This window comes from Mesoplodon mirus (genome assembly GCF_964341445.2).
Source record: "Mesoplodon mirus genome assembly, chromosome: 2".
Taxonomy (NCBI): Eukaryota; Metazoa; Chordata; class Mammalia; order Artiodactyla; family Ziphiidae; genus Mesoplodon; species Mesoplodon mirus.
The window spans coordinates 17,218,883-17,340,778 of record NC_138977.1 but is presented as its reverse complement, the minus strand read 5'-3'; the positions used below and the strand labels follow the sequence as shown (position 1 = coordinate 17,340,778).

The 121,896-nt window shown below is 38.7% G+C and overlaps 3 protein-coding genes and 1 pseudogene across 4 annotated transcripts in view; all 4 read right to left on the bottom strand.

Annotated features, from left to right (window-relative positions):
- Positions 1 to 5,920: 5,920 nt before the first annotated feature.
- On the bottom strand, positions 5,921 to 78,241 carry LOC309815583 (alcohol dehydrogenase 1-like; annotated as a pseudogene). The gene is made up of 5 exons (XR_014296205.1): positions 78,103 to 78,241; positions 75,109 to 75,194; positions 74,743 to 74,957; positions 73,777 to 74,547; positions 5,921 to 6,896 (listed from the first exon to the last, which is right to left on the bottom strand). The product of XR_014296205.1 is annotated as an alcohol dehydrogenase 1-like (transcript).
- Positions 6,883 to 19,291, bottom strand: LOC309815589 (all-trans-retinol dehydrogenase [NAD(+)] ADH4-like). Its single transcript, XM_082642491.1, is given in 8 exon segments — positions 6,883 to 8,204; positions 8,696 to 8,791; positions 8,794 to 8,830; positions 11,510 to 11,741; positions 13,407 to 13,494; positions 15,017 to 15,158; positions 16,228 to 16,452; positions 19,186 to 19,291. Coding segments are annotated over 8 exon segments (891 nt in total). The 5' UTR covers positions 19,204 to 19,291; the 3' UTR covers positions 6,883 to 8,151.
- Positions 78,242 to 88,460: 10,219 nt separating the features above from the next.
- LOC309813447 (alcohol dehydrogenase S chain) lies at positions 88,461 to 103,491 on the bottom strand. The gene is made up of 9 exons (XM_082638310.1): positions 103,394 to 103,491; positions 100,396 to 100,497; positions 99,634 to 99,772; positions 97,584 to 97,671; positions 97,267 to 97,486; positions 95,056 to 95,316; positions 92,078 to 92,213; positions 90,975 to 91,113; positions 88,461 to 88,728 (listed from the first exon to the last, which is right to left on the bottom strand). Exons 1-9 carry the CDS (start codon positions 103,409 to 103,411, stop codon positions 88,704 to 88,706), a joined length of 1,128 nt encoding a protein of 375 aa, XP_082494436.1. The 5' UTR covers positions 103,412 to 103,491; the 3' UTR covers positions 88,461 to 88,703.
- Positions 103,492 to 121,024: 17,533 nt separating this feature from the next.
- Positions 121,025 to 121,896, bottom strand: part of LOC309815573 (all-trans-retinol dehydrogenase [NAD(+)] ADH7-like) — a gene marked incomplete at both ends in the record, with an annotated part of 18,303 nt that continues 17,431 nt past the window's right edge. The window contains 1 exon segment of the mRNA XM_082642467.1: positions 121,025 to 121,175. Coding sequence (XP_082498593.1) covers positions 121,025 to 121,175 — 151 coding nt within the window.

Below are 121,896 nucleotides of genomic sequence, written 5' to 3'. Positions count from 1 at the left end.
TCTTGATATCTGTCTCACAGGGCCTGCCATTACTCTTCTTGATACAGAAGATCTCTTATGCGGCCAATTTGGTGTGGCTCACAGGCATCCAGGTTGCTGCCTTTGATGTAGTTGGAGTATTTCTGGTAGTGTTCTGGATTCAGATCTTCATTGATAGGCTCCTTCTGTGGGTGTTTTACAGGACTGGACAGCTTGAAGGCCTTAGGGAGGAGGTACACACCATCTCCCACTCGATACTGGATGCCATTCTTGGTGGCTGAGCTGTAGAGAACCTGGCCATCCAGATCCTTGAGCTGCTCTGTGATCCTGGGAATTTCTTTTTGCCTCATTCCAGCCAGATGAACATAGCTTGTGCAGAGTTTATACTTTTCCTCCATTGGCTGAGTTTTTGGAGGGGACTTAAATCTCACATTGTTTTGATCATACCACCGCTGGTAGAGATAGGACTTCCCATCCCATCATCCTCTGCCATCAGGGCCTCAGAATCCATGCCTCCCTCCAAGGCCCAGTTTTATGACAGAACTTTATAGACCTTCACTTTGCTGTGAGTGTATGAAAAGCTGCATGTTCTCACATTTGTCCACCAGGAACAGCTCCAAGGGGTCTGATGTGGCCCCGAGGACGTTGTGTGTCCCAACCCAGAACCAGTGGGTATGCAAGCTCTGCCTTTGCTGCTGTCCTCCCATAGTGCCATGACAGTGGTTTTGAGGAATTATCTGGAATAACAGAGACACAGTTCCCCACTTCCAGGGTTTCTGAGACAATGTATACTTTCTTATAGTAACTCTTCTTCCCAGCAGTCTTGATGGCTTCTCCAACCCAATAGATCAAATTCTTGTACTTTCTTTTCTCCTGATACATTTTTTTGGAGTGATGGCATCTCCAGGATACTGCCATTGACATTGCTGTGATCTGCCTCCTTCATGACCATATTGGGACACCTCTGTTGGCAAGCCTGTTTGCTCCATTCCCTACCACCAAATTTAACCGTATCCTTACAGGCTTTACACTTTCCACATTCGGGCTGTTGACGAATCTTGCAAATGCCACACAGTCGGCGTTTAAAAGCATTCGTCTTGTCTTTGTCATCCTTTTCAATTTGCTCTGTGAAGAAAGTGTCAGAGGTCTGGTAGAGCAGCTTGGTAGTGGTGGCTTTAGTGAGGCCTTTGTCCTTCTTCTTGGTAGAATGCCCAATGGTCTGACATCTTTCAGCTTGCCTTTTTCCCAGAATGACCCCTGCCAACTTGATCAGGTCCCTCATGTAGTGGGTCAGGAAGATGGGCTGCTTGTCACTATCCCCAGTCTCATCATAATTCTCTACTTGTTCCACCACAAACTGGGCAGTGAATTGACTTAGATTGAGCACAGAGGAGAAACAGTAACTTCAGTCTTATTGATCCGGTCTTCATAGGCTGAGTCAGGTTGTTCTGCAGGAACTCAACTACTGCCTTACTTGTGTAGATCTTCTCTTGCATCATGCTGAACATCAGTGCATTCTCTGCTTTGGGAGCCATCATAATACATTTGACAAATGAGGTGCTGAAGCTCATGAGAGCCTTTTCACCTCTGTCAAAGCCAGTGATCCACCATTCACTTATGGGGCCAAGAATTTTGCCATTAACACCACTTTCAAGAGATTGGTCATCATTTTATATTGATTTTGCTGAATCAGAAAAGAAGAGTTTGACATTCTTCTTAATTAGGCAGGTGTTGATCGGGCACAGGTGACCACTTTTACAGTACATGCTGAAGCATGTCAGTTTGGTTGGGGAAGAGCCTCTCAAAGCCAGGTTCATTGGCTTTGAAGATAGACATTCTCCCATTTGTAAGCAACTGCATCTCATCCACTGCATCAGGAGGATGCTCTTCATATCCTAGTTCAGTGTCATCCAGGTACTGTCTGCATTGAATGCACCTTGGAGGATGGGTCTTGGAGGACACAACTATTTTGGTTTGAGCAACTTTTTTCTCAGTTGGGTCCTTGGATATAGTTTTGCACCTCTTCTCCCTGCTGGCACTTTAATCTTGGACTTTCCGTCTCCAAACTTTTCATCCTTCTCTTTCTAATCGGAAACTTGTGATATTACTCTTTCAGGTTCTTTTTCCTCACGTCTCTGGCAGCTAGAATCTTTGGGTTGTCTTCTGTGCCTCTTTTCATCTTTCTTATCTCCTTCATCCTGAATTTTATCTTGAACTCCCTGTTCTGCCTGGCTTCTTAGATTTCTATTTAGGTGCTTGTTCTTTAGTTTGACCTCTGAATCTCTTCTTTTTCATCTCTTTGTTCTTCTTCCTCTGTGTGTGTTTATGGTTTTACTCTTTCTTGTTCTTCTGCAGGGAGTGGTCTAGCAACTGGTTCTCTGGATGTGACTTTATGTCTCTTTTCCTCCTAGTCTTTTTCTTCTTCATTGATAGAGTCATCCAATTTTGGTCTTTTAAGTTCTTCCTCAGATTTCCTTGCGAAATGAGATGTGACGGTGGTCTGACTGGTAGTTTGCCTTTATAATCCTGGGCCTAGATGAGACTTCAGACTTTGTTTCTCCATCAGACTTGCATCTTCTGGGTATGCGAAGTTTAGAAACGGGTTTGGGACACTTGTTTTCCTCTACCATTCCCACACTGTGGTCCTTACCACTTGTTTTCTAGACATCCATTCACTTCCCAACTGAAAGCCTGAGATCTGTTCTCCAAGGATAAATCTTTATTTAAAGGGATTTGATTTTAGCCAGGTAGCCCTCCACTGATAATTCTTCTTTATGTATTTTATATAGTCACACAACTGATTTTTAAATTTTGTTTGCAGAAATTCATGCAAGGGGTTCAATTTCTCCTTCACACATTCCCTTTCTGTTAAGCTATCTGAAAACACATGGAGTCTGCTCCTGAACTGCAAAGAAAATCATCCTCACCACAATGAGCAGGGATCATTTCTTTTCTTCTTTTTTTTTTTTAAACATCTTTATTGGAGTATAATTGCTTTACAATGGTGTGTTAGTTTCTGCTTTATAACAAAGTGAATCAGCTATACGTATACATATATCCCCATATCCCCTCCCTCTTGCTTCTCCTACCCTCCTTATCCCACTCCTCTAGGTGGTCACAAAAAACCGAGCTGATCTCCCCGTGCTATGTGGCTGAATCCCACTAGCTATCTATTTTACATTTGGTAGTGTATATATGTCCATGCCACTTTCTCACTTCGTCCCAGCTTACCCTTCCCCCTCCCCGTGTCCTCAAGTCCATTCTCTACGTCTGTGTCTTTATTCCTGTCCTGCCCCTATGTTCTTCAGAACCTTTTTTTTTTTTCAGATTCCATATATATGTGTTAGCATACGGTATTTGTTTTTCTCTTTCTGACTAACTTCACACTGCATAACAGACTCTAGGTCCATCCATGTCACTACAAATAACTCAATTTTGTTTCCTTTTATGGCTGAGTAATATTCCATTGTATATATGTGCCACATCTTCTTTATCCATTCATCTGTTGATGGACCCTTCGGTTGCTTCCACGTCCTGGCTATTGTAAATAGAGCTGCAATGAACATTGTGGTACATGACTCTTTTTGAAGTATGGTTTTCTCAGGGTATATGCCCAGTAGTGGGATTGCTGGGTCATATGGTAGTTCTATTTTTAGTTTTTTAAGGAACCTCCATACTGTTCTCCATAGTGGCTGTATCAATTTACATTCCCACCAACAGTGCAGGAGGGTTCCCTTTTCTCCACACCCTCTCTAGCATTTACTGTTTGTAGATTTTTTGATGGCCATTCTGACTGGTGTGAGGTGATACCTCATTGTAGTTTTGATTTGCATTTCTCTAATGATTAGTGATGTTGAGCATTCTTTCATGTGTTTGTTGGCTATCTGTATATCTTCTTTGGAGAAATGTCTATTTAAGTCTTCTGCCCATTTTTGGATTGGGTTGTTTGTTTTTTTGATATTGAGCTGCATGAGCTGCTTGTAAATTTTGGAGATTAATCCTTTGTCAGTTGCTTCATTTGCAAATATTTTCTCCCATTCTGAGGGTTGTCTTTTCATCTTGTTTATGGTTTCCTTTGCTGTGCAAAAGCTTTTAAGTTTCATTAGGTTCCATTTGTTTATTTTTGTTTTTATTTCCATTTCTCTGGGAGGTGGGTCAAAAAGAATCTTGCTGTGATGTATGTCATAGAGTGTTCTGCCTATGTTTTCCTCTAAGAGTTTTATAGTGACTGGCCTTACATTTAGGTCTTTAATCCATTTTGAGTTTATATTTGTGTATGGTGTTAGGGAGTGTTCTAATTTCATTCCTTTACATGTAGCTGTCCAGTTTTCCCAGCACCACTTATGGAAGAGGCTATCTTTCTCCATTGTATGTTCTTGCCTACTTTGTCATATATTAGGTGACCATATGTGCGTGGGTTTATCTCTGGGCTTTCTATCCTGTTCCATTGACCTATATTTCTGTTTTTGTGTCGGTACCATACTGTCTTGATTACTGTAGCTTTGTAGTATATTCTGAAGTCAGGGAGCCTGATTCCTCCAGCTCCATTTTTCCTTCTCAAGATTGCTTTGGCTATTCCTGGTGTTTTGTGTTTCCATACAACTTGTGAAATTTTTTGTTCTAGTTCTGTGAAAAATGCCATTGGTTGTTTGATAGGGATTGCATTGAATCTATAGATTGCTTTGGGTAGTATAGTCATTTTCACAATGTTGATTCTTCCAATCCAAGAACATGGTATATCTCTCCATCTGTTTGTATCATCTTTAATTTCTTCCATCAGTGTCTTATAGTTTTCTGCATACAAGTCTTTTGTCTCCTTAGGTAGGTTTATTCCTAGGTATTTTATTCTTTTTGTTGCAGTGGTAAATGGGAGTGTTTCCTTAATTTCTCTTTCAGATTTTTCATCATTAGTTTATAGGTATGCAAGAGATTTCTGTGTGTTAATATTGTATCCTGCTACTTTACCAAATTCATTGATTAGCTCTAGTAGTTTTCTGGTAGCATCTTTAGGATTCTCTATGTATAGTATCATGTAATCTGCAAACAGTAACAGCTTTACTTCTTCTTTTCCGATTTGTATTCCTTTTATTTCTTTTTCTTCTCTGATTGCTGTGGCTAAAACTTCCAAAACTATGTTCAGTAATAATGGTGAGAGGGGACAACCTTGTCTTGCTACTGATCTTAGTGGAAATGGTTTCAGTTTTTCACCATTGAGAATGATGTTGGCTGTGGGTTTGTCATATACGGCCTTTATTATGTAGAAGTAAGTTCCCTCTATGCCTACTTTCTGGAGGGTTTTTATCATAAATGGGTGCTGAATTTTCTCAAAAGCTTTTTCTGCATCTATTGAGGCGATCATATGGTTTTTCTCCTTCCATTTGTTAATATGGTGTATCACATTGATTGATTTCCATATATTGAAGAATCCTTGCATTCCTGGGATAAACCCCACTTGATCATGGTGTATGATCCTCTTAATGTGTTGTTGGATTGTTTGCTAGTATTTTGTTGAGGATTTTTGCCTCTATATTCATCAGTGATATTGGTCTTTAGTTTTCTTCTTTTGTGACATCTTTGTCTGGTTTTGGTATCAGAGTGATGGTGGGTCGTAGAATGAGTTTGGGAGTGTTTCTCTCTCTGCTATATTTTGGAAGAGTTGGAGAAGGTTAGGTGTTAGCTCTTCTCTAAATGTTTGTTGGAATTCGCCTGTGAAGCTATCTCATCCTGGGCTTTTGTTTGTTGGAAGATTTTTAATCACAGTCTCAATTTCAGTCCTTGTGAATGGTCTGTTCATATTTTCTGTTTCTTCCTGGTTCAGTCTCAGAAGGTTGTGCTTTTCTAAAAATTTCTTCCAGGTTGTCCATTTTATTGGCATATAGTTGCTTGTAGTAATCTCTCATGATCCTTTGTATTTCTGCAGTGTCACTTGTTACTTCTCCTTTTTCATTTCTAATTCTATTGTTTTGAGTCTTTTCCCTTTTTTGTTGATGAGTCTGGCTAATGGTTTATCAATTTTGTTTATCGTCTCAACAAACCAGCTTTTAGTTTTATTGACCTTTGCAATCGTTTCCTTCATTTCTTTTTCATTTACAACTGATCTGCTCTTTATGATTTCTTTCCTTCTGCCAACTTGGGGTTTTTTGTTCTTCTTTCTCTGATTGCTTTAGGTGTAAGGTTAGGTTGTTTTTTTGAGATGTTTCTTGTTTCTTGAGTTAGGATTGTATTGCTATAAACTTGCCTCTTTGAACTGCTTTTGCTGCATCCCATAGGTTTTGGGTTGTTGTGTTTGCATTGTCATTTGTTTCTAGGTATTTTTTGATTTTCTGTTTTATTTCTTCAGTGATCTCTTGGTTATTAAGTAGTGTATTGTTTAGCCTCCATGTGTTTGTATTTTTTACAGATTTTTTCCTGTAATTGATATCTTGTCTCATAGCGCTGTGGTCAGAGAAGATACTTGATACAATTTCAGTTTTCTTAAATTTACCAAGGTGTGATGTGTGACCCAAGATATAATCTATCCTGGAAACTGTTCCCTGAGCACTTGAGGAGAAAGTGTATTCTGTTTTTTTTGGATGAAATGTCCTATAAATATCAATTAAGTCCATCTTGTTTAATGTATCATTTAAAGCTTGTGTTTCCTTATTTATTTTCATTTTGGATGATCTGTCCATTGGTGAAGGTGGGGTGTTAAAGTCCCCTACTATGATTGTGTTACTGTTGATTTCCCCTTTTATGGCTGTTAGCATTTGCCTTGTGTATTGAGGTGCTCCTATGTTGGGTACATAAATATTTAGGATTGTTATAACTTCTTCTTGGATTAATCCCTTGATCATTATGTAGTGTCCTTTTTTGTCTCTTGTAATAGTCTTTATTTTAAAGTCTATTTTGTCTGATATGAGAATTGCTACTCCAGCTTTCTTTTGATTCCCTTTTGCATGGAATATCTTTTTCCATCCCCTCACTTTCAGTCTGTATGTGTCCCTAGGTCTGAAGTGGGTCTCTACAGATAGCATATTTATGGGTCTTGTTTTTGTATCCATTCAACCATTTTATGTCTTTTGGTGGGAGCATTTAATCCATTTACATTTAAGGTAATTATCGATATGTATGTTCCTATTACCATTTTCTTAATTGTTCTTTTCTTTTTATTGAACCTCTTTTTGATATGTTGCAGTTAACACTTTTGCAAATTAGGGAGTTAATATGAGTAGGGATATTTTCTCAGATTTCTTTCCCAGGAAGTATCCTTGGTCCTCACACTGTGGACCTATTTTCTTCTTTTGCAACATTTGTTCTCTGCTTCAAAGTTCTGTCATTTAACTGTATAGTTTCCCCCTTTCAATTCTTTTTGTTGCCTTTTTACATCTCTTCTGTGTAACACTGTTCCTGATGTTTTGGCCTTTGCTTCTATTGACCAACACTGTGGTTGACTATTTTAACCAAAATCATTGATCCTAGTCTTACCCACTCCCCAGTTACCAGGGATCCCCTGATTGGGACATTTTTATAAATCATTTCTCAGGGTCTATGCAAAGAGAGTACAATGTAGCTAAAATTGTAGACTTGAATCACTTATAAGACAGCCATGACAAAGCAAGAGAATGAGGCAAGCGGGGAACCCTTTAAGTATCTGTTACCTGCCACTCACTACTCACATCTTCATGGTTTTCACCTGAGCCTGATAATGAAAGGCCTGGAGTGGGCATTCTGTGTCAGTTGCAGACCACAATGATTCCAGACTCAGGGCTATATTGTACTATATTGAGCCTGCCATTATACTCTAGAAAACTCTCTTTCTATGGAGCAGCCCCAACTGAGTTAACAATTGTTTGTGAAGGGGAAAATATGTGTCAGTTTATATCACCACTCTATGTTGGAACAGTGTATGTCCATGTACATTATGGAAATAGAGTAGGAACTTTTCTTTTTTGCAAATGGTCACTATTTCATCTTTTAAGGACATCGGGTACTTCTGATGATGTGGAAGGTGTCAGAAAAGACACACTGGTTAGTTTTCAACATCAAATGAAAATAGAATCATCATAAAGGTTTTTCAAACTGCTCACTCATCTCTTTGGTAATTTACCTTTTTCCTTGGTACATTAGGTCAAATGCCTCATTAACTTTGTCAAAAGCAAGGGTATGGGACACCAATGCATCCAGATCGAATTTCTAATTCTTGTAGTCAGCAGCCAGCTTTGGGACAGAATCGATACCTTTCCAGACTGTAATTGGCCAAAATGCCAAATAAAGACATGGTGCTTGACATGAAAAGGTAGTTTAACCAGTGTTTGTCGAATGAATGAAATTATCAGGTCAGATTTGGGTTGCTTCAAATAGGTTATCTCCCTGCCATCTTTAATTTTTTGTACTTTTATCTGTTAAATTTTTTTTCTTCAAAAGAAAAATTCAAGATTATTTTCTATTTCTACATAAGGAAGTATCTCAATTTGATCACCGTCTACCTTTTGTTCCCCTATGTTGGTCCATTTTAATGCAAACTGAATTTCAATTTGCAAATTATAGTTATCCTTCTATAAAGAAACTCTGTTTACTTTCAAGTAACTAATAGAATAAACAGCTTTCATGTAGTCTTCAGGTATATTCTAGGCACTCAATATTTAAAAAATAAATTATTTTCCTTTCCTTTCAATAATCCTAATTATGATAATTTGAGTACTACTATGAAGAAAATTAAAAGAAAAAAAAAACTGACCACCAAAGCTTGTTCCATTTAGAGTACGGCCCATTATTAGCTCCACTGCAGAAACATTCAATCTGTTGTCACCAACGTTTACTCCAATGATGTACGTACTCCCCAGCCTACTGTTATGCTGTCAAGGGCTGCTCTCTGGAAGGTCAAACAAAAAGATTAGCTGAGTAAGATAAGTAGAACATGAACTCCAATGTGGGTTTGTACAATAGTTTAGGGAAAATTTACACAACTCTGCATACAAGATAATGGGATTCCAGCTAATAAGGTTGTAATATTGTAGATTGAGACTTGAGGCACCAGTGTTCTATTTCAGATAGAACATCCAATAAAATTTTGAATGTCATCAAAAAAGATATTGAAAATAAACAAAACATATTTTACTCTGTTTAGTACCACACTTATGCCGAACCTAGAATATATCTCATTGTATATCAAGAAAAATATACATACATGAAGGTAAAGAAAGATCTATAGAAGATATTATAAACTCTAGTCAACAAGTTTTTGACCAGGTACAATGGTATATATGAAGATATTTGCAATTCCAGGGACATAGGATCAAAATTAAGTCACGAACAGAGGGCGAATGAGTATTCACTAGAGTCTAAAAATGAGGCATATAACTGTAAACTTAGCAGATCTCAATGTAGGATAATTTAAAAGAAATGCTATTTAAAACAGAAGGCAAAACAGTTAAACAGAAAATAACAGTGGCTGCTGCTCATCAAACATTTCATCTGCTTCCCTATATTTTTTAGCTCTCTTGCAGTTAAGTAGAGTCATGTGACTAGTTCTGGGCTATGGGCAGGAGTGACGTGTGCCATTTCCTAGCCCAAATAAAAAAGCCAGTGTACAACCCGTCAGCTGTCCCTTCTGCTCTAACAACCAAGAGGACCTCATGTCGAGATTGTAAAGCCACAAATTTGAACTTCCTTCATTGCTGAGTCACCACATGGAAGGCAGGGGCCCAGGGGATTTGCATTGATCTTTGCATGAGAGAAAGAGAAAATATTACCTTAACCTACTGCAGGTTTGGAGTTAATATAAAAATGCCAAGATTGAAAATGTAAATAAGTTTAAGAAAGATATAAACTTGTGGATGGCCATTCCACATAGAAGCCCTATGTTATAGTTGAACATTTAAAATCTTTTGAGACTAATATTATACAAGAAAAATATAAACTTGCCCCATATCGTTTGCCATAGCCAGTGGTTAACTTGGTTCTCACCTGTTGAGGCAACTTTTACTTCTACAGAAGTCCCAATAGGAATACCATTCCTGTTCATCACTGATCATTATATGAAAGAAGCAATCTGAAGTACAGTAAATTCTTTCCCTCTTCTCTCTGTCTGTCTTACTGGGGATGGACAATGCAATGACCTAGAACTTTTAGAATGTGTTTTGAAATCTTTATTTGAATATGTATTTATTTATAGTTTTGAGAATTTCTAACATTTCTAAATAGCAGCTCTAGATCAGCCTCTTATTTTGGTTAGGTTGCCTTTGTTTCCTTGGCACTGAACAACTCTAAGTAATCTGATAAAAAAGAATATTTGGATGGCAAAGCTGAGGACCAAGCCTCACCAAGGCATTTTAGGTGTTTCACATGAACCTGGCTTTATTCCTTCATTTGCTGAAAAATTACCAAGCTCATATTATGTGCCAGGCACAGGGCTAGGCTCTGGAGCTATCACAATGAAGAAGAGAGAATTCTTGCCTTTACAGAGCAAATCATCTAATAGGAAGGAGAAATAAATGGGAAATTTCTTCATAGTGTGATAAGAAGGAAGACAGGGTTAAATACAGAAACTTTAGGGGAAAGTGGGAGGGAGGGGTACCCCATGCATGCCTGGGAGGGTGGAGTAGGCTTCCAACAGGAAGGGATAAACAAATGGAGTCAGCCAGAAGTGGGGGAGCTTTCCAGGCAGTGTTGGTGGGAGCCAGGTGTGAAAAGTCCAGAGGCACAGTCCAGAGCCCAGAGACTGAGGGTCAGGCCCAGGAGAACAGTGAGCCACAAAAGGAAGAAAGAGAAAGAATGACTATAGCATATTGAAAGAAAAGGGGAATAATTAAAGGGGAATAAAATCTTTAGATTTTTTGTTTAGGAAGATCACTCTGGTTGCATTTTGCAGTTTAGAGTCAAGGGGAAACGATTGATGTCAAGCAGGTTCAAATAAGGAGGTTGTTTGAAGCGTCCAAGTGATATTGACATCTCTCTAATCTCTCAGTTGAAGAGCTTTGTAAAAGCTTCTAAATTCTAACATGGAATTCCAGGGACGCATCTTACCATCATCAGGGCTGCCATCTGAGACCTTCCCCTGAAGCCACAAAGGCACAGGGTGAGAAGCAGAGATGAATTACTACAGTTTGAGAGAGAGGAATCTGCTGTGTCAGGGAGAAAGTAGGGTAGCTCTATGGAGATGGGTGGAGGTTTCTGTTGTCTCTTGACTGGGTCTGCTGTCCCAGGACAGCATTCGTATTTAGGGGACATATTTAGCAGACTGTATTTAAATCAGGGACAGTCTATAATCTAACATATGAGTAAAGGAAAAGAAATGAACATGAACTGGGTGCCAGCTATACGCTAGCCTCTGGGCCAGATGTCTTACATATGTAATATGATTTAATTATCCCCACAACTATCTGTAGTAGATATTATGGTAGAGAGATAGGAGTAGACAGGTTAAATAACTTGCCTAAAATCACAGAGGTAATAAATGGCAGAGGCAGGTTTTGAAGATAAACCTGGCTGCTTTATCATGCTGCCTCCTAGTAATGTCTATTTTACACAACCTGGTGATTAACTATTTTACCTTGGCAATGTTGACTGCAGCACCACAGCCAGCTGACAATGCACATCCAAGCAGACAAACTCTCTCTAAATTGGCATCATCATCAACTTTGGCAAGGTTAACATCTGACACTACAGTGTACTGACTGAAGGTACTGGTTCCCATGAAATGGTAAATTGGTTTTCCTCTGCAGGTAAACCTGCTAGTTTTGTCTTCCATTAATTTTTTATCACCCATAGGATTTTTGAAATGCCTAGGGGAAAAAGATACCAAAAAAAGAGAAAGTAGATGGACCACTGATTACTTTCCTGAAGAAAAAAATTAGGCGTTGTGTATTCGTTGTGATAATTTTATTAGATGGAAAAATTGAAAAAAAATGGCTTGAGAATTTTCACCTAAATATATAGTCAGAAGTGGTCTAAAGGTAATAATGATAATAATAATACACTTTGGATTGTATACTTCTTATGTGCCAGAAACTCTTTTAAGGGCTTTACATGTATTTCTTTAAAAAAATTGTATTATGGAAAACTCAAGCACATATAAAAGTAGAAAGAATAGCAAAAGGAATCCTCATGTAACCATCTCCCAGCTTTGGCAATTATCAATTCATGACTGATCTAGTTTCATCTATTACCTACCTGCTTCCCCAACACCAGCACCTATCCTCCCCACTTTGGACCATTTTGAAGTAAATCCTAGACATCGCTATTTCATCTGTAAATATTTCAGTATGTGTCTCTAAAAGATAAAGATTCTTTTAGTTCCACACATTGCATTTGGTTGATATGTCTCTTAAGTCTCTTTTAATTTATAGGTTCTCGCCCCACCCCTTGTTTTTTCCCTGCCATTTATTTGTTGAAGAAACAGTCATTTGGCCTACAGAATTCTTCACTCTAGATTTTTCTGATTACACTCTTGTAATCTGGTTTAACATGTTTCTCCATCACTGTATTTCCTCTAAACTAGTATTTTTGATCTAAATGCTTGATCTGATTCAGGTTTTGTTTTTGTAGGAATATTGCTAAAATAGTGTTATGTATTTTCATCTGGAGGCATATAATACCTTATCTCTATTTTTGTGATGTTAGAAAGAATTGATGGTCATTGTCAAAATCTATTATTAAAGGTTTGCAAAAGAGTGTATTCATTCTTTAAATATCTGCAAAACCCTGTGAAGTAGGCATTATTATTGTCCCCATTTTATAGATGAGGAAATTGAGGCACGGTAATCTATGTAAGAATAGTAAAATTTTAGCCTCTAAAATAACTAGTTTAAATTAGCATTAAGCATAAACAGATCTTTCTATAGTCTCAGTAGAGAATAAGGCAATTAAAATTTTTGACTCTGGAGCCAGACTGCCTAGGTTCAAAATCTAGCTCCAAGACTTATATCTGTGTGGTCTTTGAATAAATTACTGTGACTCATTGCATTCCTCTCTCATCCTCTGTAGAAGTAGCTATTATTCTGAATGTGGCATTTATCATTCCCTTTACTACATATACATGAACCATAAACAATATATGGTATTGTTATTGTATATGACTAAATTTATCTGTGAGAAACTTGCTTCTTTCCCTTAACATTATATGTGTGAGATTATTCTATGTTGATATATTTAGAGCAAGTTTAGCCATTCTCATTGTTATATAGTAATTCCATTGTGTTACTACATAGCAATTTGTTAATCTATTTCTTATTGAAGGACATTTACCCTGTTTTCAATTGCTTGTTATTACAATGTTGCAATGATCATTATCGTGCATGTCTGTTTGGGTGATTTTACAAGTTTCTTGTACACATCTAGAATTGGTGGGTACAAAGTATCCACATCTTCAACTCCATTTAGGTATGCCAATGTACTGCCCAAAATATTTGTAACAATTTATACTCTTACTAATAGTTTATAGAGCTTACTTGATTTTTCCAGAAAAATTTGTACGTGAACTCAGACAGAACTTGCATTTTCCACATTGAGGTATGTAGAGTGGAATTACTTTGTCACCTAGAAAAAAAGGCCATGTGTTAGATGATGCGTACTTATAGTTTCTACCAGGTGAATTGGTGGAAAACACCATTCTTTATGGTATACATTTTATGTTCAGTAGGAAGTATAGGTGGCTACTGTATTTTATTAACCTACAAGATTGCTGATTCTCCCAAGTATTGTATATACTGTCTTTTTTCTTTTTCATTTTTTCTCTGCTGGGCAGTCAAGCAACACATCTGTATTATACCATCAGGTGCAGAGTCCTTTATGAGACTCTGCTGTCATTGCAACACTCTGCATTATGACTATTATTTATTACATAATGACTTTATTTATTACATTTCTAAACATCCTGCATGGAACAGAACATCCTTATATAATAGGGGAGGTGGGCAATAGGCTAGATGTGGAGAGTAAACTATATATCATCTTCAAGTTTCATCATTTAGTTCACTCTCAAATTCCACATTTTCTGCTTTTTATTCAATTTCAATAATGATTTCTATCCTCTGATGACCAAGGTCCAATAATGATGATTAACGTTTGTTCAACATTTAGTACGTGTCAGCCACCATTCTAACTGCTTGCATGTATTGTCTCATTTAATTCTCAGGACAACCCTTTGAGATGGGTACTGTTATTGTCCCCATGTTAGAAAATGGAAATCTGAGCTGAGTCACAGAAAAGTGACTTAACTGGTTAAGGTCACACAGCCAGTAAGTGGTAGAGCTGGGACTACATTGGCCAGACTTGTTTGTGGATGCCAAATTTTGGAGAGCAATTTGTTTCTATAATCTTGTTTTGAATGGAAAGATACTAATACACTTCTCAGTTTGGAGCATCCTCATTAAAGGAAGAAAGAATGATACAGTTGATCCTGTCTGATAAGTGACAATTGCATAGCTCATATTGCAGTATTTGATGGATCTGTTACAAAATGTAAAGTAAATAATTCGACTATTGGCATGCTTCATATACATGTTTATCTTACAAACTTCCAAGAAGACATTTAAGCTAACATTGACATATGCATAATATTTCTCGCTTAAGCTACCTATAAGTCATCATTCTTTAAATTCTTTATAATATTAAAATAGTTTTCTGTTTTATTTAGAGGAGGTTTAAATTGTCATCTGTTCCCCCTTGGAAGCTCAGTGTAAGCTCACCTTGTACCTTTGCATCATAGGACAGTTTCGCAGTGCTATATGTAAATAAAGTGACCGTATTTCCCAGGTTTTATTAGACAGTTCTTTTTTTTTTTATTTCCCAGACCAGGGATCAAACTTGCACCCCCTGCAGTGGAAGTGCAGAGTCTTAATCACTGGACTGCCAGGGAAGTCTCTAGGCAGTTCTCATTGGAAATATTGTGTCTCAATGCTAGACTCTGATAGACTGTGTGTTTCAGTTTTGCTTTGGAAAACATGGTCCCCTTATGTAAACAGAGATCAGTTATAGCATGCAAAGCCAGGACTGTATCAGGTATTATCCCTGAAATATCCTGACATTTCCATTGAGTTGGAATCAGAAATTAAAATACCTGGTTTGAAGTTGGTCACTCCTGGCCCGACATTTTCCACCATTCCTGCAGCCTCATGGCCAAGGATCACTGGGAAAAAAGCCTCCTCAGATTGAGGATGGATGACATGGGCATCAGTATGGCACAAGGTGGTGGCGGTTATCTACAAAGCAACTGCAGACTTGAGTCCTGTTTCTGTAATTATATCATTGGGGTAGTTAGGAGGATAATTTTAGGCCCAATGACACCTTGAAACTTAACAACACTCATTGAGCTCAATAAAAGAATTGTATTTTGAAAAAAAAAAAGAACAATTAAAAATATGTTACGGGGCTTCCCTGGTGGTGCAGTGGTTGAGGGTCCGCCTGCTGATGCAGGGGACACGGGTTCGTGCCCCGGTCCGGGAAGATCCCACATGCCGCGGAGCGGCTGGGCCTGTGAGCCATGGCCGCTGAGCCTGCGCGTCCGGAGCCTGTGCTCCGCAACGGGAGAGGCCACAATGGTGAGAGGCCTGCGTACCTCAAAAAAAAAAAAAAAAGTTACGATATATTCTTTCCTCTTAATGCATCTTTATTTTCTTCCTTTCACTGTCACTGAAAAATCACACAGAGAGAGAGAATTGGCAGTCACTGTCTCTAGGAGAGGAGAAATCAAAGGTAACAGGGAAAAGTTAAACTCTGTTAGAGGGAGTGGAGGGGGAACACAGGTTTCTAGGGCTTGTTCAAATTTTGTTGAAACTATATGAAATACAATAGAGGTAATAAAACTTTTATAGTTAAAAGAGAGCTATCAAATAAAGGATTGTCTTAATTAATTACGAAGTGTCCCAGTATTATTTTTCAGGATTCTGTTCGTGAGGATATCTCATTCATTCTCATGCATAAACTCTTACTGTGGTGATCCTGAGGAAAAACATAAGCCAGGTCAGCTGCGGAGAAAATGGAGAAATGGACTTAACTTGTCGCCTGTGATCCCTCTCTGCTCAGTGCCATGTCTTCTCCCTGCCGTCTCACTTCTGTGCCCTCCTCTGGGCACCCAGGACCCTTAGCATCAGATCTTGCCTTGCTTTGAACCAAACTCTCAATCTTTCTTTTAATAACACTTTTCAATAACTGGCAACTGGAAAACAAAAAGAAAACCTACCTAATTCTAATCTAAAAGGAATTCCTTTGTCTGATTCTTACAATTTACCCCTCCTGGGGATAATACCTGTTTTTAATGTGAACCTAAATATGTAATTCCCCCATAGTGAGAACTCCTGGGACTCCCAGATACACTACATAGGCTTGACCTGACCGAAGCCGAGTCTGCATTTGGTGTCTTGCCTGTCCCGCCCTGGGAAAGTCCACACACAACTGAATTCGAACTTCATGAGCCTTGAGGGGAGCTCCCTCAACCTCTTCAACGCTGAGGGGCTTGTTTGCTTTCCAGGCAATAGCTGCTTTGCATTTAATAACCTGAGAAAGAGGGAGAGGGGGAAAGGATAGGAGGGAGGAAGAGAGAAGGAGAGAGAAAGAAAAAATATCATGGAAAAAAAATGAATGAACGTGTTGATACTATTATTTCATGAAAGAGAGTTTTGGAGTTTGTGGCTGGATGTTATATATAATTATATTATTCTAAAGACAAGGGACCTTAATTGAAAATAAGAAGTCAAATTCTACATTGTAGTCATTGCACTTTTAATTTTCGAAAAGAACAGGTGTATTAAAGTTTACCTTATTATAAAGCCTTGATTTTTTTCTCTCCAGAATAAAGAGGATAAATTTATAGGATTTGGGCAGGGTAGCTGGCCAGTATGTGTTTGTTGATCGAACGATTTGTTATCAGCTCTGCATTACCTGAATCCTTATTGCTAGAGCAGATGTGTTTTACATCTTCACTGCTCAAAATGTGGACCTCCCTGCCACCAGCAGTTATCGACATCACCTGAGAATTTGCTAGAGCTATAAGCCCTGTCCAAAATCCACTGAATCAAAATCTGTGTTTGAACAAGATCCCCATGTGATTCATATGCACATAAAAGTTTGAGAAGTGAGGCTTACATAATTATTAAATTTATCAGTAGAATATACATTAAATAAAAATTTTGTCCCTTTGAAAGAATTTGGGTAAAGATGTATGAAAAGAAATGAAGCATTAAAAATTTTACAATCCCCAGATTTAAAAACTTTTAGCCTCTTAAAATTATATTTTTAATTTAAATGTAAGTAACATTGAAGGAAAGTGGAAAGAAACAAACCTATACTCCTTCATTCTAGTGCTACTATTTTTACTTTTGATATGATTTTCCCAGTCTTTTTCCACATGGATACATATTTTTTGATACCTGTTATGCAGTTTTGAATTGTATTTTAAATATCATGTCTTATAGATGCAACATGTGCTAATTATGGAAAGTTTCAAAATGAAAATATGAAAAAAGAAACAAAACCCATCTGTAATTTTATCTCCCACTTTAGGATTTTGAGGTAAATCATTTGAGTTTTTTTCACATGGGACCATATTGTATGTAATATTTTATAATCTACTTTTTTCTACTTATTAATATACAATGAATATTTTCCATATTCTCTAACATTATTTCTAATGAATACAAATTTTATTTTATGATTATGGCACAGTTACTCAAATGTCTCTTTTTTTTAGCCATTATAAATAATATTTAATTGACCACCTTTGTAGTAAGCATTTTGGCAAATTCACAGTTATTTCCTAGAGTAAATAACTAGCATGAGGGTCACTCATATCCTTTTGATCATCTTTATTTTGTCTTCTAGTTTTATTAAGATATAATTGATATACAGCCCTGTATAAGTTTAAGGAGTATATAGAATAATGATTTGACTTAAATACATCATGAAATGATTACCACAATAAGTTTAGTGAACATCCATCATCTCATATAGACATAAAATTAAAGAAATAGAAAAAGAATGTTTTTCCTTGTGATGAGAACTCAGGATTTACTCTCTTAACAACTTTCATATATAACATACAGCAGTGTTGGTTATATTTACCATGTTGTACATTACATCCCTACTACTTATTTGTCTTATAACTGGAAGTTTGTACCTTATGACTAACTTCATGCAATTCCTCCCTGCCCCGCCCTCCCGCCTCTGGTAACTACTAAACCCAATCTCTTTTTCTATGAGTTCGTTTGTTTTTGAAGTATAATTGGCCTACAGCACTATGTTAGTTTCTGGCACACAACATAGTGATTCGCTAATTCCATACATTTCAAATGTTCATCATGAAAAGTCTAGTTATCATCTGTCACCATATAAAGATACTAATTATTGACTATATTCCCTATGCTGTACATTTCATACTTGTGACTCGTTTATTTTATAACTGGTAGTTTGTATCCCTTAATTTCCCTCACTTATTTCTCTCATCTTCCCAGCTCCCCACCCCCACCCCCGGGCAATCACCTGTTCTCTGTATCTGTGATTTTGTTTCTGTTTTGTTATGTTTGTTCATCTGTTTTTGTTTTTTAGAGTCCACATATAAGTGAAATCATACAATATTTGTCTTTCTCTGTATGACTTATTTCACTTAGCTTAATACCCTCTAGGTCTACCGATGTTGTCACAAATGGCGAGATTTCATTCTTTTTTATGACTGAGTAATATTTCATTGTGAGTGTGTATGTACATATGTGTGTATATATATATTTTTAAATTTTATTCATTTTATTTTTGGCTGTGTTGGGTCTTCGCTGCTGAGCGTGGGCTTTTCTCTAGTTGCGGCGAGCGGGAGCTACTCTTTGTTGCGGTGCGGGGGCTTCTCATTGCGGTGGCTTCTCTTGTTGTGGAGCATGGGCTCTAGGCACGCGGGCTTCAGTAGTTGTGGCTCACGGGCTCTAGAGCACAGGCTCAGTAGTTGTGGCACACGGGCTTAGTTGCTCCGAGGCATGTGGGATCTTCCCAGACCAGGGCTTGAACCCGTGTCCCCTGCATTGGCAGGTGGATTCTTAACCACTGCACCACCAGGGAAGTACCTATATGAGTATATATATACCACGTCTTCTTTATCCATACATCTGTTGATGGGGACTTAGCTTTTGATCAACTTTAAACTGCTGCTTTCTGAGAGTAATTCCCAAGGACACTTCTTTTAGCAAATGTATAAAGACACACACACACAAAACACGAATTGAACAAAGAAACAGTATATTTGCTTACTTTGCCCTTGGTGCCCATTTTCTTTGGGAAACTTGCCTTGGAAGTTTCTTTCTGATTTAAGAAGTTCTTCTTCTTCTATCCAGGGTGCTCTGTGTCCTGTGTAGAATTGTCGTTGAATAAATACCATTTCTGCTCTTCTATTCTCCAGTTATTTTCTCTCCTTTTTTGTTGCTGTAATCTGCAACTTTGCCCATCTCTCTCCACATCATCATTTGTGGTGTCATATTTCAGCTGCAAACCCTCATTGCTTCCAACTGCTATTTGGGGATTTCTGTTTACTTGTTTTTTTATTGCAAAATATAAGATAACAGAGAAAAGGTCATTAAACCTATTAGATAAGTTAACAAATAATTATAAAGTGAAGGACATTTCCACTGACCCAGAATCCCTCCTATATCCATCCGTCTCTTTCACAATCCTAATAATAATTTCCTTGCATTTCTTTTATGATTTATGCTTCTCTACACAATATAGTTTAGTTTTACTGATTAAAAGCTTTATACAAATGGAGTCATAGTGTATGTGTTCTTTCATGTCTTTTTATCCTCTCAACTCTATTTTTGTGAGATTCATCCACATTGCCTGTAGCTGTACTTTGTTTATTTTCATTACCGTGGAGTATTCCATTGTATGAATTGACCACATTTTTTTTTCATCCATTTTCTGTTTTGTGATGAATCAGAATTGCATAAAAAGTCTTTTCATGTATCCTTTTGTACTTGTGCTTTTCCTTAGGGAAAATCCAGGGCTTATATGCAGCTAATATACCCTATTAAGGTGATGCCAATTGTTAAAATATTGAAATACTTCTGATCCTGTTGGTAAAAAGCCATAGTATTCTATTATCTCCTCCAGGCTTTAACTAATATTTTATTATTGAATATTTAAGTTGTTCTATTACACTTTTTAGAAGTATGATTTATACTCTGTTTCCACTTTCTCACTACCCACATTTCACTTCTTTACTTGTCTGGTTTCCATCTCTATCTTTTAATTGAAACTTTTTTGGAAAGTTGTTAGTGGCCTAATTTTTTAAAAAATGACCTTTAAAAAATTTCCATCTAGCATTTGATTTTCTAGGCTTTCTTATCATATTTTTATGATTTCTTTCCCTTTAATCCAAACTTTAGGCAGGAGTTTCCATTTGCTCCTAGACGTTTCTATTTTAATGGTGTTCATGTTCACAGAACAACCTCATCTTCTTTCACAGCTCCAGACTCCTTTCTTGGACTTCCCTGTTTTGACACTAGCATCTCCATTCTTTTTTTATTGTTCTGAAACCTCCCTTTACCTTGCTTTCTTCATTGTTTACAAGCTTTGTGTATTCTACCTGCCATGTGCCTTTCATTTCCTTCCTTCTGTTTTTATTATTACACTGTAGATAAGTGTAGTCACCTTCTTACTACTTGCTAACACTCACAGTAGCCTTTTTACTAGTTTTCCTATTTGCAGAGCTCCCTCTGCCAGTCAGTGTTTCAAAATGTTGTTAGATTAGTATTCTTAACAGCTTTTATTGTATTATTCTCTTAGTCTAAAACCATTAAGAACTCTCTAATCCCTACTGAGCTCACTCTGGCATTCAAGACCATTTATCTACAACCCAACCTGTGTTTCAAACCATATCTTCCAGGTTTCCCTATTTGTGGTCTCATATCAACCTAAGATAGACCTTTCTCCAATGCACTGTGTGCCTTCCTGCCTCCATGCTTTATTTGAACTGTTTCCCCTGATTAGAACACCTACTGCTGCCTGTTCTGCCTACTAAACTAACATATTCTTAAGGTCCATTTTCTGATACCTATCTTGCCATTTCCAGCTCTTATATCCAGGATGATCTTTACCGTCTTTGAATCCCCACAGCACTCACTGTGTTTCCATCCCCTTACTCCTCACACATAGATAGCTACATGAAGCAAAACTTATTCTGTCTCATATCTATTATGTGTCCTTTTTTGACACCCCCGCTCCAACCTCCAGCCTCCTTACAATAATGATTGTATTTACTTTCATTTTGTATCCTGCAGAGAGCACTTCATAGTCCTGAAAGATACTAAGTGCTTAATAAATGATGGTCAAATTGAGTACCTTGGAAACAATACGCATTAACATTCTTCTGAATGCTTGGTATGTGCCTTCTTTCTGCCTTTCTTTCTGTGGTGCATTTTGATGAGCTTCTTTAAAGATAGGGACTGTCTTTTATTTTCTTTCATAAACAACCTGCTAAGAAGTGTTTTGAGAGAAAGCTGGAGAAGAGATTTCAGAATGGTGGAACCCTGGGCTTTTGAATGTGAGGGTGTCTCCTAATGCTAAAAATAAGGTCATGGAGTCTTTCCATGAGAATGGCTTTACCTTTTCTGACTGTTGATTTTCAGGCTTGTAGTTGTTCTTAAAATTCCCAATGTTATATATGTTTAAAGGTATAATTTCCCACCCATTGAATTAGTATATACAATATTTTAAATAATAATTCTTTATTCTCAGTATAAATACCCAAACAACATATTTGGGACCCATGGTGCTTCAAACTGAATTCATTGTGTTTCTGCACAAACTAGATCATCTTGTTTTTAACTGCATGTTTCCTTTATTTCCTATATCCAATTACACATTTCTTTGATTCTAAAGCACATTTTTTACAAGTTAAAATCTCTGATATCAGTTGCTTCTTGCCATCTTTGGGATTTTATAGTTTAATTGGCTGTATTTTTCTTTCTTAGCGGTATATAAAATTATGGTGTATCATTTTTTTATTAAAATTTTTTTTTAAATTTATTTTATTTTTTATTTATTTTTGGCTTGGTTGCTGCGCATGGGCTTTCTCTAGTTGTGGTGAGTGGGCTTCTCATTGCGGTGGCTTCTCTTGTTGCGGAGCATGGGCTCTAGGCGTGTGGACTTCAGTAGTTGTGGCTCGTGGGCTCTAGAGTGCAGGCTCAGTAGTTGTGGCCCATGAGCTTAGTTGCTCTGCAGCATGTGGGATCTTCCTGGACCAGGGCTTGAACCCATGTTCCTTGCATTGGCAGGTAGATTTCCAACCACTGCGCCACCAGGGAAGCCCCTATGGTGTATCTTAAAATTGATGGTGTCTTAGTTCTGATGAAATATGTTAGTTGTAAAAACATGTAGATTGTAATTCCTTAAAATTTCCCTCATTTGTCTTTCTAGTCACATGACCACCATTGTACTTCTTTTCTTCACTTTCTTTTTTGGTTTGTTTTGTTAAAAATTGAGATAAATTCACTTAGCATAAAATTCAATATTTTGACCATTTTAAAGTATACAGTTTAGTGACTGTTAAATATATTCACAATATTATGCAACCATCACCAATGTTAATTTCAGAATATTTCTCTCACCCCAAAAAGAAACCCCATACTTCCCAATTTCTCCCTTTGCCTATCTTCTGGCAACCAGTAATCCACTTTCTGTCTCTGTGGATTTGCCTATGCTGGAAATTTTATTTAAATGGAATCATGTAGTGTATGGCCTTTTGTGTTTTCACTTATAACATTTTCAAGGTTCATCCATATTATAACATGCATCAGTACATCATTCCTTTTTATTGCCAAGTAATATTATATTGTATGAATATACCACAATTCGTTTATATTTTTTTAGTTAATGAATTTTTTTTTCACTTCTTGGCTATTATGAATAATGCTGCTATAAATATTCATGTGTAAATTTTTGTGTAGAAAACATATCTTTTCAATTCTTTTGAATATATAACTAGGAATGAAATTGCTAAATTGTGATAACTCTTTGTTTAACTTTTGAGGAACTGCCAAACTTTTCTACATGGTTGTACCATTTTACTTTTTTATTAGCAATGTATGAGGCTTCCATTTTCTCTACTCTTCATCAACACTTGCTATTCTCCTTTTTTTTGTTCTTTCATTACAGCCATACTAGAAGGTGTGAAATGGTATTCTCACTGTTTTTTTTTAAGTAGAAAACTTTATTTTTTAAAAAAATTGTACTATGTAAACTTTTCTGTAAATTAATTTGTCTTAATTACAGTTTCTCAACCTTAGAACAGCTGATATTTTAAACTGGATAACTCTCTGTTGGAGAGGCTGTTCTGTCTATTGTAGGATATTTGGCAGCATCCCTGGCCAGTCACACTCCCCGCTTCAGTGGTGACCATCTAAAGAGTCTCCAGGCATTGCCAGCTCTCCTCTGAGGGGTGAAATTATGCCTGGTTGAGTCCTCACTGTTTCTTTCTTTTTTTTTTTTTTTTTTTTGCGGTACGCGGGCCTCTCACTGTTGTGGCCTCTCCCGTTGCAGAGCACAGGCTCCCGACGCGCAGGCTCAGCGGCCATGGCTCACGGGCCCAGCCGCTCCGCGGCATGTGGGATCTTCCCGGACTGGGGCATGAACCCGTGTCCCCTGCATCAGCAGGCGGACTGTCAACCACTGCGCCACCAGGGAAGCCCTGAGTCCTCACTGTTTCTTAAATGGTATTTCTCTCATAACTTCCTCATTGACCTTCTGGTCTCTTCCTTTTTCAGAATAGATTTCCAAAGGGAAGTTAAAGTCATATACTTTCCTATTAAAAAATCTTCAATGTTTCCATATCAAACCTGTCAAATTAGGTATGAATTTGTTATACTGGAACTCAAGGATTTTTAATCTATCTCTCCATACATTTTGCTTGCTAGTATTTCACTCCTTCACTACTGGGGCGTTAGGTTTCAACAAATCTGGAAAATTCAGCTGTCACTAGACTCTCTCTTATACTATCCTTTTACCTGCCTTTGTTAATTTTGTTTCCTATACCTCCACTTCCACAGGTGAAATTACTCCTTTTCATTCAGGGTTCATCTCAGAAATCTTCTTCCAAGTGAAGCCTCTCCTGATTCTTCCATCCTTCCATTATTTTCCTTCTTTTGAGCATCCAGAGAAATTGGTATGTTTTTTATATCATCCATCTTATTCTGCCTTATAATCTGAAACACTGAGTTCTTTTCTTGACTTTCCTCCTTACTCATCTTGTGTCCCTGCAGTGCCTTACAAACTATTTAAAAATTATTAACTAATTTGAATTTGAAATTATTCAAATATTCACAGATATCAGATTAACTTTTTGAGGTATAGTGTGCTGTGTGGTACTGAAATGGAGCAGGACCCTATGGTGCTTTCCCCCCATGTCCTCTGCCTGCCTTTTTCTGTGGAAAAGCTTTAGCCAAAGAATAAGTTTAATCAGAGAAGTGAGAAAATGCAGAAACAAAGAAAAACAGTCCAACAAGACTAAATACTAATAGTTTAGTCATTAAGCATAGTTAAGGACATTTAGTTTCTCCTCAAGGGTTATAGGTAATGTTCTGAGCCATATCCTGTGAGCTGTCTTATTCATACTGAAACCTCCACCAGGTGGAAGACGTTAAGTACATGATGACCAGACTGAAGCCATGACATAAGCTGCCACAGTTCTGAGAATTGGCCTCAAAGAAATGGGAACAACCCTGGAACTAAAGATTAACTGTACTTAAAACAATCAAGATGATGCTGGTCAGACCACTGCTGACCAATTTCAAGAGGACTTTCAGAGCTGGCTGTGCTGTTTCTGCATGTAGCCCCCTCCCTCCGTCTATAAAAGCTCTTGCCCACTGGTTGTCATTGGGGGTGGGGAGTTGCTCCCCCCTGCCCCCCGCCCTGGTTGCCAGCATCCAAAATAAAGCAAACTTTCCTTTCCATCAGCCTTGCCTCTTTATTGGCTTTTGAGCGGTGAGCAGCTGGACCCCACTTCTGGTTACAGTACTGTGTACTTGGGTTATGTATTAGGGAAAAGAGAATCACCCTGTCTTCAATCTAATCAGAGAAACAGGACTGACATATGAAACCTATAGAAATATGTATCCATGAATATAATAATTTTAAACCTGGCTTGAAAGGGAGGAATCAAGACTTCCCTGGTGGCCCAGTGGTTAGGAATCCACCGACCAATGCAAGAGACATGGGTTCCATCCCTGGTCTGGGAAGATCCCACATGTCGCAGGGCAGCTAAGCCTGTGCACCACAACTACTGAAGCCTGTGTGCTCTGGGGCCCACGTGACGCAATTACTGAGCCTGCATGCTGCAACTAAGGAAGCCCACGTGCCTAGAGCCTGTGCTCCACAAGAGAAGTCACCACAATGAAAATCCTGTGGACCACAACGAAGAGTAGCCCCCGCTCGCCGCAACTAGAGAAAACCTGCACACAGCAATGAAGGCCCAGCGCAGCCAAAAAAGAAAGGGAGGAATCGTGCTGATGAATTGGAAAAACGGTGGGTGGAATAAGAGCAGATTCCTGGAAGTTGACCTGAAACAGTAATTTAAAGGACAGTATTATTTGGGAGAGCTGGAGCACAATAGAAAAAAGACAGTTTCTGCAGTAAATCTAGTAAATTAAATTGTTTCAAGTTTAGCAAATGTCTTATTAGTTGATTATAATTATATTCACCTGTGTTTCCAATGTCATCTGTTAAGTGGCTAAGAAATTCAATGACCCATGTTGTTAAGAGACTTTTGTTTTCCCAGAGGGGTTTTACAGAGCAGGCAGGGCTGAGGTGATGATTTTAAAAAGATAGTTGAATTTTATGCCAGTGAGAGATACTAAATTAAGATACCAAAGTAATAACAACCAAATGACAGAGCATTTGCCGGTGGTGAAAGCAGTTTTGCTGTGAAAGGGTGACCTTGTCTGAGGGCAGTGAATCTGGCTAACAAGATGTGCGTGTGTGGCTGATTCCCTCTGATTCTTTTCCCAAGGGGAGATTGGGACACTCCCCAGGAGGAATGGGGGAGCTCTCCCAGCCCCAGACCACTGTTGCTCTGCACTACTGCAGTTTTTCTCATAATGTTACAGTCAAGGCTATTGAATAAAAAGAAAGATACTTCTGAGATAGTTTGGGTTAAGACAGAAGAGTTACTCTCTGAGGTCAATGTGTTTTTTGAAAGCATATTAACTGTTTCATTTTTTTCTTGATTGAGGGTAGGGGTGGTGGTGGGATAGAATAATTAGAAAGTTGTAAAAATTACTGAAAATTAGTGATTTGTGTATTTCCAGAGATGATTACTCTTACACTTTAAGTTTATGTGATTCATCTTTTTAAAGTATATTTTGGAATACAGATTAATATATTCATACAGCATGTCATAAACCTCTGGCCCATGATTCTCTTAGTAATTTTTTTTTTTTTTTTTTTGCGGTACACAGGCCTCTCACTGTTGTGGCCTCTCCTGTTGCGGAGCACAGGCTCTGGACGCACAGGCTCAGCGGCCATGGCTCACGGGCCTAGCCGCTCCGCGGCATGTGGGATCTTCCCGGACCGGGGCACGAACCCGTGTCCCCTGCATCGGCAGGTGGACTCTCAACCACTGCGCCACCAGGGAAGCCCCTCTTAGTAATTTTAAAGTTCTAAAAAACAGGAACTTTCTTTGTCCAAGGATAAGATAGTTCCAAGAAAAGAGGCATAAAATTAAACTCATAGGTGACTGCACACTGTAATGCCAAATAGTTCATTTATCATAGGAGATATACAGGGCCTGTCAGAAATGCATTCCTTTCTGATCAGTAGGTCCATTTATGAAACTCAAATTAGAATTCAGAGTTCAGACAAGTCAGTTGGCTTTTGAGAACTCGAAAGAAAGTTGGGTTATTTTGAGTAGACTAAGTGGGGTTTAAATTATTTAAGACGTTTTTGGCAGAAAATGATAGAAATCTCTGACTCAAACTAGCTTCATGAGATCATTATGGCTTTAATCAGATTTCCAGGGGCAGGACTGGCTCTGGAGTTGGTTGACTTAGCAGTTCAGTGATGTTAGTAAGAACCCCGATTTTATCTTGTTCTCTGCTCTGCGGTCACTTGAATTCATCAAGGGCTGTTTCTCCTTTTGACGACAGTCCCTGATTGGTAGGTACTCCATGCTTCCTTGTTCACATGAGATTGAGAGATGGGGAGAGGGAAGAAGGAAGAGGGAGAGAGAAGAAACTGGTTTGAATTTGATTACTAGATTTGCAGTTCCAGAAAAAAAAAATGTCATCTCACCCAGGGTGAGGTGGTCCTGAAAAACAAACAAAGCCAGATATAACCCATTTAAACTCATGGGAGATTATAAACTAATTAGGCCAACTCAAATCACATGCTCATTTCTAAGCCAATAACAGTTGCAAGGGAAAATGTTAAAAACTGCTGTTAGGCTTAGTTTCATCATCTGGGAGAAGACTAATGTTGGGGAACCAAACAGTATCACAACCTGAATGAATGCTCTTTACTCTCTACTCTAGGTACATATTTACTTAAAGAAAATTAATGGCTAAAAGTCAAAACAATATCTCCCATGAATAGACATGGAAAAATGTTGGCACCTTCTACTTTTATGATTTTCCTCTTCCATGTGTATACATTTCATGTGTGTATCAATTACACATGCTTCTCTCTGTTAGCCAGTAGGTTGAGTAACTGTGCTATGTCACCGTCATTTGTTCAACTCCTGTGGGTTAATTAGATTTTCTCTGTTCCAGGATTTTAGAGCAAATTGTTAAATTGCTAATGTTTGTCTCAAAGCATTACAAAGAGGATTGGATGAGAAAATATTAATAGATCGAAGTAAATATATTACGGCTAATGAGAAAAAAGATGGGTTTGCTTTGGTGCATATCACCTTACACAGATAAAGGGTTGCTTGAAGTGTACTTTACTTTGTATTGCAAAGGCTATAGAATTATTTGGGAGTGTTTGGTTGCAGTATCTCACTTGAGCTGGCTTTTGGCCAGAGATTTATTTATTAATATACAGGGACGTATCATGGAATCCCAAAGCAGAGGCATATTGGCCTCAGGAAGGAACTGGAACTAGGCACTAGACCTCCACGAGAACTTCTCCATTTCTCTTCTCTGCTTCTTTCTGTGCATCTTCATTCCACTTGCTGCAGACTGGCTTTCTTTTGATTGCTGTTCATTTGGTTGAAATTATGATTACTGTTTCCCCAGGTCACATATTCCTAGGCCAGACTCTTAGAAAGAGCCTGAATCAGCACAATTTCTTTGGTCTAGATTCTCAATTTCCAGGGAGTTTTGTGACCACACCTGGTCCCATCAACAAGGATGACTCCTAGGATCTTAGAAATTTAAGGAAGTGGGAGAACCTAGTGAAGAGATGAGCTAGATACATAATCTCATAGATGTTCATTCTTTTAAGTTGACCTATAGTAAATTGCTCAAATAATTTTCATTCCTGTATTTACATGGAGATAGGATTTCCCTTTCTATCACAAAATCAATGACTTAATTTTCTGTGTAGGGTTAAAGTACTGGACTGAGAGTCAGGAGACCTTGGATCAAGTCCTGACTCAACCATTTACTATGTACTGTTGAGCAAAAATTGTTACCCATGTGCCTAGGTTTCATCATCTTTAAAGTGAGAGACTTGAACTAGATCTTGTCTTTTAAATATCCCTTCCAGTTCTAAAGCCAGGTAATTTAAGAAACTATGTTGGAAGAAGAAATGTTTCATTTGGTAGAACCAACCATCTGGGTAGAAATCACAGATTCTTGGGTTGATACTACAAGAATCCTTACTTTCTGATCTTTTGTTATTTCAACAATTTGAAGCTGGAAAGAACATTTACATATTATAATATAGTTAACATATCCAACTATGGAGCTGTTTTCATTTTAATTTTTCCACTCTTGGCATATTTTTAAACTTTAGACATTTATTTCCTTTTATAATTTCATTCTGAAATCCCAAAATGTATACCACTAGTGTCTCTAGTTAGAAATTTTTCTTTTTACGCTCCTTGGTTTTTCTTTGTTGTTGTCTATTATGGAGTTAGTTTCATTTGTAGCTTATAAATTGATATCTTAGCACTGGTTTCTGAACCCCGAGCCTTGCATGGAGCTCATAAACCAGTCCTAAGAAATCAATTTAGAAATCCCAGTATGGGAAAGGCATCCAGTAGGAACCACCTATGTAAGGCCTGGGTTAATTAGTAAGGGTGACTATAAAATAGAAGTTTGATACCTAATCTACTTTTTATAGATTATTACAGAACTCTCAATGGTTCTATAAAACACTGTGATTATATGTAATTGCTGCTTTAGTTATATCCTCTCAAACTTGAAGAGGGAGCTCGTAATGAAATTTTGCTTAAGGTCACAAAATTTCTAGTAATGCCATTGATTTTTTTTTTTTAAACATTGTTCTTTTTTTTTTTTTTTGAGGTACGTGGGCCTCTCACTGTTGTGGCCTCTCCCGTTGCAGAGCACAGGCTCCGGACATGCAGGCTCAGCGGCCATGGCTCATGGGCCCAGCCGCTCCGTGGCATGTGGGATCTTCCTGGACTGGGGCACGAACCCACGTCCCCTGCATCGGCAGGCGGACTCTCAACCACTGCGCCACCAGAGAAGCCCTAAACCTTGTTCTTTTAAAAAACATTTTTAAGTTACAGAAAAGTACCGAGGCCATAAAAGTCAAGGAAAGATGGAGGAGTTAAAAGACGAAAGAGACATGACAACTAAATGCAACTTGTGATTCCACATTGGATCCTTTTGCTCTAAGGACATTATTGGGAGAGTTAAGAAACTCAAATAGAAATAGAAAACAAACTTAGTGTTACCAAGGGAGAAAGTGTGGAGGGATAGATTGGGAGATTGGGATTGACATATACACACTGCTATATATAAAACAGATAACTAATAAGGACCTACTGTATAGCACAGGGAACTCTACTTAGTACTCTGTAATGACCTATACCGGAAAAGAATCTAAAAAAGAGTGGATACATGTATATGTAAATGTATAACTGATTCACTTTGCTCTACAGCAGAAGCTAACACAACATTGTAAATCAACTATACTCCAATAAAAATTAATTTAAAAAAAGAAATTAAAATAGGTCTGAGGATTAAATGGTCATAGAATATCAATATTAATTTCCTGATTTATATGTTTTTTACTGTAAGAATGTGTACAAAATATGCATTAAAGTATTTGGGGACTGTGGGATATTATATTGTCAACTTATTCTCGAATAGTTCAGAAAGATAAATTCTTTGTTCTGTACTTGCTACTTTTTTGTAAGTTGGGGTTGTTTCAAAATAGAAATCTTTTTTTTTAAAGTATAAGAAAAAAACTACAGTCCATATTCTATTTTTAACCATTTTCCAATAATGCCCTTTATGGCATGTTTTCCCCTATGAGTGCAAAATCCAGCCCAGGATCATGTATTGCATTTAGTTGCTATATCTCATTTGTCTCCTTTAATTGTGAACAGTTTCTTAGGCTTTATCTTTCATGACATTAACTTTTTTGAAGAACAACATGCCATTAATTCTTGTCTTAATTTCTCTTTAAATACTGAATTTAAGTCCAACAAACTTTATGTTCTTTCATTTTTTTTTAAAAACTAAGAATATTTTGTCCATTCATCCGATGATGGACACTTAGGTTGTTTCCAGCTCCGGGCTATTGTGAATAGAGCTGCAATGAACATTTTGGTACATGTCTCTTTTTGAATTATGGTTTTCTCAGGGTATATGCCTAGTAGTGGGATTGCTGGATCATATGGTAGTTCTATTTTTAGTTTTTTTAAGGAACCTCCATACTGTTCTCCATAGTGGCTGTACCAATTCACGTTCCCACCAGCAGTGCAAGAGTGTTCCCTTTTCTCCACACCCTCTCCAGCATTTATTGTTTCTAGATTTCTTGATGATGGCCATTCTGACTGGTGTGAGATGATATCTCATTGTAGTTTTGATTTGCATTTCTCTAATGATTAATGATGTTGAGCATTCTTTCATGTGTTTGTTGGCAGTCTGTATATCTTCTTTGGAGAAATGCCTATACCGTATGCTAACACATATATATGGAATTAAAAAAAAATGTCATGAAGAACCTAGGGGTAAGACGGGAATAAAGACACAGACCTACTTGAGAATGGACTTGAGGATATGGGGAGGGGGAAGGGTAAGCTGTGACAAAGCGAAAGAGAGGCATGGACATATATACACTACCAAACGTAAGGTAGATAGATAGTGGGAAGCAGCTGCAGATAGATAGTGGGAAGCAGCCGCAGAGCGCAGGGAGGTCAGCTCGGTGCTTTGTGACCGCCTGGAGGGGTGGGATGGGGAGGGTGGGAGGGAGGGAGATGCATGAGGGAAGGGATGTGGGAAAAGATGTGTATGTATGACTGATTCACTTTGTTATAAAGCAGAAACTAATAAAAAAAATTGATCTAAAAATAAAATAAAATAAAATAAAAACAATAAAAAAAAGAATATTTTGATGATTCAATGAACACACACAAGTCATTTTCTTGGGATGCTTTCACTTTCTAATAACCTTCAGTTGCAGTTGACTCCTATTAAAGAAAAAATTATTCATGACACTAATTAAAGATGGTAAGGAAGACTATTCAAGAGGTACTGCTGCAATGGAGGTTTTGCAATGGGGAGAGAGATCTGGCTCAACTCTGAATACAGCAAGGACATGTGGAGATTTATAGTCAAGGAACAGGCTGGGAGTCAGTGGAAGGAAGTTTACTAAGGAAACATTAAGATAAGGGTGATTCTTGCTAGACCAATTCAATAGATTCTTGTTGGAGGCATGCTAGGGTGATAAGATGTAAAGGGTGAGGGTTGAGGACTTTGATCAGATATTGAGGGTGGAGGACTTTGATCAGATATTGAGGGTGGAGGAGTTTTGCTAAACTGACCCAGCAGGTTTATTGCTAAAACTAGACTAAGCAGGCTAAGGGCAGAACCCAAGGTCAGAGCCTAGTCAGAAGAGGGCTCGGAACAGCCTGACTCAAGTTCAGTCAAGGAGAGAGTCTTTATCACTCCTTGTTAAGGAATCATGACTTTTTGCTTCAGATGCAGTTTCCTTAGATGCATTTATATACATTATTTAGACAAATATATACTTATATAACAGAAAGAAAAAGTGTTTTTTATTGTTACAGACTTTGTTTTAAGGTCTATTTTGTCTGATATGAGTATTGCTACCCCAGCTTTCTTGTCATTTCCATTTGCATGAAATATCTTTTTTCCATCTCCTCAATTTAGTCTCTATGTGTATTTAAATCTGAAGTGAGTCTCTTGTAAGCAGCATATAGATGGATCTTTTTTTTTTATCCAATCAGCCACCCTAGGTGGTTTTTTTTTTAATTTAATTTTATTTATTTTTTATACAGCAGGTTCTTATTAGTCATCCATTTTATACACATCAGTGTATAACCCTAGGTGTTTTGATTGGAGCATTTAGTCCTTTGACATTTAAAGTGATTATTGATAGGTATGTACTTATCACCATTTCGTTACTTGTTTTCTGTTGTTTTTGTAGTTCTTCTCTGTTCTTTTAGTTTCTTAGTTTCTTCCCTTGTGGGTTGATGATTTTCTTTAGTGATATGCCTGTGTTCCTTTCTCTCTACTTTTTATGTATCTGTTGTAGGTTTTTGATTTGTGGTCACCATGGGGTTTATATATGTTGAGGTATAACTTTACCTACTTGTTTTAAACTGGTAGTCATTTAAGTTCAAACATATTCTAAAAGAGCTGCATTCTTTTACTCCTCTCTCCCATGTTTTGTTTTTGATGTCATATTTCACATCTTCATGTTTATCTCTTCACTGTTTATTCTAGTTATAGTTTATTTTACAGTTTTTTGTCTTTTTATCTTTGTACTAGTTTATTTAAGCAGTTGATCCATAGTCTTTACTACATATTTGCCTTTACTAGTGGGATTATTTTTTACTTTCCTAGGGATTCTTACTTCTTGATTGCTGTAGCTTTTTCTTTTCTACTTAGAGAAGACTTTTAAACATTTCTTTTAGGGTAGGTTTAGTATTGATGAACTCTTAGTTTTTGCTTGTCTGAGAAGTTCTTTATCTAAATGATAATCTTGCTTGGTAGAGTATCCTAGGTTGCAGGTTTTTCCCTTTTAGCATTTTAAGTATATCACGCAACAGTTTAAATATATCATGTCGCTCCCTTGTGTCCTACAAAGTTTCTGCAGAGAAATCAGCTGATAGCCTTATCGGGATTCTCTTGTATATGACTCTTTGTTTTTCTCTTGCTGCCTTTAGAATCCTCTCTTTATCTCTAACTTTTTCCATCTTAATTATGATATGTCTTGGTGTGGGCCTGTTCGGGTTCATCTCATTTGGGATTATCTGTGCTTTGTGTACCTGTATATCTGTTTCCTTCTTCATGTTTGGGAAGTTTTCAGTCATAATTTCATCAACTATATTTTCTACCTTTTTCTCTTTCTTCTCATTCCAGGACCCCTATAATGCAAATGCTGGTATACTTGATGTTGTTCCAGAGCTCCCTTAAACTGTTCTCATTAAAATTTTTGTTTGTTTTTTGCTGTTCTGATAAGGTGATTTTCATTATTCTGTCTTCCAGATCACTTATACATTCTTCTGTATCACCTAGTTTGCTGTTAATTCCTAGTTATTTCAGTTATTGTGTTCAGTTATGACTGGTTCTTTTTATATTTTCTAGTTCCTTGTTAAAATTCTCATTATGTTCATTGATTCTTTTCCTTAATTCAGTTAGCATTCTTATTACAAATGCTTTGAACTCTTTATCTGGTAAATTATTTCTGTTTCATTAGTTGCTTTTTCAGGAGTTTTCTCTTGTTCTTTCATTTGAAATAAATTCCTCTGTCTTTTCATTTTGCTTAACTTTCTTGTCTCTATGATATTGTGTGAAACAGTTACCTATTCTGGTCTTGAAGGGGTGTGCTTGTGTGGGAACATCCCTGTACAGTCTGTGTGTGCCCAGTGGCTTTGGGGGGAGAGCTGTATCTGACATGAGCATGAGTCATATCTTCCCCCAGGGTGTGCTGGCAGCTGTCACCTTGGTAGGAGTGGGGGCTGGAGAGAGAGGGGCTAGTGCCAGAGCCAGGCGTGAGCTGGGGCTTCTCTACTGCTCAGTGGCCAACAGGACTCTTTTGGGAGTGGGGTCAGGTCCTTAGTTGCTGGAGCAAAAGCTCTAAGGGTCGGATCTGAGCTGGTTCCAATCCCTCTAATTGTGTGCTTTCCCCACTCCCAGCGCCTGCACCCTCACCCCAGAGGGGAGCAGTGCTTGAGCAAGAGAGGCTGGTGTGGATGTTCAACATGGGTCAGGGAATGGGCTGTGGCAGTCCTGGACCCAGTCAGAGTTCTAGATCTGTTGCTCCCATGGGTGCCAGCAATGGCCACCGTCACCCTGTTATGATGCCATGTTGGGTCCGAGTCAGCTCCATCCTGCACAACCGTGCACTCCCCCTGGTTCCACCAGCCCTTGCACTAGTGTGGAGCTGTGCCATGGAACAAGAGGGCCTGGAGCGGACACTTGGCTCAGGCTGGGGCTTAGGCTGGGGCACGTGCTGGGGCAGTTGTAGGGAACTTGTCAGAGTCCCAGACAATCTCATTTTGCTTCCTCTACCTTGTTTTAGGAGTGAGCAAGTGTGTGTGCACGCTCTTCATGAGCAGAGTCTAGGTTTCTTGCAGCTCCACTGTCAGTCCCACTGGTTTTCAAACCAGCTAAGGGGACTTGCCCACCCAAGCTGGGGTGCCCAGTATGTGGCTCGCACCACTCACTCCACAGGGAGGATCTCTGAACCCATGTAATCCTCCTCCTCTTCTGTGTCCCCTCCTAGATGTGCAGGTCCTGACCTGACCACTTCTCTTCCCTTCCTACCTGATTCTGTGTGGGTCTTTCGTACAGCCTTGGCTGCACAAGAGTCTGTTCGCCAGTCTCCAGTTTGTTTTCAGTGAGAATTGCTCCACATGTAGATGTATTTTTGATGTGTTTTTCAGGGACAGTGAGCTCCGTGTCCTCCTGCTCTGCCATGTTGATCCCTCTCCTGAAAAAGTGTTATTTTAGAATCTGGCTACAGTTTGTGACAATTGGCCAAGGGAAAATGAAAGTTTCAGATTGGTATGGGGAAAATGCCTTAATGGTGTAGGTGGTAACGTAGGGCAAGGGTTCTGGTTAGAGCTTAGGTGGAAGAGGTATAGACAAATAAGAATTATATTAGTGTAAGTAATAAAATAGGAGGAATTTTGGGTCTTTCGCTTGTGGGTGGGTACAACAGAAGTACCGGTTCTTGGAGGAAGAGTGTAGAGAAGGGCAAGAATCAGCTTGTATGAGATATGAGTGAGAAAAGAGACAGCTCATGTAAAATTCCATGAGTGGGGGTGGCCAGAGGACATGAGGGCAGCAGAGCCTAACATTAAACTTCACGTTGTCTGTTCATGTCACACTGTACTATAATCTGTCTTTCCTAAATCATCAGCAAAGTCTGCTCTCCATTAGGGCTTTGTGTTGGTAGTGCTTTGGGAACTACAGGAAGAGGGAAAGTGCAGCATATAGTGAAGTAGCCCAGGTAACAGTAACTCCAGGAAGACAACTGACCAGTGGGATGATTCAAAAACAATTCAGCAGGAGCAGGAATTCAGACCACATGAATGTTAGCTCCTGGGGATGCTCAGAAGACATGGAGGGAGTATGTACTTCAGTAATTGTCATGGGGACCCCAGCCATTTTTTTGGAGGGGGGATAGTGAATGGAATGTGGGGACACACATGCACGACAAATATCTGGACTACACAGATAAAATCCGAGGTTTCCTTTTCTACCAAAGAAGTCTTTTGTTTTTATTGTAAGTTAAATCTTGTCATGATTTTAAGCAATATAAACGAGGCAGTGCTCCATGGGTTCTGCTGTTTGCTAGAGTTCTTTCTGTTTTGTTAATACAGTTTCGTTTATTATCAAAATATTTTCAGAGGGGTTAAGAAAATGTGAAGAAATGGAAAATATTTCTAAAGAGCCAAAGGGAAAGCTCTTTATGAAAGTTTCTTTAGAGAGGCCCTTTAACTCCTGCAGTCCCAGGTCTGCATCTGTCTCCTTTTGTGCCTCCTCAAATATTTACTCAAATATTTACAATATACAAGTACCTTTGAAAAACCCCACTCTAGAGGTCTTACTCCTGGTTCTACTCTTCTTTTAAAAAATCATCAGGGAGAAAGGATTGTCTCCATGCTGTCTTCTGGGTTTTACACCAGCCCTTTCTCTTTGGCCATGGAGACCAGTGGTAGGCAGTTTTCTCTAGTAATGTTTTTCTCTAGTAATGTTCAAAGTGTAAGGAGAACATTAGAATAACTTGCCTGTGATGGACTTACTGACTGTCCCATTGTCTACTGCTGTAAACCAGAGCAATTTTCTTCATATTTTCAGTTAAAAGCATTTTTGTAGGATTTAGACTCTTCTGTTTCACTTATTTTCATTTTTTAAAAAGTAACACATACATACGGTAAAAATTTAAACTGCACAAGTGAAAACCAACATCTTAGTCTCCAGTCTTCCTTACCCCACCCTAGAGACAATTACTCTTGTCAATATCTTTCAGAGATATCTTTCAGAGATATAACCCCTTTAAAAATATAAAGGCTGCATATTATTTACCCTGTCGTAGGCCTTGCTTTTTTACTTAACAATAGATTCTGGAGATCTCTCATTTTAGTACATGTAGCATTCTATCATTTTGTTTAATAGTTGCATAGTGTTCTGTTGTATAAATATATCATAATTTATTTAACCAGTCCCCTGGACACCAGTAGACATTTAGGTTGTTTCCTGTTTTTATGATTTTTTTCTCCCTGACATGAAAAACAACAATGCAATGAATATTTTGGGTGCACATGGGCTGTGTTAGGCAGAATTTCTAAAATGGCTCCCCGAAGATGTCCTATCCTAGTCCTCAGAAACAGAATATGTCAAGTTATCATGCCTGTGAATACATTACATGGAAAGAAGAGGGGCTTTGCAGATGTAATTAAGGTTACTAATCAATTAACATTAAAAATAGGAGATTATCTTGGATTATTTAGGTAGACCAAAAGTTCATGAAAGGAGCCCTTGAAAGGAGACAAGAGGAAAGCAGATGAGAAAGATATAGTGATTCAAAGGACAGGGAGGATTTGACGTGTCACTGCTGCTTTGAAGCTGGAAGGGGGTGAAGGAGCCCCATGAGAAGAAATGTGAGCAGCTTCAAGGAGCTAAGGGCAGCAGCCCCAGCTGACAGCCCATCAGCTGAGGTTGAGAACTCCAGTCCTACAACCTCAAGGCTCGTAAGCCCTATATATTATCATACTTTTAAGTCTTCGCTAATCTCTTAGGTAAACAGTGTTTTTCCACTATATTTTTAAAAAATTTTATTTTATTGAAGTATAGTTGATTTACAATGTTGTGTTAATTTCTACTGTACAGCAAAGTGATTCGTTTACACACACACACACACACATATATATATACATTCTTTCTCATATTCTTTTCCACTATGGTTTATCACAGGATATTGAATATAGTTTGGTGTGCTATATAATAGGACCTTGTTGTTTATCCATTCTATATATAATAGTTTGCATCTGCTAATCCCTAACTCCCAATCCATCCCTCCCCCACTTATTTATTTAACATTTGAGGGTTTGAGGTTGGGCATCTTCTCACATGCTTAAAAGCATTTGTGTGTGTGTATATATATCTGTATCTATCTATCTATATATTTCCCTCCAAACTAGATATGTATTTTCTTTGCCAATTTTTGTAAATTGCTTTTAAAGAATTCTTTATGTAGTGAGGAAATTTGCCTATTGTCATATTGTTTTGTTGATTTTTGGGGGGATATTTTTTATATATGGAATTTTTAAAAACTTTTCAAATTTATCTATATGTTTTATATCTTATGGATTTTTGTATTGGTTAAAATTTCCTTCTCTGAATTTTAAAAAACTTTTCAAATTTATCTATATGTTATTTTATATCTTATGGATTTTTGTATTGGTTAAAATTTCCTTTCCTTCCCTGAATTTTAAAAGACTTTTCAAATTTATCTATTCTATATGTTATTTTACATCTTACGGATTTTTTATTGGTTAAAATTTCCTTTCCTTCTCCTTTCCTTCCTTTCCTTCCATTCCTACAATGTTCTCTTATGGTACTTTATAGCACTTCTGTGATTTCACTTTTCACATTTAATTCTTGGATTCATATAGAATTTTTTTTTGTATAAAGAATGCAATAGCAACTCAACTTACCTTTTTTCCCCAGATAACTATCCAGTTGTTTCAACATCATATATTGAATAATCAATGTTTCCCCCTCAAATTAGAAAGGTAAACCTAATCCTATAGTACATTCCTGTATATATTTGGTCCAGTTCTGGACTCCTTCCCTATTTGGTTCCACTAATGTGTTCAACTATTTATCATATGCTTCATTTAAATAATTGTTCAACAGCTTCCCTTGGTTGACCTTTTTTTTTGGAAATTGTTGTCTCGTTTGCACTTTCAGGTTCAGTTTCAGTGCATTCTATTTTTTGTTCTTATTAATATCAAATATAAATGCAAAGAATACATTTAGTATTTTTGTGTAACTTATAAATAATTATCCCTCCTTTTCTAAGAAATGGGCAACATTTTACCTTTTATTTCACTTAATCTTAACATATTTAAGGGATGCTTTTTTTAATTTCCTGAGGTGGGTTCTAAGTCGCTGCTATTTCCTAACTGCAGGTGCCAATTCATACCTGTTTTCACTGTGCTCACTCCTTCTCCCACACTCTCGACTATTTTCAGCCCCTTCATGGTCCACCATGATAGGATAATGATGGTGGTCAAGGGTTTTAATCCTTCAACATTTTCATCTCTGTACCACAGAGCCCCGTGACCACGATCTGTATGGGAGGCAAAAGTAATATAGTTTTCTCTGTCTCAGATAAACGTGTTCTAGAATTGTTAATGTTTTAAACCTTTTTGCTAATTTCATATGCTGCATTAGTATTAATGCATTCATTTCTTACTTTTAATTCAGACAGGGGTCAGTAATTTGTTTAAAGCAACGCAGTGTTTTTCATTAGCTACTTTTGGAATCAAAATGATGGTTTTAAAACCTACTGGAGAGGGCAGGATGAGTTCAGAAGAGACGGTTGTAAAACCACAGTGTGACATCAAAGGTCTCACTTTGTGCTTCATTGGAGCTTGTGGGTGGGAGTGTGGAGGAGAAGGACCAATTATAGAAATGAAGGAATTGGAACACCGGAAGGAAAAGGATAATGTCTCCTATTATAATTGAGGCCTTAATTTATTTCACATTAGGGCTTTATAGTTGTGTTATTGGTACAAGTCATAGTCCCATTTTTTGTTGTAAATCAGGCAGATAGTTTAAAGTGGAGACTCTCAAAGCAGTGGTTAAGAAAGAGTTCAAAGCTGGAATCCTGGCTCTGTCCCCACCCCTCCTTCTTAGCTGTGTGACCTGGGGATAAATTATCCTTCCAAGTCTCAGTTTCTTCATCTGTAAAATGGGCATGGGTTCGTCACACATGTGCACACACACACATACAGAACTAAGTCAAGAATTGAAATCTATTGAAATTTGCCCATGTAAAAGGGGGATTATTGGAAGAATACCATAAAATTGCTTGTAACTTTATTGTAGGAAGTGCAGTCAGACCTAATGGATCTAGAAATCCATCAAGCAGCCTTTGTCTTCATCTCTCTACTTTGATTCATTGTGTGCATAGCTGCATTTTCCTATTACTCTTTGCAGACAGGCTTTCTCTTATTCGTCGTGATCACATGGTTAAAATGGCCACCAGCCCTGAGCCCCTCCAGCCTCTCTGGTTTCCACCATCCCCTACCTTGCTCAGTCTCTCTGTATCTTGTTCAAATGCAAGGATGAGAGATTCAGATTTGTAGCTTATCAGATAATGGTTGGAGATGTCTTTGAGTTAGTGTCCAAATCTCGTTGTATGAGTTGTGAGTCTGTGGGTGGAGAGTGGATGGGGATAGCCAAATGGACTTCTGTGCACTCAGCAGGGGATATAGACCAGAGAAGACTCTCTGAAAAGAGGGCATGGATTACACAGGCAAGGTAACTGTGCAAGAAAATGACTCTCTGTAATCCATTAATAAACAGTACTTATTCATCATTGTTAAAATTAAATAGTGACAATTTTAAAAACCTGAACGAGAAGTCAGGTTAACTACCTTCTGGGCTGGTAGCCTCTTATTAGAATCACCTGGGGGAGATTTAAAAACTCTCATGACCAGACTGCACTCCACACCAATTAAATCACAAATTCAAAATGCCTGAGGATGGGACTCAGTTATCAGCATTTTTCAAAGCTCCTGGATGATTCCAAATGTATAAGCAAGGTTGAGAAAAACTGTTGAAGTCTGTGTTCTTACTTAGCCGTTTGAACAGTTACTGCACCTTACTGGATTTCAATCTTCTCATCTGTAAAATAACAGGTATCCCTAAGTCCCTTCCAGCTCTAACCTGAATTCCAAGGATTCAGACTTTGTTTGATTTATCTATAATCAAACAAACTTTCATACAATATACAGTCAGCCTTCCTTATCCGTGGGTTCCGCATGCACGGATTCAACCAGCAAGGGATTGAAATTATTTTTAAAAATTCCAGAAAGTCCCCAAAAGCAAAACTTGAATTTGCTGCATGCTGGCAACTATTTACATGTCATTTACATTGTATTTACAACAATTTACATAGCATTTATCTTGTATTAGCTATTTTAAGTAACCTAGAGATGATTTAAAGTATACGGGAGAATGTGTGTAGTTATATGCAAATACCACAGCGTTTTATATAAGGGACTTGAGCATCCTAGGATTTTGATATGGAGTGGGAGTGGTCTTGATACCAATCCCCTGCAGATACAGAGGGAGGACTGTATTTCAAGATAACTTAAATATCATGAGGAATATCATAAAGAAAGTTGAAAGTACAGATTAAAATATGGTTTGTGGGTAGAAACTTCTTTTAATTAGTAAATAGTAATAGTTATAAATAGGTATCCTTTGGATATGTAGCCTATGCCATACCTCCCTAAACTTTTCTCTGGCTAGATTTAAAGATGGATGGAAATTTTTAATAAAAAAGAAATAGGAGAGTGTATAGTTTTCTTTTTGAATTGAACATTGAAAATAATGTATAACTTACAGTGAACAGCTCTGAATTTTGGTGTGGAAATGTTGTGGATTTTTTTTTTTTTACCTTTATGCGAACTTTATGTGAACTTCCTTTGCCTTTGGTGGAGCCACTTCTACCTTCTCAATGGAAAATGGTCCACCAGGCTTCCAGAGTATGGCTGCTCTGCACCTGATAACCTGGGAAAAAGAATATGGGGGGCAGAAAAGGAAACTCCTTAGGCTTGGGAGTTGGAGAAATCCTGTATTAATGATTATTTGAAGGTTGAATCCAATTCTTCTGCACTCAAGCCAAAAAAAAAAAAAAAAGAAACCATCGCTTAAATATACGCTGAATGTAGCCTCTTGAACCTCAATTCAACTTTTCTTGTACTATCAGTCTCTGTATTCAAATTAGTCTTGCAATTCTAACTATATTTACATAATGCTACACAACCAAGAGGATAGATGTCATACTTTTGATCTTACCATGAATGAAGTTGTCCAGTGTCAGGGTAGAAATGACTTTGCAGTGTAGGAGTTTTTTTGTGATCTTAGGTATGGGAGAGAATCAGTTTTAGGGTGGAGGCAGGGATGGAGACCATCTAGTTGTGGCAATTCATCAAATGGTGGTGGTCACTGGCAGATTGAGATTGACGAGGTTGTTGGTGGTAAGGTAGTTCTTAGGGGTTCTGATTTCAGCCCACCACTGTTCTCATGATAAATTCTCTTCTTATGCGGTCTCACCTATTTTTATAGATTCAGCTACTACTTTTATGTAGATGATGTTCACAGTCTGTATCTATGGATAGACTTGTCCCTAAGCTTTAGATTCTATTCATCAGCTACTTGAATGTCCTACAGGTACTCAAACTCCACATGGTAAAACATATACACACCATTATTTCTTTCTTCGGCCACCCCCCTCCCCCTGCCCAGTGGTGGACCTAACACGCAATCTGTTCTTTACTCTTTACTTTATTCTCTGTTTCAGTGAGTGGCCATGGAACCCACTCACTCATCCAAGCAAGAAACCTGGGAAGTAGCCTTAATTTTTCTCTTTCCCTCAGTCTCCACAATCTAAAAGTTTCTGTAATCTGTCCCTCCTTCTCCATTCCTGCTGCTCCTGTGTGCTTCAGTCCTCATTCCCTTTCACCTGGCTTGGGTTCATCACCTTCAAGTCCATCTTCTATAGAATTGCTATCTCAACTATAATTCTGATCATGCTCTTTCCCTACCTAAAAATGATGTTGCCACCAGTTGTTTGTCAGAATCTGTCGACATGGACTACAAGGCTCTCCATGATCTTCTTCCTGTCAGTCTCTCCAACCTTATTTCTGGTCACTTCCAGGCACAAAAAATATTCTGGAGATTCTCCTCATGTTGTTTCATCTGCCTGTACAATTGTCTCCTCCTTTACCTGGTGAATTCTTACATCTGTAAGTTTCCTCTTAGATGTCACCTTCTCTGTGAAGCCAGGCCAAGTTAGGAGCACTTTCTCTCTCTTTTTTTTTTGTTATTCTTGCACACTCTTATAATGACTATGTCTCTCTGTGAGATCCTTGAAGGAGGGGGTATATCTTTGACTCTGGAAAGTTTGATATAGGGTTTGATATATTGCCTATTAATGGACTGAAAAAACTGAGGAAAGGCAAAGCACATAAAGGGAATAAAAGAAAAGGGGAAGGAGAAGGAGAAGGAGAGGTATTAAGATTAAGACTGTCTCCTACTTTAGGAGTATAGAAACTAGTTGGGCAGTGAGGTACTGGTAAATAGACAAGCGCACAGATTGACACAATTATATGACATAAAGAAGACTATACTTACTTTCCCTGTAGTACTCATGCTGACTTTCTCCATGTTCTGGCCACAGATGAATATATTGAGAAAGGGAGATTCTGGTTACAACTTTCAAAGTCCAAGAGAGTAGACATCACTGTTTGATCAAGAGACTGGGTCCTGAGCTTTGTGTATAATCAGGAAATTAACACACCCGGTGCTTGGAAGCTCAGATTTTCCTGTTCCTTAAGGGAGGTTCCTAAGTATGATATGAAATAGTCTTAGCTCAGTGAAAATGCACAAAAGGTGAATTTGTGCAAACTTTTTTTTCTTCTCTCAGTCATGAAGTTCCCCTCTGAGTATCCACTCTCTTGAATTTTAAATTTGGTCTTTTAAATGTCCAAGTTTAAAATTTCTCAGAGCGTGTATAGAATTGTGTCTATGTTGTTTTTCAAATGCAGATATGATCTCTGTAACTCTAAACTTGAGTAATCCATTTGATTTTCCAAGCACATGTCCCATTTTTGCGGAATTAGGATGTTACTAGACAGTTTTATCATCTAGTAGTTTAGCATAAGCTCCTCACCTCTTGGTATGCTGAGCTGGTCACTCAGAGAAATTGAATCCAATTCCTGTAAGAAGTCTAACAATCAGGATTTGGATTTGAGCAAATCTCTGTATGTGGATTAAGAGAGTCTTGACCAGGACCCTGATGAACATGGGGCAAGGAAATACATTCCCAATGAAAGGAAACACCAGTGGGAAAGTTTTAGCTAGAGGGGAAGAGAAGAAGATTAAATGCTCTTTCTGTGTCCTGATATGAGCATATGATTTTTCTTTTTTTTTTTTTCTTTTTTTTTTTTTTTTTTTTTTTTTGCTTTACGCGGGCCTCTCACTGTTGTGGCCTCTCCCGTTACGGAGCACAGGCTCCGGACGCACAGGCTCAGCGGCCATGGCTCACGGGCCCAGCCGCTCCACGGCATGTGGGATCCTCCCAGACCGGGGCACGAACCCGTGTCCCCTGCATCGGCAGGCGGACTCTCAACCACTGCGGCACCAGGGAAGCCCTGATTTTTCTTCCTTAGCCTGTTGGATTATGGTGGATTATATCGACTAATTTTCAAATGTTGAATCAGCTTTACATACCTGGAACACATTCTACTTGGTGTACTAGTTTTCTTTCTTTGCACTGTCTCTGCCTGATTTTGGTTTCATAGTAATACTAATTTCATAAAATTATTTCCTCCTCTTCTATTTTCTGTGAGGGATTGTGTAGAATTGGTGTTAATTCTTTAAATGTTTGGGTGAACTCTTCAGTGAAACCATCTGGGTCTACAGATTTCTATTTTGGGATGTTTAAAATTTTAAACTGTGAATTCAATTACCTTCATATTTGTGGAGCTATGTAAGTGATCTATTTCATATTTGGTGAGTTGTGGTAGTTTGCGGTTTTTGAGCAATTACTCCATTTTATCTAAGTTGTCAGATTTGTGTGTAGAGTTGTTAAAAGTATTCTCTTATTACTCTTTTGATGTTTGTAGTGTCAGTAGTTATATACTCTGTATTATTCCTGCTTATTGGTAATTTGTATGTTCTTTCTGTTTTTCTTTGTCAGTCTTGCCAGAGGTTTGTTAATTTTATTGATCTTTTCAAAGAACAAGCTCTGTTTCATTGATTTTTTTTCTCTACTTTTTTCTTTTCAATTTTACCGATTTTTGCTATTAACTTATTTTGTTCTTTCTGTTTGTTTTTAGTTTATTTTGCTCTTTTATTTCTGGGATCATGAAGCATGAATGTGCATTATTGATTTGCAGTTTTTCCTCTTTTTTAATGTAAGCATTTAGTGCCATATATCAGATTCAGTGCAGCTTTAGCTGTGTCACGCAAATTTTGGTATGTTTTTCATTTTCATTCAGTTATATGTATTTTTAAAACTTTCCCTTGGGGCTTCTCTGGTGGTGCAGTGGTTGAGAGTCCGCCTGCCGATGCAGGGAACACGGGTTCGTGCCCCGGTCCGGGAAGATCCCACATGCTGCGGAGCGGCTGGGCCCGTGAGCCATGGCCGCTGAGCCTGCACGTCGGGAGCCTGTGCTCCGCAATGGGAGAGGCCACAGATGTGAGAGGCCCGCACACCGAAAAAAAAAAAAAAAACTTTCCCTTGAATCTTCTTCTTTGACCTACAGATTATTTAGAAGTGTGTTGTTTAGCTTGCAAGTGCTTCGAGATTTTCCTTTTATTTCTGTTACTGATTTCTAGTGCAGTTCCATTTTGATCAGATAACAAACTGTATAATTTCAATTTTACCTTTGTTGAGATTTGTTTAATGGCCCAGGATATGATCTATCTTGGAATATGTTTCATGGGCACTTGAAATGAATGCGTATTCTGCTGCTTTTGGGTGGAATGGTCAATAAATGTCTCTTAAGTTCGATTAATTGATGATGTTATAAGTTCTTCTATACCTTTGCCTTCTTTCTAATTTGTCTATCAATTTTTCAGACAGGGATTTTGAAGTCTTTAACTAAACTTGTTCATTTGTCTACTTTTCCTTTCAGTTCTATCATCTTTTGCCTCACACATTTGTAGCTCTGGGTGCATACACACTTAGGATTGCTGTTTCCTCTTGGTGGATTGCCCTTTTATCATTATATAATATTCTGCTCTGCCTCTGATAATTCTATTTTCTCTGAAGTCCACTTTATCTGATATTAATATAGTCACTCTTACTTTATTTTGATTAATGTTTGCATGATATATATTCTTTACCTCTTTCCTTTCAACCTGCCTATATATAAAGTGACTTTCTTATAGACAGCGTACATTTGAGTCATGATTTTAAATCTACTCTACCAATTTCTGTCTTTTTAAAAAACAACTTTATTGAGATATAATTGACTTAATATACAATTCACCCATTTAAATCATACAATTCAGTTTTTTTGTAGATTCACAGATATGTGCAACTATGACCACACTCAATTTTAAAATACTTTTGTCACCTCAGAAAGAAACCCATACCTCTCTATTCCTTTCTCATCAACGCTCCCCCACCCCCACCCCGCAAACCACCACCCTGGCCCAATGCAACCATTCATCTACTTTTTGTCTGTATAGATTTACCTATTCTGGGTGTTTTTACTGATCTTAGTGGAAATGCTTTCAGTTTTTCACCATTGAGTATGATGTTTGCTGTGGGTTTGTCATATATGGCCTTTATTATGTTGAGGTACGTTCCCTCTATGCCCATTTTCTGGAGAGTTTTTATCATAAATGGGTGTTGAATTTTGTCACAAGTTTTTTCTGCATCTACTGAGATGCAGGAACACGACAAGGATGTCCACTCTTGCCACTATTATTCAACATAGTTTTGGAAGTCCTAGCTATGGCAATCAGAGAAGAAAAAGAAATAAAAGGAACACAAATTGGTAAAGAAGATGTAAAATTGTCACTGTTTGCAGATGACATGAGACTATACATAGAATATCCTACAGAGGCCATCAGAAAACTACTAGAACTAATCAATGAATTTGGTAAGCTTGCAGGATACAAAATTAATGGACACAAATCTCTGGCATTCCTATACACTTACAACGAAAAACCAGAAAGAGAAATTAAGGAAACAATCCCATTTACCATCGCAACAAAAAGAATAAAATATCTAGGAATAAACCTACCTAAGGAGGTAAAAGACCTGTACTTAGAAAACTATAAGACACTGATGAAAGAAATCAAAGATGACACGAACAGATGGAGAGATATACCATGTTCTTGGATTGGAAGAATCAATATTGTGAAAATGACTACTACCCAAAGCAATCTACAGATTCAGTGTAATCCCTATCAAACTACCAATGACATTCTTCACAGAATTAGAACAAAAAATTTTACAATTCTTATGGAAACACAAAAGACCCTGAATAGCCAAAGCAATCTTGAGGGAAAAAAACAGAGCTGGAGGAATCAGGCTCCCTGACTTCAAACTATACTACAAAGCTATAGTAATCAAGACAGTATCGTACTGTCACAAAAACAGAAATATAGACCAATAGTATAGGATAGAAAACCCAGAGATAAATCCACACACATATGGTCACCTAATTTACGACAAAGGAGGTAAAAACGTACAGTGGAGAAAAGACAGCCTCTTCAGTAAGTGGTGCTGGGAAAACTGGACAGCTACCTGTAAAAGAATGAAATTAGAACATTCCCTAACACCATACACAAAAATAAACTCAAAATGGATTAAAGACCTAAATGTAAAACCAGACACTATAAAACGCTTAGAGGAAAACATAGGAAAAACACTCTTTGACATAAAACACAGCAAGATCTTTTTTGACTCACCTCTTACAGTAATGAAAAGAGAAAGAGAAAGAAACAAATTGGACCTAAATAAACTTCAAAGCTTTTGCACAGCAAAGGACACCATAAACAAGACAAAAAGACAACTCTCAGAATGGGAGAAAATATTTGCAAATGAAGCAACTGAAAAAGGATTAAAGTTCTTTTCTGGTCTGAGGTAGCCGACGATGGCCACGTTGAGAATTTCCCTGTAGAAGTCCTCTTTGAAAGTATGCATGATATGAGTTTCCATGGACTTTTTTGTATTCTTGTAGTATGGGTTCCATCCTATGCTCACTACCATCTTATGGACGTCTCTACTTCCAACACTGACCCAACCATAATATATGCCAGTGGATACGTCAGCTGGAAGATTATCTACTACTTGTTCAGGAAAGTTAGCTGTAGGGATGCCCAGCTACTTGGAGCTGCGACCGAAGCCCCGCACCACCTGTCTGCGGCAGAAGTATGGCAGGTGCCTCATGACACCATCAGCTAGGGGTGCAGGCTGTGGTCCAGTCCACGCATCCTGCGGAGCCGCCGTTGAGGTGGTGCCTGGATGCCCTGGACCAGCCAGGGGACACGGGTGGGAGCTCTGCAGGCCTGCCGGCTGGCTGGGCAAGCACACGGGCATACAACGGGCCTAGTGGCACAGACGACACACCATGGTGAGACCCTCATGCCACTGAACGAACAGCAGGTGCCGGGTGACTCAGATGCTGCATCTGGGCTCTGGAACGCCAGCGACCGCGGAAGAGCGTGTTTCTATGTATTTTTAAATTTCTTCTTTGATTTCTTCAGTGATCTCTTGGTTATTTAGTAGTGCACTGTTTAGCCTCCATGTATTTGTGGGTTTTACAGGTTTTTTTCCCTGTAATTGATTTCCAATCTCATAGCATTGGGGTCAGAAAAGATTCCTGATACGATTTCAATTTTCTTAAATTTCCCAAGGTTTGATTTGTGACCCAAGATGTGATCTGTCCTGGAGAATGTTCCATGTGCAGTTGAGAAGAAAGTGTATTCTGCCACTTTCAGGTGGAATATTCTATAAGTATCAATTAAATGTCTCTGGTCTATTGTGTCATTTAAACCTTCTGTTTCCTCATTTATTTTCTGTTTGGATGATCTGTCTACTCATGTAAAGGGGGTGTCCCCTACTATTATTGTGTTACTGTTGATTTCCCCTTTCATGGCTGTTAGGATTTTCCTTATGTATTGAGGTGCTCCTATGTTGGGTACATAAACATTTATAATTGTTATGTCTTCTTCTTGGATTGATCCCTTGATCATTATGTAGTGTCCTTCCTTATCTCTTGTAACAGTCTTTAAAGTCTATTTGATATGAGAATTGTTACTCCAGCTTTCTTTTTTTTTTTTGCGGTACGCAGGCCTCTCACTGCTGTGGCCTCTCCCGTTGCAGAGCACAGGCTCCGGACGTGCAGGCTCAGCGGCCATGGCTCACGGGCCCAGCCGCTCCGCGGCATGTGGGATCGTCCCAGACCGGGGCACAAACCCGTGTCCCCTGCATCTGCAGGCGGACTCCCAACCACTGCGCCACCAGGGAAGCCCCAGCTTTCTTTTGATTTCCATTTGCATGCAATATCTTTTTCCAGCCCTTCAGTTTCAGTCTGCATGTGTCCCTAGATCTGAAGTGGGTCTCTTGTAGACAGCATATAAACAGGTCTTGTTTTTGTATCCATTCAGCCAGGCTTTGTCTTCTGGTTGGGGCACTTAATCCAGTTATATTCAAGGTTATTACCAATATGTGTGTTCCTATTACCATTTTCTTAATTGTTTTGGGTTTGTTTTTGTGGGTCTTTTTCTTCTCTTGTGTTTCCTGCCTAGAGAATTTCCTTTAGCATTTGTTGTAAAGCTGGTTTGGTGATGCTGAATTCTCTTAGCTTTTGCTTGTTTGAAAAGCTTTTGATATCTCCGTGGAATCTGAATGAGATCGTTGCTGGGTAGAGTAATCTTGGTTGTTAGGTTTTTCTCTTTCATCACTTTAAGTATATCTGCCACTCCCTTCTGACCTGCAGAGTTTCTGCTGTAAAATTAGCTGATAACCTCATGGGGATTACTTTGTATGTTATTTGTTGCTTTTCCCTTGCTGCTTTTAATACTTTTTCTTTGAATTTAATTTTTGTTAGTTTGATTAATATGTGTCTTGGTGTGTTTCTCCTAGGGTTTATCCTGTATGGGGCTCTCTGTGCTTCCTGGACTTGATTGACTATTTCCTTTCCCATGTTAGGGAAGTTTTCGACTATAATCTCTTCAAATATTTTATTCTTTTTCTCTTCTTCTTGAATGATAGGAGACCCCTATCATTCAAATGTTGGTGCATTTGGTGTTGTCCCAGAGGTCTCTGAGATTGTCTTCAGTTCTTTTCATTCTTTTTTCTTTATTCTGCTCCTTGACAGTTATTTCCCCCATTTTGTCTTCCAGCTCACTTATTCGTTCTTCTGCCTCAGTTATTCTGCTATTGATTCCTTCTAGTGTATTTTTCATTTCAGTTATTGTGTTGTTCATCTCTGTTTGTTTGTTCTTTAGTTCTTCTAGATCTTTGTTAAACATTTCTTGTATTTTCTCAATCTGTGCCTCCATTCTATTTTCGAGATTCTGGATCACCTTTACTATCATTACTCCAAATTCTTTTTCAGGTAGATTGCCTATTTCTTCTTCATTTATTTGGTCTTGTAGGTTTTTACCTTGCTCCTTCATCTGTGACATAGTTTTTTGTCATCTCTTTTTTTTTTTTATGAGTAAAATTGTGTTCCTGTCTTACTGGTTGTTTGGCCTGAGGCTTCCAACACTGGAGTTTGTAGGCTGTTGGGTAGAGCTGGGTCTTGGTGCTGAGATAAGGACCTCCGGGAGACCTCACTCCAAAGAATATTTCCAGGAGTCTGAGGTTCTCTGTTAGTCCAGTGGTTTGGACTTGGAGCTCCCACCACAGGAGCTTCAGCCGACCCCTGGCTCATGAACCAAGATCCTGCAAGCTGCACAGGGTGGCAAAAAAAAAAAAAAAAAAGAGAACAATAACAAAGTAGAAAATAAAATTAGACTAGGAAACAAACAGATATGTTAGAAAGAAAAAAAAATATATATATATAGATGAAACAACAACCGGAAGGTAAAACAGAACCACAATAGTAAAAAAGAGGAGAAAAAAAAAAAAAGGTGGAAAGGCCTTGGTTGTGGAGGGCGGGACCTAAGCAGGGGTGGGGTTTGGGTGGTGGGCGGGACCTCTGCTTAGGACCCACAGGGCTGGAAAAGGCCCTGGGGGTGTGGGGTGTGGGGCCTCGGCTCAGTGGAACAGAAGGGGCCCAGCCGTGCCTCCCACCTCTGGTCTCAGAGGACGGGAGACCCCACCAGGGAACTCAGCAGTTTTCCCAGGCTCGAGTGGGTGAGGCAAATATCCTCCACTCCTCTCCCGCTCCTCTGGTCCTGGAGGGCCCCTCCTGCCTGCCTCTCATACTCCCCCCACCACCCCACCCCAGCCTCCCTCCTATGCCCCCAGGACCCATGCAGCCTGGAGGGGGCTTTCGAGCCCCTGAGCATCCCTCCAGGCATGGGAACCCCTCACCCCTCTCAGCTACACCCCTCAGGGGTGCCAGTCCTGTTTGGCCTCTACTTCTCCTCCCCAACTCAGTCCCCACACATCCTACCGGTTTGCCTTGGGGTTCCTCCCATCTCCTTGGGCGTTGAGGTACCCCATCCGCATCCTGCAGGAGCCCTAGTCATGGGGAGATGCAAACTCCGAGTCTTCCCACACTGCCATCTTGACTCCGCCACCTAGGATTTACCCTTTTAACATCTTTCATATATAATGTACAGCGGTTTTAATTATATTTATCATGTGTGCATTATATCCCTAGTACTTATTTATCTTATAACTGGAAGTTTGTACCTTTTGATTACTTTCATCTAATTCACCCCCCCGCAACCCCTACCTCTAGTAACTACAAATCTGATTTTTCACTGTTCACTCCATGACGTTTAATCACCTTGTAGCTGCCCATGAGCTGGTATGATTGGAAAGGGAGGATTCCCACAGCATCTGTTTTCTAATTGTGAATGGCTACATGAGAATCATCATAGTATTCCACTTCAAATGTCAGCTTCTTAGCTTCATCCCTCATCTCCTGTGGTGCTACACAGCCACTTTCAATAGCTGTAAAACAGTTCTCTGTTAGGAAGAATAATAAGCATTATACATTGTATAGTGGCAGGTACCCTAGTTGTGTGCAGTATTCGAATTCCATTGTTCTAAATGCATTTGTAGTATCTTGGCTCATTAACACGTGTTCTTATTTATTCATTTATTCAAACAGCTTTTCTTTTTTTTTTTTAACTGAGCCAATGCCACATTTCAGGCATTGCATTTGATGCTGCGGTAATGATGATGAATGTGATATTCAAAGAGTTCACAGTCTAATAGTGCAAACACATAATTAATCAGACAACTACAATATAGTGTTTGACATGTTATAATGGGGGGAGTACAGGGTGCAATAGGAACAGAGAGGAAGTATATGTAACCTAGATTTCTGGGAGCTCAAGGGTCCTGCTATAATGTGACTTGGACAATGGCTGGGAGTTAAGGAACATGGAGTTTGGTGGGGATGGGGTTTGGGCATGGATGGGTTTCAGAACAAGGAACTACATGTGTGAAGGCTCAGAGACAAGGGAGCCTGGTATCTTTTGAGGGGCAAGGACTGGGAGAAGGCTGAAAGAAGCTCAGTGTAATTGAGGCACTGTGCGCAAGGAGTGAAATGAAAGATGTGGGAGTAACATGGAAGATTTATGTAGAGAAAGGAGTGGTAAGAATACAAGACTTACTCAGCTGGTAATTGGCTATGTGATCCTGGTAAGTCACTACACTGCACTTACCTGGGTCTTGATTTTCTTCCCCGTAAAATGAAGGTGACAGCCAAATGGCCTCAGAAATTACATCTGCCCATATCCTATCAAAGCTAAGTTCAATAAGTCCCTTTGCAGAAAGGTTTCTACAAATGGCTTCTGTTAGTGGGGTTGGGAAGGGTTAATAATATTCTATCCCAGGAGTCTGCATAAAACCCAGAAGCTTGGGCTGCATTTTACTTTTCTCATGAAAGTTCATCTCAGTTTCTTTGCACTCCGTTTTGTTCTATTACTACATACACTGTTAATACTACAAAGAGTGATGTTATTTATTTTAACCTTTGGTACCAAAGTCTAATGTTGCTAAATCATAGATAATTATCAAGCCAACTCCAATAAAGTAAATTTAAAGAGAAGTAACATTTCCTCATATTTCGATTCAGTAATGTAAATTGCTTGAGGACTTTGTGAATAAGTTGGAAAAAACTGCCTGTTTCTAGGGTCAAACTCTGAAATTAGGTTTCAAGGTAGGGAAGATGACTATATTAAATTAATATCTGGGGCTTATTTATAGTCATTACCTGTTAGTCATAGTAAATGTGAAGAGCAGAAGTGGCAACTTTTCTGATCTTTTTATGTGCTTGTAAACTCTGCAGAAGTGGCCATTTAGCAATAAATGCATGTTCTCCATCAAATTAGCATCAATGCCTACCTCATCTCCTCAGGAAATTAGATTCACCTTTTGCATTTTCACCCACGATTTGGTGACCATGGTCTTAAAATATTTTGAGAATACTAAATTTAAAATGCTTGAAAATCTATGTGTTATTTAATTTTCAGTTTAGATTTTCTCGCATACACCATTGTATGAAACATTGCGTTAACCTCATGCTTCAATGGAGAAGAATCTAAGTTCTAAATTCTCAACATGCTTATCTTTTCCTATGAATGTGAAGCTTCAATCCACAGTCAATAATGTGGGAACTGTCTATAGTTGTTCTAGGCTAGTGATGGATGGATTTTGGTACTCTCTTACTACTGGTGACAAAATAGGATACATTTATTTAAATACTGCCAGGAGATAGGACTGAAATATTTAGCTGAAGATTTTTAAAGGAGAGCTACTTAAGGGTCAGTTTCAGAGTTCTGTAAAAAGTATTTGGGCCACATTGTTTCAGAACCCATAACCATAGTCTCATAAGCTTTGAACTAGAAGCATGGGCGGACTCATAGAGCTAGAAAGTGGCTTCAAGGTCAAACACTCCAACACCTGTATTTTTGAGACGCTTTATAGCTTGACTGATTTCAGTCAATCTACAAAGTACACTTTAATAATTTCAACCAAAATTATTGTTGATTTATGTCAGTCACTACTAGGTGGGACTGCATAGCAATATCATATAGTAAGGCCCAGGAAATGCAAGATAATACCCTAGGAAAAACCAGTTCTCTTTAGATGTAAAAATTCTTGCACTCTTACTTGTTTACATAGAAAATATTTTGCAATCAAGACCTTTAAACTCACTCAGTACTCTACACAAATACAATCTGGCCCTTGCAAATGGAATTGTTTGCTGCTTACCACATGCAAGTTTTGTTCTCTCTTTTATGGGTTCTTACACATAGTTCCAATTTCTACAATATCTTTTATGTTGTTCATGTTGTAGTTCTATAAGCTCCCCGAGGGCTTCCCCAATCTTCCAGTCAGAAATGAGGTCTCTATGCCTTGAATCTGTAGTCTTCTGGATTTCATTCAACTCTGCTTTTCCAGTGTGTGTAGCACAATGTTGTTATTAAATGTTTAATGAATGTATGCTGAAGAGAAATATTTCTGAAATATCAAACAGTAAACTGTTGATTGAAAATAAACCCATAAAAGCAGCACAAATTGTACCTTGTAAATAAATAATTTTCTGGAGGAAGTTAGGTCATTTCAAAATTGTGTTATAGTCGGTTGCTAATTAAGTTGTACTATAATTTAATTTAATTACCAATTAAATTTAATTTATTGGTCATATATATTAGTACTCAAACAAATCACAATGAAAATTTTATTATAACATAATTTTGTAGTATTTTTTTCTTTCATTGGTCTTCCTTTTATTTTCACATTTGATCTTCATACCTGTTTCTCAAGAAAAGAAGTATCATTATCCCCATTTTATAGATGAGGACAGTGATGACATGGGCAAAGGTAGCCATCTGGGGTCACACAGTGACTGCTTAAAGGGCTCTTCAAAACTGACTTAAAGCTCTTTTATTGCCATTCTCTAAACGGTTTCCCACAGCCACCCTCTTTTATACTTGATCTGAGACCTCTCACTTCTCATAAAATCTTGGGTGTAAGAGTCATATGCATAAGATATCTCGCATTACACAAACACACATACACACAAATACCAGTTTCCATCTTGGAGCAATTCAAATGCCTTATTGATTTCTTTCAAAAGGCAACTTATGGGGGGGGACTTCCCTGGTGGTGCAGTGGTTAAGAATCCGCCTGCCAATGCAAGAGACACAGGTTCAAACCCTGGTCCAGGAAGATCCCACATGCCGTGGAGCAACTAAGCCCGTGTACCACAACTACTGAGCCTGCGCTCTAGAGCCCACGAACCACAGCTACTGAGCCTGCATGCCACAACTACTGAGCCCATGCGCCTAGAGCCCATGCTCCACAACAAGAGAAGCCACCGCAATGAGAAGCCCGCACACCACAATGAAAAGTAGCCCCCGCTCGCTGCAACTAGAGAAAGCCCGCGTGCAGCAACGAAGACCCAATGCAGCCATAAATAAATAAATAAATAAAGGCAACTTGTGGGTTATAAGTAGATCTATGTTATTTTTTTTACAAGTAGTCAGTTACCAGTTTAGGAATAGAGCCTGGTTTTAAACTCTGTAGAAGGAGAAGTCAATAATAACAAGACTTGGGAAAAAAGAATCAAAACTAAACAAAGAATCAAATGAACTGTTTATGTAGAAAATTGGCAAAAGCATTCACGGGGGATAGTAAACCATTTACCTTTTGACTCCTTTCCTAATCATCAAAAGCAAGGTAATTTAATTCATAGCAGAATCCAGTTACTGCTCAGTAGTACTAAGATTACCAACATGGTAGCTGAGCCCTACATGGGCTATAGTGGACTGTTGGAGTGGATCCAGTACTGCCATGATCGTAGACCATCAGCCTGCAGCTATCTTTTGTGCTCAGGGCACCAGTGATTTCCTATAACAGCTTACCCTCCAGCTGGTATGATTTGAGTTACCATGTACCAAGCCTCTCTGAGGCTCTAGATATATCTCCTTCACAAACCTAACATTTCAACCTCAGAAATAAAATTCTGTACTTTAATAGTGTTTTGAGAGTAACATAGTAGAGTAGTTGCAGAAGGTGCTGGTGGCATCCTGCCTAGATCCCATTTACTATTTGATCACAGTGAGTGAGGCAGAAGCAGGCATTATTTTCCCTATTTTTCTAACTTTGAGGGGACTGATGTTTGGAGAGGTTAAATATTTTTTACTGATTGTATTTATTATGTTTTTCTTTTTAAAAAATATATTTTAGAATACTTTGATATCTTGGGACCTTGTGGACCCAGCGAGGGACTGCCTCTCCCAGGGTTAGCTAATTTCCAGAGAGAGCAAACAGCTTGCTTCAGTACATCTTTGATATGCAAGCCAACCAATCTCAGTCCATATCCCCCATCCACCTCCCTTTGTTGGTGCCAACATTCTGGGACACTATCCTCCTGCCCTAAATCACCCCAGGGCCAGTTACCAGATAACTGGGACCACCCCTATGGCCCAGAACCCACTGAAACTCACTTAGCTTGCCTACCCCACCTTGCCTGTTCCTTTTCCTGAAATCCACATAAAGCCCCTGACCCATGCTTTTCCTTAGCTCTTTCTGCCTCCTGACTGACCCTGGGCTTCCCCATATGGCCCTGCATGGCGTGGTATGCTCCCTTCTTTTGGGGGAACTGTGGGCAATAAACTCTTTTTTCAAGGCAGCTGTCTCTGTGTCTGTCATTGTACCATATCTGACTAAATCAAATCCTGGGTACATTTTAAGACACTGATGCACATCTAGAAAGTGGAAGTGCTGAACCTAGAACCCAGGTCTTTTTTTTTTTTTTTTTTTTTTTTGCTGTACGCGGGCCTCTCACTGCCGTGGCCTCTCCTGTTGCGGAGCACAGGCTCCGGATGCACAGGCTCAGCGGCCATGGCTCACGGGCCCAGCCGCTCTGCGGCATGTGGGATCTTCCTGGACCGGGGCACGAACCCGTGTCCCCTGCATCGGCAGGTGGACTCTCAACCACTGTGCCACCAGGGAAGCCCGAACCCAGGTCTTTATATTCCTAGCAGGGTTGTGTTTCTACAACATTATGTTCTTTATAAATGTTATGTAAAATTGCATTTAAGGCTATTTTGAAATGTTAGGATATGGTAAAAAAAAAAAAAAGGGGGTTGACTTCTTTTTATAAAAGATAGCTAGTACACTTTATCAGAGCCTTGGCGTCAAATATTTTATGTTGCCTAATGGGACAATTTTTACTAAAATATTTGAATATTATGTAATTGTTATGCAAGATTTTGAGTAACTTAGAAACTTGTCAGCATGGAATTGAACGATAGGAAAAACCCATCACAGATTTTTCCATCCAAAACAAGAATCTTATTAAGGGTGATTTTCTTCAGTGTGTTGCATATAGTGAGAGAGGATGGAGACATGGCAGATAGGTGAGGAATGTTAGAAAATGTGAATAAACTCCTTCAATGAAGCAAAGGGTTAGTGCTGAGAAGAAATATCAGTGTCAATTATACTTAGTCATTCCAAGCACCAGCCTCATCACTTCTGAAATGGTTTAATTTTTAAATTGGGTTTTTATTCAAATTGGAAATTCAGACATCTAGAGTTTCTGGAAAAAGAAACGTTCATGATGGGAGGTTGGTCAATGGTAAAGTTTTCTCTAGTATTTGACATTGAAATACTTATACAATCTTATTTACATTTAATCAACTCATGGGAAACCGCACCAATGAAGAAATAAAAGAGCACCCAGATATCTTAAAACAGCAAGAAATCCTTCATTTATCTTTTGCAATATATGTGCCTTCCTCAACTTTTTTCTGAAGCTACTGTTATCATTATTGTTTCTGCTTCAGTTAAACGTTAATTTTGTGCCTAATATGTGTCAGCTTGTTTGCCAAGTGCTTTACCTGCATTTTCTCCTTTAGTTCTTACTACACTAGGTAAGAAAAGAACTACAATATTTACCCTGTTTTTCAGATGATGGGACTGGCAATTAAGGAGTTTAAAAAACTTGCTTAAAAAATGGTTATGAAGAACCTAGGGGCAGGACAGGAATAAAGACGCAGACATAGAGAATGGACTTGAGGACACGGGGAGGGGGAAGGGTAAGCTGGGACGAAGTGAGAGAGTGGCACGGACTTATATATACACTACCAAATGTAAAACAGATAGCTAGTGGGAAGCAGCTGCATAGCACAGGAAATCAGCTCAGTGCTTTGTGTCCACCTAGAGGGGTGGGATAGGGAGGGTGGGAGGGAGACGCAAGAGGAAGGGGATATGGGGATATATGTATATGTATAGCTGATTCACTTTGTTATAAAGCAGAAACTAACACACCATTGTAAAGCAATTATACTCCAATAAAGACGTTAAAAAAAGAAAACAAAACTTGCTAAGGTCGCATGTCTAGTAAGTGATCTGAAAGCGAAGCCCATGTGTTTAAGCTTTATGCCATAGTTTCCTCAAATTAATCTTATCTAAGCATCTGAGCAAAAACCAGAGAACAAGATACTCTCAACTGTGCCGCTAGCTGTATGTGCCTATTGAAATTTAAATTATGTGAACTTAAGTATAATTAAAAAGTGAGTTTTCCAGCTGCACTAGCCATGCTTCAAGTGTTCAATAGCTGTATATGGCTTGTGGTTAATGAGTTGGACAATAAGCTATAGAACATTTTCATCATCGCAGAAAATTCTCTTGGACAGAGCTGGTCTGGAAGCATACTGGCTGTGGGTGTGAGGGGTGGTGAGAGAGAGATTTGGAGGTGTTGTTTGGAGAAGAGAAATGCAAATAACACATTAGAATTGTCTGTTTTGTTCTTAAATAGCAAATTAGGGTGACAGTTAAGGTGAGAATTGCAGGTCAATACAGTGAGATTGTCTTCTGGATTTATCCTTTGCTGGGGAGTGGCCCAGAGACTTAAGATGACTTCCCAATTATGGAATGTCTCGGTGCCAATGAGAACACTGAAATGTGACTGTTCTATATCTTATTAATAATGTCAGGATATTAATCTGTTTTTGTTTCCACAGAACAGGTAAGAAATATCTGTGGGGAAGGTAAAGTTATGCTTCTCTATTTTAACACATTGTCTTCTATTCCTTTCATGGAGGAATATTTTTCCTACCTTTTCACCCCTCCATTTCTTGCCAAGGAGAATGCAAGGTATCCAGATTTCTGGAAGACGATGTGAAGTCAGAGACCTACCTCCCATGACATCACCTTTTATGGTTCTCCCAGAGAAAATCAGCATTGGGTCAAAGGAGAGTTGTGCATTTGACAGAGCTACTCCAATAATCATGTGTACTCCATAGCTCCAGTGGCATGACTCCAAAACCATGACCTAATTTCAGAAATAGACTGATTAGCATCTCAGTGGCCCCAAATCACACCTCTTCTTACTCACAATCCTAAAACATATTTTCCAGGTAGCTATATGAGAAAAATAATATAGAGTAGAACATATGGCACACGCCCTGTGAGATCTTAGGCAATTAATTACAATTAAGTTTTTCAGTCTTTAAAATGAGGATGTTAGTACTTAATTCATAAAATGATGTTAAGATTAAATGGGATAAAGTATGTAAATATCTTGGCATAGTGCAAGGCACATAAGATGTCCTCCAAAAGACTGGTTAAAAATTATAGTAATATCATATCTTCATAAAGTTAATTTAATGTGTACCCACACATTGTCAGGCAGCTGACCATCACTCTGCCCCAAGACCACATACCCTAGTATCACTGAGTCTGATGGCCTCAAACGCAAAGTTGACCCCAGAGCGCATCATTTCCACCACTACGTGCTGGATGGGCTTCTTGAAGTTCTGAGGGTTGAGAAAATCAGTGACCCCCTAATGCTCTTGCCCGGGGAAATTTCTCCTCATTGATGTCAACTCTGATGATCCCAGAAGCAACAAGGCTTTGCATGCCATAACAATGGCTGAGTAGATTCCTCCAAGTCCAAAGACCATGTAGGTAGAGGGGGGGTGACCTACAAGTTTAGAAGATAAACTTCTATTAGTCATTCAAAGCTGATGCTCCTGTGTTAATAGGAAAGAAAAAAGTCACTTTGGTTTTATCTCCAGTGGGAGAAGCTCTCTGACTGCATGGATCCCTGAATGTTGATAGAGTCATGGAAAAACAACACAAAAGTATATTCTTACCTTTGCAGTGTTAAACATAGGTCCAAAGCTTGTAGACACCTCACAGCTTATGATACAGACTTTATCTTTGGGAGCAGCAGCAGCAATTTTACCCACTGCAATTTCATGCATAACAGTATATTCAGTGAATGTGCTAGTGCCATAAAGATGATAAGTCTGCCTTCCTCTGCAGGTAAATCTGCTGGTTCCATCTAACATTAATCCATTTGGAGAAAGAATACTGCTTCACAGATATATAAAGTGACAAGGAGAGAAATATAGGATTTTAGCTCCCAGTCAATACGTGCACCAGTGAAAGCAAATTAGATGAAAGGAGGTCAAGGGAATTGGAGCCAACTTTCCTTCAAGCATAAATTGCTCTTGAGGCACCCGCAGGAGCCACAGTCTCTGGAAGAGGGAACATTAAGACTTTATCTCCTGAGGAAAGACTATCAAAGAAAGTGATTATCAGCTTGGGTGGAGGCATAGAATGCGATAACTACCATACTTATTGATAGGAAATTGTTATTACTAGATATCAGTTTGTTGTGAAGTTAATTATCCTTTTGCTTTAGAATAGAAACAGATCAATTTTAATGCAAATGGACCTTCAAAATACAAAATAAAAATTAAGAATTTGTCTCTAATAACATTGAAGTTCAAAAGTAATAGCGAGCTAAGTCTAAGAATGACACTAATATTTGTGGTATGAAGTTTATCTATTTTAGTTAGTGTTCTATCCCAGGAGCTTAGCAGAGTGTTGTACCTATTATGTGCTTAATTAATATTTGTTGAAAGAATGAATTAGTACTCCAGTATTAATGCTAGTATTAGTACTCATTTTGAGATATTATAGTATTGATTAAGAGCCCAGAATTTGAGGTAAGGAAGCCTGTGTTTTAATCCTAACTCTGCCATTAAGTTGCTAAATCAACTGAAGATAAGATAATTAATTCGCCAAAGCTTCTATTTCTTCATACATAAAAGGGGCACAAAATATCTATGACATATGTTCATTGTTAAAATAATTGTTGTTAGAATAATAATTCCTCCTTCAGACAATTTAAAGGATTATCATGTGCACATGTGTGTGTGTGTGTGCGCATATGTAGAAAAATAGCTCTTAATCATACACACTTTTTTAGATCCCACATGCCGCAACTAAGAGTTCGCATGCTGCAACCCGCGTGCCACAACTAAGACACAGCACAGCCAAATAAATAAATAAATAAATATTTTTAAAAAGACATTTGTAATTTAGATTCAGGGAAATATTTCATGTAGGAAGTAAAAATTTACACTTCAAATTTTTCATTCAAGAAATATTATTACTCTTGTAATTCAGCCTGAAGACCTTCCTTGAGTATTTCTTGTAAGTCAGGCCTGTGAGCAACACATTAACTCAGTCTTTTATTTTATTTTATTTTATTTTATTTTTTTTTTTTCTTTTTGCGGTATGCGGGCCTCTCACTGTTGTGGCCTCTCCCGTTGCGGAGCACAGGCTCCGGACGCGCAGGCCCAGCGGCCATGGCTCACGGGCCCAGCCGCTCCGCGGCATATGGGATCCTCCCAGACCGGGGCACGAACCCGTATCCCCTGCATCGGCAGGCGGACTCTCAACCACTGCGCCACCAGGGAGGCCCCTAACTCAGTCTTTTAAAATCTATGAATGTATTTCACCTTCACGTTTGAAAGATAGTTTAGTTGGATTTTTGGCTGGCAGTTTTTTTCTTTAAGCACTTTATATACTGCCCTCTGGAATTCATTGTTTCTGATATTAATTGTTAGTCTTATTGGGGTTCCTTTTTATGTGATGTGTCATTTTTCTCATGCTTCTTTCAAGATTTTCTCTTTGTCTTTCAACATAGACTTTGGCTATGATATGTCTAGGTGTGGATCTCTGCGTTTATCATACTTGAAATTCACTGAGCTTCTTGGATGTGTAGATTAATATTTTTCAGCATATTTGGTAATGTTTTCAGCAGTTAATTCTTTCAATATTTTTTTTGTTTCCTTTTCTCTCTCTTCTTCTGAGACACCCATTATGTATATGTTGATAGGCTTGAGAACATACCACAGGTCTCTGAGGGTCTCTTTGTTTTTCTTCATTCATTTTTCTTTTTGTTCTTCAGATTGTATAACCTCTAATGATCTATCTTAAAGTTTACTGATTTCTTCTGCCAGCTCAAATCTACTCCAGTGAGCACCTCCAGTGAAATTTTCATTTTGGTGATTATACTTTTCAAATCCATTTGGTTCTTTTTTTAAAAAAATGTCTACTTTGTTGATATTCACTTTTTGATTAGTCATTGTCATCATGCTTTCTTTAAATTATTTCAATATGATTTTCTTTAGTTTTTTGAATATATTTATAATAGCTGATCTGAAGTATTTGTCTGCTAAGTGTAATCTCTGGGACCTCTCAAGTGTAATTTTTATTGTCTTTTCTTTTTCTTTTTAAGGGTCACACTTTCCTGTTTCTTTATATGTCTTGTAATATTTTGCTCAAAACTGGATATTTTCAATAATATATTGCAGCATCTCTGGATTCTGATTAGTTTCCCCTTCCTCATCCATTCCCATTGGGGCTTGTTGATGTTGTTTTTGTTAGTTTGTTTAGTGGCTTACATAGACTAATTCTGTGAAGTCTATTTCCCTCTCCCCCACTCTCCACCAATGTGTAGTCTCTGATGTCATGTTCAGGTTTTCACCTTTTTCCTTTGGTTTCATTTTTAAATAAAATAAAACCTAAAAGTTACCCTTGGATCAGTATGGCTTACTGTTTGACTAGTGCTTGATCAGAGGTTGTGCTCAAGCTCCTTGAGCCAGTAAGGCCTGTATTCTTTGCTGATGAATCTGCATATATCTTGGGGAATGCTTTCAAGACTTCCACATGTTCACCCAGTGACTAGTAGCTCTCAAGTACCCACTCTGGTTGCTCCTGAGTGGGAGCAGCCTTAGTGCATGCCCACAGCCTTCTGGGACAAACGTGATCTTAGCAGGACCTCTTTTAACTGTTTCTTTCCACAGTTCTGTGTTAAAGTTGCTGCTACTAGGTTCATGGAGCTTTTAGCCTTCTTTTATTTGTTCATCACTAAGACCTCTTTTTTTTTTATATAAAGTTATTTATTTATTTTGGCTGCGTTGGGTCTTTGTTGCTGTGTATAGGCTTTCTCTAGTTGCGGCAAGTGGGGGCTAGTCTTCGTTCTGCTGCACGGGCTTCTCATTGCGGTGGCTTCTCTTGTTGCGGAGCTTGGGCTCTAGCCACACGGGCTTCAGTAGTTGTGGCAGGCTCAGTAGTTGTGACGCATGGGCTTAGTTGCTCTGCGGCATGTGGGATCTTCCCAGACCAGGGCTCAAACCTGTGTCCCCTGCATTGGCAGGAGGATTCTTAACCACTGCGCCACCAGGGAAGCCCAGACCTCTATTGTTTTTGACAATGCCTTAAGGCCTGAGTTCCTCCACACTGTCTTCCCAATAAAGTCTGCCCACTCAATAGAACTGCAGTTGCCAGTTCTCCTTTCTTGCCTTCCCCTTAGTTAGATCTTCTACACTACTACATCAGAGTTGGGAGTGAGGGTAGTGAGCCAGCAAATGGTATCCTGAGTTCTTCTCATCTTGCCCTCCAGTGTGGAACCTAGCAGTGAAAGCTGGGGAGGAAAATGGAGGTTATCTGGGTCCCAGTAATCTAGGTTGGCCACGTCTTGAGTAGAGCCTCTATGGATGGGAGCCGGGTGGGAGAAGAGAGCCTCTGCCTTCTCAGCCCCTGGAGATAGAGTGTCTGATCTATTATATAACTGCATGTCAGAAATACGATATAATTGTGAAAAAAATAAGAAGCTTACGGTCAATAATTGCCTGTGTTAACTTTCATAATACTTAAAAACAAAAGTGTAGGGACTTCCCTGGTGGTGCAGTGGTTAAGAATCTGCCTGCCTATGCAGAGGACATGGCTTCGATCCCTAGTCCAGGAAGATCCCAAATGCCACAGAGCAACTAAGCCCGTTTGCCACAACTACTGAGCCCGCGCAGCACAACTACTGAAGCCCGTGCACGTAGAGCCCATGCTCCACAACAAGAGAAGCCAACGTAACGAGAAGCCTGCACACTGCAACGAAGAGCAGCCCCCACTCACCACAAGTAGAGAAAGCCCACACGCAGCAAGGAAGACCCAACGCAAAAAAAAAAAAAAAAAAAAAAAAACCCCAAAAAACCAAAAGTATATCTAAAACATTTGATGACATTTCAGTATTTATCTATATTTGTGCCACTTTAACAAAATGAAATGATTTTTACTCTTATGTATGGTCCTGTAGATCTAAGTATAAATGGGAGGGAGCCTTAGTTATTTTTAAGTAGAAAAAATGCCATTTGTTCTCCTGAACTTATAAAATTATTGTAAACACATATATTCACATCCACACCTGCTAAAAGTCTCATTTATATTTACATTAATTCAAACTTCACCAGCCTTTGTTGGATCAACTTCAATCTCTTCAATGTATGGGGGGAGCATTTGCTGTCCAGGCAGTGGCTGCCTGGATGTGATAATCTATTTAAAAAAAACATAAAATGGTGGGACTTCCCTGGTGGCGTAGTGGTTAAGAATCCACCTGCCAGTGCGGGGGACACGGGTTCAAGCCCTGGTCCGGGAAGATCCCACATGCCGCGGAGCAACTAAGCCAGTGTGCAACAACTACTGAGCCTGCACTCTAGAGTCCGCGAGCCATAACTACTGAGCCTGCGTGCCACAACTACTAAAGCCTGCGGGCCTATAGCCCATGCTCTACAACAAGAGAAGCCACCACAATGAGAAGCTCGTGCACTGCAATGAAGAGTAGCCCCCACTCGCTGCAACTAGAGAAAGCCCGCATGCAGCAATGAAGACTCAATGCTGCCAAAAATAAATAAATAAAATTATTTTTTAAAAAAAGATAAAATGGTGAAATGGGCTTATTGCTATTAAACAAAAATTGGATGAAATATGTAGTTAAATTCACTTCTACTATGCTAACTGGTCATTCTGGTTATCTCACTTTGAAATGCAGAAAATCCATTCATTGAAAGCAATCACATATATACATGTGAATATATAAAATATAAAATGTTGTAATGTGGAATCAGTGATATCTATCAATTTAGCTATCTGTAGAGAAAAGTAAGCCTATGTATATACCTCTCATATATCTCATGTCATTCTATGATATTGGTACATAGATAGTCTTTGTTTAAAAATTGTTTTATCCCAGGCATCTGATTGATATACTTTACTCTTAAAGGATTTCTTTTTTTTTTTTTTGCTGTACGCGGGCCTCCCACCGCTGTGGCCTCTCCCGTTGCGGAGCACAGGCTCCGGACGCACAGGCTCAGCGGCCACGGCTCACGGGCCCAGCCGCTCCGCGGCATATGGGATCCTCCCAGACCGGGGCACGAACCCATATCCCCTGCATCGGCAGGCGGACTCTCAACCACTGCGCCACCAGGGAGGCCCTTAAAGGATTTCTTTTCATTCCAAATGGCATGAGAGGTTAATTGTAGCCAACTGATCTATGGAGCACAGTTCAGTTTATAGAGTCTAAATTTCTGCATTATAAGTTCTAATATTAGTCATTTATTTAAAATAGGGAAAATTATAATTCATCATGTAAAGAAAATTATAAGAAAAGTTGGATGTTACTTTGGTTATAGGACAAAAGAAACAATATTAGTTTTCTTCTTTAGTCAAATTCATTCTTTTTTTATTTTTTTATTTTTATTTAAATTTTTCTTTATTTTTTATTTTTTTTTTTGCTTTATAACAAATTTAATCAGTTATACATATACATATGTTCCCATATCCCCTCCCTTTTGCGTCTCCCTCCCACCCTCCCTATCCCACCCCTCCAGGCGGTCACAAAGCACCGAGCTGATCTCCCTGTGCTATGAGACTGCTTCCCACTAGCTATCTACCTTACATTTGGTAGTGTATATATGTCCATGCCACTTTCTCACTTTGTCACAGCTTAAACTTTATACAACTGAAAAACAAACCAAAAAAAAAGGTTTTGTACTTCTATCATGTAGGTTCTAAATTGTCTACAACAACAGACAAACTTTCATGGACTTAATATTAGGACTCAAGGTATAGTTATAACTGGGGATCCTACTGCATTTAAACAAGGTACCCTCTACATGGAGATTTGACTAAATTTAAATAAAAGTCTCCCTATACTCTTAGGGGAGTTACCAAATATAAAATAGAGGAAAATTAGGTATTCCTCATCTTAACCATCAGAACTATTGCCTTGCTTAAATTTCCCATGGTTATATAGCGTCCTTGTCCTAAAATATCTCCTAGTGGGCGTGGATACTCTGGCCCAATAAGTAATAAATTAAATTAAATTAAAGCTATGGCACTTGGCTTGCAAAAATAACCCCTCACACCTAGTTAAAATAGTTGATACAGCACTATATAAATTAGAATAGGGCTTTTAAGGATTGAAACCCATTATACAAGACCTATTTTAAAAAGGGATGATAATCTCCACTGTCTATCCATTTAAGCTCTTTGTCAGGCAATTTGCATATCTCCATTTCTTTGAGGTTTGTTACTGGAAAATTATGTTCCTTTGGTAGTGTCATGTTTTCTTGATTTTTTTTTTTTTTTTTTTTTTTTTTTTTTGCGGTACGCGGGCCTCTCACTGTTGTGGCCTCTCCCACTGCGGAGCACAGGCTCCGGACGTGCAGGCTCAGCGGCCAGGAGCAGCATGTGGGATCCTCCCGGACCGGGGCACGAACCCATGTCCCCTGCACCGGCAGACAGACTCTCAACCACTGCGCCACCAGGGAAGCCCATGTTTTCTTGATTTTAATGTTTCTCAAAATCTCGTATTGCTGTTTTCACTCTGAAGAAGCAGTAACCTCCTCCAGTCTTTACCAACTGGCTTTGGGTTCACCTGTTAGTCTGACTAGATATTCTGAGACTTTCTCAGACCTCTCTATTGATGCACCTGCTGCACACTTCTTGTCCCCTCTTGGAAGAGGGGCATTCTTAAGATTGTATGCCTTCTCTCAATCCTGCAAAACCAGGCCAGGTGTTGAGAGCCCCTCATTTGTTTCCCTGGGATAGTGCCCTGGATTGCTCATGTTTCTGAGCCTTCTCTCCATTCTGCTGAGCTGGGCCAGCTTTCTGCACTCCCTCATTAGCTGCCTGCAAAGGCTTGCTCTTGCTGGCCATGGATGGACAGAGAGGATGGAGGGCATGTGTGAGGCACTTGGAGTGTTGGGGGTGACAGTGGGTCAGCTGGGGGTCCATAGATGAGGCACCCCTATGGCTCCTGGGCAGGATTCCTGATGGAGACCATGAAATGGTTGGTAGAAAGAACCATGAAGTGGTTAGTAGAGTCTCTGATGAGTTCTCAGCCCTGGCTGCTATGCTTCCAGCCTCTCCCAGCCCCTCCACTTTGCAGATTACCTCAGAAATTTGGGTCAGGTGAGAAAGGAGTGGGCCTCCTGGGAAGTGTTTCACATGGCTGGGGAAGCTGGATGCTCACTTCTATGCTCTCACTTTCCCCCTTGGGAGAAATTGTCTGTCACAGGGGTCTCTCCTGGCACCAGGCCATGCTGCTTCGGGGGAGGAGTAATGCAGACAAAGTGAAATATTCTGTTTCCCCTCTTCAATGTGTCTGTTCTTAGAATTTTTTGCTCCAACAATATGCTGGAACTTCTCCCCTGGACTCTCAGACTCCCACGAAGGTACTCTCATCCCTGAGTGGCTGCCAAAATCAGTGTTATGTGGGAGGATGATGGATTAAAAACCTCTCTTTTGCCATCTTGCTGATGTCACTCCCAGACAACTCTCTTTTCTTAGCATAACAGTTCTACTTATTTTTTTAGTAGTTGCCCTAGGGTTTGCAATATACATTTGCAGCTAATACAAGTCCATTTTCAAATAACACTATACTGCTTCACTACTATATGTGGGTAGTGAGTACCTTATAATTACAAAATGATCCTAATTCCTCCCTCCTTTCTCTTGTATCATTGCTGTCCTTCATTTCACTTAAATCTAAGCATATAATGTATATACAGAAGCACAAATAATTGAATACATTTTGCTATTATTATTTTGAACAAACTGTTATCTGCTATTTCAATTTAGAAAAAGTAAACGTTTTTACTTTTCCTTCACTTGTTCATTCTCTGATGCTCTTCTCTTCTTTATGTAGGTCTGAGTCAGACCTATATAATTTTCCTTCTTTCAAAAGAACTTCTTTTAACATGCTTTACAAGGCAGGTCTCCTGGCAATAAATTCCCTCAGTTTATGTTTGTCTGAGAAAGTTTTTATTTTGCTTCAGACCTTTTCTGTGGATGTGTTTTCTCTGAACTTGTGTATGTAAAGTGCTAATTAGAGGGATTTGCCAGTTTCTTTTTTCAGGAGCTTTTGTTATATCTTGTTTCCTCTGTTTTCTGTCTGTGGCTCTGCAGGTTCTCTGATTCTACAGTAGCAAGCCATTCTATTCTCCCTGGTCTACCAGGCAGCTCCCTCATCAGGGCCCTGAATCAGGCCAGAGACATTTCAGCCCCTTGAACACTCCTCTGAAATGCCTGCCCCTGGATGCACACCCTGCTCCTAGCCTTCTCTCACACTCTGAGTGAGGCGAGACAAAGATCCGTCCGTCTGGCAGGCTACTCTCAGACAAGTTGGCATGTTGGTGGCACAGTCTACTCCCTTCTCTTCCTCCTGGGGAGAAGTCTCAGGTTGTGTACCTTCTCTCCATTGCACAAAGTTGTGCCAGTGCTAAGCTGCCCACCACTTTCCAGTGTCTCTGCTGACCCCCAGGCCGTCACACTGTGCTGATCGCATCAGCCCTGATTGAGGGGTGAGGAGAGACAGAAACTAGTCCTTCAGGCAGCTTTCAGAAAATCGCAGATGTAGGAGGCATGTTTTACTCCCCTTTCTTCCTCTCCCCCTCCCTCCCAGAGAAGTCTCAGGGTGATCGATTTATCCCAGTTAAGCAAAACTGCACCAGCAAGGCCTTCCGGTTTCCCACTGTCCTCAGCTGCCTCTGGGCCTCCAACCTACGGTGGTTCTGTTAACAGCTCTGAGTGAAAAGTGAGGCGAGGCAGGAACCAGGGCTCTGGAAAGCTGGTGTGGGGTGCAAGGTCCACTCTCTTTTTCCCCCCAAAGCAGAAGTTGCAAGTTGAGGTCTTTCTGTCTTGGCAGTGAGCTATGTTAGCTTGGGGGTGGAGCTGATACAGATAAAGTGATATTGCTTTTCTTAACCTTTTCAGTGCAGCTGTTCTTGGTTTTGTGTTTGCTTGTGGTACTGCAACTTCTTAACTGGGATCTGGAATTCACATAAAGATGTTTGGGTTTGTGTATCTTTATTAAATTGATGTTTCTGTGGGGAAAGGAGGACTAGGACTCCCTGTCCAGCCATCTTGCTGGTCTCACTCTCTGGGATTAGTTTTTCATTTGTAATCCCAGGATTTATTTTCAGTTTTATGTTGCAGGTAATGTATCATTAGATAGAATGGGCTTCAAATTTTGTCTTGGTATCTAACAAGATAATATTACTCAGGTAACAACTTGAGTTGTTATGGAGAAAATGTGTTAATGGTTTAAAGTGTCAGTTTTTAATCTATAAAACTTGATTTTTGCTGTTGAGACAGTTACCTAGGAGAGTTTATAGGAAACACTTCCTAAAATTCTTATAAGTATTGCTCAAAAGACCACTTATTATAATTAAAAATTTTTTGTCTACATGAGATCAATTCAGTGTGTAGTCACAATTGATATTTGATACCCTTTCTCTGTGTCCAAAACCAATATTCAGTGTATTGATGAGCTTGGTTGCCTGAAATGCAGAATCAGTGCCCAAACCAGTCACTTCCACCACCACCTGATGGATGAGCATTTTGAAGTTCTGAGGGTTGAGGCAGTCCCTCAAAGCTTCTCCTGGGAGTTTCTCCTCACATCTGACATCAGTGCTGATGAGCCCAGTGGAAGCACCAGGTGCTCTGAACTTCAAGATGATGGCTGAACACATTCCCCCATGTTCACTGGTCATACAGGTGGAACATGTTGTGACCTGAGCACTCAGAAGTTACACTGTTCAACTTGTTTTGCTGGATGAACCTGTATCATCAGCAAAACCACCACCGCTTTGACTGACTTGGCAATGTTAGTTCATTGTATAGACAGTGTCTCTGAAATATTCAGGCATGCCTACCAATAGCTCTGTAGTGTGTGGACAATTCACCATTTTTACACCTGTACTCTCCTATCAGGTAGTACATACTGTGAACATTCCTGTGCCACAAAAATGTTAAAAATCTTCCTCTGAAAATAAACCTATTACTTCCATCCAGTCCATCTAGCTAGAGGGAGTTTCTTTTTCTACAATAACACGGAAGCATACAGTAACAAGAGTTAAATAAAACAGCTCAGTTCTGGATAAATACTTGTGACAAAGTAAGCAATTTTGGTGAGAAGTTGTCAATGAAAGAAACCAACTCTTCATTTTTAGGAAAAGACATGTTTGGGGGCCTAAAAAGGAGGTATACTCTGCACCATCAACAAGGAAACATGAGAATATTATCAGCAAGAAGAGGAAAATGTAAGGTGATTATCAGTTTGAACTGACTCATAAGATTAATAAAGTTATTTAAATACCATAAATTTTGTATGGTGGATCCATCCATTAGCTTTTAAGATTATAGTGACATATGATCACATAGCCATCTCTGCTATTTAAAGTTAACCTGGGCAAATAGATTTCAATAGAAATAAATTTTCTAATTATTAGAAAAGTTGATATTTATGTAAATTATCTTCTTGAAGATCATGGAAAACTATACCCAAGAGTGACACCAATATCCATGGCATGTGGGTAGGCATCACATATGTTTTGTTCATTGCTGTGTCTTCTTTACCTATTTAGCACATAAAAAGTGCGAAATTCATATTCTGAATAAATGAATGTATACCGTAGTGATGCTTTCTCTTGGTAATCTAGTTTAGTGCTAGCAGCAGAGAAGGGAATCAGAAAGGCCTGTGTTTGAAAGCCATTTCTGCGACTACCTAATTGCTGACCTTGAAAAATATATTTAATTTTCCAGAGCCTCTGTTTGTTCATACATAGAATGGAGAAAGCTTACATCATAAGGCTTTTGTCAGGATAACCAGAGGGGCCTGTGAAGCACTTAGCATAGTGTGTGAAGCCTCAAAGCATTCAATACGTGGAAGCTACTATAAATATATATTTTAAAAAATTTTATTGAAATATATTTGATTTACAATGTGTTAATCTCTGCTGTACATCAAACTGATTCAGATATATATATGTATATTTCTTTTCATATTCTTTTCCATTATGGTTTATCACAGGACATTGGGTATAGTTCTCTGTGCTATACAATAGGATCTTGTTGTTTATCCATCCTATATATAATAGTTTGTATCTGCTAATCCCACACCCCCAATCCTTCCCTTCTGCATCCGCCCTCCCCTTTGGTGACCACAAGTTTGTTCTCTGTATCTGTGAGTCTGTTTCTGTTTCGTAGATATGTTCACTTGCATTGTATTTTATATTCCACATATAAGTAGTATCATATGGTATTTGTCTTTCTCTTTCTGACTTACTTTGCTTAGTATGATAATCTCTAGGTCCAACCATGTTGCTGCAAATGGGATTAGTCCATTCTTTTCTATGGCTGAGTAATATTCCATTGTGTGTGTGTGTGTGTGTGTGTGTGTGTGTGTGTATACACACACACCCCACATCTTCTTTATCCATTCATCTGTTGATGGACATTTACATTATTTCTGTGTCTTGGCTATTGTAAATAGTGCTGCTATGAACATAGGGGTGCATGCATTTTTTCGAATTATAGTTTTGTCTGGATATGTACCCAGGAGTGGGATTGCTGGATCATATGGCAACTCTATTTTTAGTTTTTTGAGGAACCTCCATACTGTTCTCCATAGTGGCTGCACCAATTTATATCCCCCCAACAGTGTAGGAGGGTTTCCTTTTCTCCACACCCTCTCCAGGATTTGTTATTTGTAGACTTTTTAATGATGGCCATTCTGACCAGTGTGAGGTGGTACCTCGTTGTAGTTTTGAGTTGCATTTCTCAAATAATTAGCGATGATGAGCATCTTTTCATATGCCTATTGGCCATCTGTATGTCTTCTTTAGAGAAACGTCTATTTAGGCCTTCTGCCCATTTTTTGATTGGGTTGTTTGTTTGTTTTTGTTGTTGAGTTGTATGAACTGTTTGTATATTTTGGAAATTAAGCCCTTGTTGGTCCCATCATTTGCAAATATTTTCTCCCAGTCCATAGGTTGTCTTTTCGTTTTGTTTATGGTTTCCTTTGCTGTGCAAAAGTTTGATTAGGTCCCATTTGTTTATTTTTGCTTTTATTTCTATTGCCTTGGGAGACTGACCTAAGAAAACATTGGTACGATTTATGTCAGAGAATGTTTTGCCTATGTTCTCTTCTAGGAGTTTTACGGTATCATGTCTTATATTTAAGTCTTTAAGCCATTTTGAATTTATTTTTGTGTCTAGTGTGAGGGTATGTTCTAATTTCATTGATTTGCATGTGGTTGTCCAACTTTCCCAACACTGCTTGCTGAAGAGACCTTTTCCCCATTGTATATTTGTCCTCCTTTGTCAAAGATTAATTGACCATAGGTGTGTGGGTTTACTTCTGGGCTCTCTATTCTGTTCCACTGATCCATATGTCTGTTTTCATGCCAATACCACACTGTTTTTGGTTTTTTTTTTTTTTTACATATATCCCCCTTTTTATTGGATTTTCTTCCCATAGGTCACCACAGAGCATTGAGTAGAGTTCACTGTGCTATACAGTAGGTTCTCATTAGTTACGTATTTTATACATAATAGTGTATATATGTCGATCTCAATCTCCCAATTCATCCCACCCCCTCTTTCCCCCTTGGTATCCATATGTTTGTTCTCTACGTCTGTGTCTGTATTTCTGCTTTGCAGATAAGTTCATCTGTATAATTTTTCTAGATTCCACATATAAGCGATATCATATGACATTTGTTTTTCTCTTTCTGACTTACTTCACTCTGTATGACAGTCTCTAGGTCCATCCACGTCTCTGCCAATGGCACAATTTTGTTCCTTTTTATGGCTGAGTAATATTCCATTGTATATATGTACCACATCTTCTTTATCCATTCTGCTGTTGATGGACATTTAGGTTGCTTCCATGTCCTGGCTATTGTAAATAGTGCTGCAGTGAGCACTGGGGTGCATGTATCTTTTTGAATTATGTTTTTGTCTGGGTATATTGTTTTCTTGGATTTTCTCTGAGTGGGATTGCTGGGTCATATGCAAAGCAACTGACAAGGGACTAATCTCCAAAATATACAGACAGCTCATGGAGCTCAACATCAGAAAAACAAACAACCCAATCCCAAAATGGGCAGAAGACCCAAACAGACATCTCTCCAAAGAAGACACACAGACGGCCAAGAAGCACATGAAAGGATGCTCAACATCACCAATTATTAGAGAAATGCAAATCACAACCACAACGAGGCACCACCTCACACCAGCCAGAATGGCCATCATCAGAAAATCTACAAACAATAAATGCTGGAGAGGGTGTGGAGAAAACGGAACACTCCTACACTGCCGGTGGAAACGCAAACCGATACAGCCACCGCGGAGAAAAGCACGGAGGTTCCCTAAAAAACTAAAAATAGAACCACCAAATCCAATATGGTTTATGTCACCTAATTTAGTCATATTTTATAACCAAACTAGTTTTTGCTAGTTATATACATCTTCAAGAATATTGTTCTAGGGGCTTCCCTGGTGGCGCAGTGGCTGGGAGTCCTCCTGCCGATGCAGGGGACACGAGCCCGTGCCCCAGTCCAGGAAGACCCCACATGCCGCGGAGCCGCCGGGCCCGCGAGCCACGGCCGCTGAGCCTGCACGTCCGGAACCCGCGCTCCGCGATGGGAGAGGCCACAACAGTGAGAGGCCCGCGTCCTGCTAGTGTTGGAGGGTCTCCTGCAGAGCTGGTGGTGGCTGTGGCATACCATGGGGACAAGGGCACGGGCAGCAGTTCTGGGAAGTATTCCTTGGTGTGAACCCTCCCAGAGACCACCATTAGCCCCACTAAAGAGCGGGGTAGGCTCCAGTGCTGGGTCGCCTCAGGCCAAACAACCCCACACTGTTTTTTTAACACTTTTTTTTTTGGTGGTACGCGGGCCTCTCACTGTTGTGGCCTCTCCCGTTGCAGAGCACAGGCTCTGGATGCACAGGCTCAGCGGCCATGGCCCACGGGCCCAGCCGCTCTGCGGCATGTGGGATCTTCCCGGACCGGGACACGAACCCGTGTCCCCTGCATCGGCAGGCAGACTCTCAACCAGTGCGCCACCAGGGAAGCCCTGATGTTACTATTGAAGAAAGATAATGACTCACTGAAAGCTCAGATGATTAGCATATGTTAGCAATGAAGTATTTTTAAATTAAGGTGTGTACATTGTTTCTTCTAGACTTAATGCTATTGCATACTAATAGACTACAGTATAGTATAAACATAACTTTTATATGCACTGGAAAACAAAAAAATTAGTTGACTCACTTTATTGCAATATTCACTTTACTGTGGTGGTCTTGAACTGAACCTGCAATATATCTTAGGTCTGCCTATACTCACTGTGACCCAAGCCCACACACCACGGTATCTGAGAGTCCCATGGCCTCAAGAGCAAAGTCAACACCAATGCCTGTCATTTCCGTGACCACCTCCTGGATGGGCTTCTTGAGATTTCGAGGGTTGAGACAATCAGTGACCCCTAATGCTCTTGCCCAGGGAAATTTCTTCTAATTGATATCAACCCCGATGATTCTAGAAGCACCAGAGCCTTTACAGCCCATGGCAATGGCTGAGCTGATTCATCCAAGTCCAAAGACCACGCAGGTAGAACCGGGAGTGACCTACAAATTCACAAGGCATGTTGTGTTAGGAATCAAACCTGGACACATGTATAATTAAGAAAACAAAAACAACCATTGAGACTGTCAGAACTATATACGAAGTTGAAACATTTGAAACATTTGGACTGGTTTGGTCTTGTTTTGACGTTTTCTAGGTAAATCACTATGACATACTAACACAGTTACTTTCCTCACCTTGGCTGAGTGAACAGCGGCCCCATAGCCTGTCACAGCTTATGACATAAACTTTGTCCACGGGAGCAGCAGCATCAGTGTTTACCACAGAAATTTTCATGCACAGCAGTATATTCAGTGAATGTGCTTGTGCAAAAAGAGTGATAGATCTTTTCTCCTTTGCAGGTAAATCTGCTAGTCCTGTCCAGCATTAATCCAGAAGGTAGAACGCTGTCCTGTAGTGACACAGCCACCGGCACCAGCACAGGCACACGGAGTTGTAAAGAGAGAAATGAGCACTTTCGCTCCAGGTCAGTGCTTGCACAGTATAAGTGATTTAATAAGAGAGTGGCAAAATAAATAAAAGCCAGGCAAATCTACTAACTCTTGCTTCTCACAGAAGTTTCCCTTGGGGTGCAAGCAGGCACTGCATTCTCTACTCTGTGGAATAATGAGTGTGAGGACTTTATCTCCTATATATACAAAAAACAGATCATTAGTTTAAAATATTATTGGAACAGAGATACAATAATATCACCACATTATTATATTTTTAAAATTTCATATAAAGATTTCATTGATTGGTTTGAAAACTTGCTGCGGACGGATTATGACAACCAGTATAACGTAGCCCATGGCTGTTTTGAAGGAGAAACCATATAACCTGGTTTCAGAAATCCCATTATTCTTTTGGGCAAATGATGGAAATATGGGGCTATTCCTTGCTGGATAGGTAATTGTAGGTCTGCTTTTACTCTGGAAATAGACTAAAAAACCAGGAATGACCCTTAGAGATGTCATCTACTTTAACCCTTTTGTTTTTCATTTTGAAAGATTTAAATCCCGCAATGGTTGTACCTGCCTGAAGTGGCCCAGCTGGATAATAGCAGAGCCCTTTCCATTGAGTCTACCTGCCCCATGATGGCTCACTGACCCACAGCAGGCCTCTGACATGTGTTCTTTAGTGGGACTAAGGTCCAAGATATGCTAACTTCAAGAGAGTAAAAGGAATAGCTTTCCCTCTGCAGAGAGTGGCTGCTTCTGGGGCATTTACTACAGAGGGTGGTTTTTAGGTTGCAGAGTTCTGGAGACGATATTGATTATGTTTGGACCAAGTCATTAGCCCTCCTGGGCCCTAGAGTGACAGGCTGGGTAGGGTCTAAGCAGAAAATTAACACAGTCATCACAGACTTAAAAAGCCTTAAAAAGCCTTGTCAGAGGTCTACAACCTTGTCCGTATATTGGTCCTTACAAATGTTTATAACACAGAAATAATCCCTTTGGCCTCTTGCAGAGTTTAGATAGCTTTAAAAATCTCTTGTAAGTTTAGATAAGGAACATCTCACCTTCATTGGCCCTAAAAATCCCAAAGGTACTGGATCTCAAATTCAGGAGAATCTCAAATTCTGCTCTTATCTTTTCCCTTCAAATACTCATCATTGTCCACAAAACTTCCAATGGAATTTGTTTAGTTAGAGAGGAATTAACTAACTACTATTTGCATTATCTTCTTGGAGATGTGGAGACTATGGAAAACAACATGGAGGTTCCTCAAAAAATTAAAAGTAGAACTGCCATATGATCCAGCAATTTCACTTCTGGGTATTTACCCAAAAAAAAACCAAAACGACTAATTCAAAAAGATAGATGCACACCAATATTTATTGTAGCATTATTTATAATAGCCAAGATTTGGAAGCAACCTAAGTGCCCATCAATAGACAAATGGATAAAGAAGATGTCGTATATGTGTGCATGTATGTGTATATATATACATATATATATATATACGTGTGTGTGTATACATGCATACATATGTATATGTGTATATATATATATACACACACACATATATATACATGCATACACACAATTGAATATTATTCAGCCATAAAAATATGAAAGCTTGGGCCTCCCTGGTGGCGCAGTGGTTGAGAGTCCGCCTGCCGATGCAGGGGATACGGGTTCGTGCCCCGGTCTGGGGGGATCCCATATGCCGCGGAGCGGCTGGGCCCGTGGGCCATGGCCGCTGAGCCTGCGTGTCCGGAGCCTGCGCGTCCGGAGCCTGTGCTCCGCAACGGGAGAGGCCACAGCGGTGAGAGGCCCGCATACCGCAAAAAGAAAAAAAAAAAAAAAAAAAAAAAAGAAACCTTGCCATGTGCAATAACGTGGATAAATCTAGAGGGTATTACGCTAAGTGAAAAAGGTCAGAGAAAGACAAATACCACATCATCTCACTTATATGTGGGATCTAAAACACAAAACAAACAAAACAAGATGAAAACAGACTCATAGATGCAGAGAACACTCAGGTGGTTGCCAGAGGGGAGGGTGCGAGGGGGCAAAATAGGTGATGGGGATTAAGAGGTACAAACCTCCAGTTATGAAATAAATAAGCCAAGGGGTTGTGATATACAACATAAGGAATATGGTCAATAATATTATAATAACTTTGTTGGGGACAGATGGTTACTAGACTTATCATGGTGATCATTTCATAATGTATGCAAATATCAAATCACTCTGTAACACACCTGAAACTAGCATAATATTGTATATCAGCTATATTTCAATAAAAAAAGAAATACTGAATTCTTTTGCAACTATGTCAGAATTAACTTGCCAGATTATAGAAATTTCCCTTTCTGCTGACAATTTATTAGAAAAAGTTTTTATTGAGATATGTTTGATATACAAAATTGCATGTAAGTTTATATTAATTTGATACATTTATATTGCAATATGACTGCCATTATAGCATTAGCTAACCCTTCTATTGTGTCATATAATTATAATTTCTTTTAGTCTCGGGAACAATTAAGATCTAGTCACTTAGCAAGTGTAATGTTTATAATACTGTTTTATTGTCTATTTGAAAAAAAAAAAAAAAGAAGCAGTCCCTGCTCCTAAGGAGATTTTAATCTATTTAGAGGTACACTAGTCCTATCTCAACTCTCTTTCGGCAGTGAATGCATACTTGGCTCACCACTGCCCCTCTGGATTGCTAGCAATGACAGCAGAGAAACTGTGTGGCTCTTGGAATTACTGGGTACATTTAATATCATGATATGTGATTACTTAAAAGAATTTAGAGTCAAATCAACTTATTCTCCTGTAAATATGTTAATGCATTTTATTTTATTTTATTTATGTATTTTTTTATTGAAGTACAGTTGATTTACTATGCTGTGCCAATCTCTGCTGTACAGCAAAGTGACTCAGTTATACACATAGAGACATTCTTTTTTAATATTTTCCATTATGGTTTATCACAGGACAATGAATATAGTTCCCCATGCTATACAGTAGGACCTTGTTGTTTTGTTAGTGCATTTTAATGGCAGGCTGTTGGTGTGAAGGTTTTTGTGGCCCATTTCCTGCCTGGTTTCACTGAGCTCATTCCTTCACCAATACTCTTCACAATCCCAGCTCCTTCATGGCCTGTTATTAAGGGAAAGTTCACTGGGAATAATCATTTTAGAGCATGATCATCAGAACCACAGATACCTGAAGATATCATCTGTATAGGAATTAAGTAACCAAGGATCAGTTGGTTTGGAATTTTTCTTTTTCTTTTATCTGAGACTGATTATTAACAATTTTTTTACATGAATGATCTCAGTTGATCCCTATAACAGCACCCAGAGAAACACAGGGCAGGTCTTATCACCCCCAATTTAGAGATGTGGAAAGGGAGATTTGAAGGCTTAGAATGACTTGCCCAAAGTCACATCATGCATGTTCAGACCTGGAAATAAACTAGATCTTTTGAAATCTACTTTGTACACCCTATGTCATCAACTAGTTTTGAAACATGAGGGGCAATTGCATACAACGAAGGACTTTTTGACAACATATCAATAGCAGCACCATTGAGAAACCAAGAATTTTAGGCCCAATATTGTGGAATGTTTTCCCAATGCTCTGGGAAAATTGATGTTAAACTAGTATATTGAAAACATTCTTTAAATTAATAATGTAAAATGAGTTTGAGTTAAACTAACTGTTGCAAAATTTAATTGACATTGAGAAGTTTTAAAACTTCTTAGTTAATGGCCTAAGTTTTCTTGTCTGTGGATAGACCCAATCCACTTATATTGATCATATAAATTAAACATTTCCTGTACCATAGCCACTATATTACTGCTCTGCCTGGAATTCAGCCAGCAAAGTATTTGCCCAAGCATACTGACTAGTTTTTCCAGTATCTGTAGTGGGAGAGGCAGCAGTTATAGCTGGAACACTGGGAACAACTTTGGTATATGATTGTGGCAAATGGGTGAAGCGATATTCTCATGAGAAAAATGCTGTGGTTTTCGTTTCCACAGTGCAGTGCTAAAATGGCTTCAAGATTCTATCAAAGGCAAGGAGTGTTATTTTAGGTATGCAGCAGGCTGGAATCTCCTTAGTTTATTCTACATACCAAATAAGAAGGCACAACTCTTTCTGGGAAGCTGTCCATAGCATAAACCAGAGGTGGGATTGTCTGTCATTATGGGCAGATCCAGTCCTCAACCTCAACTTTGATTTTATTCTGGGTTCAGGGTGATACTGCTCAGGTCCTTGCTGCTGCAACTTCCACCTTGGTGGGCTATTCTGGATTTATTATTTACGGTGTAACCTTTGTAGTAAGGAGACTATCAATGTAGGAACGGGAACATTGGCTAATTAACTAGTAAACATTTCAGCAGATGACCCAGTATGCAATAAGCAATAATTAAGTGCTGTTTGTGTGAATGATTAATAGAAAAGTATAGCTTCTGAATAGCAGTCAGTTATACTAAACTCGTTTCTTTGTGTACATTCTTACAACTTTTCAGTTTGTTCTTTACCATCTCTGATGAAATAAAGTCTTTAACATAATGCCAGTCATAGAGATAATCATTTATTTAGTGTTAGTTAGTTCCCATATTCTCCTATTTTGTCTTTCATTGCCCATCCATCTTTTTTTACTTTCCTCCTTCACTCATCTCCTTTTCCTTCTGGTATCATTCCTTTTCTCTGTTACTCTTCTAACCACCCCCTTATACCTTCTATTTTGATTAGGTACAGTGTGGACTAGAAGCATATAGTTTTCAGTCTTTGTTGTATTCACTGAATTGAGTGTTGAATTTCCTGAGCTTAAATTAGAAGGTAGGTGAATTTAATGTTTAAAAAGATTGTAAGCAATAATACTCTAAATCTTGGGTATTTAATGATTTTGTAAAATGTGAGGTATATTGATTCAGAGGTTGATTTGAGAGTGGCAAGGCTGCTAAGACAGGTCAGTGTTTTCCCATCCCTGGTCTAGGCTCTGTTCAGTAATTATTAACTCTTCCAAATCACTTTGAAGTCCATCATGGAGTCCTAGCTGCTCATTCCTAGAGACTGAAATTTACCACATGGTGTACTTTTTCAGATAAATTCTGAGACAAATTCTGAAATTATAATTAGTGAGAACAAAAACAATAGAGATGAAAAATTCATCTTTTAGTTACTGAATATTTCTTGATATCAACTTTTTTTTTTGTGGTATGCGGGCCTCTCACTGTTGTGGCCTCTCCCATTGCGGAGCACAGGCTCCGGACACACAGGCTCAGTGGCCATGGCTCATGGGCCCAGCCGCTTCATGACATGTGGGATCTTCCCGGACCGGGGCACGAACCCATGTCCGCTGCATCGGCAGGCGGACTCTCAACCACTGCACCACCAGGGAAGCCCAGATATCAACTTTTTATCATAGAAGTATGGGGAAATGCATTCCTTGTCGCTTTTCCCTCAGAAATCTAAAGAACCTAACAGAACACCTTCTAGGTCACACTGTAAAGCATTGAGGCCTATGATATTATATGACTTAAATAAGAGCTAACACCCATCCTTCTCAAACTCTTCCAAAAATTGCAGAGGGAGGAACACTCCCAAACTCATTCTATGAGGCCACCATCACCCTGATACCAAAACCAGACAAAGAAACTACAAGAAAAGAAAATTACCGACCAGTATCACTAATGAATATAGATGCAAAAAACCTGAACAAAATACTAGCAAACAGAATCCAACAACACATTAAAAGGATCATATACCATGATCAAGTGGGGTTTATCCCAGGAATGCAAGGATTCTTCAATATATGCAAATCAATCAATGTGATACACCATATTAACAAACTGAAAGAGAAAAACCATATGGTCATCTCAATAGATGCAGAAAAAACTTTTGACAAAATTCAGCACCCATTTATGATAAAAACCCTCCAGAAAGTAGGCATAGAGGGAACTTACCTCAACATAATAAAGGCCATATATGACAAACCCACAGCCAACATCGTCCTCAATGGTGAAAAACTGAAACCACTACCAGTAAGATCAGGAACAAGACAAGGTTGCCCACTCTCACCACTACTATTCAACATAGTTTGGGAAGTTTTAGCAACAGCAGTCAGAGAAGAAAAATAAATAAAAGGAATCCAAAGCAGAAAAGAAGAAGTAAAGCTGTCACTGTTTGCAGATGACATGATAGTATACATAGAGAATCCTAAACATGCTACCAGAAAACTACAAGAGCTAATCAATGAATTTGGTAAAGTTGCAGGATGCAAAATGAATGCACAGAAATCTCTTGCATTCTTATACACTAATGATGAAAAATCTGAAAGTGAAATTAAGAAAACACTCCCATTTACCACTGCAACAAAGAGAATAAAATACCTAGGAGTAAACCTACCTAAGGAGACAAAAGACCTGTATGCAGAAAATTATAAGACACTGATGAAAGAAATTAAAGATGATACAAATAGATGGAGAGATGTACCATGTTCTTGGATTGGAAGAATCAACATTGTGAAAATGACTCTACTACCCAAAGCAATCTACAGATTCAATGCAATCCCTATCAAACTACCACTGGCATTTTTCACAGAACTAGAACAAAAAATTTCACAATTTGTATGGAAACACAAAAGACCCCGAATAGCCAAAGCAATCTTGAGAACGAAAAATGGAGCTGGAGGAATCAGGCTCCCTGACTTCAGACTATACTACAAAGCTACAGTAATCAAGACAGTATGGTACTGGCACAAAAACAGAAAGATGGATCAATGGAACAGGATAGAAAGCTCAGAGATAAACCCACACACATATGGTCACCTTATATTTGATAAAGGAGGCAGAAATGTACAGTGGAGAAAGGACAGTCTCTTCAATAAGTGGTGCTGGGAAAACTGGACAGGGACATGTAAAAGTATGAGATTAGATCACTCCCTAACACCATACACAAAAATAAGCTCAAAATGGATTAAAGGCCTAAATGTAAGGCCAGACACTATCAAACTCTTAGAGGAAAACATAGGCAGAACACTCTATGACATAAATCACAGCAAGATCCTTTTTGACCCACCTCCTAGAGAAATGGAAATAAAGACAAAAATAAACACATGGGACCTAATGAAACTTAAAAGCTTTTGCACAGCAAAGGAAACCATGAACAAGACCAAAAAACAACCCTCAGAATGGGAGAAAATATTTGCAAATGAAGCAACTGACAAAGGATTAATCTCCAAAATTTATAAGCAGCTCATGCAGCTCAATAACAAAAAAACAAACAACCCAATCCAAAAGTGGGCAGAAAACCTAAATAGACATTTCTCCACAGAAGATATACAGACTGCCAACAAACACATGAAAGGATGCTCAACATCTTTACTCATTAGAGAAATGCAAATCAAAACTACAATGAGATATCATCTCACACCAGTCAGAATGGCCATCATCAAAAAATCTAGAAACAATAAATGCTGGAGAGGGTGTGGGAAAAAGGGAACCCTCTTGCACTGCTGGTGGGAATGTGAATTGGTACAGCCACTATGGAGAACGGTATGGAGGTTCCTTAAAAAACTACAAATAGAACTACCATATGACCCAGCAATCCCACTACTGGGCATATACCCTGAGAAAACCATAATTCAAAAAGAGTCATGTACCAAAATGTTCATAGCAGCCCTATTTACAATAGCCCGGAGATGGAAACAACCTAAGTGTCCATCATCGGATGAATGGATAAAGAAGATGTGGCACATATATACAATGGAATATTACTCAGCCATAAAAAGAAACAAAATTGAGCTATTTGTAATGAGGTGGATGGACCTAGAGTCTGTCATACAGAGTGAAGTAAGTCAGAAAGAGAAAGACAAATACCGTATGCTGACACATATATATGGAATTTAAGAAAAAAAATGTCATGAAGAACATAGGGGTAAGACAGGAATAAAGACACAGACCTACTAGAGAATGGACTTGAGGATATGGGGAGGGGGAAGGGTAAGCTGTGACAAAGCGAAAGAGCGGCAGGGACATATATACACTACCAAACGTAAGGTAGAAAGCTAGTGGGAAGCAGCCGCATAGCACAGGGAGATCAGCTTGGTGCTTTGTGACCGCCTGGAGGGGTGGGATAGGGAGGGTGGGAGGGAGACGCAAAAGGGAGGGGATATGGGAACATATGTATATGTATAACTGATTAAATTTGTTATAAAGTAGAAAAAAATAAAATTAAAAACTTAAAAAAAAAAAAGAAAATCTGAACAGACTACCTACTAGTAAGGAGATTGAAACAATAATCACAAACCTCCCTACAAATAAAAGTCCAGGACCAGACAACTTCACTGATGAATTCTACCAAACATTCAAAAAAGAATTAATACCAATCCTTCTCAAATTCTCCCCAAAAATAGAAGAGGAGGTAACACTTCCTGATACCCAAATCAGACAAGGATACCACAAGAAAATAAAATTACAGGCCAAGATCCCTGATAAACATAGATGTAAAAATCCTCAACAAAATATTAGTAAACTGAATTCAACAATATATAAAAGGGTACATACACCACAATCAAGTAAAATTTATTCCAGGGATGCAAGGATGGTTCAACGTCCTGAAATCAATCAATGTCATATACCACATTAACAAAATGAAAACTAAAAATCATATAATCATCTCAACAGATGCAGAAAAAGCATTTGACAAAATTCAACATCTGCTTATGATAAAAGCTCTCAATATACTGGTTATAGAGGGAACATACCTCAGTAAAGGCCATATATGAGAAGCCCAGCTGACATCATACTCAATAGTGAAAATCTGATGAAAGCATTTCCTCTAAGATCAGAAGCATGACAGGGATGCCCACTCTTGCCACTTTTATTCAGCATGGTATTGGAAGGCCTAGCCAGAGCAATTAGGCAAGAAAAAAAAATAAAAGGCATCCAAATTATAAAAGAAGGAAAACTGTCACTATTTGCAAATGAGATGATAGTGTATAGAGAAAACCCTAAAGACTCCACCAAAAAAGCCTGTTAGAACTAATAAATAAATTCAGTAAATTTGCAGGATATAAAATCAATATACAGAAATCTGTTGCATTTCTGTACACTAATAATGAGCAACAAGAAAGAGAAAGAAAACAATCCCATTTACCTGAAACCAAAAAACACCTAGAAGAAAATATAGGCAGTAAGCTCCTTGACATTGAACTTGGTGATAATTTTTTGTATTAGACGCCAAAAGCAAAAGCAACAAAAGCAAAAATAAACAAGTGGGACTACATCAAACTAAAAAGCTCTGCACAGGAAAAAGACTATCAATAAAATGAAAAAGCCACCTACTAAATGGAACAAAATATTTTCAAATAATCTATCTGGTATGGTGTTAATATCCAAGATATATAAAAACTCATATAACTCAACAGCAAAAAACCAAACAATTGGATTAAAAATGGGCAGAGGACCTGAAAGACAGTTTTCCAAAGAAGAGATCCAAATGCCCAACAGACACATGAAAGGATGCTCCATATCATTAGTCATCAGGGAAATGCAAATCAAAACCACAATAAGATACCACCTCACACTTGTCAGAATGGGTATTATCAAACAGACAAGAAATAACAAGTGTTGGCAGGGATATGGAGAAAAGGGAATGTTTGTACAATGTTGGTGGGAATGTAGAAGTTGATGCAGCCACTATGGAAAATAGTATGGAGGTCCCTCAAAAAATTAAAAATAGAACTAGCATATGAGCCAGCAATTCTACTTCTAGGTATATACCTGAAGAAAACAAAAAACTAACTGGAAAAGATATATCCATCCCCATGTTCACTGCAGCACTATTTACAATAGCCAAGATATGGAAACAAACTAAATGTTCAGATGAATGGATAAAGAAGAAGTGGTCTATATATACAATGGAATTTTATTCAGCCATAAAAGAGATGAATACTTGCCACTTGTGACAATATGGATGGACCTCGAGGGCATTATGTTAGGTGAAATAAGTCAGACATAGAAAGACAAATACCGTATGATCTCACTTATATGTGGAATCTGAAAAAAAAAACCACATAGATACAGAGAACAGAATATTTGCCAAAGGTGGAGGAGCCGGGGGGTGGGCAAAATAGGTGAAGGGAGTCAAAAGGTACAAACTCTTAGTTATTAAAAAAATCCTGAGGATGTAATGTACAGCATGGAGAATATATTAGTTAATAATATTGTATTGCATATTTGCAAGTTGCTAGGAGACTAAATCATTACAAGACAAAAAAATCAGTGTCAAAAGAAATACTTAGTCTTCATGTTATTTCGCAATCTCTCTCTCAGCCATGCTGAAACATGAAATTACCTAGGAGATATTCAGTATTTAAATTTAGAATGAACTAAAATTCTTCTTGCTTCAAAGCTGTAGTTATGACCCTTTAAGGCAATTAGACATCTCCCAAAACACTATAAATTATTGGTCGATGATGAGTAGTAGTTTTTTTTTTTTAATTTTTGGCTGTGTTGGGTCTTCATTGCTGCACTCAGGCTTTCTCTAGTTGTGGCGAGCAGGGGCTACTCTTCGTTGTGGTGTGCGAGCTTCTCATTGTGGTGGCTTCTCTTGTTGTGGAGCATGGGCTGTAGGCGTGAAGGCTTCACTAGTTGTGGCACGCCCTAGAGCACGTGGGCTTCAGTAATTGTGGCTCGCAGGCTCAGTAGTTGTGGCACACGGGCTTAGTTGCTCTGTGGCATGTGGGATCTTCCCAGACCAGGGATCGAACCTGTGTCCCCTGCATTGGCAAGTGGATTCTTAACCACTGCACCACCAGGGAAGTCCTGAGTGATAGTCTTTAAACATCATTTTTAGATAAGAATTGTCTGATGATTTCTGACTTGCTTTTGTTCCTAATAAGTCTACCGAGTTATTTGTTGACACGGCAAATACCTCAAAGAGCAAGACTGGAAAAGGAAACCAGATGCTTTACTCTCTCTAGTTATCTTTGCTCATGAGTTAGTTTTGTTTACGAGTTATTCAGCAACCTCTGGGTTCTTTTGATGACTGTGGTAGGGCTGTGCAAGTTGATCTTCTGGCCCTTGGATTCCAAGTGAATGAAATGAGCAAACCAGGTAGACATATATGACAAAAAATTTCATCAAAATGGTGTTTGGCCTCTAGTGCCCCCACTCTAGTTTTATTCTTGCCACACTAATTTTGGTTTCTCTTCCTATGCAATGGTCCATTTCCTGAATGTTTGCTGGGTATTTGACAGATAAATATAATTCGATATACTTCAATAAAATGGTCAATTTCACATTTTTTGGAGAATACTTAATAGAGGTTATTTGTGCAATAATCATTTGCTAACAGAATTAAGTAGTCAGGTGTCTAAGAATGTAATTATTAAATACATACTTGCTCTTACTCTACTTCAACTTCTGAGTAATTTTTTAATGATTCTGTCAAAATGACTTTTTTTCTAATCCTAGAGTAGCTTGTGTGATTTGTAAAGTAGCAAAGGGTTAAATCAGACTTTGATTATATGACTCCTTTCTGTTTATTTACTACTTCTGGAGGAGCTAAGTCACTGTATCAGAGCTATTAGTTAAACTATCAACATGAAATTCTTTCTCTTCAAATTTTGAAAATTTTCTTCATTTTGACTAAGTTTTTTTGCAGCTGGCTAAAAGTGAGTGTGTTATGTGCATTTCTAGTTACACTTTTTAAAGCAGACCAACAAATATGGAAATTCTTGATTGTAGAGTCAGAATTATTGCTGGAGACCAGCAGGACACACTGACCATGTGTACCATTATAGGTCTGTCAGGATACCAGCCACTCTGTGGTTCCATTTTTCTGTTTTGATTTCAACATGCCTCCTTCCCCACCAATGTCAAAGTAAATAGGGAGGAAGTTCTGAGTGCAAAAGGCACCCCCCACCCTCCCCCGCTACACCTCATGGAGCACTGTGCCCCTCTATGAGAAAACTGACATGCCGCCAAATCCTGCTCTCCACCTGCTCCCCATAACCTGGGAGGAAGGAGGGTTGGAGCTGGATGCAGGCCTCTGTGCAACCAGTAGGATTTTATGCCCACTATTGTGACATGGGCATTTAGAACCATCTCTTTCTCCTCTGAATCTCACATTATCAGCACGAATATAAAAACATTGGAGCACCCAGTAACATGGGAACATAGTGTTCCATGATGTTAGGACATTCTGAAAACTTAGGGACATTCTGAAAGCTCCCCTAACCCTCAATATCTCCTTCAGTATCTTTGACAAAAGAATTAAGCTGTTCCCTACATTTACGTGGCACTTCATAGTTGACAAAGCCTTCTCACTAGCATCATTCCATCTAATCTTCATGAAGCTGTAATGGGTTGGTAGAGTAATTTTTTAAAACAAAGGATAAAATGGGTTTAGAGAGGTTGGGTAATTTACTGAAGGTCACAAATAAGTGGTAGATCACTTGCTCTAAGTCTAGAGTCCTTTCCACAATATCAAACAAATTGTAGACATGGAAACAAATCACACTTTTAAAGATAGCTAAAACTCCTTAAAGGAATAAGCTTTTCATTACACATTTAGAGATGAAGCTCAAAGTGCACATCTTCCCCTGAGAAAGCACTAACAAATGGGGACCATAGACTTTGACATGTTCAAAGAATTAATTCCAGGGTTATAGACTTAAGACATGGTAGTTAATTGAAAAGTTCTAGTTTGAAAAGATTTTTGCAAAAATGTACATCTCTATGTATATATACATCTACTTAGAAAACCTATTGCTTTGGATGTTTGTGCCATTTCTTAGTTACACGCTGTGTCCACAGCTGCTTTATTCCCATCCCTAGACTTCAAGCCACCGTATTATTTTTAATTACCTTATGACTTACTTTCAGTCAATTGTAATAACTAAGATCATTTAACCAATAAAGTACTTTCTTGAGTAAAAATTATAGACTTTTGGAATATGGTTCCAAGAGCAGTTCAGTTTTCAGATTTACTATTCAGACCTCACATTTATCACATGTAGTATGAAACTGTAGTATAAAGACACTTCCCTTCACCTTAAAAATATGTGACATTTCCCTAAGAAATTCCCTGCATTTAGAAGTTCTGGACCTTCTCCACTTATAAATCTGAGTGTATCTTTTTGCAGACTACATGTGGTTTTTTTTTTTTTTTTTTTTTTTTTTTTTTTTTTTTTTTACATGTGGTTTTTACTGTAGGATTTTGCTACATTTCATAAAAAGGAAAATACAGACAGTAGAAGTACAGGTGGAAGACTTGGAGCACAATAGTCCATCACATGTATGTTGGGGAATAAGTATCATGAGGACTTTCTCAAAGACTAAGGCTTCAAAGACTAAGGGTGGCAAAGATACAAAAAGTGCAAAAAGTCAAAAGAAATACCTTTCCTCAGTGGGAAAGATGACACGATTCAACATGAGTAGAATGATTAAGAAGGAGGGTTTATTGGACTCAATTACCCATATGATGGTTCATCTAGCTCTTACTTGAATTTTAAGCATTTGCTTAAAAAACGATTTCACATTAATTTTATTTCTTTTGGAAAGCCCCCAAGTGTAATTTATTGGTAGTATCTCTGAAGAATAGAATTATTGATGATGTTTGGCTGATGTTTCAGATGATGGAGCCGGAAGACTGCTACAAGTGAAGCCATGTGTATAGTCTCAAAATGTCAGGATGGTACGGACACTGAAACAGAAAATAAAAGATACTAATTGTTTTAATGTTTAGATAATATACACTCTTACATGTGAGAGTACAAGGAGCACTCGATTTGTCTCTTTGAAAAGCTATCTTTGTTTCCTACTATTTCATTCCCATCCGTAATGCACTCAAGTCAAGTCAAGTAAAACGTCATCTCATCTTTTCCTGTTGTGTTTTCTCCAACCTGAGGCTCTATTATATCCTGAATATGACTGCCATTTAGGCTTCATTATGTATTAGATTTTCAAAATATAATTTTTGAGATCCCACATGCCTTGTATATAAGGAATACAAAATAACAATGTGTAATGATATGTAATAAGTTCATGCTATTTGTCACATACTATGTAGATGCTTTTCATGTATTTTATCATTTAAACCTCTACTTAAACAACAATGCTAGGAGGCAGTTTCTAATATTATTTCCATTTTAGAGATTGTAGATACTGAGACTTGGAGAGACTTGTAACTTTCTTTAGATCACACATCTAGTGTGGGATCCTGGGATTTAAATCCAAATACAAAGTTGCACAAATTACAAGATGATAGGTAATGTGCCTAAAGGTGCTGATAGTGTAATAAAGTTAAGCCATGTTGAAAGTTTAATAGAGCTTTGGTAAAGAAATATTTAAGGAGACTTAGAAGTAGAAAAAAGAGAATTGATTTGTACTGGGTGAGACTTTGTTCTTGGAAAGATCAGAAATGTTACATTTTACTGGAACTAATGTCCTTTCCAAAAACCATCTTCTGATGGGTAAATACTTTAGAAAAAGGTGGTCTTTGTATTTAAAAAATTATATATATGTATACGTGTGTGTATATATATAATATATATGAAAAATGTATGTAGATAATTTAGAAAGTAAAGGACAGTATAAAGAAGAAAGTAAAGATAACCTGTAATCCCACAACCCAGAAGTAATCAGTGTTAATATTTTCTTGAATTTTGACCAACTTTTTCTAAACATATGCAAGTTTTTATTGCTCTTATTGAAAACTTGGAACCATATTGTATGTATAAGTTTGTTTTCTCTACTCTATAGCCTAAAATTACATCAGGAGAATTTCCCAATTTAATGAAATCATTCCTTTTTAAATGGCTTCATTGATTTCTATTACATGTTTGGAATTTATTTAACTATCCCCTTAATGTTAACCTTTGGGATGTTTCCAATTTTTGATATTATAGATAATAGATGAACATGCTTAAACATATGTACGTTTGCATATCTCATAATTTCTGTAGAATATGTTCTCAGAAATGGCATTGCTGGGACATAGGATCTAAGTTTTATTTTTTTGTTTTGTTTTTTAATGTTTCTGATACAAATGACCAAACTGCTTTCTAGAAAGGATGTAATCTGGTACTGTTTGGATGCTAGTTTCTTTCCTTCCTCAATAATATTTATCAGACTAAGTGCCTAGTATGTGTTATGTGTATGGGTGCTAAAGAAATATTGTTTAAAATTGAAAACCTCATGAGAAGAAGTGTGAAGTTGCAGAAAAAGCAGGAACTATGGAACAAGAAGGGGAGAGTTAGGTAAAACTGCCTATTATTAATTGTGCCCCATATATAAATGCAAATGATAAAATTCTTCTTTTTAGGTGGTTGTAAAAGTTAAATGTTAGAGGTAGAAAATGGAACTGGCTTGTTTTCCTAAGCTTTGAAGAACATGTAAGATTTAACGATTTAAAATAGATTATGTACCCTTCCTCTTTGCAATAATTTTTATTTGTGAAAACTTCCTTGTAAATGGAAAAAAGGAATAACAATAATAGCATTTTAATGAAGAAAGTAATATCTGTATAGAAAATAATGCCTATATAGCTTCACCAGCTCCCATAATGAGTTTTTGGGATGTCTTGAATGTAATTTAAATTTATAGCTATTAATAGTCAACCGTTTTAGGTGGCCAGGCAGGGGCTGCAGTAACTCCATGTTATAATATGACTATGTGACTCATTCATTTTCCTTGCAAAGGTGAGAGTTCTCTTGTAAAGAAGGCAGAGGGCTCTGATCATTCAGATTTGCTCTGACCAGCATAATTTGGCTTCAACAAAACAGGCAATGCAAAGCATTTAGCTTCTCACAACGTGATCTTAAGTGTTCTACATGCAAAGATTGAACTGGGAATGGAAAACCAAGGTACTGCACCCTTGTCTTTCTCTCATCCTTCTACTTTTTTTCTCTGTTAGTCCAACCGCACCATAAAAAGAAACTTAAAGTCTACCTCTTTCCTGAGCGAAGCAGGTCAAATCCTTCATTTATTTTTTCAAAGGGTAAAACATGGGTTATTAATGCATCCAGTGGAAACTTCTTAGCCATAAAATCAGCCACAAGTTTGGGGACAGAATCTTTACTTTTAAAGCCTGAAAAGGAAGTGACATCAATGTTAGATTCAGCCAGATATGAGGAGAATTGGAGAGGAGACTTTCCACATAGAATTTAAATGAAAGTTTATAAAATGTCCACAGACTACTATTACTGAGGTTAAGAAGAGATGGTGTGTTTCAATATCCTTTTGCAGTGATTTGACTTTTTTAAAAAATCTCCCCAAACAAACTAGGGTTCTTGGTTATTAGTTCTCTCATAGAGAAATTATAGTGCAGATGGTTATTCTCAAAGTGAAGAAGAAAATTTAACAGTTGTCTAAAAATTTGGGCAGTGAGTGCAGACATAAATTATCGCTATGGATTTCCTGGATCCTCCTAGGTATTTCAGTGCATTGTGCAGTCACAAGTATCAAAAGGGATGATGCTGAAAGATCCTTGTTAGTTTATGGGGACTCCATTAAAATCTGTCTTGGGACTTTCTGTGTGCATTAGTTCCACATCTAGTTGATTTGGAGCCTATAGATACAAAGGGATTTTAGTTTATTTTTAAACTACATTGCATTTTATTTTTTAAACTAATTAATTAATTTTGGCTGCATTGGGTCTTTGTTGCTGCGCGCGGGCTTTCTCTAGTTGCGGCGGGCGGGGGCTACTCTTCGTTGCGGTGCGTGGGCTTCTCATTGCGGTGGCTTCTCGTTGCAGAGCACGGGCTCTAGGCGCGCAGGCTTCAGTAGTTGTGGCATGCGGGCTCAGTTGTGGCTTGCAGGCTCTAGAGCACAGGCTCAGTAGTTGTGGTGCACGGGCTTAGTTGCTCTGCGGCATGTGGGATCTTCCTGGACCAGGGATCAAACCCATGTCCCCTGCATTGGCAGGTGTATTATTAACCACTGCACCACCAAGGAAGTCCCTACACTGCATTTTAAAACCTGGCCTTGTCACATGTAAAAAGGAAGAAATCCTGACGTTAGTAAGCATTTGGCCCTCAAGCCTAACTACGTACCACCAAAAATAGCTCCTTTCCAGGTACGTCCAGTCAACAGCAACATGGGGTTCATAGAGAGATTTTGGGTACTAGGAGATATTCCTACAATGACGCTTACTCCATATGCTTCTTGACAGCACAGCAAGGCAGCCATCTGGAATACAATTAATATGTAGCATCATTAAAGTGGATTTTCTGGTAGTCCCAATTTATGATACACAGTATCATGTAATATGGATCTAGCTAAATTGTGAGTGTGTGGCGAGAAGAGATTATGCCTTTTTCTTCATTCCCCATTATTTCCTAAAGCCACTAGATGTGGCTTTAGAAGATGCCCAGAAAATATTTTTGAATGAGACAATAGATGAATGAATTTGTATGTTTGTATGTACTTAAGTCTTCTTTAGAAAATAATAAAGAGGCAACTATCATTACATATATATAATCTGATTCCTCAAATAAAGGTAATGTTTATCATCACATGACCCCTGGGCAATCTGAGTTAGTTAACTCATTCTTCATTTACTTATTAAGTAGATATTTTGAACTCAGTACTTTGAACCAGGTATTTTGATGGTGAACCAGATACAAGGTCAATTACATCATCAACATTTCTCTCTTTCCCACTTCACAGTCTCCCTTTTTAATGGATCCCCATTTCTACCGCCCATTTCTAGTGGACACTTTTTTCCTAATTTATGTACTTTATTTTTTTCCAGTTTTATTGAAGTATGATTGACAAATAAAAATTGTTTAATTTTAGGTTGTATAACGTGATTTTTTAGGGTGAACAATGTGATTATTTAATATACATATGCCATGTGAAATGATTACCACAATCAAGTTAATTCACATTCATCACCTCACATAGCTACTACCTTTTTTTGTAGTGAGAACATCCGAGATCTACTCTCTTAGCAAATTTGAAGTATACAATACAGTAGTATTAACTATAATAACCATGCTGTACATGGAAGTCTCCAGAACTTACTCATAACTAAAAGTTTGTACTCTTTGACATCTACCCATTATTCCTCCCCCACTCCTCCAGACCCTGGCAGCCACTGTTCTACTCAGTGGTTGTAAGAATTTGATTTTTTTAGTTTACACATATAAGAGAGGTCATATAATATTTGTCTTTCTGTGTCTGCCTTATTTTACTTTGCATAATGTCCTGCAGGTTATTCCATGTTGTTGCAAATGACAGGACTTCTTTTTTATGGCTGAATAATACTCATTCATATGAATTAATATTATATATATTATATATACATCACAATTTCTTTATCCATTCATCCATCAATGGACATTTAGGTTGTTTCCATATCTTGGCTATTATGAATAATGCTGCAATGAACATGGGGGTGCAGATAGTGATTTCTATATTCTTTGGATATATACCCAGAAGTGGGATTGCTGGATCATATGGTAGTTCTATCTTAAATTTTTGGAGGAACCTTTATACTGCTTTTCAAAATGGCTGTACCAATTTTACATTCCCACCAACAGTGCACAAAATTCCCTTTTCTCACACCTTCTCCAACACTTGTTATTGCTTGTCTTTTGATAATAGCCACTCTAACAGGTATGAGGTAATATCTCTTTGTGGTTCTGATTTGCATTCCCTGGTGATTAATGATGTTGAGCACCTTTCCATATAGTTGTTGGCCTAAAATAGGCATGTTTTAAATGTGCTTTTAACTCCTGTGTGACTTTACTTTAAACTACACCTATTACTCTGGAACTTGAAAAGAAAGCCTTTTCCCTCCAGTCAGGTTTTTAAGCAGGTTTGCAGTAAGAAAGTTGTTTAGGATCCCCCCCGAAATATATAATAATCAGTCCTTTGATTTTGGAGTATGACATTTGGAAGACCATAGAACTTTAGAACATGTGGCTATCAGATATTTAAAACAGTCCAATTCCACAAGAGAAAATGGAGGGAAAACCATAGAAAAATGGCATAAGGAGAAAGGCTAGAGCCTTGGAAAAAGTTGGATTGTATTGGAACTTCAGTCATCTATGGCATATTGTCCCAGGTCAAGGCTGCAAAGAGCTTTACTCTTTAGGTGCTGCTTCCTACTACCAACACTGCTGGGACTTACTGGAGAACCTTAAAAGGGGGCTTTTTTTTTTGTTGTTGGTCTCTGGGGGTTTTTTCATTAGGATTCTAGAGAATTCTGGTTAGGTGAAATGTAGCTAGGGATGTGTTCTCTGTTGCAATTGATAATTGTAATTATTTGAAAGTAATATCATGTATATTTTAAAGATGATATAAGTGCTGCAAGATTGCAAACAGTACTGTATGTTGATGACACCAACTGACATTTATTAATAAGAGCTTGCTACTGACAGGTGGCACGTGCTAAGTATTTTACATGTTTATCTCACTTAATCCAGAAACAACACTATGAGATACCGTATCACTTAAATTTTTTTGGTGGAAAAACCTGTTGACTTTTTAAAGTATTCAGTTCAACACACAGATTTGGATGCATATTATGTACCAGGCACTGTGCTGCCTGCTGTGGTAAAACAGGGATATTTTCTGTTAATAAAATGATACGGAGCCTAAAGTTGCTCATTTTTTCTTTTGGCCAAAATATGATATCCATTAAAACCTATAAAAATTGTCAAACCATTTTTTGTTAAGAATGTGGGGGAGAAATCAAACTTGCCAACTTGAAAACAGAATTTATATTCTTTATATTGACCTGAGTTTGAATTTTTTTGAACTAAAAATTAAAATAAATTTATGATGGCTCAATAAAAAAAACCTCTTCTGTCTCTAAAAAGGAAATGATACTTGTGACAGTTATACTTAACTGATGGAATGAGGTTCCTCATAATAATAATTAAGCAATCCAGGTAACAAATAGGAGATGGAAAATTGCCATAGTTTAAAAAATATTCTTTATATATAATGTTTATATTCTGCTGCATAAAAGTAGACTCTAGAATGCAGAAGCTGATAGCTCAAGGCATTTCAGGGTACATACCATGGTGTCAAAACGACCGATGACTTCAAATGAAAAATCCACACCTCCACCACTCATTTCCTTCAGCACCTCCTCGATGGGTTTCTCATAGTCCTGAGGGTTGATGCACTCGGTGGCACCCACCTCTTTGGCCTTTACAAATTTGTCTTTGTTGATGTCCACTGCAATGATCCTGGCTGCTCCAGCTGCTTTACAGCCCATGATAACAGACAGACCAACTCCTCCGAGGCCAAACACGGCACAGGTGGAGCCCGGGGTGACCTGTGTTTTCATAAAATGCAAAAACAGGTTAAGTAATGATTGTTAGAAAGAGCCTAAATTGTATAAAGTGCCATGCTTTTCCCTTGTCAGGAGCTACTCAAACTATGTCCATCTGTTGTCAAAACTTCTTTTGGCTTCAGCTGCTTCATGTTTAAAATGAAGGGGTTGAATTAGATGAGTGGTTCTCAAATTTTGCTAGACATTAAACTCACCTGGGGAGCTTTGAAAAAAAATCTCAACTCCCAGGTCACAGCCCATAAGCAATTAAATCAGACTCTGCAGGTAAGACCAAGTCTCCAGGTGACTCCAATGGGAAACCCAAGCTGGGAGCCAGTGGACTGGATGATCTTTGAGCTCTAAATGCTAGTGACCCCCTCTTAAAGAGAATCTACTGATAGCCAGCTTCAGTCCATCACACATACACAAACACAATTTTGGGGAAATTAAATAATGAGTAGAAGAGAGGAGACTGAAAAAAAATAATCCAATCGAACCCTCAATAATTAACTCCTTGGTTCATTAACTTTCAGTAGTCATGACCAGTATAATGAGAGCAGAAATTATCTGTGAAACATAGAAGAGTTATCCTCGGCTTAAAGCAAACTTAACAACAGGGGAAATTTAACAGGTAATTTTAAGATAATACTGCTTGGGACCAGTGTGCTCTGAGTGGGTCTTTATGTCTGCTTTTTAAAGTACACTAATGAAGAATAATGCAATGAAAAGCTAGTCTATACTTTAATAATGGATGAAATTCATCATCACAAGTGCCCTTGGCTTCTGCTCGGTGTGTAGGTTCAGTTGGACCACCTGCTCAGATGAGGCAGTTTCACAAGGGACTTGGTGCTAGGCTCACAGAAATTTGGAAAACACGTGCTCTCAATTGTTTAACTTGCCTAAGGAACTGTTTAATAAACCTAGTCTGCTATAGTTAGCCTTCAGTGTGGGTGAAATGTTCCTCCTGTCCCAAGTAAACATTCTGTGGGGTACAACACCACTTTTTTACCTTAGAAAAACATGAGGCTTGTGATTGTGATTTAAAAGTGCTTGTAATTATGTATTACGGTTTATGATTCAGCAGGAGTTTTGAGAAAGAGGCTAGTCACAGCTGGCATATGAACCAGTTGTGAGATTTTGGGCAAATAGCTTTATGTCTCTGGACCTCAGTTTCATAAGATGAAAGGATACTACTAGATTTCCAACCTTTTGGGAAGAGGAGCCTTTAAAGAATTTCTCCTTAAAATCTACCACTTCTGAAGTGTGTGTGTGTGTGTGTGTGTGTGTGTGTGTGTGTGTGTGTGTATTCGTGGCAGGGGTGGAGGTATAGCAGTGGAATAAATGCTTCATGCATCATTGAAGCTTCATTGCTTTCCTCATAGAGATCCATAGAGTGGGTATGTTGGCGACCCTCAGTTTGGAAGTATATCGGGATATCAGGTAAGGCTTTGAAATCTACTGTTCATCCTAATTCTGGGAGTAGAAGATCCATGGACTAGATGCTCCTCAAAGGCAACCCCTTCATTTCATTTACTTTTCCTGACTCAGAACTTAGTGGAAACTGCTGTGTATGGCTCATGTTGGTGCTAACTACAAAATGAATGACGAAACGAGCTCCCAGCTCTAAAATTTAGTAATCCCATAAAAAAACACATGTAGAAGAATAATTATGGAAAACGTCTTTACTTTCTCTTAGTTAATTATCAACAGCTTTTCATTTGTGATTAACAGATAAATTTTCTAGGATGTGCTCTCAGTTCCTTCTGAGGGCGTTTTCTACTTATAATCAACAGCCTCAATTCTATGGAGCATGTCAATGTTATTACGGTGGTGGGGGGAGAAGCTACCAGTAAATCTGTGTAGCATGATCTCTGATTCCTGTGAGAAGCTGCTCTCCTTTTAGCTCCTGACAGTCTGAGTGTAGCTGGTTTTATCACCCATTGTAATTCCTACCTTGGCAACTTTGACTGCAGACCCATAACCAGTAGAAAATCCACAGCCAATGAGACAGACTTTCTCCAGTGGTGAGTCTGCATCAATCTTGGCCACTGACATCTCATCCACCACTGTGTACTGGGTGAAGGTGCTGGTGCCGATGAACTGGTAGATGGGCTTCCCTCTGCAGGTGAACCTGCTGGTACCATCCATAAGGGTCCCCCGAGGCTTGGTCAGACTGGTCAGTGCAACACACAGGCACATGAGGGTATGAGACAGGAGTATAACTGATGTGCAAATTCCTTGGCTGTGTAAGGAGAGTGTCAGAAACTTACCTGTTTTTCAGGCAGAAATTGCCTTCCGGGTGTTTACAAACACTGCACTTTCCACACTGGGGAACAAAGAGTGGGATGACTTTATCACCTGGGGAAGGGGATAAAACAAATTCTTCTTAAATTTCTACCCAGGAATTAATAGAGCTAGAGCTTAAAGCTTACACATATGTATTAGAGGCACTTTGAAAAGTCCCCAAGAATAGGGTCCAGTCAGCACTATGTCTTGGTCATTGCCTGCCAGCATTGTTACCAATTTGGGTTTATATATGCCTGAAGATGCCCAAAGAAAATGCAAATGTGGAAAACAACATGGATTTTTAGAAGTGGTTCCACTGTGTTGATAGTTATCTTTTATTGTGTCCCCTTTCTCTTGGGGATTTTATATGTATCATCTCATTTAATCCTTAATAATTAAAACAAATATTCTCACTGTGAGTGTAAATATAAATTTAAGTTGTGAGCAGGCTGCCATAGTTCCACTAGATGATCCAGTATTTTGTAATAGTTTGGGATACAATAACAATGAGAATCTCAACAACTATTTCTTGGCTTTTCAAAGTGATTTTGCTTATCTCTACTATGAAATGAGTCCTTTTTTAAAAAAAATTAAAAAAAATTCTTTTTTAAGGAAAACAAACAAAAATAGGACACATAAGAATTTAAGAAATGCCTTTGAAAACCTCAACCCTCAATAATAAGTTAGACACTTTCTTTTAGGATAAGAACTGGCTTTCCAATGTTTGTAGCTGATAATTTGTGAATAGTTCATTTTTACTGCTATGGTGGAGGGAGCAGGGGTGAAAAGTAGGGGTGTCGGGCTTCCCTGGTGGCACAGTGGTTGAGAGTCCACCTGCCGATGCAGGGGACACGGGTTCATGTCCCGGTCCAGGAAGATCCCACATGCCGCGGAACGGCTAGGCCCGTGAGCCATGGCCACTGAGCCTGCGCATCTGGAGCCTGTGCACTGCAACGGGAGAGGCCACAACAGTGAGAGGCCCGCATACCGAAAAAAAAAAAAAAAAGTAGGGGTGTCATTTATTATTAATAGATTTCTAACTAAAGGAAATGCTGAGAGCTGAAACTCAAACCAGACAACTTATTTTATTTTTTCTGTTCACAGGTCAATTAAGTATTTGGTAAGCAGGGAGGTCAAATCTACTGGCTAAAGTGATTTTTTAGAATTAAAAATATTTATTTTTAATCATCTATACTACTTATCCAAAAGACTCAGAAAGATAACATTTAAAGATAAACTTTATATGAGATGATAGCATGGAAATTTTCTGTTTATTCACAGTTTACCTCTAAAAATATTTATCTGTATTAATACACAATAATATTAGGATACGATAAATATTAAAGAAAAATTGTGTTTAGTAACCAGCCACATTTAATCATGGTTAAAGGTAATAAAACAGATATTGTTTATGGCAGGATGCCTCTGCTAGTTCTCTTTCATTTTCTGCCAACTAGTCTGTTTAATTCATTCCGTGTTCAGGAAAGAAGGCCATATTGGAAGGGGAAGGGGAAATCAGTGAATGGGCTCCACTTCCCACCTGAGAAGAGATAATGTTGATTCAGTCATGGCCTCACAATCCCCACTGTGTGAAGTCAGCACAGAACAGGTTCCATACACTGATCTAGAGGCTCAGGACACAGACATGTTTTTTCCCTTGTCTTATTTGTAGTTTTCTTTGGACCTGATAGAAGACACTGCTTAGCAACACTAAAATGGGAATTAATTTATTATGAGCTCCACCCTGGAAGGCACTGGGTCTTTTTTGATCCTCATGTATTCCCAGGATCTAACATGGTGGCTGACATCTACTAGGTCCTCAAAAAATACTTGCTGAAGGAGAGAATACGGGAATGCATGGATACATATATGCCTGAGACAGGCAGGGAGGGAGGAAAGGAAGAGACCTCCGGTCAAGTCCTAGCTCAGCCTTGAGCAAATTCTTTCATCTCTTATTACTTCAGTGTCATCATCCAGGCTGGATCATCTTGGGGTCCTGAACCAAAGCACATTCCCCAACTGTGAATTCTGTACCTGGTTTTACTGTAGTCACCCCTTCTCCAATGCTCTCCACAATGCCGGCTGCTTCATGGCCTATGATCGCAGGAAGAGGTGTGATCAAAGATCCATTAATCGCATGGTCATCTGAGCGACAGACTCCTGCGGCCACCATCTACAGGGTAAAGGGAGGATGATTAGATTCAGAAAAGATTATGACCCTCACTCAGATGGACTTAACATAACCAGTTTCCTGAATTTGTGCTAAAGAGTTTTCACGGGTTTTACTGATAATTCCTACTCTTCCCAAATACAAATTCAATTTATACCCAAGATTATTCAGCCTAAAACCCTCCTCTACTTTCCTTTCATGCATTAAACAATTTGGAATAATCTGTGAAATAATTGTTTCTGAAATATTTAAGTCATATAACATACAAGGAGGCAATCTTTTGTATAGAAGTAGGAAATGCAGATTAGCACCAAGAAAATAGTTACTTAAATGCTACCGTCTAATGCTAATTGATTTAAAATCTGGATATATATTCCTTTGCACTTATTTTTCTGTATTAACACATAAATTCTTTTTTATTTTACTAGGTTTATACTGTATATACTCTTTGGTCTCTTTTTTAAAAATTTAACAATTTATACTTACAACTTTCCTTGGCAATGAATGTAATTCCACTATCTGGATAACCATATGAAAAGTGACTCTTAATGGATTTTGGTTATTTTCATTGTTACTCTCTGAAATTTTTAAACCTAAGATTAAATAGAAATGGAAGAAAGTTTTACCTTAATACGAACTTCATAGGCCTTAGGGGGTGCAACCTCCACCTCCTCAATGGAAAATGGTTTTTTGAGCTCCCATAGCACAGCTGCTTTGCATTTTATTACCTGAAAATTGAACAGAAAAATGATACCAGTTTTTCCCCACCCTTGAAGTCAGGGATTGTGTCTTTTACCTTTTTATGTGCAACATCTAGCCCCATGTCTAGAACCTAACATTGTTCCACAGAAATGAAAACCTTTGATTTGCAAAAAGAATAATAGTATCTCTTTATAAAAATGTGTAAAGCAATACCACAGGAAAGAGAAACAGAATTAACTATAGTGAGACACTGAGATAAAACGGAATATATTCTTTTATGAAGAAAGAACACCATGGGTTTTTTTTTTCTCTAAGGATTGTTTATTGCTTCTATTTCCTAATGCAGTCCTGAAATAGGTTGTTTACCCAAAACTATTGGCTCGTAGGTGAAGTTCTAAATCACTATCACTTTGCTGACAGATTCAGTGTCTGTTCACATGATACTGATTTCTCCCTTGCTCAGTTCTCCACTTAAGCCAAAATGATCTGACTTTATGACTCCAGTTATGGACTTGCCTCCCTGCCTAGGGTTTCTCTCTCTATTTGCCTGTTCCTCTGATTTTCTCTCTCCACTTGTTCTATGTGCTATTTGTTTGCATCACTTATTTGAAAGTTAGCTTTGGCAGCTCTGTTTTGTTATATAATTTATGTATAGGGATTTCTTCCAGATTACACTTGAGCCCAAAATTGTAGAGTTTAAAACTCTACACATACACAACACACACACACACACACACACACACACACACATATTTAAAAATGGAACAACTGTGTATTTGACTTTCTAGCTAGCATAGCTTACTTACAGGTGTTCTTACAAATAAAAGTTGAGCACATTTTTAGTGCTTGGGAATGTAGTATAAGACTTGTGTTCATTTTTGCAAAGCTTGTATGGTTGACAGTTTTTTCTAGAGAGAATTAACATATTGCAAATACGATAAAAATTCAATTGAAATTTATCTGATAATTTATTTTCATTATTTGTATGCCAAATCCTTCTACTTTGCGAAGTGTTTGTCATGGTCAATTCCACAATAAATATAAGAGTACTTGGAAATAATATACTAATGGTAGATAGGTGTTGATTATTGGGTGCCAATGATGTAGCAGGCACAAGTGGCTGTGCTGGGTGAGTTATTGATACCTGCTTGACTTTTAAACTTCACAGGGCAGTATTATTGAATTATTAGTCTTATTTTACAGATGAAAAGATTGAGGCTCAACTGATTTAGTAATTGACTAAACACTTTTCCCAGAATAACAAAGCTGGGTGTCCAAAGAATTAACATCATTTTATCTTTTCACTACTTGATGGTAGTAAAAGATTAACAAAAGGTTAGAGGTTAGATAGCAATAACAACAATAATAGCAGTGACTAATATTTATTAAATTATTTCTATGTACCAGGCACTATTTTCAATGCTTTCCAGTATGAAAAATTTAATATGAATTTATTAAATTCTCACAACCACCTTATGAAAGTAGGTATTATTATTGTTGCCATTTAGCATTTGAAGAACATACAATACAGGAAGGGTAAACATAAATGAAGTGTTATCATATAGCTAAAAGTTATTGATGTTACACCTGAGGAGTGAGGATTGATTGACTATAATTTATAATTATCATTAATACATTTGGTTTACCCTTTTGACCTCTGAACTCTTTCAAGCTGAGTTTTGGAAAATATAGTTTTTCTTTTCCTTTACTATTCTTCATTTGAAATGTAATATGCCACTGTAAATGCTAATCAGTAATGGATGAAAATAAAGTTAGAATAAGAAAACTGACAATTGGTTACCCATAAGATTTCCAACCAATCTCATTGATATAGGCCTTTTGTGTGTCACACAGTGTGTGTAGAAACCTCAGAATCTTTCAGTTGAGTCATGATAGCAAGATATTATATTGTACAATCAACTCCTAATACAGCAAACCTACTGGAAACAGTTACACAGGCTTTTGCCATGAAGAGGTTAAACAACATGAATTGATTGTATTGAATAACCACATGTATTTCTCTGCACCTGTAAGCACATTGAACAAATAAACATAAATCTATGGAAGACTTAGAACCAAATATCTCTGTTCCCAGTGCTAATAAGTGGTTCAAACTGCTTCAGTATTAACTTTTTTTTTTTAATCACATTGACTTTTACATGAAGAAGATGTCGTTCTTTAGCAGTGGTCCCCAACATTTTGGCACCAGGGACTGGTTTCGCGGAAGAAAATTTTTCCACGGACTGGGGGGTAGGGGAAGGGGGATGGATTAGGGGGTAATTCGAGCGATGGGGAGCAGCAGATGAAGCTTCACTGGCTGGCCTGCCTTTCACCTCCTGCTGTGAGGCCAGGTTTCTAAGCAGCCCAGGGGTTGGGGACAACTGTTCTATAGGATGTCTATGGAAATTTCCTGAATTGTGCCATAATAGGACCCTTTTAAATCAGAATTTGCATGTTGATGTTGGTTTGTTTAGTCTTGATGGTTCTAATGCTTTGAGATCAATAAAAGTTCTGTCACACTTAACTTTCCTGTATTCATAAAAAGAATATGATTATAAAGAATAACATTCATATTATGGTATCTTAACATAAAGATAACTTCTTGATAAAAACATTTCGTTTCTAACTTTAGATTTGAAAATTACTCATGATTGGATATACTACTTCACATTTATTTAATATATGAAATATAGACTGTAATAGGTATAATGCTATACATTTTGTTAAAGATATTTAGGTATTGCCCATCTCAATTGTAGTTTAATATACCTTGTATATTGAAGCATATATTCTGTGTTGTATTTCAGTATATATTATTTCTAATTTATATATGAATTTTAAGTTATTCATTAAATACTGTATCTCTTTGTGTATTATATTAATTAGAATATAATTCCAAAAGTAAAAAAAAAATTGCCTTACTTTTCCTGCTGTACTCATGTTTCTGCTTTCTCTGCAGGCCAGGAGACGTGAATTCTTACAGACTCTTCCCTGCTTAAGTATGTACAACAGATATATTGCACAGATTATTGTTTGCTTGGATAATGCCCAATTCTACACATGTGATCTGGGACCTTTAAGCCCCTCCCATCAGCTTATTTTTGACCAAGTCAAATCAGGAAGAACAGGGCACTCAAACACTGACTTTGTTTGCAATATGCTAATTTCAGGTAACATCTTGATTTCATCAGGTTAAATATTTCCCTAGATATATCTTTTTCCTGGATTACTTATTTCTCCTCTCTCAATCCCACACAGGGTGTTCAGAGTTCTGTTTTCCCTTTGTGTGAACTAAGCTCCAACTTCTAATCCACATAATGCAGTTAGCAAGGAGGAGGAGTAAGAAAGCAGCACAAATGCCTTAGGACGGAGAGAGTTACAAGCCTGAGGAATGTGTTTGCTTCAGCACTCTCCTCCTCTTCACAGCAGAGAAGTCACTGTCACAGTCCGTGACAGCAAAGGTGCTCACTGTTTCTGGCATTTCTGCTCCACTCAATACCAATTAGCACTGGCTGGGAACTTCCCTGTTCCAGACACTCAGCTGGGTACTGTGGGGTGACAATGATGGATAAGAGATGGCCTCTACCCATGCCAGGAGGCATTATGAGGCAGTGGTTATAGCATGACCTTGGATTTGAGCAGACCCTATCCTTACTAGCTGTGTGAACTTGGTCTTGTTACTTAACTGTCCTTGGCCTTAGTTTCCTTATCTGTAAAATGAGGATGAATAGTAGTGCTGCCTGAAAAGGTTGTTTGATGGACAAATGAGTTAATCCTTTTAAAGCACTTAGGGTGCCTGACACACAGGACAGCCTTTAATAAGTGTTAGCTACAATGATCATCCATAAAAGTAAACTCACAATCTATGGGGGAAAAAGACACAGGCAACCAAGTCAGACCATCTGTGATGTTCTATATCAGAGGGAGGGCATTCTGACTGAAGGACTCAAAGGAGGCTTTGTAGAGAGAAGACATTTAAGTTAGAAACTAAATAATGATCATTTTGGCAATTAGTCAAGAAAACTCCTGTGCATTTCCATTGTCCTTTGTTCAGTGCAGTGAGTATGAGAAAGAGTTTGATTTTTAATAAATCTCAAGTCTTTTACCAGCACTTGGAGGACATAGTGCATTCAACTACTTAATTAGATTTAGTCTGTCAACATGTATATGTTAACAAAAAGGGTATGTTTCTCTGGAATTGTCAAGGGAACAACACTATTGTCTGTTTCCAACTTCACTTATGCAGGTGTAGAAAGCCATACTAGGGTTGCACTACATCCACCAAGAGGAGAGGCAAGAAAGGTCTTCCATCTCACTGTGGTCTTATAATCATTGAGTAGGCACCACTTCTAAGGAATGGCCACCACCCTGCTCTCACCCACCTTAACTTGTGGAGGAGTGCAGTGCAAAGAAAGGAAGTCTGACCACTTTTCAGAGATTCTGTACGGTATCAAGGGGCTGATATATCCTAATCAATTTAAAAGACTCATGGGATTCGTGTGTTTATAGGATAATGGAAGGATAGGGTATCAGGAATAATGTAAATTCTAAATAAATTGGTGGTTTATTTATGAGATATAAATTTACAGGAAGCTAATGGCCACCATTAATTGAGCACCTACTATGCTTCCAGAACTCTACTGGGAGTTTTTCCTACATTCTCATATACAATCCTCAGAACAATCCTACAAGGAAGATACTACTAGTATTCCCATTTTACAGATGAGATAAGAGAAGCTCAGAAGTTATACATCCCTAAATATCCTTTCTACGTCAGAAATATTGGCTTCAAGAACATCAAGATACTCAGGCTGATGTTAATAAGAGTGTTAGGGTATGAATATAATAGGCAATCACATAAGCATCAAAGGACAAGAAGTGAATGGTATGCCCTGAAAAAGTGAAATATCAGGGCTAACTGACTATTTCATATCTTTGACTCCCTCTCCCTCTCTTTCTCTCTCACTCTCTCTTTCTCTCTCAGAACATAGCTTGGCCGTAAGTCTTCTATCTTTTGACTAAAGTCTCTCTGTCAAGCAGTTGGGTCAGGTGTTGTCTTAGTCTGTCTGGACTGCTATAACAAAAATATCATAGACTGGGTAGTTTAAACAATAAACATTTATTTCTCATAGTTCTGGAGGCTGAGGAGTCCAAGGTCAAGGTGCTGGCAGATTCTGTGTCTGGTGAGAGCCTACTTCCTGTTCATAGATGGCTGTCTTTTCACTGTGTCCTCACATAGTGAAAGGAGCAAAGGAGTGCTCTAGGGCCTCTTTTATAAGGGCACTAATCCCACTCATGAGGGCTCCACCCTCATGACCTAGTCACCTCCCAAAGGCCCCACCTCCAAATACCAGCTATTGGGGATTAGGTTCAAACATATGAATTTTGGGGAATGCAAACATCAGTCTGTATCAGGTGTCCAGCCATGAAATAGTCAGTTAAAAACAGATGGTTGAATTTATGCAGCTGTAGAGAGCTACACCATCTCTAATGGTATCATGAAGCTGGAAAGTGGCAGTGGAAGAATCCTAAATGAGGTCTGCCCAATTCAGAAGCCCATATTTCCCCCACTACTTTATAAAAAGAAGGCAGGGCAGAACAGGGTTTGAATAAGACATTCAGCTATCTATCCACAAAGGTGGACCCCACATTTTATAAGGCCTGAGAACTCTTTAGCAAGGAGATCAGAAACCATCCAATCCAAATTCCTTATTTTATGGGCCAAATGACTTGGCAAAGCAATGTGGTTAATATTTACTTAAAAGATATTTGGAAAGGAAAAAGATGTAACTCTTCTCATGGGTGCATAAATAATCTGATAGCTTTCAAATATTGTGGGGTTTGGGCAAGGTAAAGAGGGAGGTTAGCAACAGCCAAACATTTAAGTTGCTATGGCAATATGTTTAAACTGCCCAAATCCAATACTACAAATCAAGTATTGGACTTCCCTGGTGGCGCAGTGGTTAAGAATCTGCCTGCCAATACAGGGGACATGGGTTTGAGCCCTGGTCCGGGAAGATCCCACATGCCATGGAGCAACTAAGCCCGTGCACCACAACTAGTGAGCCTGCTGTCTAGAGCCCGAGCCACAGCTACTGAGTATGCGTGCCACAACTACTGAAGCCCACACACCTAGAACCCATGTTCCACAACAAGAGAAGCCACCGCAACGAGAAGCCCACACACTGCAACGAAGAGTAGCCCCTGCTTACCTCAACTAGAGGAAAGCCTGCAAGCAGCAACAAAGAACCAACACAGCCAAAAATAAAATATAAAATAAATAAATTAATTTAAAAAAACAAGTATTTACTTAACATTTTACTTTGACATTGAAGCCTAAGTATTTTTTTTTCGTTGTTGTTGTTGTTTTTTCTTGCGGTACGTGGGCCTCTCACTGCTGTGGCCTCTCCCATCGTGGAGCACAGGCTCCGGACGCGCAGGCTCAGCAGCCATGGCTCATGGGCCCAGCCGCTCCATGGCATGTGGGATCTTCCTGGACCAGGGCACGAACCCGTGTCCCCTGCATCGGCAGGCGAACTCTCAACCACTGCGCCACCAGGGAAGCCCTGAAGCCTAAGTTTTTGAGGGAGTTAAAGTTATCTCCTTTTCCCCCAAGTTAGAAAATATTTTGGCAACTTTGACCCCTGATCCTGACCTAAAGAGCATGCATAGAATGTTTAAAATATTTGTTTGTAGATCTCCTTGTGAAAGGTCTTAGGAAATAATCTCAGAGAAGTGTTAAGACAAAGCCATGCAGATTTTCTTGACAGTTTTCTCTGAGTTCCAAATTTGAATTATCTGAATGCGTAGCAGATGTTTTAGTGAAATATTATGGATCAGTATGCTGAAGTGCTACTCAAATGATAATTTTTGAGATGATGCAGAAACAGAAATATTATCTAATGATATTTTTTTAAATTGAAGTATAGTTGATTTACAGTGTTGTTTTAGTTTCAGATATACAGCAAATTGACTCAATTATACATATCTATCTATCTATCTTTTCTTTTTCAGATTCTTTTCCCTTATAGGTTATTACAAAATATCGAGTATAGTTCCCTGTTCTATACAGTAAGCCCTTGTTGGTTATCTATTTTATATATAGTAGTGTGTATATGTTAATCCCAAACTCCTAATTTATCTCTCCCCCCTTTCCCATTTGGTAACCATAAGTTTGTTTTCTGTGTCTGTGTCTATTTCTGTTTTGTAAATAAGTTCATTTGTATCATTTTTTTAGATTCCACATATAAGCGATATCATATAATAATTTTAAAGTAATGCAAAATGGCATGAATTCTGCACTTTAAGTAATATGAAAATATGTACCAGGGAAAGATGCAATCTACACACTGAAAACAGTTGTTTAACCATGAAGAATCTATGGTGATTTTCCACAGGATAGTATTTTTTTTATTGATCATCACGTTATATTACTAAATATAGCCAAATTTTATAGAGTGATTGCTTTATTAGTGCTTTATTTACATTGTTTAGCTTAATATTTATTAGGAAGATATTATCATACATCACCCTTTGTAGATAAGAAACTGAAGATAATACATTAAAAAGTTGATTGAGACAAGATTCTAAGAGGTTTTCTCCAAAGTTCTTAATAAAGAATAATAACGATGATACTAGTAGCTAGCAATTATGTAGATTTAGCATGTGCCAGGCACTAAGTGCTTTATATTTACTAAAAAATTTCAATTCAATCCTATGCAGTACTACTATATTCCTTTTTATAGATGAGGAAACCGAGGCCCAGAACCAGGTTCCCTTGCCAATGTGGGGCAAAATCAGGATTCGAACAGTTCAGCTCCAAAGTCTGCAGTCATCTGTTTATTGCTGTAGTCCCAGGGCTTCGTGAAAGTAGCAAAGAAAGAATGCAAAGAGAAATTACAAAGGAAAAATTAAAGTACGGGTGATAAATCCAAAACAACTCAATGTTCCAGTGTGAATGCGTAGGAGAAAGTGGTTTTATTGACTAATAGGGGAGGTTGATTTGAACATGTTAAATTTTAGATAACCTTGAAATATTCTGAGTGGAATGTCCGGCTGGGAAACATGGGAATGTAATAGGCAATATAAAATGACTCAATATGTAGATTCGAGAGTGTGCAAAGAGAGGTAAGAGAACTTCTGGTTTTCAATCTGGCACTCAAGAAGCTTGGAAGTCACCACACCATCCTAACAACAAGTAATATGCTAAACAAACTGAGAAATCAACAACTCTTCTTAGATCCATAAGAGAAATGAGGTCTCAGGGCAGACTGCTGCCCCCCAAATTGGAGAGACCAATTGGAATACAGAGGATCACAGCTAACTGGAGCAGCGACTGCCAGGGAAACCAGCACTGGGTAGGAAGACCTGAACTGCAACTGAAGAATTGCTGGAGGCTCAGTTAAAAACTGAGAGAGTTAGGGCTTCCCTGGTGGCGCAGTGGTTGAGAGTCCGCCTGCCAATGCAGGGGACACGGGTTCGAGCCCCGGTCCGGGAAGATCCCACATGCCGCGGAGCGGCTAGGCCTGTGAGCCATGGCTGCTGAGCCTGTGCGTCTGGAGCCTGTGCTCCACAACGGGAGAGGCCACAGCAGTGAGAGGCCCGCGTACCGCAAAAAAACCCCAAAATACAGAGAGTTAAACAACTCCAGGGGGACTCAGTCAGAAGGAGACCTCCACACTTCTGTGAGTTTTACCTCCTGGATCTTGACCGGATTCTCAGTTATTATTGGAGAAAAATCCCCTCCTGCTTCCTGCAGCGGGGATGAGAAGAGGAACCTTTTTAAAATATGCCAGCATATTTTGTTCCTCTCAACAAGGCCTTCCCTCAGGAGTAGCTATTTAACTAAAGCCTAACCTTCTGGGGTTTTTATCAGAGCCTAAGTTACCTGGGGGGAAGGGAAATACCCAACTCCAGCCAGCTCTAGCCATCCTGTCCCACCTAAGGGGGGTGGGAGGGGGACTGAGAAACCCTGATGAAGTTCACAGTGCAGGGGCACAGGCTCCCTGAAAGACTCATAGGGCCACAGTATCCTTCTCCTCTCGCCACACCTTACCACCGCGTTACTAAATCATATTTTCATCAGTTCCTTTTACCCAGCACAGCATGTCCAGATATGAAGAAAAAATTACAAGGCGTACTAAAAGAGACAGAGGAACCAGGCTCTAGGAACCAGACTCAGCTATGGCGGGAATGTTGGAATTATTGGACTGGGAATTTAAAACAACTCTGATTGAGATGCTAGGAGCTCTCATGGGTAAAGCAGACCGCATGCAAGAGCAGATGGGCAGTGTGAACAGAGAGATGCCCTGTCCTTCCCTGGAGGGAGGTCAGGATGAGAGTAGTTTGGCATTAAGTAGGTATAAATGCTTTGCTGTTAATACTGATCTACTGTAACAATCATTTTACCCTTTTGTAGTCTACTCTGTGATGCTGGAGCTGTGACTCTCCAAACTAAATTTCCCAGAGTCCCTTGACATGTAGTTTCCCTAAAGTTTCTGTCACAGAGAGATTTGAACATAGGAGAAGGGAGAGGGGACTTTCTTTCCAGTTCCCATTAGTGTCACACCGTGTCACACGGTTGGCTCCATCCGCCAGCTGCTTTAGGTGCTCGGAGCACCAGTCTTTTTTTTTTTTCCTAAAGACTTTTTTTTTTATTAGTTTCTGCTTTATAACAAAGTGAATCAGTCATACATATACATCTGTTTCCACATCCCTTCGCTCTTGCGTCTCCCTCCCTCCCACCCTCCCTATCCCACCCCTCCAGGCGGTCACAAAGCACCGAGCTGATCTCCCTATGCTATGTGGCTGCTTCCCACTAGCTATCTACCTTACGTTTGGTAGTGTATATATGTCCATGCCTCTCTTTCGCTTTGTCACAGCTTACCCTTCCCCCTCCCCATATCCTCAAGTCCATTCTCAAGTAGGTCTGTGTCTTTATTCCTGTCTTACCCCTAGGTCCTTCATGACTTTTTTTTTTAATTCCATATATATGTGTTAGCATACGGTATTTGTCTTTCTCTTTCTGACTTACTTCACTCTGTATGACAGACTCTAGGTCTATCCACCTCGGAGCGCCAGTCTTGCTTCACCCCTCAGAGGCAGCAGCAGCAGCTGGGCCCAGCTCTCTTGGTAGAGTGAGTGTGAGCTTTGCCTTCTGAGCAACCACTAGGCTGTACCCTCTCCTCATGTGGTCTGACCACAACCCCAAGGGGCCCTTTTGCTCAGGTTTCTGTTCTGGCAGCCCCACTACTTTCTTTTCATTCTCCCAGCCCTTTCGGGGCTTAATGCTTTTAATGTTCTTGGTGACTTCAATATGCCCTTTGTGATCTTTCTAACAATTCTATAACCAATTTTTCTGTATTAAATTCCTCTTTATTTGAAATACAGAGTTGTCTGCTTTCCTAATGGGGCACATTGATACAGCTCTGGGCAGCAGCAGTGGTTCCAGAAGCAGACCCTCAAATAAACAAGTGTTAGCGCAGATTGAGTTGATGTCTTTTTAATGGTCATAATTTGCTGAAATAGAAAGCACTGGGATGAGTATGTTTAAGGGATGTGAGAAGAAAGGCAGAGATCCAGAATCGTCAACTAAGGAGAAGCCACTAGAGATGACTAACAGGGCCCAGTTCCTCTTTCCCATGACAGATTTATATGGGTCTGATCTGCAGTGTTTTGCACACCCTACATGTGCCTTCAAGGAGAAGTTTTCCAGAACATTCCAAGGTATTTGCAATATAGTACCTTTTGAATCTTTATCTGATACAGTCACTGAAAATGACTCAGCTACATATACCTATTTGTACGGTGCTATGAAATTGGTTTTAAAATGTTCATTCACTTTGTATTTTATTAATCCTAGAATGTAACCAACTCTTAATGTCTTCATCATTTGTCCAGTTTTTTATTTTCATTTTACCAAAGTGATACATGAATATACACACGCAAATCTTTTTTCCTACGAAGTCTAACAGCAGTATTTGCTTTCCCACTTCTTCCTACAATTACTCCTCCCTAGAAGACACTGCTGTCAACTTTTGAAACTTATCATTTTGTGTTTTATCTCTACATCTCTAAATAGCATGCATATATTCCTAACTTGGCTTTTCTTTGGGCATTTTGTTCTCACTTTGAAGGATGAGAATTTGGGGCAGTCATTACCACAAAAAGACTCTAGTTCTCCCCTGTTTCCCAAACGAGTAATAGATATTAGAGTAATTTATATTATTATGACAATGTAAATGCTACTTACAGATGAGCCATGCAGTTTGCACTGCTTTTTTTTTTCTTTCTACCTGAACAATTTCATTTTTCCCTAGGATTAAATACTGGCTTTACAAAAACTAGTTTGGTTTTGTCTTTATATTTAACAAGTAATTCAATGCCCAAAGCATAGCCAGTTGTCTAATTCTCCATTCAAGGCATGCAGATGTATCAAGTATCCCATCAATTTTGTCTTGACAGAAGTCTCTCCCATAGTCTTTGACTTGCTCCAGAATGGCCTGGGTGCACTCTGCATCTGGGGCAGTCTGTTGTGTTGCTTTCTTTTGGCTGCTGTAACAAATTACAGTAGTCCCCCTTTAGCTGAGGGGGATACGTTCCAAGACCTCTAGTAGATAGATGCCTGAAACCTTGGATATATACTGCCTGAAACAATATATATGGTACTAAACCCTATATATTCTCTTTTTTTTTTTTTTTTTTTTTTTGCTGTACGCGGGCCTCTCACTGTTGTGGCTTCTCCCGCTGCGGAGCACAGGCTCCAGACACGCAGGCTCAGCGGCCATGGCTCACGGGCCCAGCCACTCCACGGCATGTGGGATCTTCCCGGAGCGGGGCACGAACTCGTGTCCCCTGCATCGGCAGGCAGACTCTCAACCACCCTGCCACCAGGGAAGCCCCTCATTGTGGTTTTGATTTGCATTTCTCTAATGATTAGTGATGTTGAGCATACTTCCGTGTGTTTGTTGGCAATCTGTATGTCTTCTTTGGAGAAATGTCTATTTAGGTCTGCCCATTTTTGGATTGGGTTTTTTGTTTTTTTGATATTGAGCTGCATGAGCTGCTTGTATATTTTGGAAATTAATCCTTTGTCAGTTGCTTCATTTGCAAATATTTTCTCCCATTCTGAGGATTGTCTTTTAGTCTTCTTTATGGTTTCTTTGCTGTGTAAAAGCTTTTAAGTTTCATTAGGTCCCATTTGTATATTTTTGTTTTTATTTCCATTTTTCTAGGAGGTGGGTCAAAAAGGATCTTGCTGTGATTTATGTCATAGAGTGTTCTGCCTATGTTTTTCTCTAAGCATTTTAGTGTCTGGCCTTACATTTAGATCTTTAATCCACTTTGAGTTTATTTTTATGTATGGTGTTAGGAAGTGTTTTAATTTCATTCTTTTACAGGTAGCTGTCCAGTTTTCCCAGCACCACTTATTGAAGAGGCTGTCTTTTCTCCATTGTATATTCTTGCCTCCTTTATCAAAGATAAGGTGAACATATGTGCATGGGTTTATCTCTGGGCTTTGTATCCTGTTCCATTGTTCTGTATTTCTGTTTTTGTGCCAGTACCATACTGTCTTGATTACTGTAGCTTTGTAGTATAGTCTGAAGTCAGGGAGCCTGATTCCTCCAGCTCCATTTTTCTTTCTGAAGATGGCTTTGGCTATTCATGGTCTTTTGTGTTTCCATACAGATTGTAAAATTTCTTGTTCTAGTTCTCTGAAAAATGCCATTGGTAATTTGATAGGGATTGCATTGAATCTCTAGATTGCTTTGGGTAGTATAGTCATTTTCACATTATTGATGCTTCCAATCCAAGAACATGGTATATCTCTCCATCTGTTTACATTGTCTTTGATTCCTTTCATCAGTGTCTTATAGTTTTCTGCATACAGGTCTTTTGTCTCCTTAGGTAGGTTTATTCCTAGGTATCTTATTCTTTTTGTTGCAATGGTAAATGGGAGTGTTTCCTTAATTTCTCTTTCAGATTTTTCATCATTAGTGTATAGGAATACAAGAGATGTATGTGCATGAATTTTGTGTCCTGCTGCTTTACAAATTCATTGGTTAGATCTAGCCATTTTCTGATGGCATCTTTAGGATTTTCTGTGTATACTATCATGTCATCTGCAAGCAGTGGCAGTTTTACTTCTTTTCCAATTTATTTTCTTTTTATTTCTTTTCTTTTCTGATTGCTATGGCTAGGACTTCCAAAACTATGTTGAATAAGAGTGGTGAGAGTGGACATCCTTGTCTTGTTCCTGATCTTAGTGGAAATGCTTTCAGTTTTTTACCATTGAGTATGATGTTGGCTGTGGGTTTTTCATATATGGCCTTTATTATGTGGAGGTAGTTTCCCTCTATGCCCATTTTCTGGAGAGTTTTTATCATAAATGGGTGTTGAATTTTGTCAAAAGCTTTTTCTGCATCTATTGAGATTATCATATGGTTTTTATTCCTTAATTTGTTAATATGGTGTATCACATTGGTTGATTTGCATATAATGAAGAATCCTTGCATTTGTGGGATAAACCCCACTTGATCATGGTGTATTATCCTTTTATATGTTGCTGGATTCTGTTTACTAGTAGTTTGTTGAGGATTTTTGCATCGATATTCATCAGTGATATTGGTGTATAATTTCCTTTTTTGAGATATCTTTTTCTGGTTTTGGTATCAGGGTGATGGTGGCTTCATAAATGAATTTATGAGTGTTCCTCCCTCTGCAAATTTTTGGAAGAGTTTGAGAAGGATTGGTGTTAGCTCTTCTCCAAATGTTTGATAGAATTCACCTGTGAAGCCTTCTGGTTCTGGACTTTTGTTTGTTTGAAGATAATTAATTACAGTTTTAATTTCATTACTTGTGATAGGTCTGTTTATATTTTCTAATTCTTCCTGGTTCAGTCTTGGAAATTTGTACCTTTTCAAGAATTTGTCCATTTCTTTGTGGCTGTCCATTTTATTGGCCTATAGTTGTTTGTAGTAGTCTCTTATAATCCTTTGTATTTCTGCAGTGTCAGTTGTGTTTTCTCCTTTCTCATTTCTAATTTTATGGATTTGCATCCTCTCCCTTTTTTTCCAGATGAGTCTAAGGTTTTATCAATTTTTTTTATCTTCTCAAAGAACCAGCTTTTATTTTTACTGATCTTTGCTATTGTTTTCTTCATTTCTATTTCATTTATTTCTCCTCTGATCTTTATGATTTCTTCTACTGACTTTGGCTTTTCTTTGTTCTTCTTTCTCTAGGTGCTTTAGGTGTAGGGTTAGATTTTTTATTTGAGATTTTTCTTATTTATTGAGGTGAGATTGAATTGCTATAAACTTCCCTCTTAGGACTGCTTTTGCTGCATCCCATAGGTTTTGGGTTGTCATTTTTTCATTGTCTTTTTTTTCTAGGTTTTTTTATATTTCCTCTTTCATTTCTTCAGTGACCTCTTGGTTGTTTAGTAGCGTATTGTTTAGCTTCCACATGTTTGTATTTTTTACAGTTTTTTCCTGTAACTGATATCTAGTCTCATAGTGCTGTGGTCAGAAAAGATGCTTGATGTAATTTCAATTTTCTTAAATTTTCCAATGCTTGATTTGTGACCCAAGATTTGATCTATCCTGGAGAATGTTCCATGTGCACTTGAGAAGAAAGTGTATTCTGTTGGTTTTGGATGGAATGTCCTATAGATATCAATTAAATCTATCTGGTCTATTGTGTCAATTAAAGCTTGTGTTTCCTTATTATTCATCTCTGTTCACTCTTTAGTTCTTCTAGGTCCTTGTTAAACGCTTCTTGTATTTTCTCTATTCTATTTCCAAGATTTTAGATAATCTTTACTATCATTACTCTGAATTCTTTTACAGGTAGTTTGCCTATTTCCTCTTCATTTATTTGGTCTTGTGGGTTTTTATATTGTTTCTTTGCCTGCAAGTTATTTCTCTGTCTTCTCATCTTGTCTAATTTACAGTATTTGAGGTCTCCTTTCCCTAGGCTGCAGGGTTGTAGTTCCTCTTGCTTCTGCTCTCTGCCCCTCGTGGTGAGGTTGGTGCAGTGGCTTGTGTAAGCCTCCTGATGGGAGGGACTGGTGCCTCCGTTCTGGTGGGTGGAGCTGAGTACCTTCTGATGAGCAGGGACGTGTCAGGTTGTGTGTTTTCGGTTGTCTGTGAGATTAGTATGCCTGTAGGTAGTCTGTGTGCTGATGCGTGGGTTTGTGTTCTTGTCTTGTTTGTTGTTTGGTGTCAGGCATCCAGCGCTGGGAGCTGCTGGCAGTTGGGTGGAGCCAGGTCTGGATTCATTTAGAGGCTTCCGTGAGAGCTCTTGGCGATTAATCTTCCCTGGGCCTGGGAATTCTCTAGTGGTCCAGCTTCCTGGACTTGGTGCTCCCAGCCCCGAGCCTCAGGCCCGACTTCCAGTGCAGGAACCAAGACCCCACAAGTTGCTCATCCCAGCAATAAAGGGGATTAAAAAAAAAAAACTAACAAAACCACAGACAAATGGTAAAAAGTAAAATCAAACAAACAAAAACAAACAAGGAAATATGCACACACACAAAAGAAACAGAACCAAATAAAACAAAAAGCAAGAGAACAACCAGTCAAATAGAAGAACTCAAAAACAAAATCAAAGAATTACAATCAAACTAACAAAAACACAAAACCTAAAAACAAAACCCAAATCAGTGTGCCAACCAAAGAACAAAGCAAGGAAACAGAACTAACTGATAAAAGTGATTTAAAAAATAATAATAAAATAAAATAAAAAGGGAAAAAATACAGGAAAACAGAAAAGCAAAGTAGAAATGGAAATTAAAAAAAAGAGAGAAACATATATTAAAGAAAAAGAGGAAGAAAAAAATAAGGGAAAAAAACAGAGAACAACAGAAAAGCCAAGTAAAAATAGAAATGTGTAAAAAAATAAAAATAAAAAATAAAAATATGTTATAAAACATGGAGATCCCAAAAGACTAAATTAAGAAAAACTAAACAACAACAAACAAAAAAAAGAAAGAAAAAGAAATCAAAAAAAATTCTAGAACCAACAACAGAATGAATCAAAACATAATAAAATTAATAGTAATAATTATGTTTCCCTGGGGTCTCCACTGTGAGTATCCTTGCACACGCTGTGAGCCACAGCCCCCCTCTGCCTCCCCAGGAGCCCCTCCTCTGCCTCTGGGTTGGTCTCTGGACCTGCTGTGGGCCCTGTGGGGACCCCTCAGACTCTGATCTGGCCCAGTTCCCGTGTGTGCTGCCCCCAAAGTCCACAGCTGCCAGAGCTAGACCGTTTTCATTTGTGGGAACACTCATTGTCTACTCAGATGTTCCATAGATGCAGGGTCTTCCTAGCTGATCATGGGGATTTAATCTGCAGCTTGTACAGCTGATGGAAAGATTTTCGATCTTATTCCTTAGTCACCACATCCCTGGGCTTCAGCTTTGGTTTTATCCCCACCTCTGCGTGTGGTCCGCCCGCAGGAGTCTGGTCCTGAGGCTGCCTTGTAGCTCTTGGGTCTGCCCCTGTGAGGACCGGGTGCAGAGGTGGTATGACTGCTTGGATCACGGGAGCCCCAGCAGCACCAAATGCACAGGGAAGCTGGCGGCCATGGGTGCAAGAGATATGGCCCTAGTGAGGGACTTTTCTGGTGCCCAGCATAAGGCACGTGAGGGCCAGCCCTGGCTGGGGTTTTTCTGACACCTGGCAGCAGGTGTGCAAGGGCCAGCCCTGAGATGGCTTTCTTTTTTTTTAATTGCCCTGCAGCCAGCACATGAGGGCCAGCTCTGAGGGGGCTTTTTAATGTCTCTGCAGCCAGCGCACAAGAGCCAGCCCTGAGCAGGCTTCTTTTATTGTCGTTGGCAGGCGGCGACATGTGGGGAGGGAGAGGTTACAATAGTGGCTCCTCCCCCTGCATGGGACTCAGCAGTAGCGCCCTGCTTCCATGGCAGTCCAGTCTTCCTCCGTAGGCAAATCCCTGTTTCCTCCTTCCTGTCCCCTCAGTCCCTTTCCCCACAGCCAATAGCAGTTCTTGCTCTGGGCCTGTTCTCCAATCCCCATGCACCAGCTCCCAGCCCCCTTGCACACCTGTGAACACACGTCCCAGTCTGGGGCATGTGGGGCCGCAGTACGGACCATCTGTGTATTTCTCACTCTGTCTCCTCTGACACAGATTGGCCACTTCACCCTCTTCCTACAGCCTCAAATGCTTCCCTTCTGTCCCAATCGAGTTCCCTGTCAGAGAGGGGGTTCCCCGCATTCGGGAATCTCTCCTCTGCTTCAGCTCCCCTCTCCCGGGGGTGCAGGTCCCATCCCACTTCCTCTCCTCCTCCTTCTTCCTTCTTTTTTTCCATCCTACTCAGTTATGCAGGGATCTTTATAGTCCTTTTCAGTGTCCAAGGTCTTTTGCTAGTTTTCAGCCGGTGTTCTGTGAGAATTGTTGCATCTATGGATGTATTCCTGATGCATCCATGGAGAGAGATGAATTCCATGTACACCTACTCCTCCACCATCTTGAATCTCCCCTCCATGTCTGTTTTACTCACAGCTGTGAGCTAGATGTTTACCTAACTCAGTGCTTGGTACATGGTTGAAGTGAAAAAAAAATTGCCTAATAAATTAGTACTTTTCACACATGATTTAAGTGTATAAAATTCTAGATTATTTTTTAAGCAAGAAGCTGGATATTTTGTTTAACATGCCTCTGTTTCTTACTCATTTATCCTCTGATTTAATAGCCAAGAACTCAGTTTGACACTGCTCCATTGACTAGAAATGAAAAATACATAAAAACTATCAATTTCCTGATCTCTCCTTAAGACCAGCATTTTCTGATGATATGAAAAACTACTCATAGGCAGGTTTCCCTGGAAAGATTGTAGAAGGCCTTTCTGTTCACTGTTTGGCTATGACAAGCTCAGAAGTGAGAAATGATTGCACAAAGTTTCATAATAAATACTAAAAATATAAAATTGTGACATACGTAATGATTAAAAAATATAATTGATAAGAAACTCTAGGCATAAAGTGGAGTTCATTTCAAAAACTGTGATCTGAGAATATAAATGTTTATTCCTTTTGGGATTTATTTCTTCTGATGTAACTATATTTGTATATAACTTTAGGTATCCTTATGTAATAAGTTTTTTCAAAATTTGAGATAAGGTACATAAACATTAACCCATTTTACATATGGATTAAAAATGCTTTTGGGGGGTCAGTTTTCCTTCACTAATTAGGTCATAGGGTCCTAACTATAGATGTTGCTAATGGACGAGGGAAATGTCTCTGAATGATGCTCAGGTGGAGATTGTGTGTGTGTGTGTGTGTGTGTGTGTGTGTGTGTGTGTGTGTATGCCTATATGTATATATTTTTTTCTAATAAACTGTGACTATTTATAAGTGCTTTGAGAATTGCCATACCTAAACAGCTTGATGAAGGGATTTCATATACTTTTTAGATATTTCTCCTGTTTTTTGTTTTGCTTTGTTTTTTAAACCTAGATTAAGCAGACCAACAAACTGGTAAAGAGACCTTTTACCCCTTGAGTTCAAGCCACTTTTCATTGGGAAATATTCATTGTGTAAAAATGACTCATAATTACCTGGACCTTTTGCAATCTCCCAAGGCAGGACTGTCCAAGCTATATGACAACATTATATTGAAACCTCCTATTTTGGCTATGCCCACCTTACTTATTTTTCTTATAAAGTATTTTGTACGTTTTTCAGGTGCCTTACTTTAGTCAATAAAAGCTTTATAACAAATAAAACTGCCCTCTTCAATAAAATATAACACCACAAAACATTTTATAAAACATTTAAATTTTATTAAGAATTCTAAGTATATCATATATATAGATATAGCTAGATATGCCAGTGCAGTCGTACCAAATTGAAAACATTTTTTGGTTAAATGAGTCATTACTAAGTAAAGTGGGACTTAGGGATTTATAATTCTACTTTATTGAACTGAACATTAGTATATGTATGATTCTAGCTGTACTTTTATATTTAAGTAGTATTACAAAAAGACATTTTCTGAAATGTTAATGTATGCTGGCAAGTAGGCTCATGACCCCTTATAGGATGCTTTTCAGTTTCAACTAGTTATAAAATGATTCTTAAAGTTAATCATTTAAAGTGTGCCCCTCCCTTATATTTCACTATTTCTTTTCTAAACTAATCAAGTAACTTGTACCATGCAATGAGCTGATTTCAAAACCTAATCCAAGTTAATTTGTAACAAGTGCTTTTTAAAAATATTTACATTTACATCCAAAAAGAAAGGTTACAATGTGTTAAAGACTATCCATAAAATTAATATTACTGTAGGAAATACACGTACCATATCTTTATATGCTATATCTGCTCTAAATGGTGGCAGCTGGGTAAAAGTCTTTTTTAAAAATCTCTATTCCGGGCTTCCCTGGTGGCGCAGTGGTTGAGAGTCCGCCTGCCGATGCAGGGGACACGGGTTCGTGCCCCGGTCTGGGAAGATCCCACATGCCGCGGAGCGGCTGGGCCCGTGAGCCATGGCCATTGAGCCTGCGCGTCCGGAGCCTGTGCTCCGCAATGGGAGAGGCCACAACAGTGAGAGGCCCACATACCGCAAAAAAAAAAAAAAAATCTCTATTCCAACAAAAAAATCCAAGTGTGTGTTTGTCTGTGGGTGTGTGTATACACATATATATATCTCAAAATATATAATTATGGCTTTAGAACATGTAAATTAAAAATTTTAATATTGTTGACCTAAATGCCCTGCTAATTCCCAGGTCCTCATAAGACACTAAATCTTTATTTCATAAAGATTATATATCTTCATCAAATCTTGTACTTCTGCTTGTATTTATGAAACAGATCCATGGTCACAGCAGAGGAAATGTGAAAAGGGAAGCCCAGATCACCATCACGTGACACAGACCTTCTGTCATTTAGAATCTCAAAATGTCAGGACAGTTCAAATGCTGAAGTGTAAAATGATGGTTTTTAGTGATTTGTTTCCACACCTTCCAAACAAGAACATTTTATACAATTGTCCTTTCTGCCTGGTTTAGGAAACTTCAGGTAAATTCTGTTACTGGAAATCCTTCTGGGCCTGAGGTCCCCACCAGAAAGAAAATGAATCGGTATATGAGTATATGAATATGGGTATCTGAGCTGATTCTTGAAGCATCGGTACAATTGCAAAGGCTGACAAGAGGAAAGGGGTTTCCTTGCTGAAGGGAAAGCATGAATATGCTAGGAAGGTGTGAACAGGAAGGATAATCCAGTGTGCTTAGACTTCTAGGTGCCAAGGAGAAAAGTAGGTGAGCCCTGCACCCTTACTTTATCCCCAGAGCCTAGCACACAGGCTGTGATAGAGTGGGTGCTAAATGCTCAGTTGTTGAATAGCTGGGTATATTAACAAAGTAGGTTGTGGTCCAATAGTAAAGGCTTTCAAAACCATGCAAAGGCATTGATATTTGGGGGCAACTTGAGTTTTAGCAGCTTAGTGAAGGTCTGGCTAATATGGTAAAATACGGAAGGCAGGAGACATATTATCATGCTACTGTGTTAACATGTCCAGGTGAGAGATTACTGGCCTGAACTAAGGTAACAATCATGGGCAATGAGACGGAGGATCCTGGAGGAGAAGCTGGATCGTGCACTCTCAGAGTTCAGCATCTGTTTGCATGTTGTAGGCAAGAGTGAAGAAGGAGTCAGACGTGATGCCCTGGCTTCTAGTCTGTAAAAGCAGAATAAGTGGCATTATTTGCTGAGATAAGATGTACTGGTGGAAACATTATTTTGAGTGAAGTTGATGCAAGTGGGACATTCAAGTGGAGCTGTGTGGAAGTCGATGGAAATTGAAGAGCTTAGGTTTATAAATGTCAATTTAGAAGCCACTGCCTTAAGGTAATACTTGAAACAAAATTCCTAAGAGTAGAATTTATGTTTCTTTGGATAACAGCCAGTAACTATTTTTCAAAGTGACCATATTAAGCTATTAATATTGCTTGACTAAGTAAAAGTGTATGTCAGAATAGACATTTTTCCAAAGAAGACATCCAAATGGCCAAGAGACACATGAAAAGATGCTCAACATCATTAATCAGGGAAATGCAAATCAAAACACAATGAGATATCACTTCACACCTGTTAGGAGGGCTACCACCAAGAAGATAAGTAACAAGTGTTGGCAAGGATGTGGATAAAGGGAATCCTCATGCACTGTTGGTGGGAATGTAAAGTGGTGCAGCCACTATAGAAAACAGTATGGCGGTTTCTCAAAAAAATTAAAATAGAGCTACTCTGTGGCCCACCAATTCCACTTCTGGGTATTTATCTGAAGAAACCAAAAACACTTAACTTGAAAAGGTATATGTACCCCCCTGCTCACTGCAGCACTATTTTTTTTTTTTTCGGTACACGGGCCTCTCACTGTTGTGGCCTCTCCCGTTGCGGAG

What these genes read in the sequence shown, in the direction of transcription:
- LOC309813447 (XM_082638310.1), bottom strand. An exon ending in GGTGACTACAGTAAAACCAG is followed by an intron (nt 97,672 to 99,633) that starts GTACAGAATTCA and finishes CCCCTTCCCCAG; the next exon opens with GTGATAAAGTCATCCCACTC. An exon ending in TCGGTCGTTTTGACACCATG is followed by an intron (nt 92,214 to 95,055) that starts GTATGTACCCTG and finishes ATTGTATTCCAG; the next exon opens with ATGGCTGCCTTGCTGTGCTG.